General features: G+C 41.6%; 4 protein-coding genes across 4 annotated transcripts; 2 read left to right on the top strand and 2 right to left on the bottom strand.

Moving 5' to 3' along the window:
• Nucleotides 1–30,619: 30,619 nt before the first annotated feature.
• Nucleotides 30,620–33,308, bottom strand: LOC120060660 (prefoldin subunit 4-like). The gene is made up of 4 exons (XM_039010048.1): nucleotides 33,251–33,308; nucleotides 32,319–32,426; nucleotides 32,050–32,190; nucleotides 30,620–31,017 (listed from the first exon to the last, which is right to left on the bottom strand). The coding sequence occupies exons 1-4, from the start codon at nucleotides 33,275–33,277 to the stop codon at nucleotides 30,886–30,888; spliced, it is 408 nt and encodes a 135-aa protein (XP_038865976.1). The 5' UTR covers nucleotides 33,278–33,308; the 3' UTR covers nucleotides 30,620–30,885.
• An 8,826-nt stretch (nucleotides 33,309–42,134) lies between these two features.
• On the top strand, nucleotides 42,135–55,669 carry bcas1 (brain enriched myelin associated protein 1). The gene is made up of 10 exons (XM_039010683.1): nucleotides 42,135–42,182; nucleotides 42,586–42,670; nucleotides 43,735–44,123; nucleotides 49,289–49,447; nucleotides 50,554–50,613; nucleotides 52,801–52,836; nucleotides 52,955–53,176; nucleotides 54,427–54,555; nucleotides 55,206–55,412; nucleotides 55,616–55,669. The coding sequence occupies exons 1-10, from the start codon at nucleotides 42,135–42,137 to the stop codon at nucleotides 55,667–55,669; spliced, it is 1,389 nt and encodes a 462-aa protein (XP_038866611.1).
• Nucleotides 55,670–70,898: 15,229 nt separating this feature from the next.
• LOC120061119 (zinc finger protein 217-like) lies at nucleotides 70,899–112,749 on the top strand. Its single transcript, XM_039010675.1, has 8 exons — nucleotides 70,899–72,201; nucleotides 72,379–72,504; nucleotides 72,724–74,175; nucleotides 89,773–89,921; nucleotides 110,749–111,001; nucleotides 112,154–112,243; nucleotides 112,384–112,414; nucleotides 112,677–112,749. The coding sequence occupies exons 1-8, from the start codon at nucleotides 70,899–70,901 to the stop codon at nucleotides 112,747–112,749; spliced, it is 3,477 nt and encodes a 1,158-aa protein (XP_038866603.1).
• Nucleotides 112,750–138,733: 25,984 nt separating this feature from the next.
• LOC120060658 (teashirt homolog 2) lies at nucleotides 138,734–142,474 on the bottom strand. The gene has a single exon (XM_039010047.1). It carries the CDS (start codon nucleotides 142,462–142,464, stop codon nucleotides 139,426–139,428), a length of 3,039 nt encoding a protein of 1,012 aa, XP_038865975.1. The 5' UTR covers nucleotides 142,465–142,474; the 3' UTR covers nucleotides 138,734–139,425.
• Between the last annotated feature and the right edge of the window lie 1,705 nt (nucleotides 142,475–144,179).

The raw sequence follows: 144,179 nt of genomic DNA, 5'->3' as shown, positions 1-144,179 counted from the left end.
TCTCTTTTCCAAGAGAGAACTGGTCCAATAGCAGCAGGGGGAACAACATTTTAGACAAAACAACTTACATACACTAACACAACATTAAACAAAACTATAAACACACATACAGTACAACAACAACATGCTACGTTAAAAACACGAAAGTGTCAACTAAAAACAGCTGGCCTAAAGACAATTACACTCTTCTATTATATATACATTATATATACATAAGTGTTTAAACTCCACCAACGAAACTAGATCATCACATTTTTAATTGTTCAGGAGAGAATTCCAGGACCATGGAGCTAAGTAACTAAAACTATTTCTATCATGACCTGTTCTAATTTTCGGTACTGTTAGAAGCAAATCAGAATGGGACCAAAACTGATATTTATTTACCCACCCGACTAAAAAAGAACAGAGATAAAATTGCATTTTTACCCAATATGGCCTTATAAATCAGTGTATACCAGTGTTTAAGCCTACGCAAGGTCAATTACGACCAGCCAACAGCGCTGTAGAGATCACAATTATGTGTTAGATGTGTTAGACGTTTTTGATTTGTAATGAACCTGAGGGCTGCATGATACACTGAATCAAGTGCTCTCAGGGTAGTGACTGAGGCCTGCATATATATAACATCACTAAAATCTAAAACCGCCAGTAATGTACATCGTACCAGCTCCTTCCTGGCCTCAAAAGAAAAACAAGCCTTATGCCGGTAATAAAAATCTATTCTCAGCTGCCTAAGGACTCCAGTATCATCTGCATAAAAATGAACATCCGCTGTTTCAATAAGATCCCCAATGTTGTTGATATACAAAATGAAAAACAGTGGGCCCAAAATAGAACCTTGCGGAACACCTGAGCACACCTCTACGGACTCAGATTTACAACCATCCGCCATTACACATTGTGTACGATTTGATAGGTAATTTATAAACCAATCTAGAGCATGACCAGAGCATGACCAATCTAGACCAATCTAGAGCAGGACCTCGGCGTTACTCTGGACCCTGATCTCTCTTTTGACGAACATATCAAGACTGTTTCAAGGACAGCTTTTTTCCATCTACGTAACATTGCAAAAATCAGAAATGTTCTGTCCAAAAATGATGCAGAAAAATTAATCCATGCATTTGTTACTTCTAGGTTAGACTACTGCAATGCTCTACTTTCCGGCTACCCGGATAAAGCACTAAATAAACTTCAGTTAGTGCTAAATACGGCTGCTAGAATCCTGACTAGAACCAAGAAATTTGATCATATTACTCCAGTGCTAGCTTCCCTACACTGGCTTCCTGTTAAGGCAAGGGCTGATTTCAAGGTTTTACTGTTAACCTATAAAGCGTCCTCCCGGGTGGCGCAGTGGTCTAGGGCACTGCTTTGCAGTGCTAGCTGCGCCACCAGAGTCTCTGGGTTCGCGCCCAGGCTGGGCTGGGTTCGCGCCCCGGCTCTGTCGCAGCCGGCCGCAACCGGGAGGTCCGTGGGGTGACGCACAATTGGCATAGCGTCGTCCGGGTTAGGGAGGGTTTGGCCGGTAGGGATATCCTTGTCTCAGTATGTAAAATGTAATAAAATGTATGCACTCTACTGTAAGTCGCTCTGGATAAGAGCGTCTGCTAAATGACTAAAATGTAAAATGTTACATGGGCTTGCTCCTACCTATCTTTCCGAGTTGGTCCTGCCGTACATACCTACATGTACGCTACAGTCACAAGACGCAGGCCTCCTAATTGTCCCTAGAATTTCTAAGCAAACAGCTGGAGGCAGGGCTTTCTCCTATAGATCTCCATTGTTATGGAATGGTCTGCCTACCCATGTGAGAGACACAGACTCGGTCTCAACCTTTAAGTCTTTACTGAAGACTTATCTCTTCAGTAGGTCATATGATTGAGTGTAGTCTGGCCCAGGAGTGTGAAGGTGAACGGAAAGGCTCTGGAGCAACGAACCGCCCTTGCTGTCTCTGCCTGGCCGTTCCCCTCTCTCCACTGGGATTCTCTGCCTCTAACCCTAATACAGGGGCTGAGTCACTGACTTACTGGTGCTCTTTCATGCCGTCCCTAGGAGGGGTGCGTCACTTGAGTGGGTTGAGTTACTGACGTGATCTTCCTGTCTGGGTTGGCGCCCCCCCCTGGTTTGTGCTGTGGTGGAGTTCTTTGTGGGCTATACTCGGCCTTGTCTCAGGATTGTAAGTTGGTGGTTGAAGATATCCCTCTAGTCGTGCAGGGGCTGTGCTTTGGCAAAGTGGGTGGGGTTATATCCTTCCTGTTTGACCCTGTCCGGGGGTATCATCGGATGGGGCCACAGTGTCTCCTGACCCCTCCTGTCTCAGCCTCCAGTATTTATGCTGCAGTAGTTTATGTGTCGGGGGGCTAGGGTCAGTTGGTTATATCTGGAGTACTTCTCCTGTCCTATCCAGTGTCCTGTGTGAATTTAAGTATGCTCTCTCTAATTCTCTCCTTCTCTCTTTCTTTCTCTCTCTCTCGGGAGGACCTGAGCCCTAGGACCATGCGTCAGGACGACCGGGCATGATGACTCCTTGCTGTCCCCAGTCCACCTGGCCTTGCTGCTGTTCCAGTTTCAACTGTTCTGCCTGCGGTTATGGAACCCTGACCTGTCCACCGGACGTGCTACCTGTCCCAGACCTGCTGTTTTCAACTCTTAATGATCGGCTATGAAAAGCCAACTGACATTTATTCCTGATTATTATTTGACCATGCTGGTCATTTATGAACATTTTGAACATCTTGGCCATGTTCTGTTATAATCTCCACCCGGCACAGCCAGAAGAGGACTGGCCACCCCTCATAGCCTGGTTCCTCTCTAGGTTTCTTCCTAGGTTTTGGCCTTTCTAGGGAGTTTTTCCCAGCCACCATGCTTCTACACCTGCATTGCCTGCTGTTTGGGGTTTTAGGCTGGGTTTCTGTACAGCACTTCGAGATATTAGCTGATGTACGAAGGGCTATATAAAATAAACTTGATTTGATTTGATGACCAGTAATTCCACAACATTTTAACCTTTGCACTAACACAGCATGGTCCACAGTGTCAAAAGCCTTCGACAAATAAATAAAGACAGACACACAATGTAACTTCTTATCAAGAGCACAGTGGATGTCATTTAAAACCTTCAATGTTGCTGAAACAGTGCTGTGGCCAGACCTAAAACCTGATTGCATTTCATTTAAGATGTTGTTTTCTTGGAAGTAGGCCTTTAGCTGCCTACTAACTAAGGACTCCAGTACCTTTAACAGCACAGACAATTTTGATATGGGTCGATAGTTGTCAAGTATGGAAGGATCTCCACCTTTCAGGAGAGGCAGTACAAAAGCAGATTTCCATAACTTGGGGATTTCCTTAACATCAAGCGTGAGGTTAAAAATACATGTTAAGAGGGGAGCAATGATGTCTGCAGCTAGGTGTAGGAAGGAGGGGGTCTAGTTCATCAGGGCCAGGGGATTTTTTCCCATCAATTTCTTTCAGGGCTTTACACACTTCTGAATCAGAGAAGGACGAAAAGGAGAACCTGGTGAAGGAGTGCACAGGGGTGTCAGGTAAATTCACAGGGGGCTCAATTATACCTTTGACCTTTTCAAATAAACTGCCTGCATCTAAAAAATGCTGATTCAAGGCTTTCAGAATAGAGGTTCTCTCAGTTACAATCTGTGTGTCTACCAACAATTGTTTGGGAAGCTGTGTATCTTTTTTTGCACTTCAAACCCTTCACTACTTGCCAAAATTTGGATGGATTATTTACATTATGTGAAGTAGATTTCAGGTAGTGGTCTGCTTTCAATTTACGGATCATAGCCACACCCATATTTCGAAGACTATTAAAAGCCATCCAATCACACAGGCAATAGCACAGTGATCACTTATGTAATTTGCAAAAATACCAGAAGCATTAAAACGATGAGGAGTATTGGTTAAGATCAAATCAATCAAAGAGGATTTCAAAGGATATTTTTTATTCAACCTCGTTACACTGTTGACAATCTGAGTGAGATTATAGGTATTGCATAGAATTTTGAGTTGATCAGAACTAGATGTTAACCAGTCCTGATTCCGATCAGGACAAACTCAGAATTGACATTCTGTGATAACAATTCAAAAATACAATCTAGAGAGCCAACAGTAGCAGATGGAGGTCTATAACAACAAGATACAACAATATTTAAAGATGAGCCAAGGTTTAGGTTCAAAGACAGATATTCAAATTGCTTAGGTTTAGTAACAGAAGTCAGAATGACCACCGAGAACTTGTCTTTTACGTATACAGCAACACCACCACCCTTAGATGTATGATCTGTACGAAAAACATTGTAACCATTTATGCCCAAATTTTTGTCTGTAATAGATTTTTTAAGCCAGGTTTCAGGAAGCATAAATACATCAGGGTCAGCAGTTTTTATCCATATATTCACAAAATCAAGCTTCAGCAGAAGACTTCTTACATTCATATGCAAAAACTTCAGGCCACTCTGACTACTTAATTCGCAGGGGTAAGAATGTCAGGACCTGGGTTAGACTGAACATTTCCAGACAATAGAAGCAGCAAGATAATGACAAGTCTAGATCGAGGGTTCCAACATCTGGATTTACAGACAGCGCTTGAACGAGAATCCATAGTCACCAGTCTTTAACAACACATATTTCAGTAGATGTGTAAAGTCCAGAGACATGGTTAAGTACCAAGAGAACAGTCCTGACATGTAAGTGCAAGAGTCCGATTTCTCCCATATTGTTCGGGAGAAATGTGCATAGTTCTCACATGCATTTCCGAAGCAAGCATGGGGTTTCTCACAATACTCGAGGGAGAAACAATCATATATTTCCTCATTCACAGTGCAACGGGCTCTAAAAGTATCGCCAACATTGTAAAAGCCAAGGGTAGACACCAGCAAAATGAACAACAGCATCATGTTTGTTTATTTCCCTAAAAGTCACTAATCAAATAGTCCAACCGCTGATCAATAAAAAGTCGGTGATGTTTGCGTATGATGTAGGCGAGCAAAGATCCGGGGAGCGAGAGAGTAGCGAGGTCACCTGTACAAGAATGGGAGAGACAGACCAGACGAGGAACAGGCGGGGAGCAGGCAGGCGGGTGGACAGGCAGAGAGATCAGTTCTCTGGCCAACAGCGCACATGGATCGCACTGTATCGACGTGAAATTTAACCGGTCCAGCGGTTAGCAGTCTGTAAGGCAGTATACAACCATTTGCTGTGTCTATGAAAGGACTGGAAGAACACCATGAGCAGCTTGTGGGAACCAATAGAAGTTGAGATCAGTTGAGATTTAGATCAGTTACCTTAGCTTTCTTGGGAACAGGAACAATGGTGGCCATCTTGAAGCATGTGGGGGCAGTGGGACTGGGATAGGGATTGGTTGAATATGTCCGTAACACCAGCCAGCCAGCTGGACTGCGCATGCTCTGAGGATGCGGCTAGGGATGTCGTGTGGTCCGGCGGCCTTGCGAGGGTTAATACGTTTAAATGTTTTACTCACGTTGGCCATGGCGAAGGAGAGCCCACAGGCTTTGGTAGCGGGCCGTGTCAGTGGCACTGTATTGTCCTCAAAGCGAGCAAAGAAGTTATTTAATTTGTCTGGGAGCAAGACGTCGGTGTCCATGGTGGGGCTGTTTATCTTTTGTAATCCGTGATTGACTGTAGACCCTGCCACATACGTCTCGTGTTTGAGACGTTGAATTGCGACTCTACTTTGACTCTATATTGACGCTTGTTTGATTGCCTTGAGGAGGGAATAGCTACACTGTTTGTATTCGGTCATGTTTCCAGTCGCCTTGCCTTGTTTAAAAGCGGTGGTTCGCGCTTTCAGTTTTGCGCGAATGCTGCCATCAATCCACGGTTTCTGGTTAGGAATTGTTTTAATAGTCACAGTGGGTACCACATCTTCGATGCACTTGCTAATAAACTCGCTCACCGAGTCAGCGTATACATCAATATTATTGTCAGAGGCTATCCAGAACATATCCTAGTCCACGTGATCGAAGCAATCTTGAAGCGTGGAATCCGATTGGTCAGACCAGCGTTGGATGGACCTGAGCACGGGAGTTTCCTGTTTTAGTTTTTGCCTATAGCAGGGGAGCAATAAAATGGAGTCATGATCAGATTTGCTGAATGGAGGACGGGGGAGGGCTTTGTATGCATTGCGGAAGTTAGAGTAGCAGTGATCCAGAGTGCTACCAAATCGTGTCGCGCATTCGATATGCTGATAGAATTTAGGAAGAATTGTTCTCAGATTAGCTTTGTTAAAATCCCCACCTACAATAAATGCAGCCTCAGGATATATGGTTTCCAGTTTATATGGTTTCGTCCACCTTGTTGTCTAGAGATTGGACATTGGCTAGTAATATACTCGGAAGCGGTGGATGGTGTGCTCGCCTTCTAAGTTTGACCAATAGGCCGCTTCGTCTGCCTCTCCTGCATAGTTTTCTAAGGACCTGAAGCGAGGCGACCATCTCTGTCGGCGCCATCTTGCAGCTAATTTGACCATGAAGCCCTGATTCACAGTCTCCTCTGAACAGTTGATTTTGAGATGTGTATGTTACTTGAACTCTGTGAAACATTTATTTGTCCTGAAATTTCTGAGGCTGGTAACTCTAATAAACTCCTCCTCTGCAGCAGAGGTAACTCTGGGTCTTCCTTTCCTGTGGCGGTCCTCATCAGAGCCAGTTTTATCATAGCGCTTTTATTGATTTATTTATTTTCTGTTTTTAAATTTTTTATTGGGCCTTTATTTAACTAGGCAATTCACAAATTCGTATTTGTCAATGACCTACACTTGATGGTTTTTGCGACTGAAATTTTCCAGATTGACTGACCTTCATGTCTTCAAGTAATGATGGACTGTCGTTTCTCTTTGCTTATTTAAGCTGTTCTTGCCATAATATTGAGTTGTTATTTTACCAAATAGGGCTATCTTCTGTATACCACCCCTACCTTGTCACAACACAACTGATTTGCTCAAACACATTAAGAAGGAAAGAAATTCCACAAATTAACAAGGCACAACTGTTAATTGAAATGTATTCCAGGTGACTACCTCATGAAGCTGGTTGAGACAATGCCAAGAATGTGCAAAGGTGTCATCAAGGCAAAGGGTGGCTATTTGAAGAATCTCAAATATAAAATATATTTTGATTTGTTAAACACTTTTTTGATTACTTCATGATTCCATATGTTTTATTTGATAGCTTTGATGTCTTCACTACTATTCTACAATGTAGAAAATAAAGAAAAACCCTTGAATGAGTGTCCAAACTTTTGACTGGTACTGTATATTGAAAGCAGGTGCAATTAATATCCCATCATGCTTAGGGTCATGTATAAAAATGCCCAATTGCCCATTATTTTGTCTACCATGACTAGACGAAATCTCAGTGACTTTGAAAGAGGGGTCTCAAAGGAGCATAGGGGGTTTAAAGTGTGAGTGTGTGTGTGTGTCTAGGTCACCAGAACTCAACCCAATTGGACACTTATGGGAGATTCTGGAGCGGCGCCTGAGAACTTTTCCACCACCATCAACAAAACACCAAATTATAGAATTTATCATGGAAGAATGGTGTCGCATCCCTCCTATAAAGTTCCAGACACTTGTAGAATCTATGCCAAGGCTAATTGAAGCTGTTCTAGTGGCTGATGGTGGCGCAAAGCCCAGTTGAGATACTTTATGTTTGCTTTATTTTGGCAGTTACCTGTATTAAAGGTGAACAATGTGTAGGGGACATGTGAAATTCTACAGACTTTGTGGTGCAGCAGAAATATCATCATACCCCAAATCCAGAGGTTGTGAGTTCAAATCCCAGGTGGGGTCATATTGAAAAGTAAGCACTAAGTAATCATGTCAAATGTAATTGATTAAAGATTTTTACACTATTCTAGCTGAACAGCGTACCACTTACCTTAAACCCCCATACAATTGAATTACTTTGGTTTGGGACACCTGGGACAATCACTTGACAAATACCTTCAAGAATGTCCAAGGGAGCTCCAGGGTACCATGACATAACGTCCCAAAAACATCCTAAAACGTCTCCGTGACCAACCGGGAACTAGGCGAAACCTCCAGGGAATTATGACAAAACGTCCTAAAAACATCCCCAGGACAAACAGGGAACTAGAAAAAGGACCCCCAGAGAACATTCCCTTGGGACTGTCACGCACACGCAACGACCTAAGAACTAGTCAAATGGACGTCCTAAAAAGGTCCTGACATGGTCCTAAGTGACGTCCTGGGAACAAACAAGGAACTAGACAAAGGTCCCCAAAGAGAACACTCCCTTGGGACCATCACACAACGTTCTTAGAACATTCTCAGATCTCAGAGGGATAAAGTCGGGTCAGTACCCTTAAAGGGACCTAATGGCAACGTCAACGAATGTAATCAGGATTTCCACTGTTTGTTGGGTATCCTTTCAGCATAGAGAGTATGAATCTGTGGACTAAATTACAGCTTGTGTTCTTTTTCCACATCATCTTGCCTTTAAGAGATTACATATGTGGAGTACTGCATGTCTGGAACCAGAAAAAAGCACAGTAAAAAAGCATCCCTCCATTTCTGACATTTTATCATCATACAAACCTACCATTATCAAGCTGAGACTCAGTGAAAATATGGTTATTATCACACTTAAATGCTGCAGATGTTCTCATCACCAATAAAGGACAACAGAATTGCCACCATCTACTAAGAGAAAGGCAAGAAGACAAAGCACATCAGACATTTTCTATAACAGAAATAGTTATTGATAAGTAGCCTAATGGCTTTGCCTTGTGTACAGAAACAAAAATCTTGGTTCCCTGACAACATTTAAACATGTTCCCCCATGATGACCACTGAAACAATTAGTTTGGTAGTCAGACTAGGTTGCTAAACCAAGTGACTAATTAATTGGGCCTTGATCATCATGCAGAAGTTGACATCATCAATGTCTAATTACTGAAGCTCCATCACACAAATACTCTATAACCCCTCCAGCATCCACCTCAGCAACCCACAGTTATACTGTATAGGTCAGGAATACGGGGATCTGTACATACATAGAATCTACATTTAGTTTACAAATGTCTTCAGACATTTGTTGGGTTGAATGAAATCACTCAATGAAAGCCTTGTGCCAAGTCTGCAGTACAACATAAATTAGTAGTGTTTGTTCATATTGGGTTGAAAATAAAGCAACTAAAGGTTTTTGAGAGAAACCATATTGCAGCTCATGCAGGCTCATCCCGGAGCTCCCTAGGGGATGACCAGGGTAGAAAATGAGGCGTCAGCAGCAGCCTGAAACTAAAACTCCATCTATCTCACTTAAAAAGATGCTGCCCAAACTCTACCTAACCACCACCTAGCCACAAATATGCTCAGCGTTGCTAGAGTCTGGAGATTATAGTAAGGTTTTGCAGTGTAGACAAAGCTGTGAATGATCATGTCTGTTTTTCATTAGAAGTGGCTCCTATTGTTTAAGGTTAATTGTTGACAGGGGACATGGCTGGGAGGTTTACCAGCCCCTGGATGGTGGTGTGTTATATTAACAAGTGATGTTTCTCAGAAAAGGTGTTCTCCATAGGATTTCAGCTCCTCTGACACACTGCAATGCAATGAAAGGGAGAAGAAAGCTCTCTGGAAGCTCAGAGAACAACAGCCTAACCTAACAACAACTAACCTAACTTTCAACTTCAACTGTACATGGGTCGTTCCACAAAATGGAACACAAAATGGAACAAAATGGAACGCCTTTTTTTATATTTTAAGTAGAAATCGTGCACCAATATTTTATTTTAAAAGCCTGTTATATTATAGAAAGTGCCCTTTAATATATACCACATTGAGAATTCAATCAATATGATTTTTTATATGAATACAGACATTCTAAAGTGCCAAAATTCTGCATTTTGACACCCTCCGTACTGTAAAGTCAGAAGGTAAGATGTTCTTCATAGGAAACCCCAGGACATAGTACCTATAATATACTTCTCACAGTTGTCAATGACTAGTTGGATATTAATGCTTACAGCATTTTTATAAATAAATTTTGTATTATAGCACTCCGTTGTTATCACCCACCAGGCAATATTGTTTGTTTCCATGTTTAGACGCTTTTTTTGTTTTGTATAGTTCATGTTCTTCATTATTAAACTCACTAACTGCACTTCCTTCTTGACTCATTGCGTCTATGTTACACAGATTAATGAAATTAGTGAATTTCAGCTTTTTCACGGTGGAAATTCCTGGGACTGATAAATTAAGAGGTACTTACTATATCTTTTTTTGTTTATTTAACCTCTTGAGATGGGAAAATGTGACATGTGCTCTTTATGACAGGATGTTTGTCACGCGGGACTAGGTTGGCGAAAGAACCAGACGCAGAGAGAGAGAGCCGCTTGGGAAAAATATTCCTTATATTTTTACTTAACAAAAACTGAATAAGCCCGAACATCCAGGGCGCAGAGAGAACACTTGCCAAACACCCAAAATACACACACGTAACAAAAAAACAATCCCGCACAAAACAAGGGCGGGTTAAACTCCTAATTATAGGGAAGCTAATTACGAAACAAAAAACAGGTGCAACTAATAAGACAAAACAAACAGACAAACGAAAAAGGGATCGGTGGCGGCTAGTAGGACGGTGACGACGACCGCCGAGCACCGCCCGAACAGGCAGGGGAGTCAACTTCGGCGGAAGTCGTGACAGTACCCCCCTCCTGACGCGCGGCTCCCGCAGCGCGCCGCCACCGGCCTCGAGGACGACCCGGAGGGCGAGGTGCCGGGCGATCCGGGTGGAGGCGGTGGAAGTCTCTCAGTAGAGTAGGATCTAAAATGTCCCCCACCGGAACCCAGCATCTCTCCTCCGGACCGTACCCCTCCCAGTCCACGAGGTACTGTAGGCCCCTCACCCGGCGTCTCGAGTCCAGAATGGCACGTACTGTGTACGCCGGGGACCCCTCGATCTCCAGAGGGGGTGGAGGGACCTCAGGCACCTCACTTTCTTGCAGGGGACCAGCCACCACCGGCCTGAGGAGAGACACATGAAACGAGGGGTTAATACGGTAATACCTAGGGAGTTGTAACCTATAACACACCTCGTTTATTCTCCTCAGGACTTTAAACGGCCCCACACACTGCGGCCCCAGCTTCCGACAGGGCAGGCGGAGAGGCAGGTTTCGGGTCGAGAGCCAGACCCTGTCCCCCGGTGTGAACACGGGGGCCTCACTGCGGTGCTGGTCAGCGCTCCTCTTCTGCCGTTGTCCTGCTAACTTTAGCGATTCCTGGACGGCTTTCCAGGTGTCCTTGGAGCGCTGTACCCATTCCTCTACCGCAGGAGCCTCGGTCTGACTCTGGTGCCATGGGGCCAGGACCGGCTGGTAACCTAACACACACTCAAACGGGGACATGTTCGTTGAGGAGTGGCGGAGGGAGTTCTGAGCGAGCTCAGCCCAAGGAACATACCTCGCCCACTCACCAGGCCGGTCCCGGCAATATGACCGCAGAAACCTGCCCACATCCTGGTTTACGCGCTCCACCTGCCCATTACTCTCGGGGTGAAAACCCGAGGTCAAGCTGACCGAGACCCCCAGTCTTTCCATAAACGCCCTCCAAACTCTGGACGTGAATTGGGGGCCCCGATCAGAAACGATGTCCTCAGGCACCCCATAGTGCCGGAAGACATGGGTAAACAAGGCTTCCGCAGTCTGCAGGGCCGTAGGGAGACCGGGCAACGGGATGAGACGGCAGGACTTAGAAAACCGATCCACAACGACCAAAATCGTAGTGCTTCCCTGGGACGGGGGAAGATCGGTAAGAAAGTCCACCGATAAGTGTGTCCACGGCCGTTGTGGAACGGGGAGGGGCTGTAACTTCCCTCTAGGCAAGTGCCGAGGAGCCTTGCTCTGAGCGCACACCGAGCAGGAGGAGACATAAAATCTCACGTCCTTAGCCAACGTGGGCCACCAGTATCTCCCTCTAAGACTCCGCACTGTCCTCTCGATGCCAGGATGACCCGAGGAGGGGAGAGTATGAGCCCAACGGATTAGCTTATCCCGGACCCCTCCTGGCACGTACTGAACCCCCGCTGGACAGTTAGGAGGGGTCTGCTCTAACCGTGAGGCTCTCTCTATCTCCGCGTCCACCTCCCATACCACCGGTGCCACGAGACATGAAGGTGGAATGATGGGAGTTGGCTCAACGGACCGCTCCTCGGTATCATAGAGACGGGACAGCGCGTCGGCCTTGGTGTTTTGGGAGCCTGGTCGGTACGAGATGGTGAACTGAAACCGGGTGAAAAACATGGCCCATCTAGCCTGACGCGGATTTAGTCTCCTCGCTTCCCGGATGTACTCGAGATTACGATGGTCAGTCCAGATGAGAAAAGGGTGTTTCGCCCCCTCAAGCCAATGTCTCCACACCTTCAGAGCCTTGACTACAGCTAACAACTCCCGGTCCCCCACATCATAGTTTCGCTCCGCCGGACCGAGCTTCCTCGAAAAGAAGGCACAAGGGCGGAGCTTGGGTGGTTCGCCCGAGCGCTGGGACAGCACGGCCCCGACCCCCGCCTCGGACGCGTCCACCTCCACTATGAACGCTAAAGAGGGGTCCGGATGCGCCAACACGGGCGCATTGGTAAACAGCTCCTTCAGACGACTGAAAGCTCTGTCCGCCTCTGCTGACCAACGCAAGCGCACCGGTCCTTCCTTCAGCAGTGAGGTAATGGGAGCAGTCACCTGACCAAAACCCCGGATAAACCTCCGGTAGTAATTGGCAAACCCTAAAAACCGCTGCACCTCTTTCACCGTGGTCGGAGTCGGCCAATTACGCACGGCTGTAACGCGGTCATCCTCCATCACCACCCCGTAGGTGGAAATACGATAACCCAGGAAGGAAACGGCCTGTTTGAAGAACTCACATTTCTCCGCCTTGCAATACAGGTCATGCTCCAGCAGTCGCCCAAGTACCTTACGCACCAGAGACACATGCGCCGCGCGGGTGGCAGAGTAGATCAAGATGTCATCAATGTACACTACCACTCCCTGCCCGAGCAGGTCTCGGAGAATCTCATCTACGAAGGATTGAAAGACAGCTGGAGCATTTTTCAACCCATATGGCATGACGCGGTACTCATAATGACCAGATGTAGTACTAAATGCGGTTTTCCACTCATCTCCTCCCCGGATACGCACCAGATTATACGCACTCCTCAGGTCCAATTTTGTGAAGAAGCGTGCCCCGTGAAATGATTCCACCGCCGTAGCGATGAGAGGTAGTGGGTAACTAAACCCCACTGTGATGGAATTTAGACCTCGATAATCAATGCACGGGCGTAAACCGCCATCCTTCTTCTTCACAAAAAAGAAGCTCGAGGAGACAGGTGATGCGGAGGGCCGAATGTATCCCTGTCCCAGTGATTCAGTAACATATGTCTCCATAGCCGCTGTCTCCTCCTGGGACAAAGGATACACGTGACTCCTAGGAAGTGCAGCGTTCTCCAGGAGGTTTATCGCGCAGTCCCCTCGTCGATGGGGTGGTAATTGGGTCGCCTTCTTTTTACTGAAGGCGATAGCCAAATCGGCATATTCAGAGGGAATGCGCACGGTGGAAACCTGGTCTGGACTCTCCACCGTAGTCGCACCAACGGCAACTCCTAGACACCTGCCTGAACACTCCTCTGACCACCCCTTAAGAGCCCCCTGTTGCCAGGAAATCACCGGGTTGTGCTGAGCTAGCCAGGGAATTCCCAATACCACTGGAAACGCAGGTGAGTCGATAAGGAACAGACTAATCTGCTCCTTATGACTACCCTGCGTTACCATGTCCAGTGGTACCGTGGCCTCCCTGACCATTCCTGACCCTAATGGTCGGCTATCTAAGGAGTGCACGGGGAAAGGTAGGTCTAACGACACAAGGGGAATCCCTAGCCTTAATGCGAGCCCCCGATCAATGAAATTCCCAGCTGCGCCTGAATCGACTAGCGCCTTATGCTGTAGAGAGGGAGAAAACCCGGGGAAATAGGTTAACACATACATATGACTAACAGGAAGCTCTGGGTAAGTCTGGTGCTGACTCACCTGGGGTGATCGAGTAGTGTTCCGCCTGCCCTCCCGACTCCCAGAAGAGTTCCTCCAGCACCGGTCGGCCGTGTGCCCTCGCCGAACACAACTGGTGCAGGAGGACACTCCTCCTCCGGTCCCCCTTGACGCTGCCCCCCCTAACTCCATAGGGATAGGAGCAGGAGGGCTGGGAGGTGGAAACGACAGGACCTGTTCCGAACGTCCGCGGGCAGCCAGCAGGTTGTCGAGACGGATGGCCATGTCAATAAGTTCGTCCAGCGTGAGTGTGGTGTCCCGACACGCTAGCTCCCTGCGGACGTCCTCCCTAAGGCTACATCGGAAATGGTCTATTAAGGCCCTGTCGTTCCACCCTGCTCCTGCAGCCAAGGTCCTGAACTCCAGGGCAAAGTCCTGTACGCTCCTCGTCTCCTGACGCAGGTGGAACAGCCGTTCACCCGCCGCACGACCCTCTGGTGGGTGGTCAAACACAGCTCGGAATCGGCGGGTGAACTCAGGGTAATGATCCCTCGCCGAGTCTGGGCCATTCCACACTGCGTTGGCCCATTCAAGAGCTCGTCCAGTCAAACAGGAGACGAGGGCGCTCACGCTCTCCTCTCCGGAGGGAGTAGGACGAACGGTCGCCAGGTAAAGCTCCAGCTGGAGAAGAAACCCCTGACACCCGGCCGCCGTTCCATCATACTCCCGTGGGAGCGCCAGCCGAAGAGCCCCGGAGCCGGATGCTGTAACAGGAACAGGAGGTGTTGGAGGAGGGGGTGCTGGAGATGAGGTGGGAAGGCCACTCCTCTCCCATCGATCCATCCTCTCCATCATTTGGTCCATCGCCGACCCAATTCTGTGGAGAACACTGGTGTGATGGAGGACCCTTTCCTCCATCGATGGGAGAGGAGACGCGGCTGCTCCTGCTGGTTCCATTTTGTTTGGTGCGGGATTCTGTCACGCGGGACTAGGTTGGCGAAAGAACCAGACGCAGAGAGAGACAGCCGCTTGGGAAAAATATTCCTTATATTTTTACTTAACAAAAACTGAATAAGCCCGAACATCCAGGGCGCAGAGAGAACACTTGCCAAACACCCAAAATACACACACGTAACAAAAAAACAATCCCGCACAAAACAAGGGCGGGTTAAACTCCTAATTATAGGGAAGCTAATTACGAAACAAAAAACAGGTGCAACTAATAAGACAAAACAAACAGACAAACGAAAAAGGGATCGGTGGCGGCTAGTAGGACGGTGACGACGACCGCCGAGCACCGCCCGAACAGGCAGGGGAGTCAACTTCGGCGGAAGTCGTGACAATGTTAAAATTAGGTGAAATCAAAATTATTGTTTTTAAATTCCACTTCTCTAAGGGCACCGAATTGGTTGAACGACCCACATATCACAATACCGCCACTTAAGAAGTGTTTAACCTAACTTCAATGGGATGAATAGCAATCAGTTTAGCGTTTCAGGCAGGTGTCCAACAGAGTATAGACAGGTAGATCAGATTAACTGTTGATAAGCAAATGCTTGCTAAGGTTACAGTTAGGGGTAGAGTAATGGTTACGGTTAGGGCCAGGGTATGGGTTAAGTTTAGGGTTAGGATAAGGGTTATGATTATAGGGTTAGTGGATACAGTAGTTGGGACTATCCAAATGAAGTGTTACCGAAACATTTACAACAATTAGGTCTAAGTCAGAATAAAAAAATAGAACATAAATTCAAGGATAATTTGGAAACCCTTGAGATTAACGGAACACTAAACAAGCCAATATAAAACTCAGAAACAGAAAAAGGACAATTCGTGTGTTCATTTTTTTCACACTCGTCTAAAGACTGAAACAGGTTTTATGAATAGAGTGACACTTCTTAAATGCCTAGAACAACAAACTCTAATGCGATGCTAAAATAAACTATGAAGCAAACTGTGCATAACTGAATTACTGCAAGTTGGGGGAATTATTTCTGGGGAAAGTCTGGCTCCTTCTGTGATAAACAAATAAATTTTCTGTTAAATGAAGAGTGCAAGCCCTCGCTTTTGAGTGTACTAAAGGGAATAGGCTACATTCCACACAAGGCAGAAGTATTATTACTAAAAGCAACTAGAAACACCTGGATATGCAAATACTCCCTGACCCTGTCTCCAACCCTACTCTGAACACAAACCAAACCTAAAATCTTTTTCTTACTCGATTTTCCCTCCATCACTGATGCTAATGCAACCCAAACCAAGGGAACCATCCACCTCTTACTGCAAATTAGTCTAAAGAAGCAGTCTAATGCTGCTAGCTTGCTAGAGAAGATTGGCTCCGTTGTTGTAAGGTATTTATTTTCCATTAATGTCAGAGTGCCTTTTTAAAATGAAGCTCTGATGGAGATTGGAAGTTGTTTAAAAAGGATCTGCTAAATTGTGTCGCAAAATTGGTTTTAGTAAGGGAAGATTTCATTATTAAATGTTTCCTTACATCAAATGATTCCCCCCGACAATACATTTACTACGACAATTGTCACGCCCTGGCCTTAGTTATCTTTGTTTTCTTAATTATTTTGGTTAGGTCAGGGTGTGACATGGGGGATTTATGTGTTTTGTCTTGTCTAGGGGTTTTGTATGTTTATGGGGTGTTTTCTAGTCTAGGTGTTTGTATGTCTATGGTTGCCTAGATTGGTTCTCAATTAGAGGCAGCTGTTTATCATTGTCTCTGATTGGGAACCATATTTAGGCAGCCATATTCTTTAGGGATTTCGTGGGTTATTGTCTATGTGTAGTGTTTTGTGTTCAGCACTATTTTCTATATAGCGTCACGTTCTTCGTTATAATAAATAGAAGATGTATTCATATCACGCTGCGCCTTGGTCCTCCTCTCTTCCTCCATACGACGAACGTGACAACAATACATTTTATTAAGACGGCAGACCCATAATGTGGCATTTTGCGAGAAAGTGGCTACATTTTTCGGTTGCAAATTAAATCAGATTAAATTGACACTGAAATAAAGTTTTGTTTACCGTTGAACAACTTACAGTTGTATAGTGTATATTGCTGTACAGTAGTGGTGTCTTCCAGTGGAGGCTCCTCAGAGAAGGAAGGGGAGGACCATCCTCCTCAATGAATTTCATGTAAATAAAAAGTGAAAAATGTATCATTTTTTAGATCAAACTATTCACGTCACCAAATTATTTATTAAAACACCCTGTTTTGCAATGAAGGTCTACAGTAGCCTTAACAGCACTATAGGGTAGCACCACGGTTCAGCTGGAGGACAGCTAGCTTCCGTCCTCTTCTGGGTACATTGAATTCAATACAAAACCTAGGAGGCCAATGGTTCTCACCCCTTTCCATAGACTTAGAAGGTAATTATGACAACTTCCGGAGGACGTCCTCCAACCTATCAGAGCTCTTGCAACATACACTGACATGTTGTCCACCCAATCAAAGGATCAGAGAATGAATCTAGTACTGAAAGCATAAGCTACAGCTAGCTAGCACTGCAGTGCATAAAATGTGGTGAGTAGTTGACTCAAAGAGAAAAATAAAATAGTTTAACAGTTTAAAACAAATTCATTTTTTTTTTTAAATGAAGGAGGTGCAAGAGCGAGCAATTTTTTTCACTTTCACTCACTTAGCTAGCAAATGCAGCTATCTAGTTTTGCCTACTCAAACTCCCAGCTCAAACAGAGGGATGCTATGTTAGCTAGCTGGTTATGACGATCCAACACCGGAACTCTACCAAGTCAAGGCTTTTGGTTTGACTATTTATTGTCACCGGGGCCAGCCGGTGTAACTAATAAACTACTTACTGACTATACACTGTAATGCATGATTGTGGTGGGTTTACTAACACATTAGTTCTGTTAGCTATGTTGACTTGGCTTGGAAAGGTATTTCGCATGGTCACAGTCAGCCGATGTGTTGTGCATTGAAGTCCATGATTGAAGGGAAAGAGCGTTGTAGATGCGTAGCTGTGTAGATGCGAGAAGGAATACAACGAGCCGTTTATATGTGGCTATGAAAGTGAACTGTTTGCGTGTGATCAGGGGTGTATTCATTAATTAGCTAGCTGCAGGCAAGGGTGTGCAAAGCGGTATTGAATGTGTCACTGTCTGTCACTTCAAATCTTTCTCGACCTGTGTGCACCCACGTTGTAAACTTTCATTCATAGGCTAGGTTGTAGCAACCTCATGATGGGTTTAAGGAAAATTTGAGTATCATGTAGTAGCCTAAACTTAACGATGTTACATTGAACTGGATGAATGGAATATAGAAATAAGGCCATGCTCCTAAAAAAACTATAGTCCTCCATCTTAAACTGCACCGACCGCCACTCGTGTCTTCTCCCTTGCACTGGAAAGGGGTTAACGTGAATTTGACAATAGCTTACAGGCAGCTCGTTGGCAACTAATATTCTGTATTTAATATTTAATATTCTGTATTTAATTAAAGTACATCTGCTGTAATATGAATACGGTATCAAAGCTGTAAAATGAACTGTATTATACTGTAAAAAAAAAACAACGAAATGCTACCGTAATCAGAATGAATGAATAAATGTACGAATTAATGACATGTGTTGATGGGAGGTGTTTGTATTTCACAGTATCTTACTGTAATTACATGGGATTGGTGCACGCAGGTTGGCTTCTAGGTGTTTATATATTACAATATACAGTGTTAATGAATATTTTGTTTATTATATCACTTGCACTTCAAGAAGCCTTAACAAAGGCTTCCAAACTGGCACTGACTACAAGGCAAAACAGACCAAAAGGACATGGCAAAATGCTCAACCATTTAAGATTTAACACTAGCTGACACTTCAATCTGTCCCCTATACATTTACAATGACGGGGCACTATAACCACATAGGAGTTCAATTGGTAGTGCATTCTCACTCATAGCATAGCCTCTTATAAGGCACACCTCAAAATATGTTAATGAGCCAGAAAAAAACAATACCATGCACCAACTAGTGGTCAAAAGGTTTTCGGCACTCTAAAGATACGTTACGGTTCCGTGTGGTGGAATTACAGTACCATTCGAAATACAGCAATTTTCCCACAATGCACCATAATGTACAGTATGGTGCAGTAAACGGTTTCAATGTTATTTACTGTTGATAATACCTAAAATTACCGTATAAATTACAGTGTTCTATTACAGTGTGGTTATGGATCAATTATATTTTGTTTTAACATCTTCTTTCTGACTGTGTTCTGAGAATGATTAGCTAGACATAAAATCTGTGATGTTCACTGTAAAAAAAAGTTTTCAGGTATGACTCAGTAGAAAGCGTGAAGCAATTTAAGCCAATTAAGACAGTGTCCCTCAGTTTTTAATATACAGAAATTATAATTAGAAAAGCAATTGAGGTAGCAGCTGTTGCATCATTTTGTCAGATGTTCAGCAATATTGAGGCCACACATCCTTTTAGTATTGTCACATTGTCGTCTTCGGTTTAACAAATTAAAATTAGAAATATATGAAAATGCATATTATAGCCTAAAGGTATAAGGAAACTGCATATGAAATTGACATACAATCTTGTTATTACCCCCTGATAAATGGCATGCACTACTGTAAGCCAAACATGTTCCTCTTTTCATTTGATCATCTGAGGGATGTTCATCTTTCATATTCCTCAGTGAGAGACATTTTCATGGCCAAACCCATATGCTACTAAATATAACTTACTAAGAAGATTAGAGTGCAGAACACATATTCCCCCAATGACTTATACTGCCATTATCAAAATATACAGTATCTTCAAGTTGCTGGTCCTTTCACTCAGTCTCCCAAATATGCCACTTGAAACATGTTGTGTCAATTGTTCTTGGTCAAGCAATGTTTCTTTCTTGCTGATTATTTCAGCTATTTCCTGTTTTCTGATGGGTTTGATGGCCTTCATGATAATGGAATACTAGCTCCTATGTTGTGAGATGGCCTTCACTCCTAGCCACAGAGAGGTTCTGACACTTCACAGGAAACCACATTCCACCCATGTTTTCTCTTCTTGGAGTTGGAGTATGATTAATCTGAGAACATTACTTTAATGCACTTCTTTACATTGAGGGCTTCAAACTATGATGTCTATTGAAATACCTGCGACACTGTAACTGTCACTTTTAGTTCATGTAACTTCGTATTGTTCTACTCTAGACAAGCAGAGGGAAATCTCTCTCTAAGAATAGCCTACTATTGACAAATGCTCCCAGGACACCTATGTAAACATCAAGTACCTATTGCTTTGTGGAAGCACATTTTTCATAACTTTTTCATACATCAAGTTGTCCACTCTTTCCCCAAGAGATAGCCCAATGGTCTAATGTATGTGCCAGAGATCTAGGCACACTAGACGCATTTATGTGGTTCTCAGGAACATCTGCAGTTGACTCGAGAACAACACAACGTAATTCATTAAATTCTCCACGCCAAGACTTACAGCACGAATACTGTCATATGTTTTGATAAACTGTCATTACATTTCAGTCAAGTTTCTCCCTCTCATAATGCACTCAGGGTGCACTTTTTTGGATCATAGTAGGCTAGTCACAATGAGGTGACCTAGTGGGCCTATTAAAATGATTTAATAGAAAACTTACTGGCAGAATGACAGTCTTGGCGCACATCTATATCACATTTGCCAATCCCGACTCCACTGGAGTGTTAAAACCAATTAAATGATCAGGAAACACATCCAGAAGTGTTGTTAAGGGAAATTGTGAAGTCACAGTATAAAATATAATCTTGCCAGGTGCAATATCAACCTCAGGCTGGAGTGAGCAACACCAGTTGAGTTGAGGAGGGGAATAGAATAAAACCTCTTTATTGGTAAAGTCAAGTGACTCATAATTGCATTAACTCTGTGCTGATCTTATTTTAGAGTACTGAATATTATGATAGGCCATCCCCAGAGCTATATCATGTATAGATTGAATATAGTGTATATCGGTTATATGTCTCTGGGGACCTCCACTCTAAATACGTTTCAAATCTTTTCATCACCAAAGGAAGTTCCATAACGCCACCCTCACTGAGCTCTCTATTTGGGGCCTTTTCTTGAGAAGATAGAAATTTTCCATCACTAACGTGAAAAAGCATTTCATGTACTATAAAATAGTTTTTCAAAAATATTGGATGTGTTAGTATAAACCAAGGTCTTTGCAGTGTAATTGTCATCCAGTCTTTGGTAGCTAATGTTATTCATTATAGGAGACGTTCTGGTGTGTTTAATTTTGGTGGGATAATTTGGTGCATTGTGCCGGGGATATGGAAAAGGCATTTGTGGTGCAAAGCAACAGTCAACACCCCCATTCACATATTTTAAAATAGTAAGATGCTATTCTACATTGAACCTATTCTTCATTAACCTCGTCCCCAGACTAAGTGAGAGAGAGTCGGGTGGTGGATGAGCCTAATTCTACATTGACCTTTCATAGACTCTAACAAGAAAAGGTTCTTGGAGTATCCTTTAGGGGTTCTTCAAATGTAAACTGAACCCTTATAAGTTCTTCAAAGAACCCCTTTTAATGGATCCTGGAATAAACTTTTGAAGAACCTTTTGGGGTTAATTTTTGAACTACCACCCCTCTCCTATTATTATTATGAATAATAATAATAATACACATAACAATAACAACAATAACACAATATTTTAGTTGTCAGTGTTTATTATGATTTTAGTGGCAAAGCAGAATTAAAAAATCTAAATATGAGGTAAACTCCCAGCAGAGCTTCAAGTCCAATGGGTATATCCTCTGGCGTGTTGATGTTAATGTGTTGATGTTCTCCGTATCCACAGCCAGAATGATTTTGCAGTGCATGGTGATCGAACAGGTTTCCTGTTATATTCATCAGAGGTGTAGGGAGGGTGAAGTCTGTGAATCGCCAAAATAGTAATTATACAGATGTTTGGTTCATGTTGTGAATGTGAATGAAAGAAACAGTTTTGATAATGGTTTTCATACACATACCTTGTCCATAATGTAGAGGCCTATGGGATTTTCATTGAAGAGGTAAGGTAGGAGGATGGTACATGTGATCTGCATAACATACCAATTGAGATACCTTTGTATGCCTACTTGTCTGTATACCTGCAGACACAGACACAAGTGAGGAGTTCAGTCATCTGCACCCAATACAGCTATCCTTCAACATATTCTTATAGCCTACATATTCTTACCTCTTTGTTGATTGATATCCATTGAATTGTGTCCATTTTCTGTTTTAGAAAGAATTGCACAAATATGAAAAAATATATAGTATCATCATTAAACAATATCAATTTAGATCATATAAGGGACAAACCTTACCTTAAATTTATGAGATCTTAACAGTTTTCAGTTAAGTGCCTGCACCTGCTGTCCTTTCAAATTCAAATGTTTCAGGTGGGCAGTTAGGTTACTGCAAGAACCCCCACCAACTATGGAGGTTCCTCAATGAACCCCACCTCCTATGGGGTTCTTGGAAGAACTGTTGTAATTTTCAGTGCCAAGAACACTAAGGTTCTTCAAATAACTTTGAGGATCTTAGAAGAACCCTTGTTGAACCCCTAATTTTTAGAGTGTACATACATGTACAGTCTTTCAACCTATTATGCTGATATAAACCACCATAGTGATCTTATTGTCATGGGCTAGTGAAATAAATGTCATAAAGACTATATACCTGCTAGGAACATCAAGCTCTAATATCACTCTACATAAAAAGCTGATGACAGTGAAGATCACATCACAATGGAAGCTGATGTCAAAGGGGCAAACCTGACTCCCAGACCACAGGAAGTGATGGAAATGTATTTACCTTTAAATTAATTCACATCAAAGCTCTCGGGCAATAACAAATTCTTAAGCTGATGCTCCATATGGACTTTGAGCGACATTTGAGCGACATCCTGAATCAGTGCACAACATTATCTACGTCCCAAATGGAACCTTATTTAGTGCACTAGTTTGACCAGCCCTTTGGGATTATATAGGCCAATAATAGGGTGCACTTTGGGACACTGCATATAGTATTCAGACTGATGATAAACAACATTGATCCCCATGCTCACTGACTCTGCTGAACCTCTCTCTAAACTGCATCTTGCTCTGTTGTACTTTAGGTTTAGAATGATACTACTTCCTAAATCCTCTTGCTGTCACTTACTTGTCATGCGCCATAATCTGTTATGATTGAGCTGACAAAACCATGGATCCTAGCCCTCTCTCATGTCAACTACTGCAGTGCAGTACAGTATGTATTTTATCACACAAAAGCCATGAAGTAATGAACTTTCAAATCAAGGATTTGTCATCTCTAATCAGAAGCTCCACATGCACTGATTCATACATTTATACAAACAATTGTATATGTTTGTGTTAGGTCTATCCATACAGCTGAAAATAAATTGACTTTCAAGATCACTACAGTTATGAATACACACTATAGTATACCAAACATTAGAAACACGTTCCTAATATTGAGTTGCACCCCCTCCTTTTGCCCTCAGAACAGCCTCAGGTCGTTGGTGCATGGACTCTACAAGGTGTTGAAGCGTTTCACAGGGATGCTGGTACCATTTTGATTCCAATGCTTCCCACAGTTGTGCCAAGTGGTCTGGATGTCCTGTGGGTGGTGGATCATTCTTGATACACACGGGAAACTGTCTCGCGTGAAAAACCCAGCAGCGCTGCAGTTCTTGACACAAACCGGTGTGCCTGGCACCTACTACCATACCTCGTTCAAAGGCACACAAATAATTTGTCTTGCCCTTTCACCCTCTGAATGACACACATGCACAATCCATGATGTCTCAATTGTCTCAATACTTCAAAAGATTTATTTAATCTGTCTCCTCCCCTTCATCTACACTGATTGAAGTGGATGTAACAAGTGCCATCAATAAGGGATCATGGCTTCCACCTGGATTCACCTGATCAGTCCATGTCATGGAAAGAGCACGTGTTCTTAATGTTTTGTATACTCAGTGTACAATAATACTAAACTACATGATACAGTACCCCTCACAATGGAATATATTAATAAAGTAACATGCAGTATACACAACATTAAGGACACCTTACTAATATTGAGTTGCATCCCCTTTTGCCCTCAGAACTGTCACGTTCCTGACCTGTTTTCCTTGTTTTTGTATGTGTTTAGTTGGTCAGGGCGTGAGTTGGGGTGGGCATTCTATGTTATGTGTTTCTATGTTTAGGTTAATTGTCTATTGGCCTGATATGGTTCTCAATCAGGGACAGGTGTTTTACGTTTCCTCTGATTGAGAACCATATTAAGGTAGGTTGTTCACACTGTTTGTTTGTGGGTGATTGTTCCTGTGTCTGTCGCACCACACGGGACTGTTTCGTGTTCGTTCGTTTGGTTAGTCTGTTCCTGTTCTTCGTGTTATATTGTAAGTTCTCAAGTTCAGGTCTGTCTACGTCGTTTGTTGTTTTGTAATCCATTCAAGTGTTCTTCGTGTTTTCGTCTTGTTTAAATAAATTCATTATGTCTGCATACAACGCTGCGTTTTGGTCCGATCCCTACTCCTCCTCTTCAGACGAAGAGGAGGAGAGAAACCGTTACAGAATCACCCACCAACCAAGGACCAAGCGGCGTGGGAGAAAGCAACAGCGATCGCAGGATTTCTGGACATGGGAGGAAATATTGGACGGTAAAGGTCCATGGGCACAGCCAGGAGAATATCGCCGCCCCAAAGCTGAGCTGGAGGCAGCGAAAGCAGAGAGGCGGCGTTTTGAGGAGCTAGCCCGGAAGCAGGAGAAGGATCTGGGCTACACTACGTGGGAGGAGATCGACAGGTGGGCGATCGACCCAAGGAGAGTGCCGGAGCCCGCCTGGGATTCTCTGGCGCAGTGTGAGGGATACCGGCGAATGGAGGCAGCACGACGACGCGGTAGGAAGCCTGTTAGTCAAGCCCAAAAATGTATTGGGGGGGGGGCTAAAGGGTAGTGTGGCGAAGTCAGGTAGGAGACCTGCGCCAACTTCCCGATCTTACCGTGGAGAGCGAAAGTACGGGCAGACACCGTGTTATGCGGTAGAGCGCACGGTGTCTCCTGTACGTGTGCATAGCCCGGTGCGGGTTATTCCACCTCCCTGCACTGGCAGGGCTAGATTGAGTATTGAGCCCGATGTCATGAAGCCTACATAGCCCAGTGCGGATTATTCCACCTCCCCGCACTGGTCGGGCTACGGGGAGCATACAACCAGGTAAGGTTGGGCAGGCTCAGTGCTCAAGGGAGCCAGTACGCCTGCATGGTCCGGTATATCCGGCGCCACCTCCCCGCCCCAGCCCAGTACCACCAGTGCTTACACCACGCACCAGGCTTCCTGTGCGTCTCCAGAGCCCTGTTCCTCCTCCACGCACTAGCCCTGTGGTGCGTGTCTCCAGCCCAGTACCTCCAGTTCCGGTACCATGCACCAAGCCTCCTGTGCGCCTCCAGAGTCCTGTGCGTCCTGTTGCTGCTCCCCGCACTAGCCTGAAGGTGCTTGTCCTTAGCCCGGTACCTCCAGTTCCGGCACCACGCACCAGGCCTACAGTGCGCCTCAGCCGGCCAGAGTCTGCCGTCTGCCCAGCGGCGCCTGAACTGCCCGTCTGCCCAACGCCGTCTGAGCTGTCCTTCTGCCCAACGCCGTCTGAGCTGTCCGTCTGCCCAACGCCGTCTGAACTGTCCGTCTGCCAAGCGCCGCCTGAACTGCCCGTCTGTCCTGAGCCTTCAAAGCCGCCCGTCTGTACTGAGCCTTCAAAGCCGCCCGTCTGTACTAAGCCTTCAAAGCCGCCCGTCTGTACTGAGCCTTCAAAGCCGCCCGTCTGTCCTGAGCCTTCAGAGCCGTCCGCCAGACAGGAGCCGCCAGAGCCGTCCGCCAGACAGGAGCCGCCAGAGCCGTCCGCCAGACAGGAGCCGCCAGAGCCGTCCGCCAGACAGGCTGCAGCCGCCAGAGCCTTCCGCCAGCCAGCCATGAGCCGCCAGAGCCTTCCGCCAGCCAGCCATGAGCAGCCAGAGCCGCCAGCCAGCCATGAGCAGCCAGAGCCGCCAGCCAGCCATGAGCAGCCAGAGCCGCCAGCCAGCCATGAGCAGCCAGAGCTGCCAGCCAGCCATGAGCAGCTGCCAGCCAGCCATGAGCAGCCGCCAGCCAGCCATGAGCAGCCAGAGCCGCCAGCCAGCCATGAGCAGCGGCCAGCCTGCCATGAGCAGCCGCCAGCCAGCCATGAGCAGCCAGAGCCGCCAGCCAGCCATGAGCAACCAGAGCCGCCAGCCAGCCATGAGCAGCCAGAGCCGCCAGCCAGCCATGATCCGCCAGAGCCGCCAGCCAGCCATGATCCGCCAGAGCCGCCAGCCAGCCATGATCCGCCAGAGCCGCCAGCCAGCCATGATCCGCCAGAGCCGCCAGCCAGCCAGGATCCGCCAGAGCCGCCAGCCAGCCAGGATCCGCCAGAGCCGCCAGCCAGCCAGGATCCGCCAGAGCCGCCAGCCAGCCAGGATCCGCCAGAGCCGCCAGCCAGCCAGGATCCGCCAGAGCCGCCAGCCAGCCAGGATCCGCAAGAGCCAGCCAGCCAGGATCCGCCAGAGCCAGCCAGCCAGGATCCGCCCCTCAGTCCGGAGCTGCCCCTCAGTCCGGTGTTGCCCCTCAGTCCGGTGTTGCCCCTTAGTCCGGTGCTGCCCCTAAATCCAGTGGGGTTAATTTGGAGGGTGGCCATTTGGAGGAGGCTACGGAAGCGGGGTTTGACTATGGTGGGGTGGGGACCACGTCCGGAGCCGGAGCCGCCACCGTGGACAGATGCCCACCCAGACCCTCCCCTAGACTTTAGGTGGTGCGCCCGGAGTTCGCACCTTGAGGGGGGGGTTCTGTCACGTTCCTGACCTGTTTTCCTTGTTTTTGTATGTCAGGGCGTGAGTTGGGGTGGGCATTCTATGTTATGTGTTTCTATGTTTAGGTTAATTGTCTATTGGCCTGATATGGTTCTCAATCAGGGACAGGTGTTTTACGTTTCCTCTGATTGAGAACCATATTAAGGTAGGTTGTTCACACTGTTTGTTTGTGGGTGATTGTTCCTGTGTCTGTGTCTGTCGCACCACACGGGACTGTTTCGTGTTCGTTCGTTTGGTTAGTCTGTTCCTGTTCTTCGTGTTATATTGTAAGTTCTCAAGTTCAGGTCTGTCTACGTCGTTTTGTTGTTTTGTAATCTATTCAAGTGTTCTTCGTGTTTTCGTCTTGTTTAAATAAATTCATTATGTCTGCATACAACGCTGCGTTTTGGTCCGATCCCTACTCCTCCTCTTCAGACGAAGAGGAGGAGAGAAACCGTTACAAGAACAGTCTCAATTTGTCAGGGGCATGAACTCTACAAGATTTCGAAAGCGTTCCACAGGGATGCTGGCCCATGTTGACTCCAATGCTTCCCACAGTTATGTCAAGTTGGCTGGATGGCCTTTGGGTGGTGGATCATTCTTGATACACATAGGAAACTGTTGAGCATGAAAAACCTAGCAGCGTTGCAGTTCTTGACACAAACCGGTGCTCCTGGCACCAACTACCATACCCTGTTCAAAGGCACTTAAATATTTTTTATCTTTGACGGGTGGGGTTTGCCCACACTGCAAACGGCTATATCAGTCCGCTAAGCACCCTCAGCACCCCTACTTCCCGCGGCTATGCATAAAACATACAGAAACTGTTAGCAATTGGAATTTCACAATACTTCCCTGATCGATGAGGTGAGCCAAACCGAATAGATGAATACAATATCTATATGGCGCAATGAACAGAAAAAATTGCCTACAGTACAGTCTAGTATTCATCTCATATACTTAAACAATGTGTGTTGATGGGCTAAGTACAGTGAAAGGACACTAGGGGATTGAAAGCCAGTTAAGGTGCTGTGAATGTGATGGCCTACTGTTCTAAATCTGAACCACCACAATCCCCTCTGTGTCTGGAGCCTGACAGGGAGCAGTTCACTCTTGCTCTTTAATTATTGAGCTGACTGTCTCGGATGGTTCTTTCTATAATTGAGATTGCATTTTGAAGGAATCAAGGCACAGTGACATGTCTTTCACTTTCCCTTATAACAAAAAGTTGTTTGGTGTAAATTTAAATTAAAAAAGGATATGGTGAATACTATGTAGCACTTGTACTAGTAATAGAGACACAGACACACCTGGAGGGTTTCTGCAGTTACAATGTAAATCAATAGCGCTCAGTTACCCTAGAAACTGACACCATCAATGAAATGAATAACAACAAATTGATTGTGTGGACAAAATTACCTAAAGCCTCTGACTAAGTCTAGCATCAAGGGTAGTGTATCATGAGGGGGTGGGTGTATATGGTAATCAGGTACCAGTAGTTAACTAATAGCCTACAAATTTGCTATGGACATCATTTAATTTAATTTCAATACCTGGTTGAATGGAAGTCACATCATTGATGTAAAAACTGTCTCTGCCTGAACACAGCTCCGTGTTATAAAGATCCGCATAGAGACACAGATCTGCATCTCCTCTTTACTGAGCTAATTATTAAAAGTGCAGAGGGAGAACGACAGAAAGAGAGAAATAAAGAGAGAGGAAGGGGGGGAAGGAGGAAAAGAGAACACACACAAGGCCATCTGGGAAATAAGTCCAGTGATTTCCGATTTCCATGAGCCAGGGTTTAACAAGCTGTGCATAAAGCCAAGCCTGTGTGTGTGTGTGGTTCTCTTAATCTTACCAGTGAATGCCTGAACAGGAAGCCTGGGGGGCAGAGGAACTTGTTAATTGAGATCTTGATCCTCCAGAGGTGTCTGCCACAACTTCAAACCCTACATTTATTTATCTGATATTTTATTAGCTCAAGCAGTCCACACTTCAGGGCACACTTTAATGAGGTCTGTGTATTATGTTGTGTATGGGGCTGCAGTACATGGATTGGATGCATTTCAGATCTTAGTTTATTCAAATCTTATTGGTCACATACGCATATTTAGCAGGGTGTAGCAAGATGATTGTGTTCCTAGCTCCAACAGTGCAGTAATATCTAACAATACACACAAATCTAAAGTAAAAGAATGGAGTTAAGAAATATATAAATATTAGGACGAGCAATGTCGGAGTGGCATTGACTAAAATACAGTAGAATTGAATACAGTATATACATATGAAATGAGTAAAGCAGTATGTAAACATGATTAAAGTATATAGGGTAGTAGCAGCGTTGAGTAACAGGGTGGTAGCCGGCTAGTGATGGCTATTTAACAGTCTGATGGCCTTGATATAGAAGCTTTCAGTTTTTTTTAATCTCTCGTTCCCAGCTTTGATTCCCTTGTATAGACACTATCAAAATCTGTACTGTCTGGAAGGATTTTACCAGACTTCAACACTCTGTCAAATGCCTTTTCTGTTAGGAATATTTGCACAACAAAGACCTTAAGGAATATTATTTCACGTTTCACAAAAGGATTTTGCTTGTGAAGATTACACCAGACAAAAGTCATATTTGAGGCTGAATATTAGTGAGTGGACTCAGACTGTGACACCAAGCATTCTCCTGTTGCCCCCTTCAGTGGGGTTCATGTAACTGCAGCACCAGCACACTTTCCTCCTGCATCTGTCTGGCATCCATTATTTCCTTATTGTGCAACCTGGTCTCAGAGCATTTCGTATTATTCTGTATGTAAGTCCGAGACACTCCAATTAGTATGTTACGTTCCGTATGGTATTTATTAATTCATGGATGTCCATCCATTTTGTATGATATGTTACGAATTCTAATTTGTTGTGGCTAACGTTAGATAGCTGGCTAACATTAGCTGGGTTAGGTTTAGGAGTTAGGTTAAAGGGTTAGCTAAAAGGCTTAGCTAACATGCTAAGTAGTTGCAAAGTAGCTAAAAAGTTGCTAATTTGTACAAATGCTAAAGTTGTCAGCGACGAGATTCGAACACGCAACATTTTGGGTTGCTAAACAGTCGCATTATACGCCCACCCATCCACCCTCCAAACATAAACTTACAAAATTAAACGTGGGTACATTTAAGGCAAATGCCCAGTACACTCGCAAAGACTCCTTTCATCAGTCCTGCTAGGTATTTTGTAACAAGAAATTACACTATAGATTGCACCTTTAAGATACATTTTTGGGTATACACATACAGTTGCCTACATGTTGGGGTCTTAACAGTGGCTGCCTCTGCTCCCTTTTCTTCAACCACAAACAGTTTTGTCTGTATTGTTTTTTTAGTTGTATTGTTTGTATCATTGTATTTTAAAATGTAAGTGGCTGTCCTTGTCTATCAGTATTTTGTTACTTGTCATGTTGTTTGTGGACCCAAGGAAGAGTACCTAATGCTTCTGCAAAAGCTAATGGAGATCCAAATAAACAAACTTCACAGTTTCTTCAGCTCCAACACACCAAATATATTTCCTTGGGTTGTTTTTCTTTATGGCCGCCTACTGTACAATGATGTATTTTGTGTCAGTCCATAGGGGAGACCCAGTGCAAGTACAGGGGGAAACAAACTACCAAAACGAGTCTTCACAAAGTAAAATGGGATACATTCACCAACATTCATACAAAATAAGACAATACACCATTGTAAACCATTGCTGAGAAAAATCATGTTGATATTGAGAAAACGACAAACACGTTGGTTTGGCAAGCATCCTGTCAGCACTGTGTGGATTGGATAATATGTGAGCTGCATGAAAAGTCCATGTGTAAAGAGAGTTGCCCTCTTAGTCTGATCCCAGGACTGTTTGTGGCATCTTGCCAACTCCTATAATCATAAGCATTGATTCAGTGTCACGCTAAACAGCACAAACAGATCTGGGACCAGGCTAAAGTCTGCACATTAGAAAGCACTCAGCTTTCATCTGCCTCCAGGTTGATGTTGTTCCCAAACTTGGCATAAAGCTGGACCTTCAGATCACCCAACACCTGCTGTATCGCCGACACCTTCCCTTCTAGGTCTTTGATCTCCTGCTGCAGTTGTTCCTGTCGTTACAAAAAATGCATGTTAATAAATCAGAATGGTTACAATTATTCAGGTTGTATTCTTAGTAATAGGGTAAAGCATAATGCCTTGATATCCCGGCCTTTGGCTTAATTATGCAACGTTAAAATTGGAACGTTAAATAACCCATGCAACGTTAAATAACCCATACGTGTTTGCCTTAGGAGTAGGCATCTCGATTTCCGAGGTAGACCTACATACCTAACTTCTACACAAGTCATATAATAGAGGGTTCAGACAGTGGCAGGTCAAATTCAAGGACTTTCAATTACTTTTTCAAGCACTTAATTGTGAATTTCATGGACCTCAATTTTACATAGAATTGTTGTAATTTAGGGGAGAAAACTCGACTGATCATCCATGATATGTTAACCATGTTTTGAGGCTATATAGTGTTTGTTAAAAATAAAAAAAACTACCATTTTCTGTTTCTGATGGGGACATTATATTATCATTAATTTATAAGTTACAAAAAAAATTGATATAGCAACTGCTGATTGCCATTTTAAAGTTGTAATGCATACTTCTTTTTACATGCTTTTGGGGGAAAAGCATGCAGAAAGTGTAAAAAGAAGTATGCATTACCACTTTAAAATGGCAATCAGCAGTTGCTACATCAATTTATTTGTAACTTATAAATTAATGATATGTACCCATTGATTCAAGAATATAACTTATAAATACCTCATGAGCTTAGTTCAACTGTTGTTCCCCATCAGAACCAGAAAAGGTTTGTTTTATAAAAACAAACACTATATAGCCTCAAAACAGGGTTAACATATCATGGATGATCAGTCCTTACATCCATAGCTATGTCTATGAATTTGAGTGGTTACATTTCTCCAGCCCCATCCCTCAGCTTTTTACTGAACCAGGGGTGGGGCGACCACTTTATCGTTTCTACTGCTGATTAGCCCTTTAAGAGCAATTATGCTTTGGCATTCAACAAATTATTACATTCTAAAATGTCAGAATAATGTGGACATTACCTTACTAAATCATAATAACAATACCTTTGCAGCTTCCAACATCTCTTGGGTCTCTTCCTGGGTGTGACTGATGAAGACGTCGCCAATCTGATACGGGACGAGCAGAGTGTCATCCTCAGCCATCATCAGGTCATCACTGGCATCCTGCAGATTCTGTAGAGATTTCTGAGAAGAGAGGTTATAGTTGGTTATATAATATAACAGTAGTGACAACATGATGTACTAGAATAAGAAGAAACAAGTAAAGAAAATCGAATTAATTCAGATTTACCTCATCAATAATTAACCCTTACCTTTTTTGACTCTATTTCATCTTTGAATTCTGTCATTCGATTCGTGTTTCTGGCAAATGTATTGATCTTCTTCTGGTCCTCAAATGTGACATTGACATCTTCAACTGCCTGTTAAGGGGAAGTCAATAGAGATTGTCCAAAATGAGCCTATATAGCTATAGTCAAAGCTGCTTGGCTAACTGCATAGCTAGCCAAATAATTAGCTAACGTTATATTTTTTTAAACAGAACAATACCACAGGGTTTCTAAACCATATTTGACAACACTACTTAGCCAACTTACTAGCTAAACAACGCCTGAATAAGGGATAAGAAAAAAGGATAACGAGCCAGCCCATGTTCAGTTGCCAAACGTTCTCGAAAGTTGCAGATATAAATCCCATGAATAGAGACGATATTATTTATTAATCTACATGTCAGAGGCATGTTTGATCTACATAGCCCATTTCTATCTGAATGTTCAGTCCTGCTGAACGTGCCCCAGAATGGCTAGGACTTCAGAGGTCTCAGCCCAGTACGAGAGCTCTAGCTAGGTGTAGCCATATAAATTACATTAAAACTAGGGTGTAGTAGCAAAATAGCTGGCAACGCGTTCTTCAAATTGCACTAGCTATCATTAAACTAACCACCATGGTAGCTTAACGTTTAATAAGGAAATCGCGGATAGATGCTAAGAGTCGTTTGTTGATAACCAGCTAACGTTAGTAGCTAAACTACCCTAACATCGCTACCGTTAGCTGGCTAGCCAGCTCGCTAGCTGTGATCCAAACAACGCACGAGTAGATCACGAATAAAAACAAAATCAGACAATGAATTTATGTATTCACAAACTAAATTGTAGAGCACGTGTCTTAGATCATTACTGCACGAATGACAGTGGTGTGGCGCCTGTATGGAGATCGGAGTGAATTATTAAAACTGATTTTAACTTACAACTGTCTTCTTCATGGTGGCCGCCATCTTGCTATTGATTTAGAAAAAGTCGACTTCTTCAGATGCAATTTAGTGGTGATAGTCATCATACATGCTCATTGCCACCACCTAGCGGATTTACTATATTCAGCGCTTCAAATACGTAAATTATACTCATTAAGCCAGGGGTGTCAAATTCATTTTGCCCGTCTCGGGGGCTAAATTCAGTATTCAAAGAAGTCCGGAGGGCTCCACTGAAAATTGCTTATATTATTTCCTCTTGTGTCATAATTTGCAAAACATAGTCCCCTGTCCTTTGATTTGGAAATGTTCGATGCTCCCTGACTGTCTTACTTTCATTTTGGTGATTATTATCAAGGAACGGTATGAATGTAGGTCCATTATAATTGTCTACAGTTTCAATTTGGCTTTAGTCATTTTAAAGTACACCCCCCCCCCCCCCCCCCAAAAAAAATAGTATTTCTAATGTTGCTTTTTACTTAAACCACATGTGGGTCTTATGTTTGATACCAATACACACATGTTCAAGGTTTTCTGTCAAATTGGGCTACTTTGAAATGTCCCAGGTAAAATGGTATTGGTCGCGGGTTTTTGGGCTACTTCTAAGTTGCACCGCGTAACTTAGAAATAGCCCAACTTAAAAGTAGCTCAGTTTATTAGATAAATTCGCTTGGAGGTGGTTTAAATGCCATTCTAATGTCGACTTTGCTCATGGAAAACAGTATCAAGTGTTTTATGCAAGCTCAGTTCTTGGGTCTCGGGGCTGCGCGAGTGGAAATTTGAAATGGAAGTTATGGAACTCCCTCGGGTGCTTCTGTTATGGCGAAAAGTCCTCAATGAAACTGACATTAAATGTGGATAATGATACATTTGCACCTGTTGCCCACCAAGTAGACAATTAATTTATATGCCATTGTAGGCTACTAGAATACCATTTGATACTATAAATATGTTGAAATGACAATATCACTGAAGTCATTTCAAATCCATTTGTACCACTTGTGTAGCCTACCTGGAGCTGGCAAACATATTTATTAAATAGCCTATACCTTCAGTTTGTTGTTGTAGCCTTGCATTATTAAGCAATTTATTAATGGACATGTTTAGTTAATTCAGTTAGAAGTTATCAAAGCTCTATTGCAATTGCCGATCAGTTGTCGGTAACAATCAGTCAGATTAGGCTACAGGTAAACAATTTTAAAGACTGGCTGCTGTTGACAATCATATTCAGTTCATATACATATTATTAATATTTAATTCAGTGATTGAAATTATGACCCCATCCTCAGTAGTCTATTCCAGCAGGCTATTGTGAAACACAAGTACTTCTTACCTCGAAATCACCTCGCTATTCATGTTGAATAAATTAGTTTGTCAGTTTGAACTAAACAAGCTGCTAAATCTTTCATTCAGTTTACATACATCTTGCCTACAAATCATGGAAAAGTTGAATTACAATCATAAACCCAGAGTCTATGCCGATTGAAATGACAAGTCAATCTCTCAAATGGGCCATTTTTTTAATTGTACCTTTATTTATCTCGGCAAGTCAGTTAAGAACAAATTCTTATTTACAATGACGGCCTACCCCGGCCAAACCCTGATGACGCTGGGCCAATTGTGACCCACCCTATGGGACTCCCAATCACGGCCGGATGTGATACAGCCTGGATTCAAACCAGGGAATGTAGTGACGCCTCTAACACTGAGATGTAGTGCCTTAGACCGCTGCGCCACTCGGGAGCCCATAACTGTTGGTAGTCTTAACAGTACAATTGCCAGCAAAAAGCCAAACATTCTATTTTTTAAAAGTTTGTCCAAGTGTTTCTCGCTCAGAGATTTCGAGATCCTCTGTCCAACTTCCATCACTCAAACTCTCCTGTCAGATTTGTCTATAGTTATGCACATGAGCAAAAGGGATTTATTTACAATTATAAACTGGGTGGTTCGAGCCCTGAATGCTGATTGGCTGACAGCTGTGGTATATCAGACTGTATACCAAGGGTATGACAAAATAAAACATTTTTTTTACTGCTCTTGTTACCATGGTAACAGTTTATAATAGCAATAAAGCACCTCGAGGGTTTGTGGTATATGTCCAATAAATATACCACGGCTAAGGGCTGTATCCAGGGACTCCGCGTAGCGTCGTGCATAAGAACAGCTCTTAGCCGTGGTATATTGGCTATATACCCCCCCCCCCCCCCCCAATGCCTTATTGCTTAGTTGTAAACTGGGTGGTTTGAGATGGTATATGACGAGTATAAAACATTATTTTGTTGGTAACCAGTTTATAATAAAGGCACCATGGAGGGTTGTGGTATATGGCCAATATACCATGGCTAACGGCTGTATCCAGGCACTCCTCTTTGCGTCATGCTTAAGAACAGCCCTTAGCTGTGGTATTTTGGCCATATACCAAACCCCCTCATGCCTTATAACTTAATCATAGCAGTCAAACATGTTAAATCGACATCCATTGATGGAAAATTATCTGGCAAGTTTAATAAGGGCAAATTATCTTTTTATCAAATTCCTTTATGTCAGGTCACAGCTCGCAATAATTATTATTTTGATGAAAACACACATTTTCTTCTAAGGTCTTTACAAGTTACATCGATTTCCTACTTAATTGTCTCAATAACGTTATCAAAAAAGAGTTTATGGTATAAGTCTGGCAACTCCTCTCTTGCCGCTATAAAAAAAATGGCTAGTTTTCAGGCCTTTTGGGCAGGTTTTGAGTGGTCAGTGATATGTCAATTTTAGCTAGACCTGGCAACCCATGTCAACACTAAGCTCAAATGGAATATTGTGCTGATACCAAAAATTGTCCTAGACCTAAAAGTTTCTACCTCTCTGCTCATATGCCTACCTGACACACTGGGGTATGTCAATGCATTCCACAATTTGCCTACAATAACTCTACACGTGATTGGAGGAACCAAAACATTTGCTCTGTAAATATTAAGAACAAACAGAACTGCTCCCAAGTTCAAATATTGGCAGAATATATGAGTTGTCGAAAGGCAGCTATGGGCAACTTACTCAGATTTATTTAACAACGATGTACAAGGTACATATTATTTAGAAAATGCACATATGGTAATGTCTGTTTAGTGAACAAATAGCACAAGGTCAATATTCTATACTATGAACATCCCAATGATGATAAATGCATAGAATTCCTTCTTAAATGTGTATCTATGCAATCATTTATATATAAAATAGATTACTAACGGGGTTCTGTGTTGAAGACACCGTACCTCCATCTTGGCACTCAGCCCCCGATCTAAAAAATGTTTTGGAAGATATAGAAATGCATTTATTAATGCATGTCTACATTAGTTTTTTCCACATGTATTCTATTGCAGACATTTGAAATCATATTTTTAAATTATATTATGTGCGCTCAACATACAAATAAATAACGTATGAATATTGTGCCACCCGGACCTCCCGGGTGGCGCAGTGGTCTAGGGCACTGCATCGCAGTGCTAGCTGCGCCACCAGAGTCTCTGGGTTCACGCCCAGGCTCTGTCGCAGCCGGCCGCAACCGAGAGGTCCGTGGGGCGACGCACAATTGGCATAGCGTCGTCCGGGTTAGGGAGGGTTTGGCCGGTAGGGATATCCTTGTCTCAGTATGTAAAAATGTAATAAAAATGTATGCACTCTACTGTAAGTCGCTCTGGTTAAGAGCGTCTGCTAAATGACTAAAATGTAAAAAAATAAAATGTAAATTGTAATATCTAAAAACATTTTCCTTAAAGTATAATCTTTGGAGATTACTAATGTTACTGTTCCCACAACAACAACAAAATAATGAAATACATGCAATTGTCCTTGAAACATTTAATTGAAATCAGTGCTTGACTTGGGATGAAAAAGGTGCAGGAGCTGTCTTTTTTCAAGTCGGTCCATTAGACTATGTTCACAGAAATTCCAGAATGACATTATGCTATAGAGACCTTATTATTCACTGTTAGGGGTTCATACACATTTTGACAGGTGGAATTTCATGACTTTTCCCATGACTTCCCATGACTTTTAACCAAATTTCCATGACCAATAACTGGTGGCGTCTCTATGTAGCTTACATGAAAAAGTCTGTAAATGTGGTAATCACACTAGCAGGTCTATGATCCCATGAAGGCCTACTATCACTTGCCATTGTGCCCTTGATCAAGGAACTTAACTCCCCGCAATGTAAAATAACTGCACTGTTAGGCTACTGTATAAAACACCTGTGGTCAGCCCTCCATCTGGCAAGCTACTGGCTGTGCAGGCTTTTGATCCAGCCCTGAAGCACACCCGAGTCTGCCTATTGAGCAGCTCAGGTTCAGGCTACAATGTGGTGTGTTAGAGCAGCACACCCAGTTGCCAACCTTGAGGATGGTTGCCACCCTTGATATAAAATATTGCAACATTACAACCAAATACTTTTATAATTATAGAATGTTTGCCTCATTCAATGAATCGGGGATAACATGGATAAGGTATTGCAGGCTACTTCAAAGCAATGTAGCTAACTAAGACCTGTTTATCGATAACCCTACAAGGCTAAAATATACTGTACATGTTTCAAGGGAAATCTATGTACATGGAAGCTATCTGTCAATTAGGCTATTCTTAGAATATGTTTTAAGTTGTCGGAATTACTACTATTTAGCCTACTATTTAATAGAGGGGAATCCCAGCTTTCAAATAACGGGGTCAGATTAATTTCTCAACAGTGCTAGTAGAAAGGTGACAACGAGTCAACGACATTAATGCTTAGGCCTATAGCTAAAAAGTTAACTAGTGAGATAGCTTGTAGCATGGCTAGTTCTGTACATTAGAGTGTTTAGTTTGAGAAACTCAACTAGTCTAAAGAAGGACAGTTTTATTTCTTCTTTAATCAGAACAACAGTTTTCAGCTGTGCTAACATAATTGCAAAATAGTTTCTAATGATCAATTAGCCTTTTAAAATTATAAACTTGGATTAGCTAACATAATGTGCCATTGGAATTCAGGAGTGATGGTTGCTGATAATGGGCCTCTGTAGGCCTATGTAGATATTCCATAAAAAAATCAGCCGTTTCCAGCTACAATAGTCATTTTCAACATTAACAATGACTACACTGTATTTCTGATCAATTTGATGTTATTTTAATGGGAATTTTTTTTGCTTTTCTTTCAAAAACAAGGACATTTCTAAGTGACCCCAAACTTTTGAACGGTAGTGTTTTTGCACAAAATAAACAAGCATAAAAGGGCTAAAACAGCATACATAGGGTAATAAAACAATTTCAGACCATAATTATTGTGTGAATAATCACAAAGTCCATTCCTGAGGTTACATTTGCAAAGAATGGTCCTGCCTGCATGCTTTGACTAAAGTAGCAGGAGTGATTTGGCATGTCTCCGTGGAATTCAATGAGGGACAGTCTGTGTATTGTTCAGGCCACTCACTCACAGCTGAAAGAAAGTAGCTCACAAGCTATTAGTCCCTCGAAATTGTACCATCAGATTCTGAGGAGAATATTCATTATTTTTAATTTGGTTTGGGATCCTTCTCCTGCCTAATTCACACTCCGGGACAGACAGAAAAGGATTAGTTAGTCATTAGTTAATCATTTTGAACTATAGCCTACAGCTATATCTAGTCAGCTTGGCATTGATAATGAGTATCACTGATCATGTATTTTTTCCACTTGATTGGGCCACTAAAACACAAACTAAATTGATGCTGATATTGGTTTTGTCGTAAATGTTTTGATTTCACTCCTCAGTCTGGATCAATTGCTATTTTCTGGAGCAGCACCTCTGTTTTGATTGCCTGTTATCAACTTCCAATTGATCTATGAAAGCCAAGCAATTGCCTTATGGTGGCAAGTCCATGGACGATGATCCACATTGATTAAGTTATACAGCCCTTTGTCTGTCTTGATTAACAGTGCTCCTTTGTTAGGATCATTATTTACACTATATACACAAAAGTGTTAAGCGGAGCGACACAGGGGAACCCAAGAGCAGACTCAGATGAGGAAACAGAGATGAATGAACCAAATTATTTATTGTTACACAGACAGATATGGAGTGCAGATCCGGGTTGGAGTTAGCTGAGTAGAACAGGGTAAACAGGTCCTGAGGGGAATCCAAGGTAGTGGTGGTGAGTAAAACCTAGAGCAAGGTAGTTGGGTGGTGAGATGTGGAACAGGAGACAGGAGCCAGAGACAGAGTGGTAAATGCAATGAGAGGATAAACAGTGTCAGGCAGGGAAACAGGCACAGCGGCATAACAGGATCTTGAATAATCATAAATGGCTAGAATCATGAACTGACTGAGCAGATATTACAATCTGGCAGAGTGGAAGTGGCAGAACTGAGTATTTGTGGAGGTCTTGATTATGGAACGAGTTGCAGCTGGTAGGGATCTGCTCTGACTCCAGCACACCTGTCTCCAACCACACAATCACACAGAGAGGGAGAGGGAGAGAGCGTACATGGGGAGTAACTGCAGGTCAAGAAGACACCGGATGAACACCAGAGGGCGTAGCAGGAGCAGATGTGACACAAAAGTATGTAAACACCCCTTCAAATTACTGTATTTAGTTATTTCAGCCACACCCGTTGCTGACAGGTGTATCAATTCGAGCACACAGCTATGCAATCTCCATAGACAAACACTGGCAGTTGAATGGCCTTACTATAGAGCTCAGTGACTTTCAATGTGGCTTCGTCATAGGATGCCACCTTTCCAACAAGTCAGTTCATAAAATGTCTGCCCTGCTAGAGCTGCCCCGGTCAACTGTAAGTGCTATTGTGGAGTGGAAACTTCTAGGAGCAACAATGTCGACACAGAACGGGACCACCGAGTGCAACACCCACTACAGAGTTCCAAACTACTTCTTGAAGCAATGTCGGCACAATAACTCTTTGTCAGGAGCTTCATGAAATGGGTTTCCATGGCGGAGCAGCCGCACAGAAGCCTAAGATCACCATGCCAAAGTTCGGCTGGAGTGGTGTCAAGCTCGCCGCCATTGGACTCTGGACCAGTGGAAGCGCGTTCTTTGGACTGATGAATCACACTTCACCATCTGGCAGTCCGAAGGGATGAATCTGTGTTTGGCGGATGCCAGGAGAACGCTACCTGCCCGAATGTATAGTGCCAACTATAAAGTTTGGTGGAGGAGGAATAATGTGTCTGGGGCTGGTTTTCATGGTTCAGGCTAGACCCTTTAGTTGTAGTGAAGGGAAATCTTAACATTACAGCATACACTACATTCTATACAATTCTGTGCTTCCAACTTTGTGGCAACAGTTTGGGGAAGGCCCTTTCCTGTTTCAGCATGACAATGCCCCCGTGCACAAAGCGAGATCCATCCGGAAATGACTTGTCGAGATCGATGTGATCGATGTGGAAACTTGACAGGCCAACACAGAGCCCTGACCTCAACCCCATCGAACACCTTTGGAATAAATTGGAATGCCAACTGCGAGCCAGGCCTAATCGCCCAACATCAGTGCCCGACCTCACTAATGCTCTTGTGGCTGAATGGAAGCAAGTCCCGGCAGCAATGTTCCAACATCCTAGTGGAAATCCTTCCCAGAAGAGTGGAGGCTGTTATAGCAGCAAAGGGGGGACCAACACCATATAAATGCCCATGATTTTGGAATAAGATGTTTGATGAGCAGGTGTTCACATACTTTTGGTCATGTAGTGTATAATGTTATGTTATGTCAATGATCTTAAAATGAATCCAGCTTTCAGGCTCTACATTATCGTAGACTTCTTTGGTGATATGCTGTCATTGAATTTTTGGTTTATTTTAAACTTGTTTTGTTCACGATCATATTGGTCATGAACTGTTCTTTCTGTCATATGAAGTAACTGAATACAGTAACCTAAATAAAACACTGTAAAAGAAATCTGTGTTTAAGCTGTATAACAGCTTAATATGAAAGTAAGTAGTTATCGTGTGTCAGTTATTTGGACTACTGCCCCACCAAGCAAACAAGCAATGCTTCCAATGGTTTCACATATCCTACGTTCACATCCTGTTGTATCCTAACCTATTAGTCATGAGTTTACCACACTCTGCAGTTTCTCGTGGGCTCTTGGAGGTTTCCAGCAATGTCATCAAAATCTGTCTGATAAAGCAAAGCTTATCATCATGTTCTCATTTGAAAATGTCCAGACAGAATTCATGACATTAGCATGAGTACCTCAGAGATGCTCTGACAGTTGACAGAGTGTTATTGCTGTAGTTGTGTGTTTGGCATTCAAATAGATCCCTTTTTTATTAGTAAGAGATAGCCCCACCCCTTTAAGAACAGGGCTAAACTCTTATCTATATATGCTTAGTTTAGCAGTTTGCAAAGCAGTAAGTCAATCTCCAATTTGCTCCCAGCAGTAGCTGGAATACTACAGACAGACTGTAGTAAACTCACCAAAGGAGTTGGCATAAGGTAAGACATAGCCTCAAATACTTTTAGCTTTATTTCGATTGTCATTGGTTTATTGTTGCTTCTCTATAGCCATTAAATGTGAACATACAGTATGCTATTCTTCTTATGTTGTATCTATTAGCTTTGCTTCAAATGTTATTCATTTATTCAAGATAAGTAGCCTATTTTATTGGTATACATTATAACATTTGAATTCATCTCACGCTGTTGTTGGAAGCTATTTGGAAGCTACTGTATACTATTTTGATGCAAGAATGGAGTATCTCATCACAGCATTAACCTTAGGAACAAATGCACAAACACTGACAAACAGTTTCTTCTGCAGGTTTCATCTGTGATCAAGATGGGCAATGAGCATTCCAAAAACAAAGGACATACCAAAGATAAGGTATTGATGAGAAAAGCCAAACTTTACAGCATGCTTGTCTTACTTTGAATGTTGGAATACAGGGGCAAGAAGGCTAGTTCAGGGGCGGAATATTGGGCAAATACCAGATGAGCTGGTCCATTTTTTGCCTAGTGGGCCTGTCTAACTTAAGTTTAATTTTAGCAAATTATGATGATCTGGCTAATAATGGGCTAGTGTGGGGGTTTGGAGGAAAACGTTGGTTGGTGTTGGGACCTCAAGGGGAAAAAATGGAACAGTGTGTTAGCAATGCCAGGGCCGATTTCTGGTCCCAGTCCACCCCTGGAAGTGTTTACTGTCTAATATTAGCAGTTTCAAGATACAGACAGTAATTTAGTAGGGATATTACTAGTACACATACATCTAATACTATATAATTGATGGTTCGTCCAAAATTGAGTAATGATGAAAGTGATGTGATGAAAATAATGAAAACAATGATGGCAAGAGAAACTGATATCAACAATCCTTCTTCTTAAAGTCCGAGCAGGCTCTGGACAAGCACCCGGAAGGAGAAGTGAATAGCCATGCTGTAAGCATCTTGTACGATGGCCTGGAGAATAGTGGTAAGTGCCCAGTACACAAGGCCATTATTACATCCACTAATATACGGCTTTGAGTGGTTTGGTAGCCATTTATCCTGTTGTCACCTGATTGTTACCCCATGATCAATACCCTAAACTTTGGGCCCAACTGGTTGCAACACCTCGGTCTATAATGCTAGTTATTCATTTACAGCTCCAATGGGATGATATGACAGTGACAGTATGTCACTTGTAATCAATCTTGAATTGTTGGATTAGTCTGGATCAATTTACAAGTCTCTCTTAATTCTCTGTAAATACATCAGTCGGTCAGTGCTACTGGGTGGTGTTCAATGTTAACTCTAGGCGTAGCCTTGAACATAGAGGATGAACAGATGTTTGATCTATCTATGTGTATATTGTCTCACTGCATCAACAGTCAGGTACAAGGATTTTCAGGCCAAGTCCATATGTATTTTCTCCAAACGCGATAATATTGATATTGGTCGTCAAGGGGCGGCAGGTAACCTCGAGGTTAGAGCGTTGGGCCAGTAACCCAAAGGTGCTAGTTCGAATATCGGAGCTGACAAGGTGAAAAATCTGTCGCTGTGCCCTTGAGCAAGACACTTAAACCTAATTGCTCAGGGGGAGTTGGGATATGAAGCAACATATGTCCATTGCACACTTGTGTGTGACAGGACAAATATAAGCACCCCCAAAAATATTATTTGATATCAGTAAGTGAGACACTAAGCCACTGTTTCTAGAACAGGTTGTGTTTGTTTCACACGACTAGTCTATATGTCTCTAGTAGCACATTAGTTTTACATACAGAGCAAGGGAAGGAATTGCTTGCATTGCATTTAGGGTAATGACCTTAGCACTGCATTGATTAGTCATAAGGGTAGTATCAATAGAAAACACATTTGGTAAAGTTGCATGCTATTTACCACACATACTCCCATTTTATTCAAAATGATATGTTGCCATACATCTGATAGATCGATCATAGCCAGGTATTACCAACCTGATGCTTGTGTACAAACGATGAATCATAGCAAATTACTTTCTATTTCCTGTCACACCAAGTAACCTATCTCTTGCAGATACCAGTGAAGCAGCTGTGGAGCAGAACAGTCAGCCTTCCTCACTGCCTCCCACTAAAGAGCCAGGTATAGTGGAGGCAAACGGCAGTGGTTGTGCGCCTGTGGTGGTGGAACAGGAGCCTGTCATTGAGAATGTTCCAGAAGCGGAAGCAGAGACTGCTAAGACGAAAACCATACCAGAACCGGAACCAAACCACCAAAAGAAGGAGCCCAAGGAGAGTTCAAAAGAAAGAGTGAACGTATTTGACAACCTCTTCAAGAAGAAAGCTACACCTCAACCCAACCCTGATCCAGCCCCTGAAAAGGAGGATCCCATAAAGGACAAAACTGTGGAGGAGAGTAAGAGTTCCCCGGAAGTCCCTGTAACGGTGACCGATGGGATCCAAGCTGTAAGTATCTAATCAGTAGCCTTCAAATTGGTTTGGCATAAGTTCCATTTCAACTTTACTCAGTGTAGTGATCATTGATTAATGATCATCAACTCCTAACTTGAGATGTTCACATATCTACATCTAAATGATTGAAGGATATAGCCACTGTAATGTGAGTTGTACTTTGAATTGGTAACATTAACTTACAATAATATTGCACCTGTTGTGAGAACATCAACACGTCATTCTTCACTTTCCAGTGTTTAACAAAACACATTACAAATCTAACAAAAATTCTTGTTGATTCAAAGGAGGCAAGCGAAGTCTTGATGGCTGCACATTTGTTTCCAAAGCAACTGGCAGTCAGATTCTCATTTCCGGAGGCAGAGTCTGAACTTTCATCACTACTGGATTTTTTTACGGCAGACCGCATTCAAATCACCACTGGAAGCTTTGAAGAGCAGCCAGTAACCACTGAAGAGCAGCCTACGGAGGAAAGTGTCAGCCCACCTGAAGAGGAGACAACAGAACCGGTCTTTGGTGAAGAACCCACAGAGGATACAACTGTGGAGAAGAGCCCCGTACCCAAAGAAGAGCTGGAAGAAATTGCATATGTTCTTGAAAATGAAGCTGCTCTATACTCAGCAATTGCTGCAGAACTAGAAGAGCTGGAAGAAATTGCATATGTTTTTCAAAATGAAGCTGCTAAATACCCAGCAATCGCTGAAGAACTAGAAGAGCTGGAAGAAATTGTAGATGTTCTTGAAGATGTAGCTGCTGTAGAGTCAGAAGAACTTGAATCTAGCCCCAGTGCTAAAGAGACGACTGAGAAAAACAAGAAGAACGATGAAGGGAAAGAAACAAGCGACTCATCATCGAGGTTGCTCAGTCAGCTGCAATCCGCATGTATGAAAATCATTAAAGAATCAGTATATAGCCCTGTCCGTGTCTGTACTGAGGTGTCTGCAGAGGGCTGCGGCACTATTAACATTACACTTAAGGTCAGTCTAAGGCAGAGAAGGGATTTGAAATGCGAGGATGAGACTTCTGCTGAAACAGCATTGGATATGGAGTAATTTACAGCTGAGGAGCAGGATCCTCTTCTAAGAATCTAGATTCCGTGAATAAATTATTTGACACTGTGAATACCTACAAAAGGAGACTAATTGCAGTACTAGTATTATAATTGTTTTACTAATCTGACATGGTTATATGATTGTATGGTTTATTATACTGAACAAAAATATAAACGCAACATGTAAAGTGTTGGTCCCATGTTTCATGAGCTGAAATAAAAGATCCCAGAAATGTTACAAACGGCCAAAAAGCTTATTTAATTTCTCTCAGATTTTGTGCACAAATTTGTTTCGAGAATTTGGCAGTACGTGCAATCTGCACAACCGCAGACCACAACCGCAGACCACCTGTACGGCGTCGTGTGGGCGAGTGGATTGCTGATGTGAGCCATCACTTTGCAAGCCATCATAATGTGAATTGCAGGCCTGAAAACCTCGAGTTTTAAGGCCACTGTACTAGGGTCAAACTAGGCCCTCAAAATAAGGCCGTATTAAATACTTGTTGTATTGTGTTAAAGACAACATTGTGAACAGAGTGCCCCATGGCGGTGTTGGGGCTATGGTATGTTTTGTTTACATCCCTGTAAGTGAGCATTTCTCTTTTGCCAAGATAATCCATCCATCAGACAGGTGTGGCATATCAAGAAGCTGATTAAACAGCATGATCATTACACAGATGCATGTTGTGCTGGGGACAATAAAAGGCCACTCTAAAATGTGCAGATTTGTCACACAACACAATGCCACAGATGTCTCATGTTTTGAGGGAGCAAGCAATTGTCATTCGGACTGCAGAAATGTCCACCAGAGCTGTTGCCAGAGAATTGAATGTTCATTTCTCCACCGTAACCATTCTCCAATGTTGTTTTTGAGAACGTGACAGTACATCCAACCGGCCTCTCAACCGCAGACCACGTGTAACCATGCCAGCCCAGGACCTCCACATCTGGCTTCTTCACCTGCGGGATCATCTGAGATCAGCCACAGCTGATGAAACTGTGGCTTTGCACAACAAAAGTATTTCTGCACAAACTATCTGCACAGAAACCGTCTCGGGGAAGCTCATCTGCGTGCTTGTCGTTCTCCCCAGGGTCTCGTCGTCCTCCTCAGGGTCTTGACCTAACTGCAGTTCGGCGTTGTAACTGACTTCAGTGGGAAAATGCTCACCTTCGATGGCCGCTGGCACGCTGGAGAAGTGTGCTCTTCACGGATGAATCCTGGTTTCAACTGTACAGGGCAAATCGCAGACAGCGTGTATAGCATCATGTGGGTGAGTGGTTTGCTCTTGTCAAAGTTTTGAACAGAATGTCCCATGGTGGCGGTGGGGTTATGGTATGGGCAGGCATAAACTACGGACAACGAACACAATTGTATTTCATTGATGGAAATTTCTATGCACAGAGATACCGTGATGAAATCCTGGGGCCCATTGTCGTGCCATTCATCTGTCACCATCACCTCATGTTTCAGCATGATAATGCGCAAGGAGCTGTACACAATTCCTGAAATCTGCAAATCTCCCAGTTCTTATATGGCCTGCATACTCACCAGACTTGTAACCCATTGAGCATGTTTGGGATGATCTGGATGAACAACATTCCACAGACCACAATCAATAGCCAGATAAACTCTATGCGGGGGAGATGTGTGAGGCAAATGATGCCCACACTGACTGGTTTCTAATCCATACGCATACCTTTTTTTAAAGGTATCTGTGACCAACAGATGCATATCTGTATTCCTAGTCATGAAATCCATAGATTAGGGCCTAATTTATTTATTTCAATTGACTGATTTCCTTATATGAACTGTAACTCAGTAAAATCTTTGAAATTGTTGCATGTTGGGCTTTATATTTTTGTTGTGTTCAGTATATTTTATCTTACCTATGATCTTTGCAATTAAAATGTTTAAAAGTCTCATTCAAAGTCTGGTTTATTTTTCAATTAATCGTGTTAATGTTTTACTTGTACACAGTACGTCGTTCAGTGTTACCTGGTGTTGATTTTTCAGTGTAACATTTCTAGTGTTCATTCAGGTGTTATTAAATTAACTCTGTAAGTGTTAAGTTAACACTCATTAGTGTAAATTAACCCCAGTGTTGGTGTTAATAACCAGCATTCAGCAAAAACCATGCCCATCATGATCATATTTCCCAGCATGCTCTATTGCATGTTGATTTGTTAAATTGTTTGTTTCCATATCTATGTACATTGATTGATGAATTAATCTTATTCTATTTAAATATAAATAACATAAATATTTCCCTGTACATGAATCCCATACATGAATCCTGAGCCGACAAGGTGAAAAATCAGTCGATGTGTCCTTGAGCAAGACACTTAATCCTAATTGCACCTGTAAATCGCTCTGGATAAGAGCGTCTGCTAAATGACTAAAACATACATGTAAAATAAAAATATATCTCCACTCTTGCTGGAGTGCAATAGGAATTACAAATCACGTTGCAAGCTATCATAATGTGAATTGCAGGCCTGAAAACCTCGAGTTTTAAGGCCACTGTACTAGGGTCAAACTAGGCCCTCAAAATAAGGCCTTATTAAATACTTGTTGTATTGTGTTAAAGAATTACATTTTAATACTAACATATTCAATCAGGATCTCACTTGGTGAAGGGCACAGGACTGAAAATGGATTATTACAACAACCATGCCTGTCACAAAAAAATACAGTCATGTGTGGTAGCTCTATAATTCACTTGAAAAGCAATGCACTCTGGGAAATATGCAAGTCAGGCTTTACACTAAGCAGTGTGTTAATTTAACACTGACAAGTGTCGACCCATATATAAACTATTACGTTTAACACTGCAGAATTTGCTGTGTATCTGCCCCATGTACATAAACATTCTCTTTGCTTCCGCACGGCAAGCGGTACTGGAGAATCAAGTCCGACACCAAAAGTCTCCTGAACAGCTTCTATCCCCAAGCCATAAGACTGATAAATAGCTAAAACAAATGGCTACATGGACTATCTGCATTGACCCTTCTATTTTATTGATTTTTTGTCTCTATTCTCTATGCAAACTCTACACACACCCACACTGACACACCAACACACACACTGACACACACACACACACACACACACACACACACACACACACACACACACACACACACACACACACACACACACACACACACACACACACACACACACACACACACACACACACACACACACACACACACAACAAGCACTGACTACACACACACACTCACATGCAATCATCATATGCACTGCTGCTACACTGTTTAGCATAAATCCTGATGCGTAGTCACCTTACCCCTATACACATCTAACCGTACCACTCCAGTATCCCTGCACATTGTAAAAATGGTATTGGCACTGACCCAGGAACTGACCCTGTATATAGCTTACCCACTTTCTTGTGTTGTTATTTCTATTTCTCATGTGTTTTTTTGTTCTACTTTACTTTTTGTATTTATTTTTTATAGTACTACCACATTGTCGGGAAAGAGCAAGCAAGTAAGGCATTTCACTGTACTAGTGCACGTGACAATAAAAAACTTGAAACTTAAATTCAAATTCAACTCAGTTATTCTCATTGAATCTTGTCCAAATGTATAGATCCGTCTGGGGAGTTTATGTTAAGAGGGTGGGATGTGTTGACATATTAGATAGAGTCAACTCATGTTCCTGTTGAATAGATAATCTTGTTCAATGACTGGAGTGAAGTCCAGATGATGAAGGAGCATTGTTTCATTTAAACTAAGTCAAATTACTGTAAGAAATATTGAATGAAATTTATATATTGTTGGATAAGAATGGAGGATTTTCTTAGAATACCACCAAACAAGATATTTGAGTTTGCTGACATTTCTCAGAGAAAAGAAAGAGACAGAAGTCTCCAACATTGCTGAATATCAATGAGTGTGTGTGTGTGGGGGGGGGACAGGCTATAATAAAAGGGTGATTGTTGATCGTGCCCCAAGTAGGCAGAGGCATGGTTGGAATTGTGCTCCCATCTCAATGCTGCGTCTAACAGACTCATTGCATGTCAGCTCCAGTGCTCCAACACATTCACATTTCTGAGGGATAACTATTTGTGGTTGCCTATAGGAGCCACTTGATGAGGTAAAGGAGGAGGTCAACCCTAGTCCAGAGGCAGAGGACGTCAAAGGCCCCGGAATTGGCGAGGAAAGCAATCACCTTGAGGAAAACCAAGAGGGTGAGAGTCAAACAGAAGATAATCCAGTTATGAACTTCTTTAAAACACTAGTAAGTCGATAATTTTTTTTTTTATTGAATATGATTTGTGTTGTTTAAAGAATTGAAGAGTTGTTTTAATAGTAAGGTCCATAAGTGAATAGATATGCAAAAATATGTGATTGCCTAATGGTTGTTTTATAATACATTTAAAAGGAGTTTGTGTAAATGAGTGACATTGCTTCATAAATCTGTAACCTTTGCCAAAATATTTCAATCCTTTGTAAAAATCCACTGTGAAACCACTATGAACACTAATTGAAGAACCATCATTTATTTGGTATTGAAAAGGAAGATTCGTATAATGCTGTCATAATTTCAAATATGCCTCTGAATAGCAAAACATTTGGCCTGTAATGCTTGATTATGCTCCTAATCAACTAAATGAGAAAGCATGCTCCATCAGTGATGCCATTGTATTTTAGACTGTATAGTGCTGTCAGTGATCTCACTCATTGTGTGTGATAAATATGTGTAGAGTCAGCCTAAGGGCGATGAGGGCGTCTCTAAGAAAGAGAGACCCCGTCTTGAAGGAATGAGTACACAGGCAGCTATTGTCATTTCTCTTCATCATGCCTTCTTTTGGAATTATGCCTCCATAAAGAGTTAACATAGCCCCAGCGCCATGCTAATCAAATCCTTTGAACATGCGGGAATGTGGTGGTCTTTTGTTCAGCCAATAATGTGAGCTCACAAGGGAGGCCTGTGCCATTGGAAGTTGAAATGCATGAAGATAGAGCGAGGGAAGGCCTACGCCATCTCCAGAGCACAATGGCTGTCACAATGAGAGAGCATGTACTGTATGTGCTTTGCCAGGGGCCTCTTTGTGTGCCATCAGTTAGACAACCGTAGACATCAATGGCTATATGACTAATTTAAAGACATTTAGGAAAATAGTCATTTCACTGTACCCTGTGACAGTAACTCTCTTATCAAAATAAACATTGCTGTTATCTTCTGTATGCATTGCATTTCATTTGAAAGAAAGAAATTAAACATCAACATACACTTAAATGCTAGATCTTTTCATAGGAAACAAAGGTTAGTCACAATTTTGACTGACATCCAAGATTGTACGCAGACACTCGTGACTCAATATATGTCTGTGTTTTACCAAGGTGACTCCTACCAAAAGAAACAAGCAAGGAGCTGCCACCCCTGATGTTACAAAAGACCAAGTAAGCATGTATTTTTATTTGAAACATAATATATTATGCAAAAGCACTGAATCCCATTTAAATACAGATACAATTATGCACAGAGATCCTACAGTATAGTATACTGTATTCTATACTGAACAAAAAATATTTAAAGGCAAAATGCAACAATTGATTTTGATTTTATTGAACTACAGTTCATATGAGGAAATCACTCAATTGAATTGAATAAATTAGGCCCTAATCTATGAATTTCACATTACTGGGAATACAGATATGCATCTGTTGGTCACAGATACCTTAAAATGGGCCTCACAATAAGCCTCAGGATTTGTGTTGTTTAAAGAATTGAAGAGTTGTTTTAATAGTAAGGTCCATAAGTGAATAGATATGCAAAAATATGTGATTGCCTAATGGTTGTTTTATAATACATTTAAAAGGAGTTTGTGTAAATGAGTGACATTGCTTCATAAATCTGTAACCTTTGCCAAAATATTTCAAGCCTTTGTAAAAATTAATTGTGAAACCACTATGAACACTAATTGAAGAACCATAATTTATTTGGTATTGAAAAGGAAGATTCGTATAATGCTGTCATAATTCAAAATATGCCTCTGAATAGCAAAACATTTGGCCTGTAATGCTTGATTATGCTCCTAATCAACTAAATAAAATAAAAGCATATTTTAGACTGTATAGTGCTGTCAGTGATCTCGCTCATTCTGTGTGATAAATATGTGTAGAGTCAGCCTAAGGGCAATGAGAGCGTCTCTAAGAAAGAGAGACCCCGTCTTGAAGGAATGAGTACACAGGCAGGTATTGTCTTTTCTCTTCTTCATGCCTTCTTTTGGAATCATGCCTCCATAAAGAGTTATAGCCCCAGCGCTATGTTATTCTCCTTTTTGTGCATTCATATTGCCATCGATAACATCATGCCTGCCCATACCATAGCCCCAACGCCACCATGGGGCACTCTGTTCATAATGTTTACATCAGCAAACCGCTCGCCCACACGATGCCGTACAGGTGGTCTGCGGTTGTGAGGCCGATTGCACGTACTGCCAAATTCTCTAAATCAACGTTGGAGGTGGCTTATGGTAGAGAAATTAGCATTAAATTATCTGGCAACAGCTCTGGTGGACATTCCTGCAGTAGTATGCCAATTGCATCTGTGCCGTTGTGTTGTGTAACAATTTTTAGATTGGGCTTTTATTGTCCCCAGTACAAGATGCACCTGTGTAATGATCACGCTGTTTAATCAGCTTCTTGATTTGCCACAACTGTCAGGTGGATGGATTATCTTGGCAAAGTAGAAATGCTCACTAACAGGGATGTAAACAAATTTGTGCACAAAATCTGAGATAAATAAGCTTTTTTGTGTGTATGGAACATTTCTGGGATCTTTTATTTCATTTTATGAAACATGGGACCAACACTTTACATGTTGCGTTTATATTTTGTTCAGTGTATATTTAATGCTATACAATTATTTCCCTAAAGTCATCTAAAATAATAATGGCAGCTTTTCATGCCTTAATTTACCTTCAGTAGAAAGAGAACATCTTTCTCATTGCTTACACCAACAAAGGTGAAAAAAGAACAAGTGAAACACATCTCACTCTTACCACTTGTCATTTTCATCCCTTTGGTAACATGACGCCTCATTCAACATTGCCGTCGTTAACATCTACACTTGCATCTACAGTTGCAACATATTTACCTACAGTGAGAGGCTTTTGGGTGACTGTGATTGTAACTGTTATTGAATGCCGCAGAAAAAAAACATACATTCATCATATTGAATACCAAAAATGTCAAATACAGGCTGAGTTAAACAAACCAATGATTCTTGAGCCTTACTAAACAAGTATTTAGTAGTGTCAGCAGTCTGCCATAACTGGCATCCATCTTCTGTTGAAGGCCACAGCTGAGAATACCTGTGCAGGCCAAGGGGCGTCTTACTCAGCTGTGGAGCCTGTTGCAAATAACCTTGGTCAAACCAGAACTAAAATCTTGCTTAATATGTTCAGAAGTTCAATTGTTTACGTAGTCTGTCCACGAGAGATTAGTTGCCAAAGATGCCTCTTCGGGTCCTCTAATCAACCTGTTTAGACAGAAGGTACATGATCTCTTAGCAGAAACAGAATGGTGATTATTCTCCTTATTACCAGCACTAACTATTGTTTTTTTGTTGTCGTCACAAAACAGTCACAGAAAGAGGCCCAACCAACAGCAACAACTACAGTGAGTACTGAATGAATAAATAAATACATAAATCATGTTTTGTGACCTATTAACTGGGTGTTGGTGATCAACTGTTCCTATTTTGCTTCCTGTTCCATTGTGCCTCTCGCTCGAATAGGCTGCACAAGTAGTGGATGCTCCAGCAGCAGCCAAAGGAGGAATGTCAATCCCACCACCCCCGCCTCCAGCCCCAGCACCACCTAAGATGGAGGTTAAAGCAGAAATAGCAGCCCAACCTGGGACAAACACACCAAAAAAAGAACCAAAGGATGATGCCAAAGAACCAGAGGCCACCAAGTCGAAATCGGACAGCCCGTTCAGCAGACTTTTCAGCAGAAAGGTAAGCCAATACTGGCACTGTAAGGCACTTAAACGGAATCTTTGGCAAATTGATAACTTTCTGTAAAAGAGAATAATATAATGTATGAATGTCTGTGTCAGATTGTAACAGTTTGATCTGAATTTGAGGCATTGCTAGGCCTCAAGTCTAAAATCAAGGTTAAATCAACAAGTGGAGCCAGTGCACCTGCCAAGCCTCCTGCAGTGGTAAATGACAATACAACATTCAGCCATTTTGAAACTAACAGAGTTAAGCTCACTGTGACATCCATCATTTCATATAACTGTATTAAAATCATTGCATCTTGTGGGTACACTATATACTAGCTATATCATACAGACTGCTGCCTTTTCTCTTGTGCAGAGCATCAGTACAGAGACCAAACAGAGCAGTCCCTCGGAGCATTCGTGTAAATGTAGACCTATCTTCATACTTCAAGTGACATTTCATGGAGTTTCATTGCTGATGTTTTTCTCAATGTGGAATCAACACACCTAAGATAGCGCCGCAATCAGCTAGACTGAGGCATGGCTTGTGGAGAATGGGCTTAGGTCTGCATTCATTCATCATCTGTGAACATTAATAGCATCCCACAACATCAGAAATCCAACAATATCTAGTTCAGTATTTTGAGGCCAAAGTAACTACTAATATAACAGCAGACCAAATATTGATTTCAGAAACTGAATTTGACTCTGTTTTCCATTCCGACTGTGTGCTTCTTTGTGTATTTATTTGTGTGGTGAAGTGTGCTTTTACAAACCTACCTGTGCCTTGCCATGTTGCCCATTCAGTATAAAGCCTAGATAGTGTGTTATACAGCACATGTCAACATCATCAACATCATTCTGCCCTCCACAGACAGTGGAACCAGTGGAGCCACAGCCAGTTGTTGAAGTACAGGTAGAAGTGGATAACTCTCTTGGCATTCTCCATCCACCCTGTGCCGTCTTCTTCTCTTTCGGTCGGGTTGCATGGTCGAATTGGGTATTCATGCTATCAGTTATAATTGGTCTCATTCGTCTCATCAATAGGGTGGCCCTAAGGGGCAAAGTACATCACATCTCTTTTACAGTACCAGTTTTGGTTCCAGAGTATAGCTTTTCATCCCCCTCATGTCTTTCTTCTCTGTTTGGTGGGTTCTTTTCTGGTTCTTCCAGGTGGCTGATTCGTTTTTTTTGCCTTTATACACACCTTCATCCTGAGAAGGACTCATAACTACATTTTTCTCTTCTGCTGTTCCGATAAAGGAGATAGACGCCTCAAAGACGGCTACTCTGGAGGCCTCTGCCAAACCAGAGCCACCACCGGCACCTGCACCAAAAGAGGGGAAGAAACCGGCTGTAACCAAAGCCTCCTTTTCTCTTTTCAAGCCCAAGGTAAGGCAGATATTTTACTTACATCCCACTTTGGTTCTCAACGGGAACTACACATGCTAGTTATTTTGGAAAGACAGGAAAATGTGCAAATGTGATAAACAATAACGGAATGATGTGAATTTGAGGACCTGCTAAACCAAATGGCTTCAAAAGTCCTGACGGCTTCAACAAGTGGAGTCCGACTCCTCAAGAAACCTTTCAAAGGGGTAAATGACCATTCCTGACAGCCAGTGTGAAATTAACAAGAGTGATCTCACTGAGTTCAGCTTATGCTGGTACTACCATATTGAAATATCCTGCACAAATAATGTACATTATTTGGTAGATCAATTGATATCTGTTGCATACACATTATCAAAAAACAGCTGGTTAGACTAGTGATAGTTTTTCCATTTCTAATTTCTATAAATTATATCTTTACCAAACAGAACAATGCTCTCATTAATCTAGTCATTATTTCATTGCGTCAATTGTGCTCTTGTATTGTGCTAGTTAATGTATTAACGTGTGGGCTCAGCTTTACCTCGTGAGAGAGAGGAGGCAACGTCATAATACAGCTTTGGATCGAGGAATGGCTTCACGATTAACATTACATGATACAAATTACACTCAGAAATGTATCTTTTGATTATTTGTCATAATTCAATCAGGCTTCTGAGCCCAAAAAGGAAGCCCCAGCCCCAGCTACAGAAGCCATAGCTGGCCCAAGTGTGGCCAAGGAAGAACCAAAGGCCCCAGAGATCCCTGCTGTGGACAGCAAGCCAGCATCAGGACCCTCCGAGGGTGGGGACAATTCCCCCGTCCTCCCTAAGAGGCTGGAGAAGAGGAACTCCATCCACTTGTTCTTCAAAAACCTGGTAGGCTGAATTAGCAATTCCGCTCTTAATCAAATGTGCCACCACTAGATGGCCTCAGCAACTTATTATGACTGTGAGCCATTCTTTACAGTGAAATGTCGAGAGATATTGCTTATGGAAAAGTAATGTGAGAAAATCAAATGTAGATTCTCATATAAAGTTCTACATTGATAAGTGGAAAAAAAACTTTCCTTTCCTTGCAGGGGAAACGCCAGTCAGACGCAGGAGTACAAACAGAACCTGAGAAGACCAAATAAAAAGGAAACTCCCATTATTTGACCCCCCAAAATAATCTGGAAATGAACTTTTGATTTGTTAGATACATCATTTTTGATCATCTGATCGCACTATTGAAGGGATGGTGGTAAGAGCAAGTTTTTTGAGGGACAGAGGCTGCAACTGGTCTGGTCAAGTCTTTGTGGAGTATTTCAGAGTTGTTCTTTGTCAAGGAGGTAAAATATATGTTTGGTTGAAAGGCTTGATAGGTAGAAAGAGGTGTGGTTAGTGACTTGTACTGGGAGAAACATCCATTATCTGTTGCCTGTGCTGTTGAACTTAACCTCTCTCTCTATAAATTATGCAGCATTTACCCTTGCTTTGTCAGATTAATGCACATAATGATGTAATGCGATATATAACGTTTTGCTTAATTTTTTTCACTTGGTGTAAAAATAGAACTAGTCTGAAAGAACTTGTGAAGTGCATACAACGGTTTCAGATAAGTTCATAGGATGGTTTGCTCAGCTTGAGATAAAGAGGTACTATTGGAATATACTCAACATATATTGGAGGAGTGGGGGAAATTTTTATTATGTTTTGATTAATGATTAACACGTGCACTTTACAATGTCCTTTTTAACTTAGCAGGAACTGTACATGGATGCAAATATATAATTGATGATAAATATCAAATATTTGATATATAATATGTATAATATATAAATATACCATTTATTATTATAATCATACACAGGGGGACATCACAATCGTTACGTTTGGTGGGCTGCACATATCACCTGGTAGTCTATAGAGCTAATACTGCATAGTCACGAATCAAAGCTGATTTACATTTTCCTAAGGGTTTTCTTAAGAATGGTGGTTAGTTTTCATGTGATTGAACTGTTTAACATACTGTATGTGTGCCTGTATGAAAACTGTTATAATTTTTGGGATCATGTCTGTTTATTTCTGCATCTATTGACTATATATAGAATCTGCAAATAGATTATTTCCTGTGCCAACCCTTCACAAATATATGATACTATAACATTATATGTGTCTTATTAAAGGACTTTTTCTCTAACTGTTTAAAGAGAATACATGTGTACAATATTTCTTTCATTGTTTTTTCTATGTTTCAATTTAGGCCAAAATTGATCAGGAAGGAAATAAGAATAAAAATATTTAGGGTTAATTTAAATTATTGCTCATGTTATCATCAAACAGGATTACCAAGTGTTGCAATAACTGAAAAAGACATGACCCAACAAGTTTATCTTGCATGACTGAAGTAGGAAGCCAAGCTGTTTTACAGTATGTTTGAAGGCCACACCTCATTGAATACATACAACTTGAAAACACTGAACACCACCCTTGCTAATCACCCAAGCAACGGCTTTGATTGTTATGTGATTGGTCAGGTATTATTGTTATATGAGAGCCTGAGAGAGTGTGAATGAAAAACAGGCAAATGATATTAGCAGCTGATCTGAAGAATTGTAAGCCTGCCTGTGATAGAGAAGTGACTCTCTAATCTTTTTAAAGTGCCCCATCATGGAGTCCTCTGTCTGTGGAGGAATGCATTTTAGATAGCTGTGTCTGAGATCATCCACCATTAAGTGATGAGTCGCCGTCCCTGAAGGCACAACTCACACTGCTCCTTTGTTATCTGAAGCACTGTTCTTGCATTGCCCCCTGTAATCGCTATGATCGCTTCAAATTGTGCATCAAAGAAATTGCCATGAAGTGGAAGGGAAAAGAGAGAGGGAGAGAGAGAGATAGATGGTGAGGGAGGCTATGGTTATGGTAGTACTGGACTAGACATTTTATTTGTTCCCATTGTCTGTCCTTTTCCCTGCTGATCATTTCAATTTTAAGAGGCAATATCACATTTAGCTTTGGCAGTAACAATATCATACTAATATGTCTGAGAGAACTGAGTTAATACGTATTATTTTCAGAAGAGAAGTAGTAAAAGGTAGCACATGATGGACCAGGAGAAATACAGAAGCTATTTTCTAAACGTGCTTTGACTAACGACTTCAAACTACACAGACGGCTGTGTGGGAGTGGGAGACTTTTTGATAATGCATAAACTGATGCATCTGAACTTACTGTGACTCCACCTTTGTGGCAGTACATACTGTACACACTCTTGAATATGCATAATGTCAGATATGGAACAGTTTTGCTCACTCATACTCATTTATTAATATACTCTTTGAAAACATGATGTTATCTAGAACCTAAAAGGCTTATTCAGCTATCACAAAAGGAGAACCGTTCAAAAAAACTTTTGGGTTCCAGATCAAATAGTATCTAACAGTGCAGTAGTATCTAAATCAATTCACAATAATACACACAAATCTAAAAGTAAAAGAATGGAATTAAGAAATATATAAATATTAGATTGAGCAATGGCGAAGTGGCATTGACTAAAATACAGTATAATAGAATACAGTATATACATATGAAATGAGTAAAGCAGTATGTAAACATTATTAAAGTGACTAGTGTTTCATTATTAAAGTGGCCAATGATTTCAAGTCTATGTATATAGGGCAGCAAATCAAATGTTATTTGTCACGTGTGCCAAATACAACAGGTGTAGTAGACCTTACAGTGAAATGCTTACTTACAAGCCCTCAACCAACAATGCAGTTTTAAGAAAATACCTACAAAAACTAAGAGATAAGAATAAAAAATAATTAAAGAGCAGCAATAAATAACAATAGCGGGGCTATGTACAGTAGTGCCTTGCTCTGTAGTGAGCAAGTGCCTTGCGGTCGGAGGCCGAGCAGTTTCCATACCAGGCAGTGATGCAACCCGTCAGGATGCTCTCTATGGTGCAGCTGTAAAACTTTTTGAGGATCTGAGGACCTATGCCACATTTTTTCAGTCCCCTTAGGGGGAATAGGTTTTGTCGTGCCCTCGGTGATGTGGACGCCAAGGAGCTTGAAGCTCTCAACCTGCTCCACTACAGCCCCGACGATGAGAATGGGGGCATGCTCAGTCCTCCTTTCCTGTAGTCCACAATCATCTCCTTTGTCTTGGTCACATTGAGGGAGAGGTTGTTGTCCTTGCACCACACGGTCAGGTCTCTGACCTCCTCCCTATAGGCTGTCTCATCGTTGTCAGTGATCAGGCCTACCACTGTTGTGTCATCAGCAAACTTAATGATGGTGTTGGCTGAGCACCCACCCCTGAGGGGCCCCCGTGTTGAGGATCAGCGTGGTGGATGTGTTGTTGCCTACCCTTACCACCAAGGGGGCGGCACGTCAGGAAGTCCAGGATCCAGTTGCAGAGGGAGGTGTTTAGTCCCAGGGTCCTTAGCTTACTGATGAGCTTTGAGGGCACTATGGTGTTGAATGCTCTGCTGTAGTCAATGAATAGCATTCTCACATAGGTGCTCCTTTTGTCCAGGTGTGAAAGAGGAGAGTGGAGTGCAATAGAGATTGCATCATCTGTGGATCTGTTGGTGAGGGTATGCAAATTGGAGTGGGTCTAGGTTTTCTGGGATAATGGTGTTAATATGAGCCATGACCAGCCTTTCAAAGCATTTCATGGCTACAGATGTGAGTGCTACGGGTCGGTAGTCATTTAGGCTGGTTACTTTAGTGTTCTTGGGCACAGGGACTATGGTGATCTGCTTGAAACATGTTGGTATGACAGACTCAGACAGGGAGAGGTTGAAAATGTCAGTGAAGACACTTGCCAGTTGGTCAGCGCATGCTCGGAGTACACGTCCTGTTAAAAGTTGACCTGTTTAAAAGTCTTACTCACATCGGCTGCGGAGAGCGTGATTACACAGTCGTCCAGAACTGCTGGTGCTCTCATGCATGTTTCAGTGTTACTTGCCTCGAAGCGAACATAGAAGTTATTTAGCTCGTCTGGTAGAATCGTGTCACTGGGCAGCTCTCGGCTGTGCTTCCCTTTGTAGTCTGTAATAGTTTTCAAGCCATGCCACATCAAATCAAATCAAATTTATTTATAAAGCCCTTCTTAGATCAGCTGATATCTCAAAGTGCTGTACAGAAACCCAGCCTAAAACCCCAAACAGCAAGCAATGCAGGTGTAGAAGCACGTGGCTAGGAAAAACTCCCTAGAAAGGCCAGAACCTAGGAAGAAACCTAGAGAGGAACCAGGCTATGAGGGGTGGCCAGTCATCTTCTGGCTGTGCCAGGTGGAGGTTATAACAGAACATGGCCAAGATGTTCAAATGTTCATAGATTACCAGCAGGGTCAAATAATAATAATCACAGTGGATGTCGAGGGTGCAACAGGTCGGCACCTCAGGAGTAAATGTCAGTTGGCTTTTCATAGCCGATCACATCCGACGAGCATCGGAACAGGTGTAGTACGACTCGACTTAGTCCTGCATTGACGCTTTGCCTGCTTGATCGTTTGTCGGAGGGCATAACAGTATTTCTTATAAGCTTTCGGGTTAGATTCCCGTTCCTTGAAAGTGGCAGCTCTACCCTTTAGCTCAGTGCGAATGTTTCCTGTAATCCATGGCTTCTGGTTGGGGTATGTACGTACAGTCACTGTGGGGACGACGTCCTCGATGCACTTATTGATAAAGCCAGTGACTGATGTGGTGTACTCCTCAATGCCATCGGAAGAATCCCGGTACATATTCCAGCCTGTGCTAGCAAAGCAGTCCTGTAGTTCAGCATCTGCTTCATCTGACCACTTTTTTATAGACCGAGTCACTGGTGCCTCCTGCTTTAATTATTGCTCGTAAGCAGGAATCAGGAGGATAGAATTATGGTCAGATTTGCCAAATGGAGGGCGAGGGAGAGCTTTGTACGCGTCTCTGAGTGTAGAGTAAAGGTGGTCTAGAATTTTTTTCTTCTTCTGGTTGCACATTTAACATGCTGATAGAAATTAGGTACAACAGATTTAAGTTTCCCTGCATTAAAGTCCCCGGCCACTAGGAGTGCCGCCTTACGGCAGTATACAGCTCATTGAGCACGGTTTTAGTGCCAGCATCGGTCTGTGGTGGTATGTAGACAGCTACGAAAAAAACAGATGAAAACTCTCTAGGTAGATAGTGTGGTCTACAGCTTGTCATGAGATACTCTACCTCAGGCAGGCAAAACCTCGAGACTTCTTTAGATATCGTGCACCAGCTGTTGTTCACTTATATGCATAGGCCCCCGCCCCGTGTCTTACCAGAGGCTGCTGTTCTGTCCTGCCGATGGAGTGTATAACCTGCCAGCTGTATGTTCTTAATGTCGTCGTTCAGCCACGACTCGGTGAAGCATAAGATATTACAGTTTCTAATGTCCGTTGTTAGGATATACATGCTTTCAGCTAGTCCCAGCCTCTAAGGTGCAAGGTAAAGCAGTATGTAAACATTATTTAAAGATTATTGAAGTGACTAGGGTTCCATTATTGAAGTGGCCAACGATTCCAAGTCTATGTATATAGGGTTGCGTAACCGGGTGGAAGCCAGCTAGTGATGGCTATTTAACAGTTTGATGGCCTTAAGATAGAAGCTATTTTTCAGTCTCTTAGTCCCAGCTTTAATGCATCTGTACTGACCTCGCCTTCTGGATGATAGCGGGGTGAACAGGCAGTGGCTCGGGTGGTTGTTGTCCTTGATGATCTTTTTTGGCCTTCCTGTGACATCGGGTGCTGCAGGTGTCCTGGAGGGCAGGTAGTTTTCCCCCGGTGATGCGTTGGGTAGACTGCACCACCCTCTGGAGAGCGTGCGGGCGGTGCAGTTGCCATACCAGGCGGTGATACAGCCCGACAGGATGCTGTCAATTGTGCATATGTAAAAGTTTGTGAGGGTTTTAGGGGCCAAGCCAAATTTATTCAGCCTCCTGAGGTTGAAGAGTTGCTGTTGCGCCTTCTTCACCACACTATCTGTGGGGGGTGTAACCCTTTTGAGTTCAATGTAAAACCCTTTCCACAGAAGCTTCTACATGGAACCTGAAAGAGTTCTACCAGGAACCAAAAAGAGTTCTACATGGAACCAAAAAGGGTTCTCCTATGGGGACAGCCAAAGAACCCTTTGGTCGGAGAGTGTAGTGAATCATTATTCCACTATACTGTACAGGTGGAATGCTCTTACACTCTATCATTGTTGAGGTGCTTCTACAGTAAGCAGGAAGGCTGATGTTGGTAAACACTTAACTATTAAATAGTGTAGAATAGGAAGATTGAAGCAAAATAATTCCTGTAAATATTCCTCAGAGGAGTTGTTCTACGAACATGCTGCTTCAGTTCATCACAGGACAATAAGTGTGAGTGTGTGAATGAATACAGCACACAGCCCAGAAGACCCAGAGGGGGTAGGAGGGCCAAGTCAAGGGAACAGTGGGCTGCCTTGGAGGCCTATGGGAACTGGGGAGGCCTACTGTCAACACTAATGTGTGTCATCGCTGTGCAGCGCTGTTCTGCAGCAGCATATCTACAGAGAGGCATGGGGGATCACATTACAAGGACCAAGGAAGACAACGTATTCCCAGGCCTGCTAATAGAAGGTTAATAGCAATATCGATTGCTAATATACTGTATTGTCAAGAGTTTATATCAGCAGGCAATTGCATGCCTGTATGTACATGCACACACATGCCTGCTAATAGAAGGTTAATAGCAATATCGATTGCTAATATACTGTATTGTCAAGAGTTTATATCAGCAGGCAATTGCATGCCTGTATGTACATGCACACACATATGACTGTAAGTCACTTTGGATAAGTGTGCTAAATGGCATATATTATTTATTATTGAGTGTAATGTGGATGTATAGTTTTCAGATGTAGATGCACAGAGTTGCTCTATAGAGGTTTTTATTGTATTGTTTACCTAACCAGTTAATCAATGAAATAGATTAATGAAATAGGGTGCAATGAAATAGGGTGCAGGCCAGGCAGCAGGCTGTTAGCCAGCCTGCCAGCTTAGTGGAGTCTGCCACTAGCATAGTCAGTGTAGTCAGCTCAGCTATCCCCATTAAGACTGTGTCTATGCCTCGACCTAGGTTGGGCAAAACTAAACATGGCGGTGTTCGCCTTAGCAATCTCACTAGGATAAAGACCTCCTCCATTCCTGCCATTATTGAAAGAGATCGTGATACCTCACATCTCAAAATAGGGCTACTTAATGTTAGATCCCTCACTTCAAAGGCAGTTATAGTCAATGAACTAATCACTGATCATAATCTTGATGTGATTGGCCTGACTGAAACATGGCTTAAGCCTGATGAATTTACTGTGTTAAATGAGGCCTCACCTCCTGGTTACACTAGTGACCATATCCCCCATGCATCCCGCAAAGGCAGAGGTGTTGCTAACATTTACGATAGCAAATTTCAACAACGTTTTCGTCTTTTGAGCTTCTAGTCATGAAATCTATGCAGCCTACTCAATCACTTTTTATAGCTACTGTTTACAGGCCTCCTGGGCCATATACAGCGTTCCTCACTGAGTTCCCTGAATTCCTATCGGACCTTGTAGTCATAGCAGATAATATTCAAATTTTTGGTGATTTTAATATTCACATGGAAAAGTCCACAGACCCACTCCAAAAGGCTTTTGGAGCCATCATCGACTAAGTGGGTTTTGTCCAACATGTCTCTGGACCTACTCACTGCCACAGTCATACTCTGGACCTAGTTTTGTCCCATGGAATAAATGTTGTAGATCTTAATGTTTTTCCTCATAATCCTGGACTATCGGACCACCATTTTATTACGTTTGCAATCGCAACAAATAATCTGCTCAGACCCCAACCAAGGAGCATCAAAAGTCGTGCTATAAATTCTCAGACAACACAAAGATTCCTTGATGCCCTTCCAGACTCCTTCTGCCTACCCAAGGACGTCAGAGGACAAAAATCAGTTAACCACCTAACTGAGGAACTCAATTTAACCTTGCGCAATACCCTAGATGCAGTTGCACCCATAAAAACTAAAAACATTTGTCATAAGAAACTAGATCCCTGGTATACAGAAAATACCCCTGGTATACAGAAAGTTCCCCTCTCTCCACTGGGATTCTCTGCCTCTAACCCTATTAAAGGGGCTGAGTCACTGGCTTACTGGTGCTCTTTCATGCCGTCCCTAGGAGGGGTGCGTCACTTGAGTGGGTTGAGTCACTGACGTGATCTTCCTGTCTGGGTTGGCGCCCCCCCTTGGTTTGTGCCGTGGCGGAGATCTTTGTGGGCTATACTCGGCCTTGTCTCAGGATTGTAAGTTGGTGGTTGAAGATATCCCTCTAGTGGTGCGGGGGTTGTGCTTTGGCAAAGTGGGTGGGGTTATATCCTTCCTGTTTGGCCCTGTCCGGGGGTATCATCGGATGGGGCCACAGTGTCTCCTGACCCCTCCTGTCTCAGCCTCCAGTATTTATGCTGCAGTAGTTTATGTGTCGGGGGGCTAGGGTCAGTTTGTTATATCTGGAGTACTTCTCCTGTCTTATCCAGTGTCCTGTGTGAATTTAAGTATGCTCTCTCTAATTCTCTCCTTCTCTCTTTCTTTCTCTCTCTCGGAGGACCTGAGCCCTAGGACCATGCGTCAGGACTACCGGGCATGATGACTCCTTGCTGTCCCCAGTCCACCTGGCCTTGCTGCTGTTCCAGTTTCAACTGTTCTGCCTGCGGCTATGGAACCCTGACCTGTTCACTGGACGTGCTACCTGTCCCAGACCTGCTGTTTTCAACTCTCTAGAGACCGCAGGAGCGGTAGAGATACTCTTAATGATCGGCTATGAAAAGCCAACTGACATTTACTCCTGAGGTGCTGACTTGCTACACCCTCGATAACTACTGTGATTATTATTATTTGACCATGCTGGTCATTTATGAACATTTGAACATCTTGGCCATGTTCTGTTATAATCTCTACCCGGCACAGCCAGAAGAGGACTGGCCACCCCTCATAGCCTGGTTCCTCTCTAGGTTTCTTCCTAGGTTTTGGCCTTTCTAGGGAGTTTTTCCTAGCCACCGTGCTTCTACACCTGCATTGCTTGCTGTTTGGGGTTTTAGGCTGGGTTTCTGTACAGCACTTCGAGATATTAGCTGATGTACGAAGGGCTATATAAATAAATTTGATTTGATTTGAGTTAAGAACAAATTCTTATTTTACAATGACTGCCTACCCAAACCAAACCCAGATGACACTGGGCCAAATGTGTGTTGCCCTATGGGACTCCCAATCATGGCCGGTTGTGGTACAGCCCAGGATCAAACCAGGGTCTGTAGTGTCACCTCTAGCACTGAGATGCAGTGCCTTAGACCGCTGCGCCACTCGGGAGCCCTAGCGTGGCAGTGGAGGGTGTGGTATTGTCACAGTCTTTGGAGTTGAGTCACTGATCTTCCTGGTTTGAGGGAACTGGGAGGACATGGCTAACAACATTGTTTAGATTGTTGTTGACCTCATGTGTGATAATTTCCCCAATATTTAATAGTATGGAATGCATCCTCTTTGACATATACCATATGGCATTTTTTTCTGTCTTTGTAGATCTAAAGTGATCAATCCAAGGTCTGTATTCCCATGAAGATAACATACATAGCATTCAAAATGTGTTTGGGGTGTTTACAGCAATAGAGGAAATAATAATTGTATTTCCTAACAGCCAATCCATTAATACATGAACATTTCTACCACAAGAGGGCAGTCAACACAATAAAACTATTCTCCAACAAGCAGATTACTATTTTTTATTCAACCTTTATTTAACTAGGCAAGTCAGTTAAGAACAAATTCTTATTTACAATGACAGCCTACCCCAGCCAAACCCTAAACCGGAAGACGCTGGGCCAATTGCGCGTTGCCCTATGGGACTCCCAATCACAGCCAGTTGTGATACAGCCTGAAATTGAACCAGGGTCAGTAGTGATGCCTCTAGCACTGAGATGCAGTGCCTTAGACAACTGTGCCACTCAGGAGCCCTAAAATACAACTAATACGACTAATCATGAAAAGTTTAGAATATCAAACTACAACTCTCGTACCTTATGCTGGAAATATAATTATCCTTCTGATAGGCTTAAAATGTATGATGAAAACAGCTATAGAGAACTGATCATGACTGTCTGGGTAAGCAGAGGGATTATATACAGTATTATCAGTGTCTTTCAGATGGAGCAACACTACAGATGTAGGATCTTCATTTGAGACAATTTGCTAAACAAGGACAATAATTCTGCAACAACAAGAAATGTGAATTATTATGTGGATTTTAATTAATGGAGTTATTTGTAGGGGTTGATCTATTTTCCTATGGGAAAATTACAAACTTCAGAAGCCTTTTTAAACCTCAAATACACTACAAGTTTTACATTTCCCGCATTGCAGTAAAGTTCTCCTGCAACAGGGTGATCAAATTAAGATCTGACATCAGTATGATCATAAAGGAAGCTGATCCCTGAGCCTGGAAGGGAACAATGCAGTCAGCTGCTCCTGGCACATGCAGACAAAAACAATTCTACATGCATAGTCTGTTAGCAGGACCTCACCCATGCACCCATCCCTCCATCACATATAAGTGCTGTGAACTGAATACAAAATCATTCTTTGTTTTGCTAATATGCTAAAAGATTATATGCACACCTTTCTCACCAAGTCTATAATTCAATTTGTTTTGTTTTCTTATTTTGTAAAATAGAGGCTGATATTAGCTCCAAAATTGTACCAATGACTTGAAATATAACAAAAAATGGAAAATTGAGGTTATTCTAGTCTATTCTATTCTAAATGTCTGTAAATAAGAACAATAATGTCTATAATTTCTTTCATTTTGCCACTAGGATGTTTTGCAACTCAAGTCAGAGGCAGACAGTGTGCTCTATTGTTCCCTAAATTATTGACTAAAGAGAGCAACTTTTTATGCTTGGTATATATTTTTTGTTAGGATCATTGGACAATACAGCTTGTAAGCACCACGTTTTGCATCAGGACCAAATGCTATTTCATGTTGAGACCGTTAAATGATTCTCAGACATAATACTGCCTTTCCAGATTGCTAGGTTTTCACAAAGCCTTTGTGGCTAGGGAACAATGGAAATGAGCGGGAGGACACAGTGCGTGTCACGTGATGTGGTGCCTTTGATTAACATTCTAGACTTATTTGTATGACAGGAACTCAGGATTAAACAAGGATATAAAAAAGGCTAAAAAGAGCAAGCAACTCCCTAATGTTGTTTCATACAACTAAAGTAAAAAAGGTACAGTATTGATACTTCATTCAACAATAAGCAACCTGTTGGTGAAGGATAGAATAGAATACCCTCCTTGGCCATATGTTCAGATCAAGACATTTGCATAGATAAATAGATAAAGCAATGATCACATGAAACAGTGATCAAAAACATAATCTAAAATCTATTTGGCTGTTAAGACAGAATATTCATGTGGCATGAAATGACTGCTCTGTGGATTTTTTTCCTCAATAGGTTTTCTTTCTGACATAGCTGTGTTACGTAGCCTACATTAAAGTTTCTGACACAAGCCTGGTGGACTTTTGAGACATCAAAATTGTGTCACTCAGAGTACATTTCCTGGGGACTTAACGTGCTCTGTAGACAACAGCTGGAGTTGGACATGTCCCAATTGGCTGTGGTTGTTCTCCACACTATCACCCAACGTGTGTTCTGTCTTCTTTCTGTGTTCATCATACAGGCTCGGTGGAGATCCATGGCAATGTTCCAGCCAGTTGCTGGAGATGTTTTGGCAAATGCCTGCTGACAGCGGTCGATGTGGATTTGTTCACTGTTCTTCATCACCCTTGACAGCTGGGGATGGGATTCTCTCCCAATGACTACTGCACTGTGATGTATTCCTTAAACCATTCAGAATAGGAAAAAAATAATTTCAACTGGTTTAGGAGGGTGTGATGAATGCTTTCTTCATTGAAAATGTTAATCTCAATGTCTATTTTGTGGACAGTATCATCCCAATGTAAAACATAGAGATCCTATAATTCATATAATTGTTTTATTATATATAATTATTTGATGTAATATGTGTTTCTAACCAGGAAAGCAAGTAAAAAAGATCTAAATATCTTTGTTCATTAATCATCAAGTCAAAGTATCTGAAACGAACAAAACTGTAACATAGAACCTTAATCACTCAAGTGTTGTTTATCTATGCTAGTAGAAGTTGGAGGGTTTGGGTGGGGTTAACATCCAACATCCAAAGACAATATGACTGTTATTAATTAGGTTTCCTGACTTTCTTGAGCCCTCACAAAATCCAAAAGGGCGAGTTTACCTATTCATGAGGTAAAGTAGGATTAGTACATCATTTATGTGAAAAAGCAAATTGTGAATAGATTTTTTGGAGTAGTCAATGGCATAATGATTGAGAGAAGAACCACAGTGAGATCTATGCTACTGCCAGCTGTCAGAGGAGCTGGTGTGGGGGAGGGGAGAAGCTGTTGCTTTGACATGCAAGTACTCTGATGAAAAGAAGAGGAAAGGTGATCAGCTGTACTAAGAAAGAATAAAGTATTGGTCTCGACTTTACACTCTGTTTGAGTAAATACATTCAAATACAAATACATTTCCATTCGGTAGATCCCGTAGGTGTATTTATTGGTTGTACTGTAGTAGGCTATGGCATGTTATGGATGATAAACTGGTTAGTTTGGATCCTGGATGCTGGCTGATTGGTTGAAAGCTGTGGTATATCAGACAATATACCACTAGTGTAATGAAAAAATACTTGTTTACTGTTATATTTATGTTGGTAACCAGTTTATAATAGCAATAAGGCACCTCAGGGGTTTGTGGTATATGGCCAATATACCACGGATAAGGGCTGTATCTAGGGACTCCACATTGCATCATGCATAAGAACAGCACGTAGCCGTGGTATTTTGGCCATTTACTACTATTTTGACCATTTACCACTCTGGCCTTATTGCTTAAATGTAAGCCACTTATTCCTTTGAGCTAAACATTCAAACTAATGTCATAAGGGCTATCATTCAATGCTTGAAAAGCACAATGACCTGCTCCTGCATAGCACATAATCCCACACGTAGCTGAGTTTAAGGTCCCCATCCCCCCTCCCCAAATGGTGCTCTGTTCTGTTGCAATGGGAAGTGGAGTGAGAGACATGTAAAAGGTAGTCAACATGGCGTTGAGAATTTTGCTTAGCACAAAGAGTTGCTAAAACATTGCTAATTTATTTAGGCCTAGTTGCTAACTAACTGTGGCTGTCTCAAATGGAAATGATGTAGGATACAATCAAATGTGTACTAGTCCATACATGAGTCTTATACAGAATAGAGTCACACTAGCCAATTAATTATCTTATCTAGGCCTATCCTCTCTCAGACCAAATCAATAGCTGACTAATCATCTCGTGACACAATCGCCATTGCATTGATTACATTTGTTCTTGTCTTTTGTAGGACAGGCCTAATATATATACAGACGTTCTGTAACCTTGCATTCATAAGAGATACGTTTTTGTGCGTCCCATTTGTGCGTCTCACAAGACAGCGGAGACCTTGCGAAATAGCATATTAAACTTTTGTTTATTCTTTAGATTAGAATAATTTACTTAATCAAAAGTTTCGACCACGTGACTGTCCCTGTCTCGCTTTTGGGGCTGTGAAGTGCACGCGCTACATCTCTCCCGGATTCGTTAAGAACGCGCTTCAGAATTCAACAGCTGCACAGTGAGGATGCAAGCGTTGAAAAAGAACAATATGACCGACAAACAATTGTAGCAAGGTGACTATAGTAGCTACTATTCTTAAACTAGTTTGGCGAGAGGACATAACACGCAGTTAATTTCACAATTAGCTAGATAACTATTTTCGATTAATCGAAAGTTTACCTGGAAAGCCTGAATTGGTAGATATTGGTGAGTTTTCGTGTTACAGTTTTATCTGAAACAAACAACAATCAGTGTACCCGTATTGATTGCTAACTATCTAAGTGTTTCTGAAGGTGAACTCAAATTATGGTTAATTTGGATGACTGTTTTATTAGCTATGTCTGAGTCCAGAAACTGTTAGCGATGTATTTGACTTTGCTCCTGCTAAATTAGGAACTAGCGTGTTTAGCTAGGTAACGTTAGCCAGCTATTTTATCCAACTGGCTGAATTTTGCAACGTTTGATAGGAAACCGCTGTCCCAATGCTTAAAATAATCTGGGTCGTTAGCAGACGTTAATTTAACTAGCTAGTGCTAGTAAGCAGGATGTAGCTAGCCGCATAGCTAGCAAAACGAGTTACAAAAGTGTTAACTTTTGTCTGTATTATTGAATAATAGCAAATGTATCTCCAATAGAAAATCCATGATATGCACGATTTATCTTTTTGTGTGTGACATGAATAGCTATAAAACTTCACCTATTAGCCATTTAATTTGGCATACATTACAGATTCATAACCGTTGGATTAACTCGACCAGTGCATCATTTGTTTTATCACGTTGCATAACAATAATCGCTCGAGAACAAATTGACCTGTTTGATTAAATACGACTATGATTAAATACTAGTAGAAAGAACTGTATCTTATTAAAAAAAAAATAGGTGGTTGACTGGGATGGTTCATACAGAGAAGCCTCATATTTTAGTTTGAGTATTTTCTCATCATGGAGGATGACACTTGTAACTTCCTTGTAACTTCCTTATGAAACTGTGTACAACTTTAACTGGTTGCCAACACTGGCTTGTTGAACAAAGATTTAACATATGCTGCTAGGTCAGAATACATTTACTCAGAAGTGGAAACCAAAATAGGAACATTTGAAATAAATTAAGTACAAATAATTTACCAGTTTTTTGTAGATACTATCAAACTCTTTATGCAATGTTGTCATTTTAAATATGTAATCTTGTATGAACTAGTTTATCCAGTTATTCCACATTTTATCCAACTGCTAAAAAGATATAACCAAGCCAAGGCTTTGCCAGTCATGTTTAGTATCTTTGCAGTAATAGCAAACTGTCGAATAGCCATGTGCAGCAAAATTATACATTCTTCACACTAGTTTATCATACTAGGAAATGTATATAGTCTCATATCTAGTTTCAATATGAGAACTCAACTTCTGTTTTATTTGAGTCATCTTGGTGCCTTTTAGCATTCTTAGGCCAATTCACCTTGCTATGATATCAACTAGTTTTCCCCTCTTTCTTCTACAGGAATCTACTTAAGTCCCCTCCTACCTAACTCCCCTGGGTGAATCACTGCCAGTCTTCCACAATGATATTCAGCAACTTCATCCAGTAACTCCTTGCCTAAGGAAATACTCAAGTATATAGATCATTTGCACAACTTTTGAGGAGGAAATGCCAACTCACCTGTTGTTGCCACATGTGGAAAGTCCAGATGGACTTGGACAAGACAGTCTAAACATTAGTAGTGGTGCTAGCACGCCAGGGGCTGGCTCCAGCATGACCCCTCACAGTAACATCGTTGACAAGGCTGAGCCTCAGCCTGAGGAAAGCCTGCTGGAAGCCCTGGACTGCATGTTTTGTGACCAGACCTTCACACACCAAGATGACCTGGGCCCACACGTCCTGACCCAGCACCCCACAACACTGTTTGAACCTGCCGTTTTGTGTGTGGAGGCAGAGTACTTGATCCCAGGTGAAAGGGCCAGGTCCAAACCCAGCTTGCTATCTGTAAAGGAGTTGGAGGTGTTTAGCTGTGTTGTGTGTGATCGGACCACAGAGGACGCCATCGAGCTGGAGAGCCACATGCGGACACACAAGGACTGTTTCCCTTTTCACTGTAACCTTTGTGGCCGGCGGTTCAAGGAACCCTGGTTTCTCAGGAACCATATCAGGTTCCATAAGACAAAGGCCCAGCAGAACCTGGACAGTCCAATTATTATCAATGAAGTCATCCAAGACCAAGTCTCAAAGCCTGTAATCACGCCTTACAAAATGTGCTTTACCTGTGGATTCTTTTTTCCCGATAAAGACAGTTTGGTGGAACACAGTAAATTACATCGTAAAGAATCAGAAGCTGATGAAGACAGAGAAAATGATAGACGGGAAGATTCCCTCAGTCAAGAAGTTTTTTTACGGAGCCTAAACCTTTGCCCCATATCTGAGAAAAGTAGTACGACGCCAGAGAGATCCTCCAAATGGATAGCCCAACTAGACCCTTTCAACACTTACCAGGCCTGGCAACTTGCCACCAAGGGAAAGGTAGCAGTTGGTCCAAGTGTGGCTAAAGACGTAGGCCTAAGCCAAAACAACAGCTCCGACAACGAGGACTCTGGCTCAGATAAAGAAGAACTGACAAATATCTGGTCAGAAGGCCAAGGAGGTGACGACAAGCGTGTTAAGGAAAACATCGATAGAGATCTGAAATCCAGACAGACTACAGAAGAGACTCCATCACCAGAGCCTGATCAGAAGTCAAGTCGAAATGATAAGCCGACCCGCTGCGAGGACTGTGGGAGGACGTTCAGGACGTACCACCAGCTTGTTCTCCACTCCAGGGTGCACAAGAGGGAGAGGGGCGAGGGGGAGAGCCCCACCGCCTCCATTGATGGAAAGCTCTCCAGAGCAGGGTCCCCCAGAGAGGAGGGGTCTGAAGACGGGTTAGAGGTGGGAGCACCGGGATATGCCTTCTATTCAGGTATGCATCAACTTGATGTTAAGCAAAGGTTCATTTATTTAAATTGCCATTTGTTTACAATGGCTCCCTCTGCTGTTCATTTGTGGACTATGCAAATGCACTTGCTTCACAAGTTTTTGTAAGTAGGCTATTTGATTTCTTCACGTGACTAATCTCCTGTTTTTGCTTCCTCTACAGATAAAAGTGAAGAAGGTTTTGATCGAATGAAGGGGAAACATCTTGTGTCCTCCAGGGAATGTAGTTACTGTGGCAAGACATTCCGTTCCAGCTATTACCTCAACATTCACCTCAGGACGCATACAGGTAAACCTTATATAATACTGGGAAGCCTGATTATGATTAAGAAATAGGCTGCACAATTGCAAGTTGAGATGTATAGCCTGTATTTGGCTTTAAGGTTTAACATGAAGTTGGATTGGATTACTTGTGTGCTGAATGAAATGATTTCAGAATTTTATCAATCTGAAGACTATTTGCTGTTTGGGCCATATTATGCTTATGTAATTAAATGTGTCTTTTCAGGTGAAAAACCATACAAATGTATATACTGTGACTATGCTGCAGCCCAGAAGACCTCACTGAGATATCACTTGGATCGACGTCACAAGGACAAACCATACACTGACATCCCTAATAAGCCTCTGGTATCCGTGCCATCTCCCATTTTGAAAGAATTCCCCAGAAACAGAGAAGACAAACAGGTCCCCAACAGGTCCAAACTATGGCAGACTCCCAATGTCAAACTAGCAACCAAACCTTGTGCCAATGTAAAACCAGAGGATAGATTTAATAGCATCGGTGGCAAGCTTGACGGCCCGCTTGCTCAAGTGAATGCTGAGTATGGGAAATTGATTACTACGGCTGCTTACTCCTCTTCTGCTGATGATGCGCACATAAAATTCCCTGTACTTATTAACCCGAAGATGGAAGGAAAGGAGATAGACAAGGGCTTTGAGGCTCCATTAAATTTGTCCTTAAAAGTGTCACTCTCCATCTCCGCCACCCTAATACCAAGGAACGCATTGATTTCAAATGTCTGTTCGTCCTGTGCCTTTAGCACTCTGTACCCAGAGGTCCTGCTCATGCACAAGAAGCTGGTTCACAAGGAGAAGTTGGAAACGATCAAGAAGAACAGAAGTCTTAAACAGAAGCGTTACACTGGCTGCCCCCCTGCCCTAGAGGGAAAAGATGTCCTCCCGCTGCCTCCTATTGACAGAAGACATCCTCGGCGGACCAAATCCCCAACTCCACAGCCTCCTGCAAAATCTGCAGAGAAGACCCATCCTACCGACTCTCCTCATGGGCCCAAACGGTCCCAGACCAGCGAACCACCACAGAGGGAGACAGCCCTGGACACTCGGCGGTACAGGATGATGATGGAGAATCGCACCAGTCAGGGCCAGTCCAGGTTTACAGAGCCAGCTGAACAATCCAACACCAAAGGTACAAAAGATAACAGGTCTGTAGTGGACAGACCAAGGCAGAGCCCATCGGACAGCAGAGGGGCGAACGGACAAAGTGTAAGAAGTGGCCCAGGCAGAAATTGGAACGGCGTGGTATGGCCCTCCGACACTGCTAAGCTGTGCCTCTCCAGCCGGTTCGGTAGTCTGCCCCCGATGGACTTTGGTGGTGAGCCCTCCAGCAAGAGACCAAGGTACTCAGGGCTTCCCGGAAGGGAAATGGACACTGTAGAGACGTCTAGCTTTAGGACCGAGTACAACAGACTGCTGAACTCCGGGAGACCCCAAGTGAAAAACTCATTTTCGTCACAAGGAACCTCTCTCTCTAACAACAGGCCTCAGGCCTATGCCCCGGTCAAAGCATCCAATCCTCCATCCTCTGCAAGCAGCAGCAGCATGGAGACTGACTGGAATATGATCAACATCCTCCGCTCCTACAACCCCAGTGACCTGGCCTCCCTCTACCACCCCACCGTGGCTAACCCCAGTCACGGAGTGCTGACCAACCGAAGAGGTATGAGCTAAAATCTTAATCTTTTCTATACATGTGAATTTCATTCATACCATGTTAGTGTAGTTGAAAATGTCACGGGGTTCCTTCGAGTTGAATGGCTATGTACATATTGTCACACGTACAATTTATATCAAACTATTACTTTGGGGCTACTCCTAAGATTGTCCTTCTCCTCTTCCTAGGGAGTAGGCCATCACCCTACCCAGCTAGTTTGCTACAGAGGAGAGCCTATTCCAGCCCCATCAGTAGTGAACACAGTGGACCCCCTGACAAAAGTACTTAGCTGTTCTAATGGTAGGCTATTATTTTGGTTGACTTCACCGGCCGCGTAAGTAACTATGCCCGTCTTAAGTTTTGTGTTCGGATGAATATAATACATTTTATCGCCTTCCGTAGGTTTGAAGTACGCTGAGAACTTCCTGCTGCCACCATCTTCTTTTGAGAGCTTACCTGGAGGGAAGGCTTAACCTATAGATGACCCAGCCCAACTGTGATCTGTAGATACACATCTATCCAATACCAACCGAGTTTACAGTTTGTATGTATTGAAGAATGACTGTTTGAATATCATATTGGTATGGTTGTACTAGATAAAACATTTATTTTAAGTGTTCGGAGGATCAATTACCTTTTTTGTTTGTTAATATGCTGCTCTGTCTGATTGTATGTCAGCAATCAAAGGGCTATGTATTTGTCAAAGCACTGATGTAGGGTTTTATCTGGCATACAGCTTGACGTCTTTGTTTACAAAACAAGCTATATTAACAAGCTGTATGTTGACATATGTTACCTCAAAGTCAGTTTAGAGACGGTTGACGCTCAAGTAGTCAGTTATTTTTGTGATGATATGAAGCTGCTGTAGCCATCATGTCTACTATTGAGCCAATGCATTTTGGAGAGTTAAGAGTAGAACGTCTTATGTGCCACTCGGTAGTAGTTTCCCTGGATAAACATTATGACCAGGGCCTTAAGCCTGTTACCAGATATTCTGTGAAATGTACATAGAAAAGGCTGCTGGTTCTTTTCCTTCTATAGATTCCTCAAAACAAACTATTCTAAGACGGTGGTAAAACATGGACCAAATATCAACAGAATTCTTGAGGGATTCTACTTTTTGTGTAGAAAAAAAGTATGTTATGTTATGCAGGATCTTGATTGTTACTGAGTCTTTTGCAACGGGTTTTGTTAACGTGGCTGCCTGCTTTGTCACTGGTTGCTCTGAAGCTTTGGTCTACTATTTGTTGATACTGTATGTAAGTTAGGAAGAGCATAGCAGAAGGCTCACTGAAGGAATAGCTGTATACTGTGAAGAAAAAAACAGTCTCAGGTTTCAGACCTCGATTTGGGCTCTGATGCAATTCAATTTCATTTTTGCATTAACTATTACAAATTTAATGCACATTTTGTAGGAAGCAATGTGGATACATCAGACTTCTGTTATTTCATATTTTTGCTGTTATAATTTTTGGGGTGTTTATTTATTTCTGTTTACATTTGTTTTGGTTTTTACATGTAAAATGTTAAATATACCGTTTAAGATTTGTACGACCATTACAATTTAATAGTTAATGACGTGGGGCATAGCAAGTAGTGTTTTTATTTTTTTCACTTTGGAAATGTCTACAGGTAGCTTTTCAAGTGTTACTATAGGCCTATCACCTTCCTCTTTATGTAACTTTTGAAACAACTTGTCAATCTAAAATAGTTTTCATGTCTGATCGCTGGCAATAGACGAGGAGCCAAAATGTACTGATTTCCCCTGTCATTCTTAGCATGGGGTTAAGTTATTAACATTTAAGTTTGGTTCATGTATTCGGTAGTTCTTGTGACAGATTTTGGACTTGACCTGTTTGGTTGAAATTACTAATGCAACAATGCTATGTCTGCCTATACTGTACTTGATATGATTTCCCCGTTTGGCTTACGTAAGCCTAATAAATTGTGGCCATGTCATACATAAATTTGCTTTGTTTTTTTTTCAGTTTGTACTTTTCAATGTTGTGATCTCCATTTGTTTTCATGGTCTTTTGACTTAGATCGAGTGCAATTGTGGCAGTTGTTGTAAACGAGAGTAGAGGGATCCAATTCACTCAGACCTTCAGTCTTAGCAGAAATGAAACTTTGGTAAAATGTCACTGCAATTTATGTACAAATCATTTGACATTTTTGAAAATGTATTCAATTTCTGTAATGAGAATTGGTTTTAAGTTTCATCTTAGCACAATTAAGATATTGTGTAAAGTATTGAGAAATTGCCTTATATTCAGTTACATCTTAGTCCACTAGTATTTTGGTTCATTCGATGTCTGGAAAATGTCTTAACTGTAGGTGAACACCAGAGGGCAGTGTATACAAAGAGTCCAGCAACACAGGCAGGTAGAGGTTCTGTGCTGTGGTGATACGTTCTGGTAGACTGGAGCAGGAACGCTTAGCTGCATATCTTTGGCTTGTCTCTGTTGTAAGGTCAGGTTTATATTGTTGATAATGATAATAGCATTTCCTAAGTATTTTATGTTGATGCTGGGCGGCATTTTTTAATAAAAGGAACCAGCAGGACACTTTTTGGACGTCACTAAACTTAAACTGTCCACATGTGTAAATTGGCACTGTATTCCTATGGTAATACGGTTATACATTGCTTATAGTCAATGGGTTGTATCCTTCAGATTGAGGTACAGTGCCTTTGGAAAGTATTCAGACCCCTTTGTTCACATTTTGTTACAGCCTTATTCCAAAATTTATTAAATGCATGTTTTTCCTCAAGTCTACACACAATACCCCATAACGACAAAGCGGAAAGTTTTTATTTTTAAAAATTTATAAAAAATAAACATACCTTATTTACATAAGTAGTCAGACCCTTTGCTATGAGACTCAATTGAGCTCAGGTGCATCCTGTTTCCATTGATCATCTATAGGATGTTTCTACAACTTGATTGGAGTCCACCTGTAGTAAATTCAATTGATTGGACATGATTTGGAAAAGCGCACACCTTTCTATATAAGGTCCCACAGTTGACAGTGCATGTCAGAGCAAAAACCAAGCCCCGAGGTCGAAGGAATTGTTCGTAGAGCTTAGAGACATGATTGTATCGAGGCACAGATCTTGGGAAGGGTACCAAAAAATGTCTGCAGCATTAAAAGGTCCCCAAGAACACAGTGGCCTCCATCATTCTTAAATGGATAAAGTTTGGAACCACCAAGACTATTCTTAGCGCAGGCCGCATTGCCAAACTGAGCAATCGGGAGAGAAGGGCCTTGGTCAGAGAGGTGACCAAGAACCCGATGGTCACTCTGACAGAGCTCTAAAGTTCGTCTGTGGAGATAGGAGAACCTTCCAGAAGGATAACGATCTCCGCAGCACTCCACCCATCAGGCCTTTATGGTAGAGTGGTGAGACGGAAGCCACTCCTCAAAGGCACATGACAGCCCACTTGCAATATTCAAAAGTTACCTAAAGACTCTGACCATGAGACGCAAGATTCTCTGGTCTGATGAAACCAAGATTGAACTCTTTGGCCTGAATGCCAAGTGTCACTTCTGGAGGAAACCTTGCACTGTGCTGTGGGCATGTTTTTCAGTGGCAGGGACTGGGATACTCTTTCCCTGGATCGAGGGAAAGATGAATGGAGCAAAGTACAGAGAGATCCTTGATAACCTGCTCCAGAATGCTCAAAACCTCAGACTGTTGCAAAGGTTCACCTTCCAACAGGACAATGACCCTAAGCACACAGCCAAGAAAACACAGGTGAGGCTTCGGGACAAGTCTCTGAATGTTCTTGAGTGGCCCAGCCAGTGCCTGGACTTGAACCTGATCTAACATCTCTGGAGAGACCTGAAAATAGCTGTGCAGAAATTATGGGCTATTGTGTGTAGATCAGGAAAAAGTTAAATCTAATCAATTTTAAAATAAGGCTCTATCGTAACAAAATGTAGAAAAAGTAATGGGGTCTGAATTGTTTCAAATGCACTGTATCATACAATAGCACACTATTGTTGAATGTTCCTGGCCTGCATCAGAATCCTGAGCGAAAAGGATGAGACTGACAAAGCATATCATAATTGTGCATTCTGTCAATGCTAAATTACAAGGGACAGTCTCCAGCACATTGAACACTTTAAACTTTGATATTTGTTCTTATTTTTGAGTACACCACATCTGTTTGCTGTCTGTTCCCCAGGGCCAGTGCTGTGTAATCTATTGCATTAGCTCACATTAGTGCATATCGCCCATGGGTAATCATAAACGCAAAATGAGCATTTCACTTAGCATCACCCTCAGATCCCCAACACTGGAGAAGTTAGTGCAGATGCGTGGCAATGCAGAGAGGAAGAGGATGGAAGCAGACTTCATCTGATGACACTTCCTGTTGCGCCAAATCCTCCAACTCCACACTAATGCTCTTGTAAAGATGTTCTGCTTTTCAAAACTTGCTCAAGAGTTTTATGTAAAAGATTCACCACAACAAGCAAATATATAGCACTATTACTCCATTCTTCCCAGTGTTTTTTTTTTGCGGCCCATACCTCTTTTTGCCACATAGTTCAGAGGAGTTCCAGGAGCTTGCTATTTTTATTTTTTATTTTGTAAGTATTTTCATTTCAGTGCATGATTTCAACATTCACATTTATAGCAAAAATATCCCATCAGATCACCTTCTGTGAGCTTGTGTAGGTTGTCAACAGTTGACCTTCTTGACATTTAGAAATAGCATATACACTGAGTATCCAAAACATTATGAACACCTGCTCTTTCCATGACAGACTGACCAGGTGAATAAAGGTGAAAGCTATGATCCCTTATTGATGTCACTTGTTAAATCCACTTCAATGAAGGGGAGAAGTCAGGTTAAAGAAGCATTTGTGGCTGGGCCACTCAAGAACATTCAGAGACTTGTCCCGAAGCCACTCCTGCGTTGTCTTGGCTGTGTGCTTAGGGTCGTTGTCCTATTGGAAGGTGAACCTTCACCCCAGTCTGAGGACCTGAGCACCCTGGAGCAGGTTTTCATCAAGGATCTTTCTGTACTTTGCTCCGTTCAGCTTTTCCTTGATCCTGACTAGTCTACCAGCCCCTGCCACTGAAAAACATCCCCACAGCATGATGCTGCCACCACCATGCTTCACTGTAGGGATGATGCCAGGTTTCCTCCAGATGTAACGCTTGGCATTCAGGCCAAAGAGTTCAATCTTGGTTTCATCAGACTAGAGAATCTTCTTTATCATGGTCTGAGAGTCCTTTAGGTGCCTTTTGGCAAACTCCAAGTGGGCTGTCATGTGCCTTTTACTGATGAGTGGCTTCCGTCTTGCCACTCTACCATAAAGGCCTGATTGGTGGAGTGCAGCAGAGATGGTTGTCCTTCTTGAAGGTTCTCCCATCTCCACTGAGGAACTCTGGAGCTCTGTCAGAGTGACCATCAGGTTCTTGGTCACCTCTCTGACCAAGGCCCTGCTCAGTTTGGCTGGGCGGCCAGCTCTAGGAAGAGTCTTGGTGGTTCCAAACTTCTTCCATTTAAGAATGATGGAGGCCACTGTGTTCTTGGTGGCCTTCAATGCTGCAGACATTTTTTGGTACCCTTCCCCAGATCTGTGCCTCAACACAATCCTGTCTCGGAGCTCTACGGACAGTTCCTTCGACTTCATGGCTTGGCTTTTGCTCTGACATGCACTGTCAACTGTGGGGGACCTTGTATAGACATGTGTGTGCCTTTCCAAATCATGTCTAATCAATGGAATTTACCACAGGTGGACTCCAGTCAAGATGTAGAAACATCTCAAGGATGATCAATGGAAGCAGGATGCAGGATGCACCTGAAAGTCATAGACTGTTCTCTCTACTACCGCATGGCAAGCGGTACCAGAGTGCCAAGTCTAGGACAAAAAGGCTTCTCAACAGTTTTTAACACAAGCCATAAGACTCCTGAACAGGTAATCAAATGACTACCCGGACTATTTGCATTGTGTGCCCCCCCCAACCCCTCTTTTTACACTGCTGCTACTCTCTGTTTATCATATATGCATAGTCACTCTAACTATACATTCATGTACATACTACCTCAATTGGGCTGACCAACCAGTGCTCCCGCACATGTGTCCCACCCACCACCCGCCAACCCCTCTTCTACGCTACTGCTACTCTCTGTTCATCATATATGCTTAGTCACTTTAACCATATCTACATGTACATACTACCTCAATCAGCCTGACTAACCGGTGTCTGTATGTAGCCTCGCTACTTCTATAGCCTCGCTACTGTATATAGCCTGTTTTTTTACTGTTGTTTTATTTCTTTACCTTCTTTACTTACCTATTGTTCACCTAATACCTTTTTTGCACTATTGGTTAGAGCCTGTAAGTAAGCATTTCACTGTAAGGTCTACACCTGTTGTATTCAGCGCACATGACAAATAAACTTTGATTTGATTTGAATTTCTAGTCTCATAGCAAAGGGTCTGAATACTTATGTAAATAAGGTATTTCTTTTTTTTGTAATACATTTGCAAAAATGTCAACCTGTTTTCACTTTGTCATTATGGGGTATTGTGTGTAGATTGATGAGGAAAATAAATCATTTATCAATTTTAAAATAAAGCTGTAATGTAACAAAATGTGGAAAAGGTCAAGGGGTCTGAGTACATTCCGAATACACTGTATACAGTGTATGGCGATGGCCTGTTATTTTTATTTAAAAATAAATATTTGACCTTTATTTAACTAGGCAAGTCAATTAAGAACAAATTCTTATTTACAATGAAAGCCTACTAAGAGTCCAAAGGCCTCCTGTGGGAACGGGGGATAAAACAAAACAAAAAGTAAGACAAAACACACATCACGACACTACATAAAGAGAGACCTAAGACAACACAACATGATGCAGTTTAGATATTACACCCCTTTCTCTAATCTAACAGGGTCTGATAACTGAGACTGAAGGCTACAGTTCCCCTGAGATTATTAGACCAATATCCACTGGGGCAGTCGTATTCAGTCGTATTCACAGGATCCCTTTCTTTTGCTGATAAAGGGATCTGGTGCATAGCTAACTACAGTTGAAGTCGGACGTTTACATACACCTTAGCCAAATACATTTAAACTCAGTTTTTCACAATTCCTGACATTTAATCCTAGTAAAAATTCCGTTTTAGGTCAGTTAGGATCACCACTTTATTTTAAGAATGTGAAATGTCAGAAAAATAGTAGAGAGAATGATTTATTTCAGCTTTTATTTCTTTCATCACATTCCCAGTGGGTCAGAAGTTTACATACACTCAATTAGTATTTGGTTGCAATGCCTTTAAATTGTTTAACTTGGGTCAGACATTTCGGAGAGCCTGCCATAAGCGTCACCACAATAAGTTGGCCCATTCCTCCTGACAGAGCTAGTGTAACTGAGTCAGGTTTGTAGGCCTCCTTCCTCTCAAAACGCTTTTTCAGTTCTGCCCACAAATCTTTATTGGATTGAGGTCAGAGCTTTGTGATGGCCACTCCAATACATTGACTTTGTTCTCCTTAAGCCATTTTTCCACAACTTTGGAAGTATGCTTGGGGTCACTGTCCATTTGGAAGACCCATTTGTGACCAAGCTTTATCTTCCTGGCTGATGTCTTGAGATGTTGCTTCAATATATCCACATCATTTTCCTTCCTCGTGATGCCATCTATTTTGATAAGTGCACCAGACCCTCCTGCAGCAAAGCACCCCCACAACATGATGCTGCCACCCCCGTGCTTAACGGTTGGGATATTGTTCTTCGGCTTGCAAGCCTCCACCTTTTTCCTCCAAATATAACAATGGTCGTTATGGCCAAACAATTCTATTTTTGTTTCATCAGACCAGAGGACATTTCTCCAAAAAGTACGATCTTTGTCCCCATGTGCAGTTGCAAACCGTAGTCTGGCTTTTTTTATGCCGGTTTTGGAGCAGTGGCTTCCTCCTTGCTGTCGATATAGGACTTGTTTTACTGTGGATATAGATACTTTTGTACCTGTTTCCTCCAGCATCTTCACAAGGTCCTTTTCTGTTGTTCTGCGATTGATTTGCACTTTTTGCACCAAAGTACGTTCATCTCTAGGAGACAGAACGTGTCTCCTTCCTGAGCGGTATGACAGCTGTGTGGTCCCATGGTGTTTATACTTGCGTACTATTGTTTGTACAGATGAACGTTGTACCTTCAGATGTTTGGAAATTGCTCCCAAGGATGAACCAGACTTGTGGAGGTCCACATTTTTTTTCTAAGGGCTGATTTATTTGGATATTCCCATGATGTCAAGCAAAGAGGCACTGAGTTTGAAGGTAGCCCTTGAAATACATCCACAGGTACACCTCCAATTGACTCAAATTATGTCAATTAGCCTATCAGAAGCTTCTAAAGCCATGACGTCATCTTCTGGAATTTTCCAAGCTATTTAAAGTCACAGTCAACTTAGTGTATGTAAACTTCTGACCCACTGGAATTGTGATACAGTGAATTTTAAGTGAAAGAATCTGTCTGTAAACAATTGTTGGAAAAATTACTTGTGTAATGCACAAAGTAGATGTTCTAACCGACTTTCCAAAACTATAGTTTGTCAACAAGAAATTTGTGGAGTGGTTGAAAAACAAGTTTTAATGACTCCAACCTAAGTGTATGTAAACTTCTGGCTTCAACTGTATGTATCACACCACGTAACGGATGTTGTACCAAGTACTATTATGAAGGTGGTACAACTACGCATCTCAAAGCTGTATCTGCAAGAAGAGGTTGCATTGAAACATTTTGTTCTATAAGCTGTTGTTAGAAAGCAGCAAGATTTCATTGACAAGACACATGTACATTGCTTCAAAATACATTGAGCCATTGAGTGCTGTTTAATCACATTAATTCCATTTTCATTTTATTATTATATTCATCCATGTAGAAAGTATTAAGGATTCCTTAACAATTATTCAGCTACTGCTTGTACTGTGGTAAGCCCATTTTGAAGGTTTTGATGCCTCTTTAATGTCAACTTCTGTTCTATCTTTGATGGGGATTTCATCGTGTTTGCTTTCCTGAGAAGGCGTTTCAGTCAGCAGCTAGTTTAGTGTATATTTCAATACCCAATGTTCTTTCATGCCTACTGAATGTTGACATTCATCTGTAAAAAAAATAAATAAGCCTAGTTAGGGATCACAGCAAAGTGAAACCTATTGTTATTCTTTAAAAAAAAGAAGTCAAATAACTCAAGCATAGATTGGTAACTTTTTTCTAATTTGGCACACAGAAAGTAGAGGCCATGAGAGGCCAATAGTAACTTGTTATTTTTTTGGCACAGATTGGCCTATAGATGGCGCTGTTATAAACAGTCTCACTTAAACCCTCACATCCGCCGCCCGTTTCACCTAGACTTTGAAGTAGGTGTCTTTCCTCATGCTGAACAAATTTTCCTCAAGGGCCCATAAGGTCCGTCTGGATAGATTTTCTTCCATCTTCGAAATTTGTGAAAACCTAAGAAAAACTTATTCTCATGAACCATAAGTGCCCAACTTTGGTGTTAAAATAACACACTTACGCTAATATGCAAAAATATGCAAGAAATACTTCAGAAATCTTCTCATGAACTATAGGAACAAATGACACCAAATTCGGAAAGTGGTACATGTTGTAACTTAGTTTGAGAAAAGATAAGTGATTGATCCAAAGATTTATTGACAAATCCCAAATCAGATTTTACGTGTCCATTTACGTGTCCATTGAAACTTGTCATCTCTATCAAGGTCGTTCCTAAGATGAACCACACTGAATTTGGTACTGATATCTCAAACAGCAAAGAATCTATTAACAACGAATTATTTGCATAATGTAACGCTAATGCTCAAAATCTTCTTCTCCTCATGAACCATATATGAAACTGTCAGTATATTATCCTTTTTTAACAGAATATTCTGTTTTTCTACAGAAGGAGAGGGAAATATTGGTTTGTTAAATAACAGAAAAAAGCCATGAATTAAAAGATCTGTTTAAAATGACAGATTTTCTTTAGAATAATGGAAAGTAACCATTTGAATTCTATGTAAAATAATAGAAAAATTGTAATAAACTGCAGTATTTTTAACATTATTTAATATTTAAACATTTAGCTAAATGTAATTTACATTTCAGATTAAATTACAATTTACAATGTATATTTATAGTATTGGCTAGTTAATTTACATCTGAAACCCCCTACTTTAATTGAAAATGTCAGTATTTTCACAAGGTAATTCTATGAAATTGCTGTGTAATACTGTATATAGTGCCTTCGGAAAGTATTCAGACCCCTTGACTTTCCCCACATTTTGTTATGTTACAGCCTTATTCTAAAATGGATGAAATAAATACAAATTCTCAGAAATCGCCATACAATACCCCATAATGACAAAGCAAAAACAGGTTTTTAGAAACTTTTGCTAATTTATTCAAAATAAAAAACAGAAATACCTTATTTACATAAGTATTCAGACCCTTTACTATGAGACTCGAAGTGAGTTCAGGTGCATCCTGTTTCCATTGATCATTCTTGAGATGTTTCTACAACTTGATTGGAGTCCAGCTGTGGTAAATTAAATTGATTGGACATATTTGAAAAGGCACACACCTGTCTATATAGGTTCCCACAGTTGACAGCATGTCATAGCAAAAACCAAGCCATTAGTTTGAAGGAATTGTCCGTAGAGCTCCGAGACAGGATTGTGTCGAGGCACAGATTTGGGGAAGGGTACCAAAACATTTATGCAGCATTAAAGGTCCCCAAGAACACAGTGGCGTCCATCATTCTTAAATGGAAGAAGTTTGGAGCCACCAAGACTCTTCCTAGAGCTGGCCGCCCGGCCAAACTGAGCAATCTGGGGAGAAGGGCCTTGGTCAGGGAGGTGACCAAGAACCCGATGGCACTCTGACAGAGCTCCAGAGTTCCTCTGTAGAGATGGGAGAACCTTCCAGAAGGACAAACATCTCTGCAGCACTCCAACAATCATTATGGTAGAGTGGCCAGACAGAAGCCACTCCTCAGGCACATGACAGCCAGCTTGAGGTTTGCCAAAAGGCACCTAAAGGACTCTCAGACCATGAGAAACAAGATTCTCTGGTCTGATGAAACCAAGATTGAACTCTTTGGCCGGAATACCAAGCGTCACGCCTGGAGGAAACCCGGCACCATCCCTACGGTGAAGCATGGTGGTGGCAGCATCATGTTATGGGGATGTTTTTCAGTGGCAGGGACTGGGAGACTTTTCAGGATCGAGGCAAAGATGAACAGAAAAAAGTACAGAGATCCTTGATGAAAACTTGCTCCAGAGCGCTCAGTACTTCAGACTGGGGCAAAGGTTCACCTTCCAACAGGACGACAACGCTAAGCACACAGCCAAGAAGATGCAGGAGTGGCTTCGGGACAAGTCTCTGAATGTCCTTGAACCTGATCGAACATCTCTGGAAAGAACTGAAAATAGCTGTGCAGCAACGTTTCCATTGAACCTGACAGAGCTTGAGAGGATCTGCAGAGAAGAATGGGAGAAACTTCCCAAATACAGGTGTGCCAAGACTCGATTCTGTAATCGCTGCCAACGGTGCTTCAACAAAGTACTGAGTGAAGGGTCTGAATACTTATATAAATGTAGTATTTCAGTTTGACATTTTTTATAAATTAGCAAAAAAAAAAAAAAAAAAATGTTTTTGCTTTGTCGTTATGAGGTATTGTGTGTAGATCGATGAGTAAAAAAAACGAGTTAATGCATTTTAGAATAAAGCTGTAGTGTAACCTAATGTGGAAAAAGTAAATGGGTCTGAATACTTTCCGAATGCACTGTATACAGTACATAGATTTACCTCAAAATGTGGCTATTTTGAATGTATTTTTACAAAATTGGAAAGTTTATTTACAGCTTAAAACACCTACTTTAATCAGATAGTAATATATTTTGATTGTTTATTTTTATCTAACTACTGTTCAACTGTAAATATACAGTAATTTACCCCTAAAATGGGCTATTTAGAATGCATTTCAACAATATGTTTCTGTTCATTTACATCTTAAAACATCTACTTTAATCAGAACTTACTGTATTTTGATTGTGTATTTCTATAGAAATCCTTTTGAAAATGGTAAATATACAGTCATTTAAGCCTAAAATTGGCTGTTTAAATGTATTTCTACAATACAATTGAAGTTGGAAGTTTACATACACTTAGGTTGGAATCAATAAAACTCGTTTTTCAACCACTCCACAAATTTCTTCTTAACAAACTATAGTTTTGGCAAGTCGGTCAGGACATCTACTTTGTGCATGACAAGTAATTTTTCCAACAATTGTTTACAGTCAGATTCTTTCACTTATAATTTACTGTATCACAATTCCAGTGGGTCAGAAGTTTACATACACTAAGTTGACTGTGCCTTTAAACAGCTTGGAAAATTCCAGAAAATGATGTCATGGCTTTAGAAGCTTCTGATTGGCCAATTGACATCATTTGAGTCAATTGGAGGTGTACCTGTGGATGTATTTCAAGGGCTACCTTCAAACTCAGTGCCTCTTTGCTTGACATCATGGGAAAATCCAAATAAATCAGCCAAGACCTCAGAAGAAAAATTGTAGACCTCCACAAGTCTGGTTCATCCTTGGGAGCAATTTCCAAATGCCTGAAGGTACCACATTCATCTGTACAAACAGTAGTACGCAAGTAAAAACACCATGGGACCACACAGCCGTCATACCGCTCAGGAAGGAGACGCGTTCTGTCTCCTAGAGATGAACATACTTTGGTGCGAAAAGTGCAAATCAATCCCAGAACAACAGCAAAGGACCTTGTGAAGATGCTGGAGGAAACAGGTACAAAAGTATCAATAGCCACAGTAAAACGAGTCCTATATCGACATAACCTTAAAGGCCGCTCAGCAAGCAAGAAGCTACTGCTCCAAAACCGCCATAAAAAAGCCAGACTATGGTTTGCAACTGCACATGGGGACAAAGATCGTACTTTTTGGAGAAATGTCCTCTGGTCTGATGAAACAAACATAGAATTGTTTGGCCATAATGACCATCGTTATGTTTGGAGGAAAAAGGTGGAGGCTTGCAAGCCGAAGAACACCATCCCAACCGTGAAGCCCGGGGGTGGCAGCATCATGTTGTGGGGGTGCTTTGCTACAGGAGGGTCTGGTGCACTTCACAAAATAGATGGCATCATGAGGCAGGAAAATTATGTGGATATATTGAAGCAACATCTCAAGACATCAGTCAGGAAGTTAAAGCTTGGTCGCAAATGGGTCTTCCAAATGGACAATGACCCCAAGCATACTTCCAAAGTTGTGGCAAAATGGCTTAAGGACAACAAATTCAAGCTATTGGAGTGGCCATCACAAAGCCCTGACCTCAACCCTATAGAACATTTGTGGACAGAACTGAAAAAGTGTGTGAGAGCAAGGAGGCCTACACACCTGACACAGTTACACCAGCTCTGTCAGGAGCAATGGGCCCAAATTCAACCAACTTATTGTGGGAAGCTTGTGGAAGGCTACCCGAAACGTTTGAACTGAAAAAGTGTGTGAGAGCAAGGAGGCCTACACACCTGACACAGTTGCACCCGCTCTGTCAGGAGCAATGGGCCCAAATTCAACCAACTTATTGTGGGAAGCTTGTGGAAGGCTACCCGAAACGTTTGACCCAAGTTAAACAATTTAAAGGCAATGCTACCAAATGCTAATTGAGTGTATGTAAACTTCTGACCTACTGGGAATGTGATGAAAGAAATAAAAGCTGAAATACATCATTCTCTCTACTATTATTCTGGCATTTCACATTCTTAAAATAAAGTGGTGATCCTAACTGACCTAAGACAGGGAATTTTTGCTTGGATTAAATGTCAGGAATTGTGAAAAACTGAGTTTAAATGTATTTGGCTAAGGTGTATGTAAACATCCGACTTCAACTGTATGTTTCAGTTCATTTACATCTTAAAACAGCTACTTTAATCAGGCATTAATGTATTTGGATAGTGTATTTCTCTAGAATTACTGTTGAAACTGTAAATATCCAGTTGTTTATACATTTTATTTATAGTGAACTTAATGTCTTTTGTCTCTGATTTACACATAAAAGTCAATTTACATATGCAAAATCATAACCCCCCCCCAAAAGCTAATTTCCATAATTTGTTATCATTGACATAAATCATTATGTAACAGGACATTTTAAATAAGAGCTGATTACTGTAATTTACGAGAATTTGTTCATTTTCCAGATAAAGGAGATTACTGTAAAATTATACAGTTAATTTTCCGTAAAATTACATACTTTTTGTTACAGTGTACGTCAGATTCACTCCAGATTTTGTAGTTAGACAAAGGAAGATAAAGGAAGATATTTCTTACATGATAGAGTGCTTCCTTTGTTATCCAAAGCATATTGTGTCCTTTCTATCATAAAGTTAACCCCGTTCGTTGCTGGTCACAGCTATATTTTTACATGGAGTTTGGTTTGTTTCAGTTTTGGTGGAGGAAACTACTCTCTCAGTTTCATACTATATAGGTCAAATTCTTCTGAACCAAAGTAGAATGACAGATAAAGAGAAATACAGTAAACCCCATATTAGTTGTGTAAGTGCTGTTTTCTCTTTAATTCCACTACTGTCGTCACTCATAATTGTCCCCTCCAGATTGTCAACTTACATGAATTAACAATTGGGCCAACAGAGCAGACACATGGTCAATTGTTGAATATGAGGCAGATAATCTGCTGCTGTCTGTGATTGCTCATCATCGTCACCCCGTCCCTCAGAGGAAGAGGAACAATGTAATGGTTCCCACAAAAACAGCCCCTGGCCCCAGGAAAGGGATTTGGGTGTCTGGAGAGAACAGGGGCCATATGGAGCGGGCGTAGATAGCAAGGCACACGTACAGAATAATGGATGATGTGTCATGTTTCATGTTGCAGAGAAGCCGTCAAGAGACCCAGTTTGGGGAAAAACACGCACGTTACGGCAAAAGCGACTGTTGGAGCATGAAAAAATGTGCTTATGTTTTTCCATTATATGATCTTTGTTGAACCATGCAGTGAACTTTGCAGGGTTTTTAGGAGAGGATAATTTGATTTTCATTTCTTCGGTGGTTTGGTTTATTTGATTTACTTTCTTGAAGTAATTGGGTAAAAACTAGGATGAGTTTTCAATCAATTGCACTCCACACTGCCCTCACCCACCCAAATAAGAGGAATACCTATGTGAAAATGCTGTTCATTGACTACAGCTCAGCGATCAACACCCATTTCTCCTCCAAGCACGTCACCAAGCTTAGGACTCTGGGACTAAACACCTCCCTCTGCAACTGGACCCTGGACTTCCTGATGGGCCGACCTCAGGTGGTGAGGGTAGGCAACATCACCTCCTCCACGCTGACCCTCAACACGCGGGCCCCACAGGGGTGTGTGCTTAGTCCCATCCTGTACTCCCTGTTCACCCATGACTGCGTGACCACACAGGACTTCAACACCATCATCAGTTTGCAACAATGCGACACCCTACAGGGAAGAGGTCAGTGGCCTGGCTGTGTGGTGCCGGGAAAATAATCTCTCCCTCAACGTCAGTAAGACAAAGTAGCTGATCGTGGACTACAGGAAACGGGGGAGAGCACGCCCTCATCAACATCGACAGCGAGAGCTTCAACTTCTTCAGTGTCCAAATCACTAAGGACTTAAAAGGGTCCACAAACGCGCGCACATTCATGAAGAAGGTAGCATCTCGTCCCCCTCAGGAGGTTGAAAAGGTTTGGCATGGGTCCTGAAATCCTCAAAAGATTTAACAGCTGCACCATGGAGGGCATCTTGACTGGCTGTATCACTGCTTGGTATGGCAACAGCACCGCCCACTATCGCATAGCGCTACAGAGGGTGGTGCGGACAGCCCAGTACATCACTGAGGCCGAGCTCCCTGCCATCCAGGACCTCCATATCAGACGGCGTGAAAGGAAGGCCCGGAAAATCGTTAAAGGCTCCAGCCACCCAAGCAATAGACTGTTCTCTATGCTTATGCACTGCAAGCGACACCAACAGCCTCCTGAACAGCTTCTATCCCCAAGCCGTAAGACCGCTAAATAGGTTTTAAAAAATGACTACACGGCCTATCTGAGTTGACCCTTGTATTTTGTACTCACGCACACTGAAACTCCAACACACACACACACACACACACACACACACACACACACACACACACACACACACACACACACACACACACACACACACACACACACACACACACACTCACATACGATCATAATATACACTGCTGCTACTTTGTTTATCATATATCCTGATGCCTTACCGCTATACATGTCTACCTCTATCACTCCAGTATCCCTACACATTGTAGATATGGTATTGGAACCGACCCTGTATATAGCTTACTTACTTTCTCTTCTTATTTCTTATTTTTATTTATCGTGTGTTTTTGTTCTACCTTATGTCATTTTTAGTATTACATTGTTATTGGTTACTGCATTGTTGGGTTTAGAGCAGGGTTGAAATTATTGTGTTTTATTCCAAAATTATATCTGTTTGTGCTTCTTGCGGTTCATTTGCAGTCTACAAATTATTTGAAATTATATTCCGGCCCCCCGACCGTCCGCTCAAGAAAAAAACGTCCCTCGGCTGAATCTGCTTGATGATCCCTTGGTTAGAGCTTGCAAGAAAAGCATTACCCTGTACTTGTACACATGACATTAAACATGAAACTTGAAACTTTAATTACAAGAGAGCAAGACACAGACAATGTGTATCTTGCACTTATAGTATAGCCTTCTATTTTGATTCACTGTATATATACAATTTAACCCCATATCTACAGGAAGGCTGTATACTCTACAGTATATAACAAAACAGGACAGACAAAGAGTAGAATCTTAGCTTTTTGGGATATAATAATTTCTCTCTATGTTCCAAGCCTTTCTTTTTGCCAGGGGGGCACTGACTGTCAACTTAGTTCCCCTCACCCACCACTCTTTTCCTTATGTATTCTACCTGCATGTGAAATAAGCCATGCACCTCACCTCTGTTTTTCTCTCTCCCTGCCTGTGTCAGAACTACACTTAAGTGCTGTTTCCGATACCCATGAGTAAGCCCCATAAAAGCCGCCCCATAGCCGCGGCGTTATTGTTTCTTGCGGATGATTGATTGATGGATGAGGGCTGACACTTCAATGAAGCCATTTCCACCGGCATCTCTATCCGATGATGTGCAGCGTATATTTTCCATCCACGCCTCATTGCTCGCCTGTGTCATTCCTGGAACTTCATTTACACCCTGTTCCCTGAAGGACCTTTTTTTAGTCCATCTCCCTTTTTCTTTTCTCTCTCTCTTTCTACTCTCCCCCCTCTTCTCTCTCTCTCTCTCTCTCTCTGAATCCTCTTTCTTTTAATCTGTTAAGTTTTTTCCCCCTCAGTGCTATAAAATAATGCTATTTCTTGTTGGCTCCGAAGGAGCCATGATAAAGTAAAATGCATGGAGTGGTTATTTACAGGAAGTGTACTGCTGACGGGCCCACTGTTGTGTCTTTTTTTCATTTGTCATCAGATGCCAGATCCAGGGCTGTCCAAGCCTATGACAGAGCTATGATATCCAAACCCTACCAGACATTTATTTCTTTGTACTTTTACCCCTTTTTCGTGACATCCAATACAGTCTTGTCCCGTTGCTGTAACTCCTCTACGGACTCGGGAGACGCGAAAGTCAAGAGCCATGCATCCTCCGAAACACAACCCTGCCAAGCCGCACTGCTTCTTGACATACTGCTTGCTTAACCCGGAAGCCAGCCGCACCAATGTGTTGGAGGAAACACTGTCCAACTAGCGACCGAAATCCCGGCCGGCCAAACCCTCCCCTAACCCGGGCCAATTGTGCGCCGCCTCATGGGTCTCCCTGTCATGGCCGACTGTAACACAGCCTGGGATCGAACCCAGTGCTGTAGTGACGCCTCAAACACTGCGATGCAGTGCCTTAGACCTCTGCGCCACTCAGGAGAATGGACCCAAGTGTGTTCTATACTGTATGTCGATCATTATCTCTCATGTTTTGAGCCGAAAAAAAGTATTTCTACACTGCAGAATTCAATGCATTGACATAATTATGCTTAATACATTTCATATCCATTCAATGATACTGTGATTGAGGTGGCTTTTCTGAGACAACTGCCTGTTTTTTGCTCATATGGAGAGCAGATGGCTAGGAGGCTTTCTGGGATGGCAGCCATTAGATTCCCCCTCAGGTGCCATTGGAGTCCCTTTAGAAGGGGATGGTGATTGGTAGGACATGGCACTTCTTAAAGAACTGCTATCCCACGATAACAGAGCGAAGTTGAGACTCAGATCTTTCTCTTTAAAATGTATGTCAAACCAAAACCAATTATTGCAAAGTTAAACAAACCGTACAACTCTATCCACAAGGACTACTTTTAACAATTTCCATAGACATTTTTACAAAAACATTTACTTGAAGGACAAAGTCTCACTCTGTTACCTTGGAATTGCCCTGATCTGCCTGAATTTACCACCTCATAGCATTCACCAACAGGACACACGCACTGCTATACAATGTGTGGCCTAAAAACAGTAGATTAGATCTAGCACTGACAGTGTTGTATATAAGCTGCTTTTAGCTCCTTATTGGTGTTTCCTGATGTGGCTGTATCATTCTATAAACAGGTATATACAGTATTTTCTTTTCAAACTTTAGGAATTTTTTCAAGGTATGTAAAAGTAATAGATGCTGCCTAGTGTCTCAACACCTTAGGATTGATAGGGGTTGGTACATGGTCCTTGGTCAGAACGGGAAAAGTGCAATGGAACCACATTATTGTTCCCATGATGCATTCATCATCGTAGCACTGCATGTGGCCTCAATGAACTTGACCTTGCCTGTCATGGGACATTTCAGTGCAGCGGAAAAATATGATTGTTTCCCTTTAATAATATTAGGGAGCCTGTGTGTTTACTATTACTATGAAGGCAGAGGTATTTCCTCTTTACAAACAGACAGGGCCTCCTGCATTCCTGATGGCTCCCCCCCCCCGACCTTCCATTTGCTTGACAGGGCTCCAGTCCACAAGGTAAGGGAATAGTGGTCCCCTCCTATATTTATACATTAGACTGGTTTCCACTCTGAGAAGGCAGCAGAAAAGGAGAAGTGATTGGTCCCCAGAGTGTATTTCCCCTGTGTCCGCATTGCCGTGTCATTCTTTATCAATAATCACCTCGGAGGGGAGAGCTGCTCTTGTTTGTGTGAGATTGACCTCTCCGGTGATGGGGCTACACGGACGGGGGGTCGTATGTAACATGAGGTCCTCTATATATCGAGGTCCTGCTGCATAATGGCTCTGGATGTGGCGGTGAGAGGCGAAAGGAGAGAGAGAGAGGGAGGGAGAGAAATAGGGTTTGAGTGCAGTCAGGAAGGAAGGGATGGAGGGGAAAATGGCACCTTAACTGTCCATCCTGGGATGTGAGAAGAGGAAAGAGTGTAACCACATAAGAGCCCTCCCAGCCCTGTCACCACTCCAGCGGCCTCATCTCAAATCTGTCACTTCCAGTGCATGCTAGAAAAGGCAGAAAAGAAACGTGTCGTTATTTCTAGAAGTGGGGTGTGTTGTTGAGCTCTTCAACATGCTATGCTTTAGAACAATGAAGTATATACTATGTATCGTACAGTATACATTCATCTCACCATGGGTCGTAGGTTGAATTACCGTATTTGTGGATGTGGAGCTAAATAAGTTATTGTGCAATTTGCAATTGAGGGTCTATCAGTGATTTTGTTTTCTTATCTTCCTCTGTGGTCTGAGTGTACCACAGTAATTCACAACCGCATGGTTAAGGTGGACCTGTAGTAGGGGGGGGGGGGGGGGGGGGGGGGGAGACAGAAAGAGAGCCAGTTACACCTATTTCACTAAGCAATACCCTACCTCCTCTAATGCGAGATGACACTGAATACTACACACAGAGAAACAAGTAACCTCAAATTGGGTTATGTTTCCTACCTGCCCGTAATCCAGTTGGTAAGCACTATACATGTAAATTTCTTGGGCGCAGAGAAATCAGATTATTGTGGTCTGAGCTGGGAATTTCAGGGTCTAAATGGGCTTCTATGTTCCTTCAGGTCTCCTGGTCTACATCGGATGAACAAGACAGGGAAATAAATGATTCGACTTTGCTCTGGATAATAGTGATAATAGACACAACACAATAGCACGCATTATTAAGGTAAAATAAGTAGTACACAGTGATGTTGAGAATTTGAGGACATGATATTAGATAGGGCAAGCGAACGTGTTGCCTTGGGTACAGCCTAACGACAGGTGTCTGCATTGTGAAATCCTGATTTGCGGACTACCCTACAGTTAAAGGTAAAGAGTGAAGACTTAAGAAACATATGTGGAAAACAGAAGGTGGGTGGATATGTAATGTATTATATCCACACGGAATGGCTAATTTAAAAATCTTAGTCATATATCTGGAAAATATTTTATTTGCTGGTGTAATAGCACCCTATAGCTTGGATATGAGAGCACATTTGGCTTAAAAACATTGGAATTCACAGCCCACATAGCCCTCATTTATGACTAGCATGTAACATCCCTCAAGTGATTAATGTACAGAACAGCATTTTCTTGCTTTGCAAATGGCCGAAGTCTCAGCCTCAGCCTCTCTGTTTTTCTATTTCTTGACATGACACATGAATCCCCGGTGGCCCTGGAAATCAGACAATCCAGGTGCAACACTAATATCCTCTCAGTATCCAAACATTTCCTTTAAAAGTAACTGGTACACGGGGGCCTATAAATTACTAGCTGAACGCTAGCTCAAGATGTCTGCTGGGCTCCAATAAGGACCGTTTGTACCCTGAGCAATAAACTTTCACATTGCTGCTTGAAAAATGTCTGCCCTTTTTCATTGTCAAGTGTTACAAATTGATGAAATGAGTTCATCGATGTTCCCTAGTCATTATCTCCCCAGCGGCACTTTGTTTTACAGACACTGGGGGGAAAGGGACAGTGCAGATTAGGGGGCTAGGCACAGTTTATCAAACACAATCTAATATCATCCATAAGAGAAGGGGGGAGAATCTGGAAATCAATACTTCATTACTAAATTGTTAGTGGGGGATGAAGAGTAATTGTGCGAGTTCCGAGATGTGTCTCAGCGGCCGGGGCACGGGAAGTTCAATGTCACCCAGGAAGTGATAAGTAAAGGCACTGATGGGAAGAAACATTTCTGTAATGGGTGTGTGTGTGTGGAGCGGGGGATGAGGGGTGGGCAGGGGACTGAGCACCATCCGCACTGAGCAGACAAAAGACCCTGGTCTAAGCGTCTGCCATTGATTGGACCAGGGATGGGTAACTTTGATGGGGGTGGGGGACACAAACTCGGGACTTATCATGAGGGGCTGCAGTGGCTCGCAGGTCTACGTAATTGTTTTGTCTTAGAGTTCATTTCCTGCAATTCTACACATTTTGCTATGGGGCGTTCCAGTTTTAAAGCAAGTTTGCTGAAATTATACACATTTTGCCATGGGCGGAGAGAAGATTTAGCAATTTTATAAATCCTTTCATGCAATAATTCAGGTAATTTCCTGCAATTTTGCAAGAGAAAAATGTGTGTTGTTTTTAATGTGATATCTGAGTGAGAGTGACTAACAAAATCAATGGGGGCTCCCCGGACAGTAATTCAAACATGATTACTACAAGTTAAGATTGCTACGCCGCTCGGCTAATTTAGTAATCTAAAATGTTTTTGCTGACATGGACTAATTGAGTGACTGTCACTGACTGACATAACAAGAGAAACTGTTGATGTACAACATAATTTCAAAATTGCACCTTGTGTATTCTACAATTCTAATTCTCAACAGTAAGTTGAGTAAGTTGTATTTTTTATTTTGGGGGGGATTTATCCGCTGGCCTACAAAAGTGGCGCACTCTCATCGCGCACTAGCGACTCCTGTGGCGGGCGGGTTGGATGCTCGCTGTGTTTGGAAGCAGTGCGGCTTGGTTGGGTTGTGTTTCGGATGACGCATGGCTCTCGACCTTCGTACGGGAGTTGTAGCGATGAGACAAGACAGTAACTACTAACAATTGGATACCACGAAATTGGGGAGAAAAAAGGGGAGAAAAAAAGATTATATATTTTTTTAATTTTCTGTCCATTGAGAGTCTGATGTGATGCTCTAGTTAGTTTTGATCAGTAAAACAATCACAATCAGTCAATAAAACAGAATACCTGTAATGACATTTGTAATTGATACTTAAAAAAAGATGTATATAAAAAAAGATAAACATTTTGTCCATTAAAATAGCACCACAGAGTCACATCAGAGGGTCATTATTGGTTCTCGTTGCTACTATTTTAATAGAACGCTGCTGTGGTTATGTTTACAGACACAGAGAGACTGCCAGAGGAGCATGCTAACCTCAATGCTATTTATACAGTATCTTACCCAAAACCCTAAGCGCATGTACAAGGCCTATCAGTCACGTTCATCACCAAATACAACAATTTACATCATACATGACATGTCATACTTCCTATCAGAAGTGTTATATGTAAACATTGCAAGTCAATAACATTCCTACAGATGGACTGGTTGCTAATTAGCACTATACCACCTTGCTAGCACATCAAATACCACCGGTGAGAGTGTTAGAACAAGCTGCTCGTATTTCAGCTACTCACGTCATAACATGTTTGAATGTTCAGCAAGTATACTGCTACATTTTCAAAATCGCCTTTCGGAGTGTCTTGACAGAGATAAAAAAAAAATATTTTTTTATCAAGGGGCTTTTGACGTTGGTGGAGTGAGGCTGACAGTCCAGTTACAGGGGCCCTTTGCTAATGATTTTTGAGCAGCCCCCAACAGAGTCCTAAATATCTGCAATATCCATAAACAACTCTATACTGTCCAATTAGGCAGACAGAGATGTACTGGGCTGTCAGCCAGATCTGCATGGCTAAGCACCTGAGATCCAAAGGATGATATGGGGGATGGTTCATTGGCCAGCAGAGAAAGAGAGAGCAAGAGAGAGAGAGAGTGTGTACACAATGGATGAATTTCATGACAGCATTATGGGCTTTACACACTCCCAATTACTGCCAGCTTTAATTGATTATCTTACCTTTCCCTCTCACCCAACACCCATCATTGTAAGGTCATGTATTTATTTTCTTAGTCAACCTTGTGTTCTGTTTCGTTGTGTTCTTGAACGTAGCCCTGTTTCTTTGTGTTCTTGAGCGTAGCCCTGTCTTTCATGCTTGTTCATCGATTTCACCTGTGTTAGTTACTCACCTGGTCTCGTCAGCTCCTTATTTTAGAAAGGGTGAGACTATGGGTTCATGCATAGCAGCCGCCTCTCAATAACAAACGTTATTTAAAAGATCACAATTTTGAAGATCTCAAATCTAGTGGAATAAAGCCACTTGACAATATGATTTAAAATAATACGACAAAAAAATAATTGAACTCACTCTGTTTTGTGTACATGAGTAAGACAAGAGCTAATGGGATCATTTAAGATAATTTAAAATACAAATGAGTCCTCACTCTCTTCATTAATTACTGCTAATTACATGAACATCTACACCCTGTATGCATCCCAAATTGCACCCTATTCCCTATATAGTACACTACTTTTGACCAAAAGTATTACACTATATAGGGAATAGGGTGCATTTGGGATACAGTCCCTCTCATTGAGGTGGCACAGTTTCTGCATCTGAGTTGTGAACATCCGGTCTAAACGAAGAGATATCCTGTTCCCTTTATGGATGATTGCTTGATAATGTGTGTCTATAGTGAGATAAATAGACGTTATGTTAGATACACAGGCTTCAGTCCGTACATAGGTTGGTACATGGTACGATAGGGAGGTAGACTAGCCTGTACCCCCTCACATTGACTCGGTACCGGTACCCCCTGTATATAGCCTCATTGTTGTTCTTTTATTGTTGCTCTTTTATTTTTTTAACTTGAGTTTATTTAGTTAACATTTTCATAACTCTTATTTTTCTTAAAACTGCATTGTTGGTTAAGGACTTGTAAATAAGCATTTCACGGTAAGGTCTACTACACCTGTTTTATTCGGCAGATGTGACAAATAACATTTGATTTGATTGGAGTAACAGTACTGAAACAGTGGATGTTACACATTTCAAGTCACACGTTTTAGTTAGAGAAGATTAAGTTGATGCGTTTGATATATGCATTGGATACTATTCAGATTGATGCAGCACCATTTTAAAGGGCATGTAGCAGCTATTGCTCAAAGCCAGAAGTGCATATAGTAGTAACTTCAAGAACCCCAAGAAAGCATTCCCAACTTAAATACATTTTTATAATACTGTAATATTGTTCTAAAAGTTAGGTTTGAGGTTTTCTCCAAATCAGCTCTAACTTTGGAAACAATCCCACAACGCCTCTCAGTCAACAGTGAGGAAATAAAAATACATGCTCACTTTTAATTTACTTGTGGGTAAAAAAAACACACAAAAAAGTAGTATGGAGCTAGGTAGCAATTGTATTTTTATTCATTAAGATGACCAAGCTTTGTGTGGTAGCAGGGTGTAGCAACACTTGCTATGCAAATGTGAGTATTCCTCTATGGCCACGCAAATGAAACACCTCCTAAAAAGTGAGATAGATTTGTGAGAATGAAACGGGCGAATTGGGCAACTACTCGTCAATCTGAGGGGCACATTTCATCCTTGAGAACTTCCATGGCTATCAACAATGGAAGGAGGGCTTCAGCAAAACGTTGCTTTTCAAAGTGAATGCTGTCAACACCAACAATGTGGCTTATCAAGTACTGTATCACAAACATACAGTAGTACCAGCAGAGACAGAGCATTATCAGGGCTTCACCAGGTAAGTGAAAGAGCTAGCTTATTACGTATATGCTAATGTTAGCTAGCTATAGAGCTACCGCATTTAACTCACGTCTTCCATCTAAATAACACTGATTCACGCTAAAGTAACCAAATTAACATGTCTGCCAGCTGTTGGTAGCTAACTGCTGGTGCTGTCATACTATAGATAGGACAAGCCTATAGGAAAACATACATTTTGGTTGCAATGGAGGTCAATGAGACCTGTGGCTGGGGCCGAAACTGTGTGTGTGTCTACAGTGCCTTCAGAAAGTATTCACACCCCACCTTTTTCACATTTTGGTCTATGGAAGGGAGTGAGAACCATGAGCCTCCTAGGATTTGTATTGAAGTCAATGTACCCAAAGGAGGACAGAAGCTAGCTCTCCTCCGGCTGCACCACAGTGGTGTAAAGTACTTAAGTAAAAAGTACTACTTAAGTAGTTTTTTGTAGTATCTGTACTTTACTATTTATATTTTTGACACCTTTTACTTTTACTTCACTACATTCCCAAAGAAAATGATGTGCTTTTTACTCCATACATTTTCCATGACACCCAAAAGTACATGTTACATTTTCAATGCTTAGCGGGACAGGAAAATGGTCCAATTCATGCACTTATCAAGAGAACATCTCTGGTCATCCCTACTGCCTCTGATCTGGCGGATTCATTGAACACCCATGCTTCATTTGTAAATTATGTCTGAGTGTTGGAATGTTCCCTTGTCTATCCGTAAATAAATACAAATTATAAAATGGTGCCGTCTGGTTTGCTTAATATAAGCAATTTGAAATTATTTATACTTATACTTTTACTTTTACTTTTCATACTTAAGTATATTTTAGCAATTACATGTACTTTTGATACTTAAGTATATTTAAAACAAATACTTTTTGACTTTTACTGAAGTAGTATTTTACTGGGTGACTTTCACTTTTACTTGAGTAATTTTCTATTAAGGTATCTTTACTTTTACTCAAGTATGACAATTGGATGCTTTTTCCACCACTTCTACACGATGGTGCTACCCTACAGAGTTCTGTTGAGGCTATTATAGACCTTTTTTGCAAAACAGTGTTTTAATTTATGTTTTGGTGACATGGGAATATATTTTGTATAGTTTTATCTTAAAAGGTAAACTTTTTAAATGTTTCACAATTTTTCATTTTATGAAATTCACTGAGGAGGATGTCCTCCCCTGCCTCCTCTGAGGAGCCTCCACTGGTATCAATACAGCCAGTCACTACAAAGATACAGCCGTCCTTCCTAACTCAGTTGCCGGAGAGGAAGGAAACCACTTAGGGATTTCACCATGAGGCCAATGTTGACTTTAAAACAGTTACAGAGGTTAATGGCTGCGATAGGAGAAAACTGAGGATGGATCAACAATATTGTAGTTACTCCACAATACTAACCTAATTCACAGAGTGAAGAAAATGAAGCTTGTGCAGAACACAAATATTTCAAAACATGCATCCTGTTTGCAACAAGGCACTAAAGTCTTTATGCAAAAAGTGTGGCAAAGCAATTAACTTTTTGCCCTGAATACAAAGTGTTATGTTTGGAGCAAATCAAATACAACACATTACTGAGTACCACTCTCCATTTGCAAGCGTAGTGATAGCTGGATCATGTTATGGGTATGCTTGTAATTGTTAAGGACTGGGGAATTTTTCAGGATAGAAAAATTAACTAAATTCAGCTAAGCACAGGTAAAATCCTAGAAGAAAACCTGGTTCAGTCTGCTTTCCACCATACAATGAGAGATGAATTCACCTTTCAACAGGACAATAACCTAAAACACAAGGCCAAATCTACACTGGAGTTGCTTACCAAGAAGACAGTGAATGTTCCTTAGTGGCTGAGTTACAGTTTTGACTTAAATCTACTTGAAAATCTATGGCAGGACCTGAAAATGGTTGTCTAGTAACAACCAATTTAACAGAGCTTGAAGAATTTTGAATAGAATAATGGGCAAATTTTGCAATCCAGGTGTGGAGAGCTCTTAGAAACTTACCCAGAAATACTCACAGTGTTTCTCCAAAGTATTGACTCAGTGGTGTGAATTATTTTGTAAATTATATATTTCTTTATTTCCTTTCCAACAAATAAGCAAAAATGTCTAAAAACATGTTTTCATTTTGTCATTATGGGGTATTGTGTGTAGATCGGTGAAAGAAAAAATCTATTTAATCCATTTGGAATTCAGGCTGTAATTTTGTCAATATGTTGTAGACAAATCTCCATACTAAAACGTCAAGTACAACTTGTTGCGCATCAGCTTAACATGTACAGTAGGCAAACTGTGTGAGTCATCAAAATTCTGATCTTGCGTTGGGGCCTTTCCATCAGTTTTTGTGTTTTTTATATGCTGCGGCAAGCATAAATTGTACAATTGTAAACTAACAAATAATTGTTCAAGTTAGAACCTATGTATATTAGTTAATACACAGCACCTACAACATAAATATCAGATAGGGTCCATTATCTGCTACCTGGACATTAATGTCATGTTTGATGTCACATCATGAATTCCCTTAGAATTTTACCCAAAGGTCTCAGTACTACTGTATGTAAAAAATACAGTTAAAATGCAATAGAGTTGGCATGACAGATTTCACTGAAGTCCCCATAAACATCCTTCAGGATGAGCAGATTGCATCACCTAACGTCCTTGGGGAAGCAACCCAGTCTAACAGAAAGGTTAGTAGTCTCTGATGCAACCAAGCTGCTGAATTTCAGATCATGTCTCAGACCTTTTCGGTTAGCATTTCCAGCATGGTTAATAATGTAGTCACCTATCCCCAGCCATTTATGCTGCTAGCCTGCAACCATCATGGTACATTGATATGCAGGGAAATGTGATCCAGGCCCAGGCCACTCCAAAAAATAATTACCATTACGAAGTGGTCAGTTCTTTTTTTTCAAACGGTTGTTTTCTTCTTCTGAGCTTCATCAGTAATCAAGGGTTCATTTCACACCTCAGTGGATCGCCTGCTTTAATCTCTATTCACAGTAATTAAATCTGTCCAATAAAGTGAGCTCTTCTTTCCTCTTTGTTCCCTCGCTCATCTCCATCTCTTTTTTATTGTTTTACACCCTTCACATCTCATCTCCTGAACTACACGCCATCATGCCATCCCGCCTTGCTTGACAGGCAGAATCTATCCCTAAAATTAAAAAATTCCTGACCTATCTGAGATGACAAGACGGCAGGAGAGAGAGCGAGCATCGGAGAGAGAGAGAGGATGAGAGAGGGGTAGAGAGAGAGAGAGAAGACAGGAATTTGAAAAGGAAATAGGAGAGAATCTTTACCAAGTTCGATGGATGGGTGCGTAAAAGTAAGCTGACACATCCAAGGTTGGTTTTATTTTCCTTTTTTATTTTTAATAGAATGGAATGTGAAGATTTGGCCCTGTCAATCAGGCCCAGTGACAAGTTTAATCACGGTGTGCCCTCCACTAAATCATGGCTAAATAAGAATGCAAATAATGGAGCACCGGGGCCTCTTATAAATGCTAATCAAGAGGACTAATCAACTGACAGGCCCACAGATCTTCCTCATTCAAGGAGTCACTCAAACTTTGTTTCTCTCTTTTATTTCTATCTATCTTGCTCATTCTGAACTTTTTCTCTCACATTCAGCTTACACTCTTTTTTGGACACAGTGGGATAAAGGGGAAATCTGAAAGCATAGTCGGGTCTACTCTTCTCTCAACTCAGCTGCCATCCCTCCATCACAGTGTAAGGTTATTTGATTGAAGTCTCTCTCAGGTTTGATCTATTTACACAGCTGTAATGTGTCAATTATTATTGCCTTTGATGTTCAAGAGTATTTATTTTTCAACTTCCGAGTGTAAGAAGAAAGGTTATTCTTCAGTCTTGTAAAGGGAAGGGTATCTATCTGATAAAGTATCTCCTTTATTTTCAAGGTGGACCAGCAAGCTGCCTATTTCTAAACCATGTAAATGAAGTCTTGCCAATCCACTCCTCTGTGATCCCTCTCAAAAGTAGAGAGCTCCATAAAGACTTTGAAATGTTGATTTAGTCTTGGGGTTTGAGTATGGTGACTTCCTGCTGCACTGCACCTTAAAATCTAAATACAATTGATCTTAAGTTTTATATGTGCTTCAAAGTTGTGAAGGTTGCCTTTCTCCCCAATTGTCAAAGATGTCAAAGCTAAATGTGAAACTCTGCCCTGCCACTGTTGTGTCAAGAGTCAGTCAGGACTATCTTTTTGAAGTCCATAACATCATAAGAGATGGGACAAAAGCCAATACATTGTTATGATTTGGGGCTGTTGTTTTGGATAATGTATGATGTAGATTGTCCAATTAAATCAAGCAATGACATGGTGAAGAACATTTGTTTTGTTAGCAATCTCCATGCTGATACTATAATTTCATGGAAGGTATCTTGGAAAAGATGGAATGGGAAGTTATTAAGAAAAATAATCATCTCGAAATCAAAACACAGGGTTAAATACTAAACTCATAGTTTTAGGGTCACAACCTTCGGGGTTAAAAAAGCTTCGTCCTCATTTGCTTTATGTTTTAGAATCTATATTTCATTATTTGGAATAAAACATTTATTCAAATGAGTAGAATAAATCTGACCATAATTAAATATGATTTTAGATGGTGTGGTTTGTCAGTAGGAATTAGAGGCTTAGAACTAGAATGTCAACTAGATCTAATATCTTAAAAACTATCCTTCTCTCTTTGCTAATGATAGTTTACAGGCAAAATCTCCTGGGCCCGTGTGAGTGCTTCCAAGATATCTCATCTTTACAGGCAATCGACATAACGTAGTCTGGCAATGCCAAAGGGAGGCATAAAGACAAGCCAAGAGTATGAGTAAGAGATGTCAAATACTGCACATAACTCAGAGAAACTAAACATAACCCCAACAAATCCTAACTTCACCTCACTCTTTTTAGCCCCAACCCTAACCTGACACCTTAAAGGGCGACTGCACTTCCTGATTTGGCCTCGTTTTGAAGACTGCTCATTAAAACCTCTACGGGATCAGTGTCCCCCCCCACGGTATGGTTGAGCTAATGTGCGGTAATGTGATTAGCATGACGTTTTTAAGTAACAAGAACATTGCCCAGAACATAGGCATATCTGATTTGGGTAGAAATCTTACATTCTTGTTAATCTAACTGCACTGTCCAATTTACAATAGCTATTACAGTGAAATAATACCATGCTATTGTTTGAGGAGAATGCACAGTTATAAACTTGAAAATGCATTAATAAACCAATTAGGCACATTTGGGCAATCTTAAGACAACATTTTGAACACAAATGCAATGGTTCATTGGATCAGTCCAAAAGGTTGCACATACACTGCTGCCAGCTAGTGGCCAAAATCTAAATTGCGTCTAAGCTGGAATAATACAGTGTGGCCTTTCTCTTGCATTTCAAAGATGATGAAGAAAGAATAAATAACAAAATGTATTGTATTGTCTTTTACCAGATCTAATGTGTTATATTCTCCTACATTCATTTCACATTTACACAAACTTAAAAGTGTTTCCTTTCAAATGGTATCAAGAATATGCATATCCTTGCTTCAGGTCCTGAGCTACAGGCAGTTAGACTTGGGTATGTCATTTTAGGCGAAAATTTAAAAAAGGGGTCAGAGGTTAAGAAATGCTAGCGGCCATGACTGAAGCTAAACGAGAGTTGTCTTGGGGGTGTGGTTTGATGTGGGTGTGTTATGTTCGCATATTGTACCCTGGTAGGTACTGTTGTTTGTCCCTCCTGAGTCACTGTAGCAATAACAGCCACGTCCTCAAAATAGTAACTTCCTTCAAATAGTCAGAATTAAAATACATCAAGAAATCTGTAATTAATTTACACGTTTTTGCCGAGGAGGTCTTAGTCGGGCAATTTTACATCTAGCTAAGGTGTTTGGTGAAGTATTTCTGTCCTTTATAGCCTACCTGAACCTATATGACATGAGCCTTCCTCGCACTCTCTCCCAGCTTGGATGCTAAGTTGTTGTGCATAAAACCAGTCTATTAATGCCAATTTCTCTTTTTTTCTATGTAGAGGCCTATAGTAGCTACAGTATGCGGCTGCGTCACCTTGCACTTTTTTGTGCACATGTTTTCACCACAGCCTGTAGGTCCAGGTTGCGGACTCGACTGTTTTCTGTACTGAGTATTGACAAACCAAACAGTCTTTCCTGAGCCATTGCGCATTATATGTCCATTGCGCTTCACACAAGTTAAACGTATGCCTGCCAGATATGCCAGAGATAAGTGACTGTTGATATTGCAACCACACAACTTAAACACCAGTTCATCAGTGTGAACACATTTTTTTTGTTGCCCTTAAGAACTGTTTGCATCTGCCAATTTATTGGCTGACCAGTATACAGACGACCTGTCCTAGAGCTTCCTATTCAGTTAATCTCTTCCCGTAACATGTTGAGGCTGACAATTAAGGAGAATGCAAGAGGCTCAATTAAAGATGTTACTGAACTGCTGTATTTGAAGCACCACTACCTTCTGTCCAGTTTCCCTGATGTTACTATGGCAATCAAGCTGTTTTTACATATTCCTGTAGCTGTCTCTTCTGCGGAAGGTTTTCTAAACTAAAACTCATAAAGAACTACCTAAGAAGTGTTAGGCTCTCGGTCTGATTTGTGCTTTTGAACACCTGTGTAAGTTCCACTCATTGCATTTGTTCACCGATATCCCCTTACTTTCAATCAGTTAAATTATTTATTTTTCAAGGCCTGAGGCACTTTGATCAGTCACATTCATGAAGTCCAAGAAACAAATACCTAGCGCTTCCTAGTACATATGGACATTTAAAAGGTTTATGAATTACTTTTTGAAGGGTTACTGTCCAAATTATTTATTAAAATAAAGAAAATAGACAATAATGTCAGAAAGGCACATGGACCCCCAGAGCTCGTAGGCCCCCTTGCCTTGCCTGAGGCAGTGTCTGGTATGCCAGTGTCTGCAAGCTGTCAAACTATTGTAAATAAAGCCCAAGTTACACGCTGTTTATCAGTGACCAAAATCACTTGCTAGCTAGCTAAGTTCCAACTATGTGTTTGTCAATGAAGCTAGCAAGTAACAACTAGCAGGCACATTGAGTAGCCAGGCCACAATCAGCTTATAAAGTTACTTGCGGGTGGCGACTTATGTGCTTCGGTGACGTTTAGTTTTGTACAACTTTCTTACTATCTATTACCAGAGTGTGTGTCTGTCTGGCAGTGTTTCATAGGGAATAATTTTACAAAACAGGTCACGGGGGACACAAGATGCTTGCGAATGGTTTTTGGAATATTGACGAGTTGCATTTGGGATACAAGTGCGCTCTGATCTTCTCAACAAGTGACCACTCCATAAAGGGCTTAGGGCCAAGGGTTATTACAACATATCATTAGCAATGTGTTGTCTTTTGTAAAAAAAAGTCTGCTGCGCTGCGTATTGGGCAGGTCTGCCTCACTGTCTGGAGGTTCTGGCTGCTATGAGTGTGCGCAGTTGAAAGAGCGCAATCAGCACAGCTGCTTCTCTCGGATTAGTGGGCACTGGAAAGTAGACATGATCATAATCAGTACCAAACCCTCCAGTAAGTTAATACAAACTCACTTACAAACTCAGTTTCGGATGAGACTGACTGTATGAACAAAATTATCCCATTTACACTTTGTAGTCAATTTTGACACTATAATTAATATTTCTGACTCATATCGATGCCATATTGGCTGTTTAAAACCACAGAAGTTGGTTCTAAGGGGCAGTTGACCTTTCATGACTGACAACTGGTCCGCAGGTGCATTGATTTATGTTGATGTTTTTTGATTTGTGAGCTAAAAACTTTGTGTTAAAATGACCAACATAGAGGGCCAGAAGTGTGGTAACGGTTGCGGCCTAAGATGCACCCCAGAAGAAGCCAGAGATATGTTGATGTCACATATATAGAACCGACATTACGAGAGTAACCCAGACATTCTGTAAGGTCGGCATTGTGCTTCATTGGGACGTCATGTACAGTAATCTGAATGAAGCCTTTGAATCTCTGATGCTCTGGACAGACCATCCTGTGAGCTGATTGTAACAGTCAGACTGGAGATGATTATGGGGCTCCCTGCTTCTGTCTGACCTTCAGAGGGGGATCAACCAGTAGACCAACTGAGTGACCAGACAAGACATAACCCGGAGCATCAACACCTTGAAGCCATACCACTTCTGTCTACTCCCCCTCTATGAGATACTGTACCACCTCAACGTGTAGTACTAATGATGCCCTGGGTTTGTCAGTTCAAATACAGGGCTGTTTGATCAGGTAGCAGATAAATACCACACCACCACACTGCTCCACCACTCTTCAGCAGTTAGTTATCCCAGACATGTAGAGATACTAAGGTTACTGTGAGCCTTTTGACTGACCCATCTGTCAGTTTCAGTCTTTCTGTCTGTCTGTCAGCCTCTAATAGTGCTCTCTTGGTGAGCCTAAGGATCCATCAGAATGTAAGGAAGTCAGAAAGCTGGAAAAGGAAGATATGTTTTGGATGTTCATAGAGATACAGACCATAAATATACCTGCAACCTAATAAGACCGGTAACAAAGTCTCCTTGACAGAACATCTTAGTGGGCCTCAATACACCTTGGTGTATTGTTTAAAACCTAGGTTCAGGTGTATACAAAGATATGGGAGGGAGATCTTTGCTGACACGGGGTATATTAGCTCTAGCCACAGACACTATAGTCCGAGCGACCCACACCATGGCATTTGGAACTGAGAAGCTCCTATCCCCCTAGAGTCTAGGGCCTAGACAAATGATCTGTACTCTGGCACGAAATGTCAGCCATCACATCACACCTTCTAGTCCGTTCACTTGAAGGTAATACCCTGTTAAAACCATTTATTAGAAACACTATGTTTCTACAGCTTTTGCATCAAACACTTGTGTTGCTTTCATGTGCAAACTTCAAAGAAACAACATGTCAATCATTAAAGAGGCACTGTGGGTTGAAATCTTTAATTTACCCTGCAGTTAATTAGTTTGACCTTTGTGTTCATGTGAACTGGCATAACCTGGTTTGGTTTAGCCAAATAAGCCTTGTTGACAGTGGCAGTTTGAAGTGATTCAAATCATATTTTTTTGCATATCCGATTCAAATATGTTATTTTTCCCGCAGTCTGAACAGCCAAAAAGCACATGGAAAATGATATTTCAAGCCACAAATCTAATTCCTGGCCATGCGACTTTTGTCTGAACGGTCAAATCTGATTTATTTGCCCTAAAGTGATTCTTAGACTTATTTGGCATATCTTGCCAGCTACTCTGTTGACAGTTTGACAAGAACATGATAGCTAACTAGCTTGTTAATTGTTTACAAAGAGATTGAATGTGCTAGAAAGCTAAACAGCTACCTAGCTAGCTAGTTGACTAAAATAATAAAATATTATTATTAAAATATATTAAATACACTGCTCAAAAAAATAAAGGGAACACTTAAACAACACAATGTAACTCCAAGTCAATCACACTTCTGTGAAATCAAACTGTCCACTTAGGAAGCAACACTGATTGACAATAAATTTCACATGCTGTTGTGCAAATGGAATAGACAAAAGGTGGAAATTATAGGCAATTAGCAAGACACCCCCAAAAAAGGAGTGATTCTGCAGGTGGTGACCACAGACCACTTCTCAGTTCCTATGCTTCCTGGCTGATGTTTTGGTCACTTTTGAATGCTGGCGGTGCTCTCACTCTAGTGGTAGCATGAGACGGAGTCTACAACCCACACAAGTGGCTCAGGTAGTGCAGTTCATCCAGGATGGCACATCAATGCGAGCTGTGGCAAAAAGGTTTGCTGTGTCTGTCAGCGTAGTGTCCAGAGCATGGAGGCACTACCAGGAGACAGGCCAGTACATCAGGAGACGTGGAGGAGGCCGTAGGAGGGCAACAACCCAGCAGCAGGACCGCTACCTCCTCCTTTGTGCAAGGAGGTGCACTGCCAGAGCCCTGCAAAATGACCTCCAGCAGGCCACAAATGTGCAAATTATTTTGAAAGTTGGATTATCTTATCCTTTGATGCTTTAAAGGTGTTCTTACACTATGATTTTGAACATTCAAAACAACTGGGAAACATCCATTGCAGGCATTGTTGTCACCTTAGCTTGCTACGTAACTTCTGAGTGATAAGAAGCACGAGCACCACCACCAATCAGCCTACACCACTGTGCACGCACCCGCCGTTACTATGACAACTAGTGTAGCCATGTCAGCAAATTACTGCTGTCTGAACACACACAAATCCGATTTCGTCACCTGTAACTTGCTTTTTGGACAGTCGGTATTCCAAAACCCCAAAAATATATATAAACCGATTTGAGCAATAAGGCCTGCAGTGTGAACAAGGCTTTAGAAGCCTTGTTAAGTTCGTTTTAAAATACTATGGGGAGTCAACGACCAATCATATTCGCCTGAAGAAAACCGAAATCATGCCCAACAAGCCAATGGGTGCCGAGGCCGTCCTCTGAAACCCCGCCTTCCTGGCTATAGTACTCATGGTTCACATTTATTTCCTAAATTCTTCGCTCTGCAGCTTGCCTGAAGGAAGAACGTGTAACACAATTTACAAACTTTTCAAGCACACGAAGACTACAAGATTCGGTTCTGACTTAGGTGTCTGTTAGTGGGGAGAGAGTACTCGTCCCCCTAGATGTTGCGAATTTTGGATCTTGCTATCGGTTTTTGTGTTTGCTAAAAGCTAACTACTTTCTGCTCTGCTTGTGTAGCCAGTGCTTCCTTGCTTGAGTAAGATGGCCAGTGGTAAGAGTAAGTTAAAAAAGGCTAAACGGCCAAGTTTGAACCTCTTGACCGTGCCCGAGGCCATGTGGTTTCACAATGAAAATTAAAGATATTAGTGCTGTCCTATTTTCCTGGGGTGGAAACACGCTCAGGAGGCTTTGGCTTCGGTGGGGGAGACTGAACCATTGGTGCTTAATGTGCCTTTGATGGAGCTGTGTCGTAGGGCAGGAGATTTCATCTCTCCTTCGAAAGCAGGTGATTCGGGTGGTCCCTATGTCAGAAGTACAGAGCGGTTGGTACAGCTGGTACGTCTAAGCTCCCAACAGCAATGGAACATTGCGTCCCATCCTGGACTTTTAAACAAGCACCTCAAGCACCTATTTGCATGTGGCTACAGTGAACATCCTCTCCACATAATGTGTCTTGGGTTTCATTTCGAGGGTGCCTATGAGTTTCTGGTCCTGCCTTTCGGGCTCTCCCTATCGCCCACACATTTTCTATGGTGGTGGAGGCGGCTTTGGCACCGGTGCAATGCCAGGGGATCAGAATTGGCCTATCTGGACAATGTGTGTGGGCTACTTGCTTTGTATGGGCTACTCAGAAAGAGGGATTTGGTCAACAGCGCAACATATCTAGGGCGCTACATATCAATTATCTAGAGCTACTGACTGCTTTGCTAGAGCTGAGGCGTTTCCTTCCGATGTTGGAGGGCCAGCATGTGTTGGTAAGGTTCGACAACAGGACGGCGATGGTGTACATCAACAGGCAGGGGTGGACGCGGTCTCTCTCTGCCAAACCTGTCCTGTTATCTGCTTGTATGGAGCAGGGCGCAATTCCTGTCACTTAGGACGACGTATCTTCCTGAATCTCTCAACATCTGTGCGGATCTACTTTCCAGGGGGATCCTATGTCTACGGAGTGCAGACTGCACCCCTCTGTGATTGCCCAGATATGGGACCAGTTCAGCTGGGCCGACGTAGATCTTTACACGTCACGAGAAAACGCGGATTGCCGTTTGTTCTTCTCATTGAGTGATCTGGGCGCTCCATTGGGAAGGGATGCTTTGGTGTATCAGTGGCCTCGAACCTTGCTCTATGCGTTTCCTCCGGTGGACCTGATTCAGTCCATCGTGGTGAGGGTCCATCAGGAGGGTCTGTTGTTGATTCTAGTGGCTCCCCGTTAGCACAAATAAGTTCCTGGAAGTTATCCACCTGTAGGGCAGGGACCCGTGGAGAGATCCGTGTCGTCGGGATCAATTGTCCCAGGCGCATGGAGAGTTTGGCACCCACAACCGCAGATATGGGATCTATGAGTTTGGCCCCTGAAAGGTTGAATTTGAAGGCTAGGGGTTTACCCCTGAACGTGATTACAACTATACAGTCGGCGTGTGCGCTCTCTATGAGAGGATTGTATACAGTTGAAGTTGGAAGTTTACATATACTTAGGTTGGAGTCATTAAATCTCGTTTTTCAACCACTCCACAAATTTCTTGTTAACAAACTATAGTTTTGGCAAGTCGGTTAGGACATCTACTTTGTGCATGACACAAGTAATTCTTCCAACAATTGTTTACAGACAGATTATTTCACTTATAATTCACTGTATCACAATTCCAGTGTGTCAGAAGTTTACATACACTAAGTTGACTGTACCTTTAAACAGCTTGGAAAATTCCAGAAAATTATGTCATGGCTTTAGAAGCTTCTGATAGGTCATTTGAGTCAGTTGGAAGTGTACCTGTGGATGTATTTCAAGGCCTACCTTCAAACTCAGTGCCTCTTTGCTTGACATCATGGGGAAATAAAAATAAATCAGACTAGTAGACCTCCACAAAAATGGTTCATCCTTGGGAGCAATTTCCAAATGCCTGAAGGTACCAAGTTCATCTGTACAAACAAGAGTACGCAAGTATAAACACCATGGGACCACGCAGCCGTCATACCGCTCAGGAAGGAGACGTGTTCTGTTTCCTAGAGATTAACGTACTTTGGTGCGAAAAGTGCAAATCAATCCCAGAACAACAGCAAAGGACCTTGTGAAGATGCTGGAGGAAACAGGTACAAAAGTATCTATATCCACAGTAAAACAAGTCCAATATCGACATAACCTGAAAGGCCGCTCAGCAAGGAAGAAGCCACTGCTCCAAAATCACCATAAAACCAAAACCACCGTAGCCAGACTACCACATGGGGACAAAGATCGTACTTTTTGGAGAAATGTCCTCTGGTCTGATGAAACAAAAAAAGAACTGTTTGGCCATAATGACCTGTGTGAGCCTCCATTTGAAACATTGGTGTCTGTAGACCTGAAGATCCTTTACTACAAGCCTGTCCTGCTCATGACCTTGGCCTCAGCCAAGCACTTTGGGGATCTCCTAGCACTTGGTTCTATATGTACACCCTACCTGTTTATAGTTTGTGCCTGACGATTCCAAAGTGATGTTATGTCCTTATGCAGCTTTTGCTTCGAAGGTTATGCCTATGTCTTACAGGTCCCTGGCTTTTGAGCTGTTCCCTTTCTCATCTGCGTCCAGTGAACAACGGAGGTTGCATGGCCGGTGTTCGGTGGGCCCTTTACGCATGTTTATGGATAGAACCAAGGATATCTCCATTTGTCACCAGCTTTTTGTCTGTTTCACTAATCCAGCTTGGGGTAGGGCGCTATCCAAGTAGCGTCTTTCTTATTGGATTGTGGAGGCTATCTCCCCGGCATATGACAGCAAAGGACAAGGGTTGTCTAGTGGTGCACCTAATCACTCCACTAGGGTTCTGGTGTCTTCTTGGGCATTTTTCAGGGGCATGACAATTGCTGATGTTTGTGTTGCAGAGAGCTGGTGTTCCCCACGCACCTTTGTGAGGTTGTGTCACTCGGATGTAACTGCTCCCAGTGTGGCTCATAGTGTTCTTATGGCTGGGTCTGGGAGTGGGTGTTAGGCAGCGCACAGGTTGTGCATGTATCTGGGTTATCACAGTTTCCTGTGGGTTTGTGCAATGGGCTGCTGTGGCAACATGCGAGTACACAGTTTCCAGGTTACTGCAGGTTTCCTGTGGGTTTGCACCTCGGGCTGCCGTGGTTCATCGACTCTGGTCGAGGCTATGCAGTGCGCGTGTGCGCTTTACCAAACACACACGCGTTGGTCTTGTTTTGGTCTTGCGGTTCCTTGTATGAGCTCCAAGGTACGTATTGTTCTTGGAACCATGGCTTCTATGGACTTGGGCTGCAGTGGCAGCATGTCAGTGCTAAGTTGCAGCAGGTTCTGGTTCCCTATATGGGGCTCTGACAGTTCTCTGGTAAGTTTTTGTGAAAAAGGTGGCATCTGTAACCCCTTTTTGGAGCCAGTGGAACCTGTGTGTGCTTGGGCTGCCGTGTGCCTTCTAGTTTAGTACCCCGTGAGCCAGCTTGGGGTGTGACTATATGTCCCCATAGTATGTTATACCGAGTGACCGACTGAAAGGGAACGTACAGTTATGAATATTACCACTGATCCCTGAGACGAGGTATAACATATTTTGGCCCCTCGCCATCAGGAGAGCGATACATCCATTGGCCCGTTGGGCGTATTTCAGGTTCCTTCAGGTTAATATGATTGGTCGTTGACTCCCCATAGTATATTTTACCTCATTCTCTCCTTCAGGGAACAGTAGTTATATTCATAACTGTACATTTTTGGGCCAATCTTGTGAACTCTGGGTTTACTGTTGCACAGGACTTTTTGGGGCTTTTGGACTTGTGACTCTGCTCAGGATGTGTGGAGAAAAGATAGAAAGACACTATTTGTTGATCTGAAACGTATAGATCTGTGAATATACGAATTGCGATTAGCTAAAAGAATGCTTAATTTTATTTACCTGCTACAAGTGTAGAGAAGGTCAAGTTTAACATGTATCGAACTTACCTGAATTTGCCTAGTGTTGAGAATATAGCTAGTCATCGTCACTTCAACAACAACTAGCCTAAGTTTTGTAGGAATGGGGGCTGCAGAGGACAGCTTTGTTTTGATAAGGGGTTGCTCCCTCTGCTGTTTCCTGAAGTCCACGATCATCTCCTTTGTTTTGTTGATGTTGAGTGAGAGGTTGTTCCCCTGACACCACACTCCGAGTGCCCTCACCTCCTCCCTGTAGGCTGTCTCGTCATTGTTGGTAATCAAGCCCACTACTGTTGTGTTGTCTGCAAACTTGATGATTGAGTTGGAGGCGTGCATGGCCACGCAGTCGTGGGTGAACAGGGAGTACAGGAGGGGGCTGAGCACGCACCCTTGTGGGGCCCCAGTGTTGAGGGTCAGCTGTTGAGGGTCATCGAAGTGCAGATGTTGTTTCCTACCTTCACCACCTGGGGGCGGCCCGCCAGAAAGTCCAGGACCCAATTGCACAGGGCGGGGTTGAGACCCAGGGCCTCCAGCTTGATGATGAGCTTGGAGGGTACTATGGTGTTGAATGCTGAGCTGTAGTCAATGAACAGAATTCTTACATAGGTATTCCTTTTGTCCAGATTGGATAGGGCAGTGTGCAGTGTGATGCCTATTGCGTCGTCTGTGGACCTGTTGGGGCGGTATGCAAACTGAAGTGGGTCTAGGGTGGCCGGTAAGGTGGAGGTGATACGATCCTTGACTAGTCTCTCAAAGCACTTCATGATGACAGAAGTGAGTGCTACGGGGCAGTAGTCATTTAGTTCAGTAATCTTTGCCTTCTTGGATACAGGAAAAATGGTAGCCATCTTGAAGCATGTGGGGACAACAGACTGGAATGGGGAGCGATTGAATATATTCATAAACACACCAGCCAGCTGGTCTGCGCATGCTTTGAGGACGCAGCTAGGGATGCCGTCTGAGCCGGCAGCCTTGCGAGGGTTAACACGTTTAAATGTTTTACTCACATCAGCCACGGAGAAGGAGAGCAGGGGGGGGGGGCAGTCCTTGTTAGTGGGCCACGATGGTGGCACTGTATTATCCTCAAAGCGGGCAAAGAAGGTGTTTAGTTTGTCTGGAAGCGTGACGTCCATGTCTGTGACGTGGCTGGATTTATTTTTGTAGTCCGTGATTTCCTGTAGACCCTGCCACATACGTCTTGTGTCTGAACCTTTGAATTGCGACCCGAGTAGGTGTGGTATATGGCCAATATACCACGGCTAATGGCTGTATCCAGGCACTCTGCGTTGCGTTGTGCCTATGTATATTGGCCATATACCACACCTACTCGGGCCTTATTGCTTAAATATTCACCTTATGACGGCCTGGCAACAAGGGCACATCCAATTTGATGCGATTGTTTTCGTCATTCCGGACCATTCACAAACAAGCAAAACGTTGTTAAATATCAATTAAATTTGTAAAACTATTAAATAATGTGCACAGAATTTGAAATATTTTTTTATTCTATGTTGAGAAGAATTATTGAAAAAATGTAAAGGTTTGTTTTCACCTAGAATAAGCACTCGGTAGCAACGTTCATTAGCATTAGCATTCTCATAGAGAATGACTGGCGGTGTTAAGTAGTTCATTTTGTGGCACAACAGATTGAAAATATCCAAATGTTTCTCTCTTTTGTCATTGATATTCTGTCTAAAAACATTGACACTTCATGCATTGATCTTTGATTGAAAAGGGATACAGCTTGGATAACAACCATTAGATAGTCTAATATGCTAACTAGCTAACACCGCCAGTCATTCTCCAGGAGAATGCTAATGCTGATGAACGTCACTATCAATTGCTTACTAGGTGAAAATATTATTTTCCTTGACATAGAATGAATATATCTTGAAAATTATGTGCATGTTATTGAATAGTTTTGACAAATGTTGTATATATATTTAACCTCTCTTGGGCACGTGAGACGGTAGCATCCCACCTCTTCAACAGCCAGTGAAACTGCTGGGCGCCAAATTCAAATACAGAAATACTCATTATAAAAATTCAGAAAACAAAACATATTTCACATAGGTTTAAAGATGAACTTCTTGTGAATCCAACCACGGTGTCAGATTTTAAAAATGCTTTACGGCGAAAGCATACCTTACGATTATTTGAGAACATAGCCCACTAGACAAATCATTACAAACAGTAACCAGCCAGGTTAGACCAGTTACACAATTTAGAAATAGAGATAAAATTAATCCCTTACCTTTAATGATCTTCATATGGTTGCACTCAGCAGACATTCATTTACTCAATAAATGTTCCTTTTGTTCGATAAAGTCTCTTTATACCCAAAAACCTCAGTTTTGTTCGGGCGTTTTCTTCAGTAATCCACAGTCTCAAACGCAGTCAAAACAGGAAGACAAAAAAATCTAAATTGTATCCGTAAAGTTCATAGAAACATGTCAAACGATGTTTATATTCAAACCTCAGGTTGTTTTTAGCCTAAATAATCTATAATATTTCAACAGGACAATAACGTTGTCAATTTAAAAGTTAAACAAGAAACGCACTCTCTCGGTCGATGCATGAAAAAGCTCTGTGACACGGCAGGGTCCACTCACTCAGACTGCTCTTACTTCTTCATTTTTCAGAATACAAGCCTGACACAATTTCTGAAGACTGTTGACATCTAGTGGAAGGCATAGAAACTGCAATTTGAGTCCTAAGTCAATGGATACTGTATTGGCATGGAATAGAAAACTACAAAACCAAAAAGAAAACTACTTCCTGAATGGATTTTTCTCAGGTTTTCGCCTGCCAAATCAGTTCTGTTATACTCACAGACACTATTTTAACAGGTTTGGAAACTTTCGAGTGTTTTCTATCCAAATCTACCAGTTATATGCATATCATATATTCTGGGCCCGAGAAGCAAGCAGTTTAATTGGGGCATGCATTTCATCCAAAATTCTGAATGCTGCCCCCTACCTTAGAGAAGTTAACTAAGTTTTAGGTGAATATTGTATCTATTAGGAATATTTCTAGCCTCTTGCATTTGCCCCTAGCGAGTAAATATCATACAAGTAAATTTAATCACCATTATTCTCATGCTGATCTATTAGAGTCTTCCATCTATCTATCTACAGTGCCTTCAGAAAGTATTCATACCCCTTGACTTCCGTATTCCATATTTTGTTGTGTTACAGCCTGAATACAAAGTGGATTAACATGATAGATGTTTTCTCACCCTTCTACACTCAATACCCCATAATGACAAAGTAAAAGAATGTTTTTAGAAATTTTGGCAAATGTATTGAAAATGAACGACAGAAATATCTAATTTACATAAGTATTCACACCCCAGAGTCAATACTTTGTAGACACACTTTTGGCATGATTACATCTGTGAGTCTTTCTGGGTAAGTCTCTAGGAGCTTTCCACGCCTGGATCTTTTCAAAATTCTTCAAGCTCTGTTAAGTTGGGGCAGCAGGGTAGGCTAGTGGATAGAATATTGGACTAGTAACTGAAAGGTTGCAAATTCAAATCCCTGAGCTGACAAGGTACAAATCTGTCGTTCTGCCCCTGAACAGGCAGTTAACCCACTGTTCCTAGGCCATCATTGAAAATAAGAATTTGTTCTTAACTGACTTGCCTAGTTAAATAAGGGTAACATTTAAAATTTAAAAAAAAGTTGTTTGTTAATCCTACCTAGACAGTCATTTTCAGGTCCTGCCATAGATTTTCAAGTAGATTTGAGTAAAAACTGGAACTCAGCCACTCAGGATCATTCACTGTCTTCTTGGTAAGCAACTACAGTGTAGAGTTGGCCTTGTGTTTTAGGTTATTGTCCTGCTGAATGGTGAATACATCTCAGTGTCTTGTGGAAAGCAGGCTGAACAAGGTTTTTATCGGATCTCAGGAAAAGACCCAGATGCAGACAGCTAGAGTCACAGATGTTTATTGACCCAAACAGGGGCCAGGCAAAAGACAGGTCAAAGGCAGGCAGAGGTCCATAATCCAGGGCAGAGTCACTAATGTACAGAACAGCAGGTAGGCTCTGGGTCAGGACAGGCAGAGGTTTGTAAACGGGTCAGAGTCAGGCAGGTACAGAACGGCAGGCAGGCTCTGGGTCAGGGCAGGCAGAATGGTCAGAACTGGGGTAACTAGGAAACAGAACTTGAGAAAGCAGGGAGACGGGAAAACACGCTGGTAAGACCTGACAAGACAAGTCAAACTGGCAACAGACAAACAGAGAACATAGGTATAAATACACTGGGGATAATGAGGAAGATGGGCGACACCTGGTGGGGGTTGAAGACAAGCACAAAAATAGGTGAAACAGATCAGGGTGTGATAGTTTTCCTCTACGTTTTTGCCTGTGCTTATCTCTATTCCGTTACTTTATATCTAAAAAAAAAAACTCCATAATCCCTGCCCATGACAGGCATACCCATAACATGATGCAGCCACTATCATGCTTGAAAATACGAAAAGTGGTACTCAGTGATGTGTTGTGTTGGCTTTGCCCCAAACATAATTCTTTGTATTTAGGACATGAAGTTCATTCTTTGCCAAATTGTTTGCAGGTTAACTTTAGTGCCTTATTGCAAACAGGATGCATGTTTTTGAATATTTTGATTCTGAACAGGCTTCCTTCTTTTCACTCTGTTGTTTAGGTTAGTATTGTGGAGTAACTACAATGACATTGATCCATCCTCAGTTTTCCCCTATCACAGCCATTAAACTGTAACTGTTTTAATGTCACCATTGGCACAATGGTGAAATCCCTGAGTGGTTTCCTTCTTCTCCGGCAACTGAGTTAGGAAGGACGCCTGTATCTTTGTAGTGACTGGGTGTATTGACACACCATCAAAAGTGTAATTAATAACTTCATCATGCTCAAAGGGATATTCCATTTCTGCTTTTTTATTTTTTACAAATCTACCACTTTTTGCGAGGCATTTTAAAACATCCCTGATTTTTCTGGTTGAATCTGCATTTGAAATTCACTGCTCAACTGAGGGACCTTACAGATAATTGTATGTATGGGGTACTGTTCCTAGGCCGTCATTGAAAATAAGAATTTGTTCTTAACTGACTTGCCTAGTTAAATAAAGGTAAAATTAAAATAAATAAAACAGAGATGGGGTAGTCATTCAAAAATCATGTTATACACCATTATTGCATACAGAGTCCATGTAACTTATTATGTGACTTGTTAAACACATGCAACTTATTATGTGATGTCATGACTGTCCACGAAAACACGCCCTGTTGTAAATCAAGGGAGAAGATTCTGGTCTGCACTCTCAAGATTCACCAAAGAAATGCCCTTTTTTTCAACAGACTTTTCCCACTGAAACGCTAACACTTTCAAAAGCGAATACTGGAACAATATTTCTAACATAGAACGTGGGGAATGGTCAGAGGCGATCTATAGAACACTAATGTAATTTTGTTTGTTATTTTGTGATGTCATTAAAAATGTTATTAAGGAAATACTGTAACTTGGAAAGTATTCCCACTACATGTAAGAAGTTTCCATACTATGTGATGTGCATGTAATATGAAAAATTATGAAAGTGTTTTTGTTCAGAGAGGGATGTGATTTGAGAAGCTATAAGAGATAATTGTTTTTTATAACTGTGCACAGTAAGTAGTCACCAACCCTGAGAGAGGTCATAAAGCGTGTCAGCCTGCCGGAACTGCCCCTTTCCTGCAAACTATAAATGAGCGGTTAAGAAATTAACATACCAGACCAAAAAGATGTGAAGCTGCAGCTGCACGTTTTTTAACTTTGAATCTCAACACGCGGTAGAGATGATATACTCACCTCCCAGACAATCACTGGTATGGCTGATTAGCTCTCCTAAGTAAAGTATCTTTGAAAACAATTTGATGTAGGACCATCCTGTTATTCTGCTCAAACCATCGATACAGCTGGCTAGCCTATCTTCAAAGAAGCCTCTTCAAGAGTGAATGGAAGGGAAGTCAACTCTGTAGTTCTGTTTAGGACTACAAGTCAAGTCACCGGATTCCGGACAACTGCAGAGGACAGCAGTAGAAGATTTGTCGGAACCATTTCGGACAATCAGAGCCTTACAAGCGTGCAGCGAAAAGGCCCAACTCCCTTTCCAAGAATGCCCTGTTCATCGGGAGAGATCCCCGGCAAACCCAGGCATTTCACGTAAATACATTCATGATTTCTTACTCAATGCGGGTGGTGGTTTGGGTGCAAAGTACATGTATATAGTTACTGATGGTGAGAGTACTTTCTGAATGTATCAATGTTAAAGGTCTCTGTCCCTCTCTCTCTCCCTCTCCATCTCTTCTTTAACAAGCAGCCATGTTGTTGTCATTCTGCTAGGGACCTGTTTTCAGCGTATTAAGTCCCCAATCAATAACCTGTGCAAAGTGTGTATGTTTATCCTGTGTTCCCATTTAATTAGCTAGTAAATAAATAATTAAACCAATTTGTGTAATACTGAATCATAAGTAGGGCTTGGGTTTTTGCAGATGCAAAGAGGTTAAGACTGTTCAGAATGATAAGATGAAAAGAGTTTCTGATTAATACGTTGACTGTTTATAGATGTGATAGGTAAAGACCTTTTAGAGTTTAATTCGGGAGATGGTAACTATTTAAAGAACCGCTCTCGTGGTGCCCCAGATCCTAATGATTTAATTGTTACATGATTAATTTAATCGGGTAACAATTAAACATAGTTAATTAGATAAATAACAGTCTTCAGATTAATGTTAAAGTCAAGTCACAACATTTTTACTCCTGAACTTATTTAGGTTTGCCATAACAAAGGGGTTGAATACTTATTGACACAAGACATTTCAGCTTTTCATTTTTTATTAATTTGTAAGGATTTCTAAAAACACAACTCCATTTTGACATTATGGGGTATTGTGTGTGGGCCAGTGACACAAAATCTACATTTAATCAATTTTAAATTCAGGCTGTAGTCGAATATTTTCTGAAGGCATCTATCTATCTATCCGTTATATTACAACATGAAAATATACAATAACTGAACAATACTATAGAGTAGATTCATTATAGGCGCATCATCCCACAGCTGCCATTGGGACTTCCATTAAACCCAGTGTTCCCGGAGACGTTCTGGTCTGATTTGATTCATCAGGACGACGTTGGTTGGCATGATTTATCTATGCCACTTACTTGTTTTCATTTTGCCTGGGGGCTGCTGCCAGCATCAGGGGCTTCTTTTTGCAACCTGACAGCTCCATCTCAAGAGAAAAGACTCCCACAATGCAAAAACAGTGCATCAAAACAAATAAGGCCCAAGCCACTTAAGAGACGTGGCTGCGATCAGTTCCCATTTTCACAACATGTCAACCAAATGATGCAAGAGAACGCATGGAAGTGCACCAATTCTATTCGTATAGGGTATTAGTCTGGCCTTACCCCTCTGTCTGGGTTGGCAGTCTTGTGCATGACCTTATAATATGGATTGTAAAAAATATGGAAAAACTGTATAGCTGTATATTCGAATTGCACTGAATTTGGGATAAACATTTGGAAATTAGCATTTGGAATATTATTTTTTGTATATGAATATTACAAATGTAATATGAATATGTTTTGTGTCTATGTAGGAACAGGTTTCCATCCCTACTGTACCTATCACTGTAGCAAAACTGAAATTCTTTGAAAAATTCCCCACCACCTCTACAGTACCTACCCCTGCCCTTCCTTTCCCTTCTCTTCCCCAAATCCTGGAGGCAACAGGACGCTCTTGTACATTAAATAAGAACTGTCACCCTGGGCAACTTGCAGCAATGAAGCATTTATTCTGCCTCACATTTCTTTGCACTTAGAATTATTTCCTTCATGCCTGATAACCAAATTACAATATGGCAGGTCTCCCCGGAGCCACGGGATTGTTAGTGCCAGCTCACAACATACTTTCAACTGATGTGGCATTTCATGTACAGCTGCCAATCAAAGACACTGGAGAAGGGAAAGATGTAAATGAGGGCGGGCCCGACGATGTTCAATTACTGCTCTGAGCCCTGCATAATCCCCCCATCCCTGCTACTGACTGACTGACTGACAGAGACAGACAGACAGCTGCACATTTCCTCTGATTCCTAGTTTTCCTCCCCAATTTCAATTCCAACATTTTCACTTAGACCAGGATTAGAACAGCCATTGGAAGTACCTTGGAACAGTGTTTACATTTGGCAATTATTGTTGTATGAAATCTCACACTTATCCGAAGGTTCTTAAAATGTATTGCATTGTGTCCTGTATTCTGAAAAATATATACGTTCACAATATTCTGACATGAGAGAAAACATGTTGTAATACTTTCTGAGACTTTCACATTTTCACTGAATATCTAAGTGTATTCCGCCCAATAAAGATGGAGGTGGTGGATTACAAGACATTGACATACATTTCAAACCCCTCTTTCAGTCTCAAGGAGGGGATGTCTCTTTACCTGAGAGGGATGAAGTGCTCTGAGCTGCCTGTTCAGCATCAACCTTTAGTAAATAGTCAGATTAAGGAGATTCATGAATAGAATTCGTCTTCCTTTTTCATGTAAAGGGAAGCTTTAAGATTTCCACTAATCCTTGTGTTAAAGGTAAGCCAGCTTAAGCAATGTTCAGCAAGTGTGCCAGAATTCAAAGATGAAGGAAAATATGTCACAGAGAAATGGTTTTATAACGTAGTATATCAACTGATGGACACTGTTTCAGGTAGCCTGACTTTATTCAATTCATGTGTTTTTTCTTCTCTCCTGTCACCTGATTTCATGTCTGGTGTCTCCATTGTCTTCCTTTTCTCCAACCTTCTCTTTTTTATGCGCTTTTGTTGCATTCCAAGAGGTTGATAAATCAATCCATCAAAAAATTATTTGCGGTGAAACTCAATCAAGAAAGGTCATGTCTGCGGGAAAAGAACAGATTAAATTAGCATTGAATTAGACATGGAAAGTGAGCTCTGTCAAAACCATCACTGTGCTCAGCACAATTAGAATATGTTAATTATGCATTTCATTAAGGGCCTAGGCGCTCTTTGAATGTGAGATGAAATGTCACTGGTGTAGGCAGCCGAAAAATGGAAGATTGCCAGGCACAACTTTCTTTGTGCAGTGTGTGACACCTTCATTAACATCGGGGATTGCTAGTCTGATTAGACTTTTTGTATTAGTTTAAGCCTTTAGGCTTTCAAATGCTCTGGCTTTTTTCTGCATTTTGATGTGGCAGCCTGTAAAAAGCCGTCTCTGTTTCCTTACAGATATTGTCTATTGGTTTTATTCTTTGTTCAAACATTCCTGAACATAATGCCATGGCACTGGATGTAACAACTTGTTGATGTTGAGGTGTTTCATGAGTATTTTGAGTCAATTTAACTGATTACAGTGGTGTAAAGTACTTCAGTAGAAATACTTTAAAGTACTACTTAAGTCGTTTTTGGGGGTATCTGTACTTTACTTTACTATTTACATTTTTCACAACTTTTACTTTTACTTCACTACATTCCTAAAGAAAAGAATGTACTTTTTACTCCATACATTTTCCCTGACACCCAGAAGTACTTTACATGATGAATGCATAGCAGGTCAGGAAAATGGTTCAATTCACACACTTATCAAGAGAACACGTGGTCATCCCTACTGCCTCTGATCTGGCAGACTCACTAAATATAAATGCATTGTTTGTAAATAATGTCTGAGTGTTGGAGTGTACCGCTGACTATCCGTACATTTTAAAAACAAGAAAATGGTGCCATCTGCTTTGCTTAATATAAGTAAGGGAACTCCCCCCTCAATTGTACAAAATAACATGGCAACTTATTGGCACCGAGCGGACCATATACACAATGGGATTGTGTGGGATTTCACATTACATCCGGCGCTGTTTCGTCCAAAGTTGATGGCAAATGCCATATTGTAAATGAGCTGTGTAACACCCCAAAAATCCTATAGTGGGCGAGTGTTTTCTATCTAAATTTTTCATAGGCCTTTTGTAACGCAAGTCAAGACCCAAGAGTAAAATTTTGAGATTTTGAAAGTTTTGGCAAAAATTTATAACCCCCTTAAAAAAGTGCTTTCTGGACCTTTTTTCGAAATTCTTTTGAGTTTTATGTCAATTACACATGTGTAAGAACTGTATGAAAATACTTTTGTCAAATTTTATTAACATAATTTTTTGGACATTTTTATTTGGACTTAAGGAATTTGTTTTGTGCATTTGGAATGTGATTTCATAGGAAGTCAAAAGTCAAAAGTCAAAAATGTCAAAATTTTGGAAAAAACGTATCACCCCCTTTAAAAAAGTGCTTTCTGGACCGTTTTTCGAAATTCTTTCAATTTTTATGTCAATTACACATGTGTAAGAACTGTATGAAAATACTTTTGTCAAATTTTATTAACATAATTTTTAGGACATTTTTATTTGGACTTAAGGAATTTATTTTGTGCATTTGGAATGTGATTTCATAGGAAGTCAAAAGTCATAAGTCAAAAATGTCAAAAATTTGGAAAAAACATATCACCCCCTTTAAAAAAGTGCTTTCTGGACCGTTTTTCGAAATTCTTTCGAGTTTTATGTCAATTACACATGTGTAAGAACTGTATGAAAGTACTTTAGTCACATTTTATTATCATAATTTTTTATAAATGTTTACTTGTACTTAAGGAATATGTTTTGTGCATTTGGAATGTGATTTCATAGGAAGTAAAAAATGTCAAAAATTTGGAAAAAACGTATCACCCCCTTCATAGTCGAAAATAACTTTTTTTTTTTAAAGGCCAAAATGAAGCATTTAAAACTGTATTGAAAATCGTGTGTGGTAACCCAAAACATGAAACAGAATATTTTTTGACTTTTTTTGAAAACCTCCATAAATCACTCAGGCCAGCACCCATTGATTTTTGCCCGTAGTATAGTGCTCCCAGAGCGGGTATGGAAGTCTGGATCCCCCCTAAAAGCATTTAAGGCTCTGTGTGTCTTTAAGCACCATACTTTTTCATTCCATCCTTGCTGTGTGTGTCTGTGTGTGTGTGTGTGAGCTTTTCTTTGACATCTGATTAGAGAAATGACTGATTTACACTTCATGAGGGTTGCCTAATCACACACTTAAAGTTTTGGAAAGATCTGACTTTTTTAACCCTTTGAAACAGCACCTATGACCCCATTTTAAGGCACTTCCGGTTGGCACAGGAAGCTATAAGTAAACACCTATCCTGATCGGGGTATGCTTTTACAGAATCCTGAGTTTTAAGTCTATACGTTAAGAACTGACTGATTTACACAGGGTTGAATGCACTATATATCACAAACTGCTGGTTGGGTAAAACACTTTTAGGGTGATTTTATCACTTCCGGTTGCTCCAGGAAGCTTAGAATCAACACAGGTAGACCTCATAGTGGCTTGATGGATTGTCATTGAAGACAGGTTCATAAGACATTCATAACCCACATAGGGTTTATTTAAAGAATGCACGTTACATTTGCATATGATTCAACAGTGAAAAACATCACATCATATTGCAAACATAACACACTGTTGAATCATATTGCAAACACACACTGTTATATTTGCAATATGATGTGTTGAATCATATTGCAAACATAACACACAGTGTTACATTTGCAATATGATGTGTTGAATCATATTGCAAACATAACACACAGTGTTACATTTGCAATATGATGTGTTGAATCATATTGCAAACATAACACACAGTGTTACATTTGTAATATGATGTGTTGAATCATATTGCAAACATAACACACAGTGTTACATTTGCAATATGATGTGTTGAATCATATTGCAAATGTAACGTGCATTCTTTAAATACTTTAGAAATACAAAATTGAACGTCCTGATGACCTCAGGATGGCCGGGCAGTGTTAGTGGTTCCTCTCCATCGCTCGTTGCGTGGAAATTTCATCATGTCGATTTTGGTGATGGTACCCCCCCGTTGAAACATATTGCAAATGCACAAAAGTCAACTAGCAAGTCAGTGTCCATCAGTCAATTGGATATTGTCAGACACCAAACTGATACCATCTGACACCAAACTCACTTTTTCCAACTCCTTTAGAAGCCAACTATAACATATTTCAGAGCAGGCCCAAAATTCACAGCGCCTTCCATTTAAACCATAATAAAACAAATAATACGTAGTTATGTTCTAGCTGCGGATCCAGTTCTCACATTATGTTTAGCCCTATGTGAGGCGACCTCGAATCCCAAGTTTCGGCTCGATAGGTCATTCGGTGCCCGAGCAATACCTTAATTGGTGCTGAAAATCCACTTTTTTCATTGCCTTGCTACGGGGTCCTTTAATGAGCAATCAAACAGGCTTGTTGGGGTCTGTCTCTATGGGCCGAGCCGGTTTCAACGCACCTAGTCTTGAGACTCTGGGACTTTTCTAAATGTCGTCCGTTTCGTTGAGGTCAAAATGAATTGAAAACATGGCAAATACACAATGCTTTTTATCGATCCGAGAACCTTCTAGAGCCATATAATTCACCGTGCACAATCGACCTGAGGTCTAGAACAGGTTTGTAAATTTTCAGAACTCTAGGTCTGACGGTTCTTTAAAAGTTGGAACAAAAGTAACTACCACAGGCACTGTCTGCCTCTTAGCCCCTCAGTGTGTCCCTCCATCATTTCTGTTTGGGTGTGTAAATTTTTCTTTGAAATGTGATGGGACTAATGACTGATTTACTGTTCAGGAGGGTTGCCTAATCACAAATATGAAGTTTTGGAAAGATTTGACATTTTTAACCCTTCAAAACAGCCCATTTGACACCAATTATGGCACTTCCGGTTGGCACAGGAAGCTGAAAGTAAACACATATACTCACTGGAGTATGCTGTTAGAGAATCCTGAGTTTTAAGTCTATATGTTAAAAATTGACTGATTTACATAGGGCTGAATGCACTATTTCTCTCAAATTGCATGGTGCTTATTGCAAACACTTTTAGGGTGATTTTAACCACTTCCGGTTGCTCCAGGAAGCTTAGAATCGACACAGGTAGACCTCATGGTGGCCTGATGGACTGACATCAAAGACAGGTTCATAAGACATTCATAACCCACATAGGCTTCAGGTTGAATTTAGAGGTGCACTCAATGTATTCCTATGGGGCGAAATGTCATTGTCAACTGTTTGATGTAAACACCTTCTTTTAACTGTCAAGGGTTAATGCCACAAGGTCAAGGTTAGGCTTGCACAGATCGGGAGGTCCTTAAGAATATTCCTGAGGTGAAATTGTGTTTCTAACCTTAACGGTTCTCTCTCTGTCTCCCAAAAGCAAATAAAATTGACATTGAGGTCAAAGGGTCATTTGTGTCCGTCTTCTTGTAACGGTCGCTGCGCTCAGACCGAGTGAGCTACGGTCAAGCGGGGCATCTCGTTGAACTCGGCACGGCCTGGAGATAATAGGAATGCCATTGTCGGCTTTGTGTGTCTTTAAGCACCGTACTTTTTCACTCCCTCCTTGCTTTGTGTGTGTGTGTGTGAGAGAGAGAGCTTTTCTTTGACATCTGTTTAGAAAAATGACTGATTTACAGTTCATGAGGGTTGTCTAATCACACAAATTAAGTTTTGAAAAGTTCTGACCTTTTAAAACCTTCGAAACAGCACCCATGACACCATTTTAAGGCACTTCCGGTTGGCACAGGAAGCTATAGGTAAACACATATCTTGATTGGGGTATGCTGTTACAGAATCCTGAGTTTTAAGTCTATACGTTCAGAATTGACTGATCTACATAGGGTTGAATGCAGAGATTTTTCAAAATTGCAAGTCATGCATATCAGGATACATTTTAGGGTGATTTTAACCACTTCCGGTTTGTCCAGGTAGCTTAGAATCAACACAGGTAGACCTCATAGTGGCCTGATGGATTGTCATCAAAGACAGGTTTATAAGACATTCATAACCCACATAGGCTTCAGGTTGAATTTAGGGGTGCAGTCAATGTGTTCCTATGGGATGACAATGACATCCCAATAGCAAAACACTTGAAATGTAGGTCAAGGGTCATTTTCTTGTCACTGTCGCTGTGCTCAGACCGAGCGAGCTACGGTCATGCGGGGCATACCGTTGAACTCGGCACGGCCTGGAGACTATGGTGATGTCATTTTAGTGGTGATTTCAGAATGCTATTTTGGTGCATTCATGGAAGGCGCTGTGAATTTTGGGCCTGCTCTGAAATATGTGATAGTTGGCTTCTAAAGGAGTTGGAAAAAGTGAGTTTGGAGTCGGATGGTATCAGTTTGGTGTCTGAAAAGATGTAATTGACTTATGGACACTGACTTGCTAGTTGACTTTTGTACATTTGGAATATGTTTCAACAGGGAGGTACCATGAGGAAAAAGCGACATGATGAAATTTAACACAACGAGCGATGGAGAGGAACCACTATCACTGCCCGGCCATCCTGAGGTCATCAGGACGTTGACTTTTGTATTTCTAAAGTATTTAAAGAATGCCCGTTACATTTGCAATATGATGTGATGTTTTTCACTGTTGAAGCACATTGCAAATGCCCGTTACATTTGCAATATGATGTGATGTTGAATCATATTGCAAATGTAACGTGCATTCTTTAAATACTTTAGAAATACAAAAGTCAACGTCCTGATGACCTCAGGATGGCCGGGCAGTGATAGTGGTTCCTCTCCATCGCTCGTTTCGTGAAATTTCATCATGTCGCTTTTTCCTCATGGTACCTCCCCGTTGAAACATATTGCAAATGGACAAAAGTCAACTAGCAAGTCAACTAGCAAGTGTCAACCAAATTCAACTAGCAAGTGTCCATCAGTGAATTAGATATTTTCAGACACCAAACTGATACCATCTGACTCCAAACTCACTTCTTCCAACTCCTTTAGATGCCAACTATAACATATTTCAGAGCAGGCCCAAAATTCACAGCGCCTTCTATTTAAACCATAATAAAACAAATAATACGTAGTTATGTTCTAGCTGCGGGTCCAGTTCACACATTATGTTTAGCCCTATGTGAAGCGACCTCGAATCCCAAGTTTCGGCTCGATAGGTCATTCGGTGCCCGAGCAAAACCCTAATTGGTGCTGAAATTCCACTTTTTTCATTGCCTTGCTACGGGGTCCTTGAATGAGCAATCAAACAGGCTCGTTGGGGTCTGTCTCTATGGGCCGAGCCGGTTTCAATGCACCTAGTCTTGAGACTCTGGGACTTTTCTAAAGGTCGTCCGTTTCGTTGAGGTCAAAATGAATTGAAAACATGGCAAATACACGAGGCTTTTTATCGATCCGAGAACCTTCTAGAGTCATATAATTCACCGTGCACAATCGACCTGAGGTCTAGAACAGGTTTGTAAATTTTCAGAACTCTAGGTCTGACGGTTCTTTAAAAGTTGGAACAAAAGTAACTACTGCAGGCACTGTCTGCCTCTTAGCCCCTCAGTGTGTCCCTCCATCATTTCTGTGTCGGTGTGTATTTTTTATTTTTGAAATCTGATGGGATGAAGGACTGATTTACAGTTCATGAGGGTTGTCTATTCACATATATGAAGTTTTGGAAAGATTTGACATTTTTAACCCTTCGAAACAGCCCATTTGACACCAGTTATGGCACTTCCGGTTGTCACAGGAAGCTATAAATAAACACATATCATCACTGGAGTAGGCTGTTACAGAATCCTGAGTTTTAAGTCTGTATGTTAAAAATTGACTGATTTACATAGGGCTGAATGCACTATTTCTCTCAAACTGCAGGTTGGCTATGGCAAACACTTTTAGGGTGATTTAACCACTTCCGGTTGCTCCAGGAAGCTTAGAATCGACACAGGTAGACCTCATGGTGGCCTGATGGACTGACATCAAAGACAGGTTCATAAGACATTCATAACCCACATAGGCTTCAGGTTGAATTGAGAGGTGCAGTCAATGTATTCCTATGGGGCGACATGTCATTGTAAATTGTTTGATGTAAACACCAGCTTTTAACTGTTAAGGGTTAATGCCACAAGGTCAAGGTTAGGCTTGCACAGATCGGGAGGACCTTAAGAACATTCCTGAGGTGAAATTGTGCTTCTAACCTTAACGGTTCTCTCTCTGTCTCCCAAAAGCAAATAAAATTGACATGAGGTCAAAAGGTCATTTGGGTCCATTTTCTTGTAACGGTCGCTGCGCTCAGACCGAGCGAGCTACGGTCAAGCGGGGCATCTCGTTGAACTCGGCACGGCCTGGAGATAATAGTCATGCCATTGCAGGCTTTGTGTGTCTTTAAGCACCGTACTTTTTCACTCCATCCTTCCTTTTTGTGTGTGTGTGTGTGTTTGTGTGAGAGAGCTTTTCTTTGACATCTGTTGGGAAAAATGACTGATTACACTTCATGAGGGTTGTCTAATCACACAAGTGAAGTTTTGAAAAGATCTGACCTTTATTACCCTTCAAACCTGACCCTATGCACCATTTTAAGGTACTTCCAGTTGACATAGGAAGCTGAACGTGAACACATACCCTCCTTGGGGTAGGCTCTTATTTAATATTGAGTTTTAAGTCTTTATGTTAAGAACTGACTTATTAACAGAGGGTTAAATGAGTGTGTGTTACTTCATAAAATCACATAAAATCACAGAATTCTCGCAGAGCTTCGAGACCCACTTTAAAAATGTTCGTGTGAACAAACTGCAACTGGATCTGTGAATTTTTTGAAAAAAAAAAATTCCTCTTCGTGAACATCACCAAATGGACAATGTACGATTTCTCTTAAATTACGATAGATAAACGGCTGGTTCTTTTTTTCCTGACACCGTATGCTTATGTACTTTGACGTGAAGCGGTCAAATTGCACCCTACTTTGCGTTTTTGACCTTTAATCCCAGAAAAATGGCCATAACTCAAAAAGCGCAGAGGCCTCGACGCCATCTTGTTCGGGGCCAACTTCCCTTTACTCCAAACCTACGCTCGCCGAGTTTCGGCTTCGAAATATTTTCCGTTTAGGAGAAAAGGCCGCGCTCGTTTGCCCCGTGTTCGTGCGCCTGCAATATGATTTATTTGCCCCCTGGTGGGAATTTTCGAGAATGCAGAGTCCAAGTCAAAAATTTGTTATTTTTATAAAACGGTGACCGAACGTCCGAGACGATTTCTTCGATGACTTCCTGAAAGAGCTCCCCCCCGCCCTCGGCCCGACGCCGTCCGCGATTTTCCGAGACGAAGTCGGACGTCTAGTAAGGGACCGTACATTCGCAATGGGAGAATCTTCACCGATCATATGGCTCCCGTCTCACACTTCCCTTAAGGTATGGAATTTGAAATTATTTATACTTTTACTTTTGATACTTAAGTATATTTAGAACCAAATACTTTTAGACTTTTACTCAAGTAGTATTTTACTGGATGACTTTCACTTTTACTTGAGTCATTTTCTATTAAGGTATCTATAGTTTTACTCAAGTATGACATTTGGGTACTTTTTTCACCACTGTTAATTTGTGAGTGGTTATTGTGTACATTTAGTGGTATCGTGTTTGTTAGTATGAGTTTATGATAATGCCAAGGAAGTTGGGTTGTCATGCTTTGTTTCTTCCTTTCAATGTATTTTTCTGAGAAGCTTTGGAAACGTGTTTGTTATGGCGATGTTATGGCAATGTTATGGGGATGTTCAGGGAGCATTATGGGAACATTATGTAGATGTTATGGTATGGGGGCATTATGGGAACATTATGGGAATGTTATGGGGATATTATGGGAATATTATGGCGATGTTATGGTAAAATCACAGGGACGTCATGGTGATGTTATTGGAACATTATTGGGACGTTTTGGGGATGTTATACAGATGTTATGGGAACATTATGGGAATGTTGTGTTGATGTTATGGGAACATTATGGGGATGTTATGGTGATGTTATGGGACATTATTGGTATGTTATGGGAATATTATGGTGATGTTATGGGAACATTATGGGTACGTTGTTGAAACATTATATGGATGTTGTGGGAACATTATGGGGATGTGATAGTGATGTTATGGGAACATTATGGGTAAGGTGTGTGAACATTATGGGGATGTTATGGTGATGTTATGGGAGCATTATGGTGATGTAATGGAGAGATTATGGGGATGTTATAATGACGCTATGGGAACGTTATGGAATGGTTATGTTGATTGTTATGGGGATGTTCTGGTGATGTTATGGGAACATTATGGGGACATTATGCTGATGTTATAGGGCACCATTTTTTAAGGAGTTATGGGGCAGTCAGATTTAAATTGTGTTGTTGTTGTTGTCTGTATGATGAGGCATTGTTGCTAAGTCTACCTTTAAAATAAAGAATTGTGGAATATTCCAAACAACGTAATGGTTGAAAATCCCCACACATGAGAGCCATACAGAGAATACACGAGAGGTCGAAAGAATGAAAAGAAAAACTTGGACCGGAACAGCTTACAGATCAGTCAACTTGAGAAATTTCATTAAAACAAAATGAAAGTACTTGCCAGCACACTTAAATTAAATAGAAATGCTTGGGAGAGGGATGATGAGAGCTCAGAGTGGGAGCTGTCTGACAATTTCAGTGTTCACATTCTTTCATGGCATAAGATGATTCTTTGTGCCGAAAGTGAAACAGAGAAATTATTATCTTTAGAGGACTGCATCCCGCAGATGTAATATAGATGTCTTGAATGAGTGACTACCTGCAGGTCAGGCTACAGTATGTATATATCAGAAATATACAGTACCTATATGTACTGCCTGGGGAGAGCTGAAAATGTTCACAAGGGCTGTGTTATTTGTCCTGAAGAGCATGATTGAAAACTCAAATACCATTTAACCTCATATGATGACATAAGAAGAAGATGTTGGAATATGGTGTGACCAGTGTCACTCATAGCTACAACATTTTTCTTTTATCATCTCTTACTGATCTTAATTTCACCTGCATGTATATTGTCAAACGCAAAACAATCCTGCAGCAACAGGATTTGGATGCTTAGCTCATAATGTTGTTCGATCAGTGGATAGGCTATTAGCTAGACAAAAATAGGCTACATGAAACGTGTAATACTGTTAATGGTGTGTCAGTGTGGGTTTTCAGTGAATTTCTGTAAATCACGACGCTCATCCGCAATTCTCGGGCAACAAAAGAGTGATAAAATGAAGATCCTATATCTGTATGACAATTGGTTTGCACTTGTTTTCAAAAATATTTTTTACTTATACCACCCAAGTATGTTGGGATTTCATGATATTTCTGACTTCATGAACCATTCTGAGAAAATGTATTACACCATGCAACTATGTGACAATTCCATATTCTATGTGCCTATTGTACTTTTTCTTCACTGGTTGGTGTGGTCAGCATTATGTTCCATGTGGTTAATGGTTCTCAAACTCCACAAGGCTGAAGGGCCTGTAAATAATGAAGTCAGATCATTCACTGTTTCAGCTCCATCTATGTTTTGGGTTCTGAAGGTCCAAGCAGGACAGAGAACTCTGATGGGGAACATTCAAACTCTTTAGTTTGCCACAGGTGTGTCATTTGCTTTTCTTGCCTTGCTGTCAAACGTTTGTCACATTAAAAACGGAAACAGTTCTGACAGCTACTCCCCTTAGAGAGGCATGATTATTAAAATGTAATACAAAAACAATGACTTTTTTTAGCTCATACACCTACTACTTCTTGTTTGATTTCATAAGGACTGTTACATCACAACAACTATTGAAATGTTAAAAAACAAGAATCTCTACTTATAACAGCACCAACTGCAGGAAGCACTCAATCAAATGAGAGAAATGGAAGCTCACGTCCCGAGTCCTAAATGTATTCCGTGGCCGGAGAATGAACTTGGCGGCCATGTGACACATGATTTACGCACGAAAGGCCACTGACCCTCTACAATGATAGATCTCCGCCTCAGTCTGCTCAGGCTCATTCTATGACATATAATCCTTCTCTTTTAAGCTGTAAAATAGAGATAGATAACAAAACGCTGTATTGATTTCCCTGTCTACAGACTGGCTGGGCTTTTTAAGAGAGCACAAGCACATCATGTCCATGTCTGAATCCTAGGCATAATGACAAGATGACTGCTATTGCAGTTTTTTTCTTATTTTTCTTCTGTTGTAGATAATGTTATTCAACTTTTTACGACTGATGTTTTTACCGATTTTCTATGAATTCCTGTATTCATTCAATAACCATTTTCATTTTGTTTCACACGCTATTATTGTATTGTAAATGTTGAATATAATGCTTATTATGCATATCAACTTTCAGGGCATTACCTTTACACTTCTATTGCATTCAAATAACAGCTGGCGATGGTATTGGATGGAATTTGAATTTGGTTTTGTGAGTAAATTGACAGCAATAATGTGGGTCATGTACCTGTCCTGAGGTCAGTGGTTTCAGGGCATGGGGAGTGCAGGGCAGGTTGTTCTTTGGCTTTAGGCCTGCTATGTGAACTCTGCCTGTGTTTACAGACTCAGAGAAATGGCTTAAATCTGCTGGCGTCAACCCTGATTCATGTCACTGTGAGTGAAGGGTGACCCAGGAGCCGCTGGTCTGACAGTGAGACGGATTACAAGTGAGCAAAACGCCAACAACCTCTGGCCTGCTGTGGGGCAACAGATGACAGGAGAGGAGGGCAAGAGGTGGAGAGGCAACCCTGGGCCTGCACTCGTACTCCCGTCCCCCCTTTTATTTATCTGTAAGCTCTTAGACAGACTAGGCCGAATAGACAGAAGAGGGGTTGAAGAGCATCCTGTAGCCTAAATTTCACCTTTCTGTTTTTCATCAATCTAATCATAGACATATCATGAAGTACAGTATGAAGCATTTGCGACATATTATGATATTTGCTTATGAATTATTTCTGAATACTATTATGTAGGCCTTATATAGGTTTTATAACGGCTTCATTAAGGCCTTCATTAATGTTTTGACAATATAGCTACATCCAGAGTTGGTTTAGTACCCACATTTTGTTCCATCAAACAACCTAATTTGATTCGAATGAACACAGAAATTATTGCAGATGTAACCTCTATTTATATCTCATCCATGTCTTTATCTCCTCACACTCTACACACATTTTTACAAGCGTATTAAAGTCGTCTGATAAGCATAGGTGTCACCCCCATCTCTGGCGCCCAGCCATTAGCGTTTGGTCTGTGAGTCCGGAGATGCTTGGGAGGCACAAGCAGCCAGTCGGCATGAATTAGAGAGGCATCCGTGATTGTGCTGACGTCTGCAAGGGGGCTAGGCTGCACATTAGGCCCCAATAAAAATGTGTGATTTGTTGCTTTCATATTTGGGAGATGTCGGCTTCAATTTGAGCCAGCACGCTGCCTTGAGGCACGCTCGGTGACACATTTGAAGGATGCACTGATGAACTGCTGGCAATCAAGTGTTATTTCTCTCATCCAGTATATGATGGCAATGAAACGTTGCCCATGCATTCCTATGCTAAAATTTGTCCACAGTTCTCTGTGACAAACTCATCCTGTAAAAAAAACTTTGGAAGGGGAATACAGAAAGATGTGGACTTTAAACAATCTTTTGAATTAAAGCCACCCGTGCAGTCTTTTTAATTGTATTTTTAAATCATCACAATCCCCGTGTGTGTTTATTTCATGAAAATAACAGTTTAGGGAAGGCCCTTTCCTGTTTCAGCATGACAATGCCCCCGTGCACAAAGCGAGGTCCATACAGAAATGGTTTGTCGACATCGGTGTGGAAGAACTTGTCTGGCCTGTGCAGAGCCCATACATATGGAAGCAAGTCCCCGCAGCAATGTTCCAACATCTAGTGGAATGCCTTCCCGGAAGAGTGGAGGCTGTTATAGCAGCAAAGGGGGGACCAACTCCATATTAATGCCCATTATTTTGGAATGAGATGTTCGACGAGCAGGTGTCCACATACTTTTGGTCATGTAGTGTTCTTTGAGAGGGAGGGAGACTCTTTAAAAGTGACTTCAATTGACTGACCGACACATCGGTGAAGCCTTTCAAATGTTATTCTCCTCTCACAGAGAAGTAACAACATGCGTTTTTTTGTTGTTGCGTTGAACACAGAAATGAAACCAAATGAATAATAAAGGACGACCATTACAAGTTGAACCATAAGAGACAGACAGAAAATCACGAGTAGGCCTAAATTCTGAAAACAAAAAGTTTGAACTATTGTGATAGAAAGTTTTGAAGACAACAAAATGGATTATCACACTGTTCCTGGGTTTTCACCTTCACTTTATCAACCCTTATATTTTCTTGTTAGAATCAGGTATCAGGTTACATGATTGATAAAGCATGCATGTGCTATAATTGATAAATGACCAGGAGTTGATATTCATGATGCACGATGAATATGCAGTACCATGCGGCTTAACTGATTGATCAAATGTTTTGCAGTATATTGATCAAGTGTTTCACGTGATTAGCAAATTTGTAACAACACAACAATCTAACAGAAAGACATGACAGATAGGCCTACCCAAAGGTGGTGGAATGGAGATTGCTATTCGTTTAGACCACATCTTCAATCCAGTCATAGCTCATGTAAAACGGCATGTACATGAGAACTGACAATTGAGGCCTGGAAGTAATGACTCACTTGGCACACACTGGTGGAATCAACATTGTTTCCATGTCATTTCAATGAAATTACGTTGAACCAACGTGGAATAGACATTGCATTGACATCTGTGCCCAGTCGGGAGGTGTGATGGTGAGATCCATGATGTCTTAAAAAGGACATCACAAATCATAAGGATTTCAGGGAAGAAGAAATTAAACTCAAGGGCTCGGTTTCTGTCCCTTTTTGCTAACACTGTTAGACTAACAGGTAATTAAAAAAAATAGTAATTCATTAAACAAATTAGATTAACATATTATGATGTTGTGTGATGAGCTTTTCAGCCCTCTTTTCCTCTGTGAATCACAGATAATGCAGAAAACACATCCTTGTCTAAGCCACAGAAGGAAACAAAGTCAGGCAGATAGTAAATGTTTTGTGTGTATCCAAGCAGGCAAATTCCAGTGCACATTTGTCCCATTACAGCACATCAACATCAGAGGGAAGCATGCCAATGTAAGCAAGGAGCGTACACTTATCATTATTTGATAACATGTTTAATGACAGATTGACAAAGGATTTGCAAATGCGAGCTGGCATCAATTTTGCTAAGTTTGGTTTTCACAACCGCCTCTGCAATGCAAGCATACTTATGTGCATAATTTGATTTTTCTACTAAGCTATTAGTACGGTTTTTAAAAAGAATCCCCAAGCCCTGGCCTGTGTGAAGAGTGTAAGCTGTTCTGATGTTTCGTATCCATCAGACTATGAATAATCAGAATCATGACATTTATAGACCTTAAGATGGTTTAAATGGTTCAAAAACAATTTTACAGCTAGACATACCGCATAATGGTATAGGCAGGCTGTTACTTTTGATTGTCTGCAAAACATTGGGTAAGAATCATTTCTTTAACACGATATGACTAAGACAGAGAATTACACATACTAATATTTTGCTAAAATGTATTTAATGTACTTTTCCTTCATTCAAGTTTCATGGATGAGAAGGAACGTGATGACACATAATACAATCTAACATCGATAGAACACCACAACTGCTGGATGTACAGTACTGTGTATACCACTGTCTCTGCTAACCATGTATAGAGCCCCACAGTGGAGGTGTCATAATACCTATAAAACCTTGTGATCAGCCAAGGAAATGGTTCCAATCGTTTTTCCACCATTAATTTTTCACATAGGGGATTTTACCCTGGCGTGACGTTTTGATAACTTAGCCATGTAAATCTCTCTAGGATAAGGTGACTTTTATCAATATATTCGCCTGTAAGGTGTAAGTAAGTGTATAATTATGGTGTCCCATATTAGATCAACTGTATGGATTGTTTGGCAACTCCACTGACTTGCTTACTTGATATGAGTCCACTTTTTTTGGGTGTAATGAAATGGCATTTTAACCTTGTGGAATATTTGTTTAGCTCATGGTCACATATACTTATCTTTTACTTATAGACTATATCTTCTCTGTACAGTAGCAATACATAGCCAATGTGACACTGACTTATTAAACCAAATTCAGGTAAGAAACAATCCTGCTGCATTGATGACAGCATTTAATTTTTGCTAAGCCTATGCCTAATGTGGAGAGCCAAACATTTGTATATGCTTTGAATAATATTGTTTCCCCACATGCAATATTGCAGTGAATTTCTATAGACATTTCAAAAAGGATAAAACAACTCAAGCCAAATTGTGTAATTCTAAATGATTACAGCTGCAGCAGTACTGAGGCATATCTCCTTTTTAATAAGCCACTTCAATCTCACATTTCATTTCCATTAATAAACACAAAAGATCTGACTATTGCAATCAGTGTTTCACTATGTTCCACCCATACCTTAGCCTCAATTTAAAATAAGTTGCTACTCTACAACATAATGGCTCGACAGACGAATCAGAGGATCCATTGGTGGGGCGAGACATTAAATAATTTATAGCTTTAATCTGTTCACTGAGGTGTGTGGTCTATGAGAGTAATTATACATGCAAGGAGAAATTATATCTGAATATATTTAACTGCATTAGGAGTCATCTGATGAACAATTGAGATTGCCTGCTCATTTCCAACAATAGAGGGCAAGTTGGTGTCACTGTATTCAAATCACCATAGCGCCCATGTGCTCTTTCTCCATTTGACATCAAATGTCAGTCGCCTGTTATAAAACCTATTTGATGGGTGGTGAAGGGTGGTGGTAATTGATGGACTTGATTGCTTGAAAAACAATTGATTCATTGTGTAAAATGTCTATGAATTTAGCAGGCAATTAATTGTATAGCTGTGAAATAAGAGAGCAAAAGGAAATGTTTAATTGCTATGAAGAACACAGTCACTCCCAACCACACGTTGGTCTATGCATATATTGTTAATCTATTTCAGGAGACATACAGGAGATTCGTGCAAACTTAAAATGAACACAGGCTGGTAGCAAATGTTAAGTCTTTATTTCAGTTGGTAAAAAAGATGCAGGTATCATTTGTCTCACTGTCATCCTTTTAACATGAAACACTAATCATTTTTTTGTCTTCATTTTTTTGGTGTCTTTTACATGTGAGACATCCTTGTTTCCAACCTGTCTAAATGTGTTGGGTTCATGTACAGAATCTGAGCCTAAACTGGTGATTTAACATTTATTAAAGTGCGTTTCTGTTCTATCATTGCAACACAAAACATTTTTACATAGCAATATACTGTACAGTTCAGTAAATGTGTTAACATGTGTCTGGCTACCTGTTTAAAAAACTGCATATTTATGCAGGTATCATTGGAGTTAAAAATTACAATTTACCCATTACTTTGTCTTTGAAATAATACAACTGAAACTTGACATATCATACAAATAAATAGTAGTCATAGCCATAGCTATTGCATGCAAACATCAGCAATTGTGTTTCAAGCATTAATACATTTCATTACTGGTGATGCATTTGAGCAGGGTGCAAAGGTATAAGTTGGTGTATTATTTAACATTTTAGGGTTTAGTCTAGCCAGTGTGTCCATGTCATCTTCAATTAAATGTTTTCAATCATTATGCATACTACACAATGCTACTGGAAATATGGTTGAAATATCTGACCCGTGTTTTAAAAATCAATAACAAAACATTTAGCAAAAATGAACAACTCCTACTCTTTGTCCATTTCCACATATTGTGAATGGTTCTCAGGGGATTTGCTGTGAGTTTTACTCAAATGGAGTTTAACCGCATGGTTACTAGCAAATGTCCTACAGCACAGCTTACATTTGAACTTAGCGTCAACGTCCTCCTCAGTGACTAGCGTCTCTGTTGCCCGGAAACTGAGAGCCTTAGACAGTTCTGGCTTCTCTACCTTCGTCTGATGTTCGATAGGCAGTTCGCACATATCTTTGATTTGGAACCCTAGGTGTGATTCCAGGTGTGAGATGAAGGCTGGTGGTGTCCTGAACTGGGAAGCACAGTCATTGCAGTAGAAGATCGGATGGCCAGTGTCCATGCTCTTCAGAAACTTGGTTCCCCCTGTTTTCCTAAGTTGGTATTTCACATTGGCCAACCAATGGCTGATGGTTGTCATGGACAGTCCAGTAAACTTGGAGATGTGCATTCGTTCCTGAGGACCAAGATCTGAGAGTAAGTACTTGCCCTCAGAAGTCAGAAAGAGGCTGGAGGCGAACTGGGCTTGGAGGATGAGAAGATGCCGGGGGTTCCAGTTCGACTGCCTTCCCTTACGCTTATGAACCGAGTATACCTCAGCCGACACATCCTCAAAGCGTCTCACGTCTGTTTCCAGTTTCATGGTGGGTATCCTCGATGGCATGGATGATTTTGGTGTGGTGGCTTTAGGAAGAACCTTGACCATGTCAGCAATGTCAGACAGAGCGTGTTTCTGTGGCATTGGAGCAGATGGCCGTAGATGTGAGGAACTTGGCTTGTTAGGTTTATATTTTGTCAGGTCTATTGGCTGATCATTGCCAGTAAACAGAAAGGCATTGTTAACTCTGTTCCTAGCAGGGGTAGCCTGCACCACTGCTGGTTTCTCCATACTCCGGTTGAGTTCAGCGAATATAAATTGAGAGCAAGCAGAGAGTTGACTGTTTTCAGATCTTGAATTGGTGGGCTTATTTGCTTTACCCAAATGATTGTTCAGAACTGACTGCAGTGCACTTAGAGGGTTTATGCACAGTATTTCTGGGGTGTCATTGACAAGCTCTGAAGTAGCGCTTCGTCCATTGCTGGCAGGAGGGCTTGGTGTCTTGCCTCTGTCTGAGAAATCTGGGCTCAACTTCCCTTTGATCGCATCACTCCCTTCATTCAGACAGTCTGCTTCAAGCTTTGAAGAGGTAGAGAAATTGTCCTGACAATCGCTGTCATCATTCTCCACCAGATCAAACTTAATATTCTGACTTTCTTTACCATCGCTAATGCCAACCTTTTCTTTTTTGATGTCCGCATTTTGATGCTGTTGCTGTCCCTTCTGAGTTTCAACTCCCACAGCACCCTGAAGAAACTTCCCCTTTGGGGCGATCGATCTGAGCTTGTGGTTGAATGTCTGCTTTAGCTGAATAGGGGGAGACGCTGAGAAGGGATTGCTGCTCTTGATGATCCCAGAGAGTTGATAGGCAGCATGGATACTGGGGTAGGCACTCCAACTGGGGGTCCCAGTCTGAGCCTTGTTGATTGCAGAGGCCACTGTGTTGGCTAAAGACTTGAGGATATCCCCTCCTCCACCTGATGATCCCTGCTGCTCCAGATCCTCCTCGCGGAGATATGGATATTTAAATGCCCCTTCCCCTGCCTTTTGATCCTTACTCTCATCCTTGTCATCCTTCACTTGACTTTCTTCAATTTTGTCCAATGTGCCTTCCCTCTGGTTATCTTTCTCACTGTCCCCTGGGGAAGCAGTTATTGGAGACACTTTATCACCTTCAGTTTCATTAGCAAGAGGCTCAGCTAATACCTGCATCTTCTCTATAACCAAGGGATCCAGAGCTAACTGTTTCCCCTTCTTAGAGGCTGAGTTTGTAACTTTTATGAAATGTCCAGTGACCATCATATGAGTGGTGAGCTGTTGCAGGGTATCATGTGAGCTCCCACACTCCATGCATTTCAGAATCTGAGACTTGCATGTCTCAAACTGCCAAGTGTAGCTAGCCCCATTCTGATAACCATAACGATTACTGTTAGCATTTGAAATAGCCGCGGACCGTTGGGCCTCGCTGTAACCAGCTAACCCTGTGGTAGAATCAGGAGAACAAGGTCTATTGGCTTCGTAGGCCCGTTTCTTTGCTGGTGGCAGTAATTTGGGTGAGAGTACTGGGATTGGTTCTTTCAAAGGCACTTTTTGGTAATGCTTTGTTTTTATCATATGGACACTCAAGTCCTGAAGGGATTCAAAAGAATGGCCACAGAACATACATTTCAGAACTTTCTGTGCATCGTCTTTCCCTTCCATGTCTTGCAAATTTCTTTTTCTTGATTTGGAGGATGTGGAGGCATTGCTCGGTTTGCCGTGGTTGTTGTCCTGGTAATGTCCGCTCTTGTTCATGTGCACTGTTAAATCCACAATAGAGTCGTAGGCAGCACTGCAGTCCTTACACTTGAATCGACTTGCTCCTGTGAACCCCGTCCCACCTGCTTTGCTGCTCTGTCTGTAGAGGTGGACCGAGCTGAAGAGGTTGGGTTTGTACACAGGCCTTGGGGATTGTGTTTGCTGGAAGGTTTTGGAGAGTGCATCCTGGTGCCAGTCAAATTCACTCTTGGTGCTCCCATTGGTGCTGTCACAGTTGGCTTTGCTGGGTGTTTTGCCAATTTTCAAGTCCATCCCAATCCCTGTCCAGTAGGAATCTGAGAGAAAGTTAGCATACGCAGCCCTCATTCTCTCCAGACTGCTGTGCATGTCATCCTTGTGTTTTGAACCGCTGCTCTCCTCGACTTTCTGACTTTCAGGTGGTGAGGCCATTTTGAAGTCTGAGAGCGAGAGTCTATCGCTGGCGTCGCTAAGGCGTGACTCCAACTCGGCCTCTTGATTGGAAAGGACACTGACGGGGGAATTCTGGTTGCTGTAGCTGTTACTGCTTTTGTTGTCCATCTCTTTGTCCTCTGAGGCCTTGGGACTCGTCTTCTCAGAACCCTCCTCTTCAGTTGGAGTGTCATTCTCTCTGTCATCCTCAGGGATGGTCTCTTGCATGATGCCATCTTCATCAGGCTCATATACTAACAGAGAGGGAGAGAGAAGAGATTCAATTTAGTGACCATTTCTTATTACTCTGTACAAGTCTGCTAATAATAGTAAGAAATCGCCATTGGGAGAAGGAAATGATTTGCCTTGCAATCATTACAAGGCATTTGAAATAGTTCCAATGTAAAACATGCAAGCTATTTTTGAAAAACTGGAAAATCCACACAATGCTGCACAATGCAGGCCAGAGCTACTTGAGAGGATCAACGATATGGACGGACATAATGCCTGTACTAACAAACTGCTGGTGGTCAAACAGCTCCTTGTGATTCACGGCGGGCCATTGACTTAGTGCTGTGTCAAAGGTTTCCCTGCCTCATGTTGAGATGTTTACAACAATCGTTTGACCAATGACTGACAAAATGCAATTGATTTCTCCTGGGGTTTTACTAAGTGTTTTTGCAAATGGCCTATTCCAAAGTGATGAGTGTCTCCAAACTGCAATGAAAAAATGTAAGCTTTCTCTCTTGGATAATATTTTGCCATGCGTGGATCTACCAGATTGTGTTGCAGCAAATTACACAGACATAGATAGTCTAATATCCCACAAGTGTTCTATTAATAAATTAAAAAGCCTGAGCCTTGCAAAATGAGAGGTGTTTACTTCAATTTCATTTTTTTTTTGGCTAAAATATATAATTTCTCCATTTAAGTGGTCACAGAGTGTCTGTAACAAAGTACTTCATTTGTGTTGACAGACAAATGTAAACGCTTTATGCTAAATAAAACCTAAATATGGCTAATTATTAACAAATTATATTGTTAATCACAGCAAAGAAACAGTAATATGTTTGAAAATGGATTTACTTAGTATAACTAGATCATTATCTAAAATACCGAGAGATTACTGGCAACCTGTCACTTCGTTATATTGCCCTTGACAGTCTCGTAAACAGCAATTATCTATTTCATTATTCACCTGTTCGTTCACACTCATAGGGCACAAATGCTATTACATCAATTAAGTGATAATTAAACAACAGTATTTTTAAATCAGTAACCATCATCTAATTTGTATTACTTGTGATACAGCATATTAGGCTATTTTGATGAGGTTGGTGGATATGTTAGTCAAAAGGTAATATCAGCAAAACTATAATCAACACAATACAATCAAAATATTCTCTGTTGATTAAGTTGCCTCTTAAATGTTGCCAATCCACAATATGGATACACAGAACACATCAACAGCAGTCACAACACTTTCGAAGAGACATCTTACAGTATATGCAGTTTGTCAGCTTTGTCATATATACTGAACAAAAATATAAACGCAACATGTAAAGTGTTGGTCCCATGTTTCATGAGGTGAAATAAAAGATCCCAGAAATGTTCCATACGCACACAAAAAAATGTGTTTATATCCCTGTTAGTGAGCATTTCTCCTTTGCCAACATAATCTACCCACCTGTCAGATGTGGCATATCAAGAAGCTGAACAAACTGCATGATCATTACACAGGTGCACCTTGTGCTGGGGACAATAAAAGGCCACTCTAAAATGTGCAGTTTTGTCACATAAAACAATGCCACAGATGTCTCAAGTTTTCAGGGAGCGTGCAATTGGCATCCTGACTGCAGGAATGTCCACCAGAGCTGTTTCCAGATACTTGAATGTTAATTTCTCTACCATAAACTGCCTCCAACACCATTTTAGAGAATTTA

Source organism: Salvelinus namaycush, chromosome 16 (genome assembly GCF_016432855.1).
Source record: "Salvelinus namaycush isolate Seneca chromosome 16, SaNama_1.0, whole genome shotgun sequence".
NCBI lineage: Eukaryota > Metazoa > Chordata > Actinopteri > Salmoniformes > Salmonidae > Salvelinus > Salvelinus namaycush.
The sequence above is the reverse complement of the archived record's forward strand: the minus strand, read 5'-3'. Positions and strand labels throughout refer to the sequence as shown.

What these genes read in the sequence shown, in the direction of transcription:
- LOC120061119 (XM_039010675.1), top strand. Translation starts at nt 70,899, where the DNA reads ATGCCAACTCACCTGTTGTTGCCACATGTGGAAAGTCCAGATGGACTT. An exon ending in GGGATATGCCTTCTATTCAG is followed by an intron (nt 72,202 to 72,378) that starts GTATGCATCAAC and finishes CTTCCTCTACAG; the next exon opens with ATAAAAGTGAAGAAGGTTTT. An exon ending in CCTAGCACTTGGTTCTATAT is followed by an intron (nt 112,244 to 112,383) that starts GTACACCCTACC and finishes ATCTGCGTCCAG; the next exon opens with TGAACAACGGAGGTTGCATG.
- bcas1 (XM_039010683.1), top strand. Translation starts at nt 42,135, where the DNA reads ATGTTGGAATACAGGGGCAAGAAGGCTAGTTCAGGGGCGGAATATTGG. An exon ending in AACCAACAGCAACAACTACA is followed by an intron (nt 52,837 to 52,954) that starts GTGAGTACTGAA and finishes TCGCTCGAATAG; the next exon opens with GCTGCACAAGTAGTGGATGC. An exon ending in TTTCTCTTTTCAAGCCCAAG is followed by an intron (nt 54,556 to 55,205) that starts GTAAGGCAGATA and finishes TAATTCAATCAG; the next exon opens with GCTTCTGAGCCCAAAAAGGA.
- LOC120060660 (XM_039010048.1), bottom strand. Translation starts at nt 33,277, where the DNA reads ATGGCGGCCACCATGAAGAAGACAGTT. An exon ending in ATGAAATAGAGTCAAAAAAG is followed by an intron (nt 32,191 to 32,318) that starts GTAAGGGTTAAT and finishes CTCTCTTCTCAG; the next exon opens with AAATCTCTACAGAATCTGCA. An exon ending in AGATGTTGGAAGCTGCAAAG is followed by an intron (nt 31,018 to 32,049) that starts GTATTGTTATTA and finishes TTGTAACGACAG; the next exon opens with GAACAACTGCAGCAGGAGAT.
- LOC120060658 (XM_039010047.1), bottom strand. Translation starts at nt 142,464, where the DNA reads ATGCAAGAGACCATCCCTGAGGATGACAGAGAGAATGACACTCCAACT.